Consider the following 144179-nt stretch of genomic DNA (forward strand, 5'->3'; position numbering starts at 1 on the left):
GTGACGGGACCCAGCGATTGAGAAGGTTGAGGACGGCGGCATAGGAGCGATCCATGTGGATGGGGCTGGAGGAAGTCAGCCAGCAGGGGGTCACTATCCAGGGTGCTGAACAGATAGATGGCCAGCAGAAGGTCGTTATCCAGGGTGCTGAACAGATAGACGGCCAGCCGGGGCCGCTATCCAGGGTGCTGAACGGATAGATGGCCACCAGGGGGTCACTATCCAGGGTGCTGAACAGATAGACAGCCAGCAGAAGGTCGCTATCCAGGGTGCTGAACGGATAGACAGCCAGCAGGGGTTCACTATCCAGGGTGCTAAACAGATAGACAGCCAGCAGGGGGTCACTATACAGGGTGCTGAATGGATAGACAGCCAGCAGGGGGTCACTATCCAGGGTGCTGAATGGATAGACAGCCAGCAGGGGGTCGCTATCCAGGGTGCTGAATGGATAGACAGCCAGAGGGTCATACATACCTGGGGCTTCCTCCAGCCCCATCCACATGGATCGCTCCCATGCCACTGTCCTCAGCCTTCTCAATCGCCTGTACTGGGTCCCCTCACTTCAGCCAGTCAGGGCCCGTCGCTCAGGCGCAGTATGCTCCCTCCATACTGTGGAGGCAAATGCGTAAAGCAGGCGCCGGCGAGCCGGAGGGAGTCTCTGCGTATTCAGAAAACTGGTCACGTCCAGGCGTAAGTGATGGGACCTGGTACCCTTCAGCACCCTATCCAGGGTGCTGAACGGATAGACAGCCAGAAGGGGGTCGCTGTCCAGGGTGCTGAATGGACAGCCAGCCAGCAGGGGGTTGCTATCCAGAGTGCTGAACGGATAGACAGCCAGCAGGGGGTCGCTGTCCAGGGTGCTGAATGGCTAGGCAGCCAGCAGGGGGTCGCTGTCCAGGGTGCTGAATGGACAGCCAGCCAGCAGGAGGTAGCTATCCAGAGTGCTGAACGGAGAGACAGCCAGCAGGGGGTCACTATCCAGGGTGCTGAACAGATAGACAGTCAGCAGGGGTCGCTATGCAGGGTGCTGAACAGATAGACAGCCAGCAGGGGTCGCTATGCAGGGTGCTGAACAGATAGACAGCCAGCAGGGGGTCACTATCCAGGGTGCTGAACGGATAGACAGCCAGCAGGGGTCGCTATGCAGGGTGCTGAACAGATAGACAGCCAGCAGGGGGTCACTATCCAAGGTGCTGTGATTTTTTTTCATGTGATTTATTATGTATTGTGTTTCTTTCCTTTTTTTTATATGCAGTTCTACATATAGGGCAATATCCTTCTCTGGGTTTTTCTTCAATAAAACGCATACACTTATCTGCACATATATTTTTTTATTGAAATACATTATACATGAAACACCAACGCACTGCATGCTGTCAGTTTTTTCATGCATGCAAAATTTACATGGTTGCAAACTATACCATATACTTTTATGTACCATGTGTTCTAATGTAAATTAGAATGTGTTAAAAACATGCAAAACATGCTAAAATGCATGTAGTGAAACGAGGCCCCAAGGTTTGGTTCACACATGTACATTTGCCGTCTGGTCCAGTCCTGTCAGTTTTGCATCAGTTTTCTATTAGTTTTTCCTGACAGGATTTGAACTGTACACCTTTTGTGTGTGACCACACCCAGGGCCAGGTTCTTGTAACTTAACGCCCCCAGACAAGATTAACCTGGGCCCCCCTGATAGCCCTCCTGACCAAAAAGCTGCATTAGTGGCCCATTGTTGCAGCTATATTTCCCCCAGAACCCCTGAGCCAGCCACCCCCTGCCCCCAAATCACACCCCAACTAGAGGCGGGGGTGGATCTGCTCCCCCATAGGCTATATGGGGACCAGTATTGCTTGCAAATTTTTGCCACAGTCATTTTCACATTGAAAATGCTTTTTTCGGCTTCAAAAATATATTTGCGAAATTACATTGTATCTTCGCAATGTCAATTTTCGCAAAAGAAACATTTTGCCAAAATTTTTACCAAAGTTGCCGGAATTTCTCCCCTTTTGCCCTTCATGAGTTAAAGGACTATATATATATAAATATGCAGGCTGCCAACACTACCTGTTTTCAAACTATTCTGGCAGTTGGACTGAGCAAATCCTGTTCTTCACTAAATGCTTTTGAAAATAAAGAAAACCCTGAGATTCCCCTATGAGGAGATGGACAAGTTCAAAACCTGTCAGTTCTGTCAGATTTCTACTACCTACTGTAAGTCATGGCAACATAGGAGAGAAGTAATTTTTAGCACATTCTACTCTGGAAGAAACGTACTTTTTATTTATGTGTTTTCATGTATTTTAAATAATTGTCCTTTAAAAGCAAATTACCTTTTAAAGCTTAACCCTTTGGGTACCGGCTGCTTAACCCCCCTTAAGGACCAGGCCATTTTACATGCGGGGAGGGAGGGGGGCGCATTTGGGGGGTCAGGCAGCTGAATACCCAGTATAGTTAGCTAGGCATGGTGTCCCCGTGTAGGCAGGTGTCCCCTCGTATTGCCAGCGGCCTTTACTCACCCCTCAGGCTCCAATGATGAGCAGCTTTAACCCCCTCCGCTCTGGCCAGCATCCCCGCTCACACTGCCATTAAGTTCTGGGTTGTGGCTTGATGATGTCATCAAGCAGGGACCAAACACTTAACGCAGAGCGAGCAGGGATGCTGGCCTGCACGAAGGGAATCGACGATCGCCGGGGGAACGTCAGTAAGGTAAGTCCCTGTCCTCTTCTTCCCCTCAGACCGCCGCTGCCAACAGTGATCACTACAATCCGTCGGCGATTGTAGTGGTCACTTGAGCAGGAGCCAATCACGATGGCTCCTGATCACTGAGGGGAGATGTCAGCTTTCATATGACACCTTAATCTCCCCTCTCGGGTGCACACGATCATAGCGGGAGCGGAAATGGCATGTGACGTAAATCCTACGCCGCATCAGGCTGAGACAGCCCCAAGTGTGGCGTAGGATTTACTACACGCGGTCCGAAAAAGGTTTCAAGTAGCAAAAAAAATAAAAATGAAAAATCACACCCTTTAAAGCAAAAAATCGCTAAAAACGAGAAAAATTGCTGAAAAATTTGAATAATCATAAACCTGTTACAAAATGATTTTCAAATGCATTTTTGCTTTCTCCGCTCTAGTGGGGAACACAACTTGATGCTTCAGAATCCTCAATTAAACAGTAAATATAATAATCTCATTAGCTGAAGTTCCTCTTTAAATTTAGCAGCACTTGAGTGTATTTTAGCGTCAGCTGAAGGTATCCCTCCCGGACACGTAGTGCGCCCTCCCCCGCGCGCAAATGTTCTTCTCGAGGATGAGTAACATCTCCGATGAAATGTTGAAATGTCTTCAAGATTTAATAACCTCGGTTCTCAAGAGCTAATTGTGTCAAGACTGTGTGACTTCTGGCTGATTCATGCTTGTTACGGAGGCGTCATGGAAAAAGAAAGACGCTTACCGAGAGGGACGCGGCTTAAGTCGAGCTTTCTCCGGGGAAAGGAATCTACGGGAGCAGCTTAGGTCTGCATGCTGAACAACAACAGATGTCGCGACTTCACTTCCCACTGTCATCAACACAGACAAAACATCTTCCCCAATGTATGCAACATTTCCTAACAGATCTGTGTGCATCACAAAGAGCACATCCTGCTCCAAATAATGTGGTTGGCCTGACCTGCAGAAGCCCAGCTGAAGGAGTTGAAAGAGCTCTGTGGGTGGGGTTTTATTTGGTTTAGCATATCCATCTTGTTTAATTTGCAAGATGCGCTTAAAGAGACTCCGTAACAAAAATTGCATCCTGTTTTTTATCATCCTACAAGTTCCAAAAGCTATTCTAATGTGTCCTGGCTCACTGCAGCACTTTATACTATCACTGTCTCTGTAATAAATCAATGTATCTTTCCCCTGTCAGACTTGTCGGCCTGTGTGTGGAAGGCTGCCAAGTTCTTCAGTGTTGTGGTTCTGCTATGAACTCACCCTTCCAGGCCCCTCTCTGCACACTGCCTGTGTGTTATTTAGATTAGAGCAGCTTCTCTCTTCTCTCTTATCTTTTACTAGCTGGATAAATCATCTTTTGAGCTGGCTGGGCTTTCACATACTGAGGAATTACAGACACAGGCAGAGCTGTTTGCAGGAAGAAAAGAGCAGCCTGAAACTTCAGTGCATGAGAACTGCAGGGGGAAAGAAACACACAAATGATCGCTTGAGATTCAAAAGGAATGCTGTATACAGCCTGCTTGTGTATGGATGTATTTTCTATGTGTGGACATGCTGTACATCAACCTACTTCCTGTTTTGGTGGCCATTTTGTTTGTTTACAAACAAACTTTTTAAAACTGTTTTAACCACTTTTAATGCGGCAAGGAGCGGCGAAATTGTGACAGAGGGTAATAGGAGATGTCCCCTAACGCACTAGTATGTTTACTTTTGAGCGATTTTAACAATACAGATTCTCTTTAAAGGGAACCAGAGATGAACGATTCACACAAAATAAACATATCAGTTGATAGCTTGTAAAGAATAAATGCTCTACCTGATCATTTTGCCACTCTGGTGTGCCTTTTTGAGTGTTTTTTATCCATATTGCTCCAGGAAATATCCAATATGGCCGCCGGCTCATATCTCTTCTGCTTCCAGGTTATAAGCTGTTCTGGATGTGCTGTCTAGCCTCTATGAGACTATAGACAAGCAGGGCTGCTGCAGCCTTTCCTCTGTCTGCTTTCAACTTTACTATTCTGGCATGCTGTGTGGCTGCCTGTAGGAAGTGTCTCTCATAGAAATGAAACTGCATACAGTAGATAATGACTGGCTGCACAATGCACACAGATACACTTGTCTGTTTCAGAGCTTCTTTCTCGGCAGCAGCAGCCCCTCCCATTTCAACAGCTCTGAGTAGGAAATCTGATCCAGGAGGGGGAAGGCTTGGGCTTGAAAAGACTCCACAGAAGAGTGACTCAGCTATAATGATTCCAGGTCAAACCTCGACTGAGCCAGTCGGTGGATTCTTATCACAGTTGATAACAGATAGATTAGACTGAGAAGAATAAAACTAAAGCATGATAGGTGTTTACCGTCATGTTCCCACTGATAAATGTAATAAAATACATGAGGGTGCTTCGTCTCTGGTTCTCTTTAAAGAGGAACTTCAGTGAAAATAACGAAATGAATAAAAGTGCTTAATTTTTACAATAATTATGTATAAATGATTTAGTCAGTGTTTGCCCGCTGTGAAATCTTTCCACTCCCTGATTTACATTCTGACATTTATCACATGGTGACATTTTTACTGCTGGCAGGTGATGTCAGTGGAAGGAGATGCTGCTTGCTTTTTTGGCAGTTGGAAACAGCTGTTATTTCCCACAATGCAACAAGGCTCCCACAGTGTGATGTCAGAACCATGGTCCTGACATCACACTGTGGGAGGGGTTTCACCACAATATCAGCCATACAGAGCCCCCTGATGGTACGTTTGAGAAAAGGAAAAGATTTCTCATGGGAAAGGGGGGATCAGCTACTGATTGGGATAAAGTTCAATCCTTGGTCAGAGTTTCTCTTTAAAGGAGTTCTTAAAGGGACCCTGAACAGATTCTAAAAATGGAATTTGAACTTACCTGGGGCTTCCTCCAGCCCCCCATAGCCCACAAGGTCCCTTGGAATCTCCTTGGTTACCTCCGTTTTACTGCTGGGGCTCCTGTACTGCGTGACTTTGATGGGAATCATGCGCAACAGGTGCCCGTCAGCTTTCTCTGCATGCGCCGTTCTCAAAAGAATGAACTGTGCTTATGGAGAACGTTTATGCCCACCTGCACGTGATTGAGTCAGGTGTGCGGAAGGGTCACGCATGTGCAGTTGTGCCCCGACTCATGGTGAAGAGCCGCCAGCAGGAGAATGGAGGGGACTCAGAGTATGCTGAGGGACCTCATGGCCTACGGGGCTGGAGAAAGCCCCAGGAAAGTTCAGATTCTATTTTTGTGCCTGTTTAGGGTCCCTTTAAGTGACAGTAAGAACCGGCTGTCCTCCCGGTCACATCCCTGCCACACCCCTTATCACACCTTCACCACACCCCTAGTCACTAATGCCAGAAGCCGAAGACAGAGTTTTATAATCCAGACCACACTTGTCTATCATCATTAGTTCTCCTTCATTTTAACATTTTAAAATAAGAAATATACTGTAGCAATTTAGATGAAATAAATTAATATTTAGAGTCTATTAAACACATTTTCAGTAGAAAATACCTATATTTACGTAGATCTGTACCTCAGTTCTGAAAGAGGGACAAATAAGGAAGAAAGAAGGACAGAGGGATTTAGTTGCTAAAGAGGGACTGTCCCTCCGAAAAAGGGACAGTTGGGAACCTTGTACATATACCTCTCGAATTAGGCTCCCTTTAAATACTGTTCCCCATTAGTAGGTAACAAATGACTCCCATAGGCTTCTCTCTGGTTTATTTCTCCTAACAGTAACTGAATCTCACTTGACAACAAGTCCGTCCGTCTCTCATCTCTCCAATAAACCAAAGTCAATACAATGACACAAGCGGCAGGCCTAATCTTCCATTAAAGTGAACAAGATTTACAGGCATTGGTACTAAATTACAGGACTGTCTGCTGGGGAAAATAAATGTCATCTGCCGTCCTGTCACCCCTCCTGACACCTGACAGCCGGGAATGGAGCACTGCCGCCTGCCAGAATGGAGAGACATTAAAGAGGCCCTGTAGTGTCATATAGTAGGATGCAGTAAATTATTCAGGATACCCACTTTTACGGTGTTGTCCTGATTTCAGCATCAAAAACATTCCCTATATCTATATATTGCTGTATATTTGTATGTAGCCCCGCCCACCCAGTGATGTCACAGCTTAGGCTGATTAGCTATGCGGAATTCTTTCCCCCAGAGCATTCTGCACTGGCTTCGGGAACTCTCAGTAAACAACCATTCTGCAGAGCTGCACCTGACAAAACTAAAGATGGTGCCACTTGTGATAAATTTCAGAATGTAAATTGGGGTGAGGAAAAGACCGCAAAACATTTGTAAAGCGTTTTTTCTCCCTGAGGACCCAAAGCGCATAAGCTTGACCCAGACCAGTACATAGTGATGTGTACAGGGGAACAAGTCATGTGATCATAAATGTCAGACTAAACAGGTGGCTCTTAAGTTTTGAGTTAAAAGTTTCCAGGGTTGGAGCTGTCTTGATTATGTTTGACAAGGTATTCCACAGGGTAGGGCCAGCATGACAGAAAGCTCTGGCTCTAAATGTTTTTAGTTGGACTCTGGGGGTGTTAGATCCTGTTGATCTGAGGAGGTGGGGGGGGGTGTGACGCAGTTGCAAGAAATGCTTCAGGTATCCAGGGCCTAGGTCATGCAGGGATTTGAATGTTAACATGACAATTTTTACAATAGATTTTACAACATGCAAACACTGACTAAATATTTTGTAAATAAATAATGTAAACAAAAAAAAATGGATCCATGTTATTTTCATGACAGTTCCTTTTTAAAGTGTGACTTGGCTTTCATTACAAACAAATACACTATGAATTGCAATGAAAAAACCTTGACACGATTGAGACAGAAAAAATGGGTCCATTCTGCATGTCCCTTGGTTCGCTGCTGTCTGCTATGGGAAGCCACCCAAGGTAAGCCCTAGTGGGAACCAGTCCATTAGTAACTTCAGTGCTTCAGTAATGCAGGTAGAATGGTTCCCATCCACAGGTATACTAAAGGTGGCCACTAATGAGCCAATCTTTTTCATCCAATTTTACCAAACCTATGTAGTATAAGGGTAAAATGAGTGAATATATTGAATGGATAATTTGGACAGTTCCCTCATATTACATAGAAATGGTAAGATTGGATGAAAAAGATTGCATCATTAGTGGCCACCATAACTTACGGGTAGGTTATTGACATCAGAATTTCTCCAAAGTATTTTTCCAATTAAAATGAACTTTTCACCTGATGCGAAAATTTCACTAAAATGTAATGTATTTTTGCAAGATCTACATTTTCACAAAAAAATTAAAACTTTCTTTAGAAGGTGTTTTCTCCTGCCCATTGACTTCAATGCATCTCGTATCCATTGACTTCAATGCATTTTCATGCATATTGACTTCACTGCATTTTGCAAAAATGTGTTTTAGCATGCCCATGTTTTTGGTAAATATATGTGGAAATATGTTTTTCTCGTGCGAATATTCTCATATATGCACAAATGTGAATTTAAAAAAAAAAATTATTGTGAAAAGAAAAGGGCCATATTCTCAAATATATTCTCATTCTCATCAATACTTGCAATGTGTTTTGCTGTTTCCCAGATACAAGCAGCTAAGTTTTGTACTGAACAGACATCATCAAGTTTTATAAACAATAGTAAACATTAAACGTAAGAATCTGGATATTAACCATTTATGCCACCTAGACGTGATCCTCATGTCCAGGCGGCTGCTGTGCTGCTGCTGGGTGCTTCGGTGCGCTCCTGTACATGATCGCGCGTACTCCCACACCCCCGTGCTGCCCCCTGGTAGCCCGGAGATCAATGAATGGGAACATGGTTCCCATTCATTGATCTAAGTCCCCAGCAGAAAAACCGCGGTCTTTCTAAAAAAAAAAAGTTTCCCGTTCTCTTCTTGCTTCCTGGAAGCCAGAAGGGGGAAAAAAATCTCACTGTGGCCATCCTGTGGCCAAATAGTAAAACTACATCAACATAAATGTTTTAATACAATAAACACACATTATTACATTTAAAATTAACTGTTTATTTCCCACACACATCCCAAACATTACCCAAATAAAATTTTTAATGGAAAAAAAAATTACAAAAAAAACGAAAACATAAATAGTTACCTAAGGGTCTGAACTTTTAAAATATACATGTGAAGACGGTATATTACAAACATTTTTTAAATTATAAGCTTGTAAATAGTGATGGACACAACACTGAAAAAAATGCACCTTTATTTCCAAATAAAATATTGGTGCCATACATTGTGATAGGGACAAAATGTAAATGGTGCAATAACCAAGACAAAAGGGGAAATAAAATACATAGGTTTTAATTATGGTAGCATGTATTATTTTAAAGCTGTAATGGCCGAAAACTGAGAATTAATGATTTGTTTCCATTTTTTTCTTAACCTTCCTGTTAAAATGCATTTAAAAAAAATAATTCTTATCAAAATGTACCACCCAAAGAAAGCCTAATTGGTGGCGGAAAAAAAAACAAGATATAGATCAATTCATTGTGATAATTAGTGATAAAGTTATTGGCGAATGAATGGGAGGGGAAAATTGCTCGGATGCATAAAGTGAAAAATCCCTGCGGGCTGAAATGGTTAATATGGTCTAGACTTCCAGACTTACTGATTCTTCCATACCAGCAGTCTCTGTCCCCTTAAGGACCAGAGACTGCTGGTACAGTAAAACGCTGACTCCCGCCGAATCGCCCCATATACACCCCGCTCTCGCCAGTCACGACACTGTCTCATCGCCCCAGGCACCTCTTTCTGTCGTCTCTAAGACGGCAGAGTGCTGTCACCCGGTCAGGAGTCGCTGTCATTGGCTCCTGACACTGTCTGTCAATGGGAGCTAATGTGATTGGCTCTCCGTGATCACGTCGACAGCAGCAAATGAAAGCGGCTCCTTACCTGCTTACAGATCAGAGCTCTGCCCTCTTATAGACAAAAGAGCAAGCAAATTGCGGTAGGTGGCAGAGCGTTGAGATCGGCGGTAACAGCGGGGAGGTACGATTCATTAGGACATTGACTCTACATCCAGTCAGAGCCACAGCACCACCTGCTGGACGGAGATTCGTACTGCATCTGTCCGGAACCAGTTAAAGTGAACCCCAGCAGAAACTCGGGTTCAAAACAAGATCTTGCCCTGAAGGGAGGGAAGCCTCAGGATCCTATTGAGGCTTTCCTCCCTTGTCAGTAGCCCCTGGTTGCAAAGTGCGGCCCCCCTCTACTTTGGGGCCGCACACTAGCCCATCCGCTCATGCGCAGGAGCACGGAGCCCATGATTCTGGCTCACTGAGCATGAGTGGGCGGGCTCAGTCGGCTATTGCGCGGCCATGAATAAGGAAGAGGAGTTGCGCTGCCCTGATCTAATTAGCGACAGTGCCTTGCTGCTAATCTCCTGGGGGACCTCTCTCAGCAATGGGGGACCACAGAATAGAGAGGGAAGCCTCAATGGGATCCTGAGGCCTCCCTCTCTTTAGGTAAGTATCTAATTTTGTGTACCAAGCTTCAGCTCAGGTACACTTCAAGATATTCCCCTTTCACACCCCTCGCCATGCATGTCACAAAGAATTCAGAATCAAAAGATGTAGTTTTATCTTTCACACCACACTGGTCTTTTCTATCATTATTAGTTTTTGTTCATTTTAACATTTGAAAAAAGGGAAATACCTTATATACTCGCGTATAAGTCTAATTCTTCAGCTCAAAAAAATGTGCTGAAAAGTTACCCCCGAGGCTTATATGCGAGTCAGTGGAGCAGAACGGCTGGTGGAGTGGGTTTTTTACTGGCAGAGGAGTGTAAGGATTGTGCACTAGTGATCCCATAGAGCCCATCTGTCCCTCTTTTGGGGGGAAAGTCCCTCTTTGGAAGCCCTGTCCCTCTGTCCCTCTTTCCTCCTCATTTGTCCCTCTTTCTGGACTTTGTCCCTCTTTCTATGTAAATATATATACTTCTCTACTAAAAAAATGTATGTGATTGACTCTAAAATGTATTCCCATCCTTTAATTTGATATATTACTAATTTTAAAATGTTACTATGAAGGAAAATGAACCAGGATAGAAAGGATCAGTGTGGTTTAAATTATCAAACAACATATTTTTCTTTTGAAAGCTTTACGGTATGCGTGATTAAGGGTGTGGCAGGGGCATGGCCTAAGAGTCCCTCTTTCTCATATCAAAAAATTGGGAGGTATGGTGATCCTGCTTTTGACATCTGCCTCCCTGCTGTATCCGTGCCCTCCATCCTCCCCCCCCCCCCCAACATGGTGTGCAGAGTGTGCTGCTCAAGACTACCTGTGTCCCCGGTTTGTGGAGCGGAGCGTGCAAGCAACGTGTCAGCGGTGCAATGATCAGGGATTCTTCTTGTGTGGCAATCACTGCGTCTCATATCTATGACGCCATCTAGTGGCTTCTTGAGACACAGCTGCATGATCCTGGGGCACATCTGGCTATGGGGAGGGGGGCTGACTTGTACTGGGGAAACAACTGGCTACTGTGGAGGGGGCTATATTGGGGAGGGGGCTTATATGCGAGTCAATCACTATTTTCTGGTTTCTGATGGAAACGTGGGTACCTCGGCTTATACACGGGTTGGCTTATATGCGAGTGTATACGGTATATCAGCTTAATTAATGGGAATAAAGCTTAGACTCAGTTAAACACATTTTTCAGTAGAAAAATACATATATGTACATAGATCTGTACGTCAGTCCTGAAAGAGGGACAAATAAGGATGCCCCGGCCGCTGGCTCGATGGGAGAGACTGACGTGTAAAGTTGCTTGGGAAAACATTTTTGATTACGTTAGATCACCTGACCTGCCTACATATAGATGTATCTGAAAGGACACCGCAATGAAGATCTCCCAGGAGCTACTGGGTATGCACACCAACTATAATGGTTTGGCTTTGACACCAATGGTTTGGCTTTGGCTAGTAATACCTCCCCCTCCTACTGCCCAGACTGAGCTCCCATGAGCCCTTGCTACTGTCTGAAAGTGCCTTGGCTCTCTGAAAACCTGTGGGCGTGGCTTGTTTAGTTTATAGGGAATTAGAGTATTAAAACAAAAAAGTATTTGGCTTGATGAATGCCCTATAAACAATAGGAAAGGAACACAATTATGCAATGAGTAAAAGTTCATCTCGGATCCACTTTAAGAGGCTTTCTACTTGAGAACAAAGTGTTTAAGGGCTCATTTCCACTAGTGCGGTATGCGTCTCACAGACACACGCCGGCACTGAGCGGGATCGCAGGCGAATCCCAGGAGCCATGCCATGCACGGCTATGGGATTCGCAGCCTCCGCCACAAATTCTGCAGGGGGTTCCGGCCAAACCGTTATTCCCTATGGCAGAGTTTCCCCGTGTGATTCACGTGCGGTAAAACTCTGCGGAATCGCGGCGGAAACCGCAATAGTAGAAACGGCCCTGACTGTTTAAATGCTGTTCTTCTAAAATCTTTTGCGGTGGTAGATTTTATGCTGTAAATAATCTTTTAGAACAATGAGGACATGCTTTGAGTTACATAACACTTCAAGGTGTAAAAACTCTGGAGCGCAAACTAGTTAACTGCCCATGTGTACTGAGCCATTGACGTCAGCGCACTGTTTCTAGCTCAGCACTCGGGTGTGGGGTACTCAGCACAGGCAGGTGTGAAAGCTGCCAAACACCCACACTCAAATCTCTGGCTCATTGAGCCTAAAAGCCTGAGGGGCTAATTAAAAAAAAGTCTGTAGGTGTAAAAGAAACTTTTAGAACAGATTCGTAAAAAGTTTAAAGATCTCATGTGCAGTTCCAATTGAGTCAGCACCGTCTCTGTAAATATAGCTCTTTTATTCCATATCAAAAGTTAAAAACAGCATGGTGTATAGCAGGACAGCGACAGCTCCGCTGTTTCGGGTCGTCCACCCTTTCTCAAGCTGCACAAAGCATAACATCCACACTGATCTAAACTACATCAGCTGTTTAAATAATGAGCACCATATATCAGGTGACCAGCAGCCGACCAACCGGCGCTATGCGACACCCGGCGGACCTGATGGGGAACCCCATAAGGCAATATGTAAAGTAGGACCAAACTGACCCACACCCCATGGGAGGCAACCAAATGCACACAATTTGCATAAGAAATGCGGTGTATCACTCACCGACTATGCCGCTGTGGTAAGGCAAGATCAGCGGACGTCCCAGCCATCTCACTTCCGCAAAGCTAGCGTCATAGATGACGCATCCGGGTCACGTGTGCCCAGTCGCACAATACAGGAGCGCGCACCGTCATCTCGGTGGCCGCGCCTCCTCTACATCACAGCGTGGCTGAATGGGCCAACAAGGCCCCTCCCTCCGAACCACGCCTCCGTTACTATGCACAACGTAACCAGGCAACCAGACGCTATAGCGTCAGATACATAAATACCAGGCAAATAGAGATGGACCGAGCGTCCCCATCACTTACCCCCTCCAGCAGCACATCAAAAAGCCCTTGGGTAATCAAATAAGGCCAGGGGTCGCACATACTCCGATCGATCCGCTACCCATCACCTGTCAATAAATAGCAAGATACAAGTATAAATGTACATGCCCACACCATAGACTAGCAACAATATTTCTAAATGCAAGATCTCATGTGAATGCAAGATCTCATGTGAAATGCAAGATCTCATGTGAACTGAAGACATGTGAGAAAGGAGTGCTTCTGCGCTGGGCAATATTCTACTACACAAATCCGATTTCCTGTCTAGTAATCCCATATGAATTCGGCCATCTGTCACACATAAACCTTCCTTTGGCCTGAAATGACAGCAGAAGCACTCAATGGGATAAAGTAACAATAAAAAAGTCAGTTATTCAATTCAGTACAAAACTATTTTAGTTATTGCCTTCCGTTAATTCTATTTAGGATTTCATATCCGATACAATCACCTACAGTGCTCCACACCTTATATGTGGCAAACTAAATGTACACTGACTCCGAGGCAAAGCTAGGGTTTTCAGTGTCCGGGGACAAAGACAGTTTTTGCGTGCCCCCTCCCGGACAAAATGGGTGTGGCCACACATCAGAACGTGTTCGTAGTCATGGGTGATGCCAAATGTTATTAAAATAGCCAAATGTGCCCCCCTTACCCTTTCAGAAAGCCAGATGTGCCCCCCATTCACTCCGTTTAGATAGCCAGATGTGCCCCACTTTTAATAACCTTTTTCTGCCACTGTTAATGCTTTTGCGCTCCTCTGCAGAGGGAGGGGGAGAAGCAGGGGCGCTTCAGGCAGCCAGCAAGCTACCTTTCATGCATGTGGGGGTGCAAATGATTGGAATGGTTATCCTTTTTATTCCATTCCATTTGTGGGCCAAAACGATGCTTTCTGATCGATTCCTCTTAATCACAATTAATGGATCGGAAGGTTGCCCGTTCTGTAAAATTGCATCATTAATGGGCAAATTTTAAATTACATAGCACATGCGTACCTCCTTGTCTTTCTCCTGCCCTCCAATCCAAGTTTTTCAGGGAGGCCACTCTCTCTGCGCCTGTGCCCTGGGGTTCCTCTGACTCCCCAGCCATCACTGAGCCACATATGATGTGATATAATGAACACCACCCCTCCTTCACAGCTCTGATAGGTTGAAACTGGGTGGGGGGCGGTCTCAGGCTCTTAGAGCAGCCGACGGTGATGGTGAGTGACCGCTCAGGTCGTAACTAAATATTTACCCCTGTTGTCTGCCTTTTTACCCTCTGAGGCCCAGACACTTGCCCAACTGCAATTCCTATGTTTGGAAGCTTGTCTGCATGAGAGGGCCAGCCCGCTGCCCACTCCTTGCTTCCTGGCGCCCTAGGCCATGGCCTATACTGTATGTCCTTGCCTGAAATCCGGCCATGTGTGCTGTGCACTACCGTAGTCTCTTTAATTGCTACTTTTACAGGTTCTACTATAAACAACAATTTAAGTTAAAAAACAGTGTTTTTATTAAAGTTACGCAAAGTATTGCTAAGACTTGGAAAACAACCAGTGGTTAAATTTGGTGAAGTTAAACAAACTGAGAGTCTCAACTTTTATGATGCAAGAAAAATTAGCAAGCATATTAACTGACCAACCATCAAACACAATTTGAAAAAATTTGGCGTTCTTGGAGTGAATATTTGAGGAGGTCATGGGAACGTTTCTCAATAGACTACGGGATATAATTGTGGTCTTTATTGTGCTATTTGGGTTTACTTTTCTGTTTTTCTCCTTTCTTTCCATTCCTTTTTCCTTTCTGTTCTTTCTTTGTATTTTTTTTAATTTTTACACCTCTGTCCATCTTCTTTAGGGTTGATATTTTTGGTTATGTTAAAAAATAACAGAAATGTATTCATAAGAATTTATCTAGCTTTTAAAAACATTATCATTTGAATATGTACTTCTTAATCATTTTGTCCCCTGGTGTGAAGAAATGTTTATGATCTCTATTGTAAATTTTTGATGGGAATTTCTTAAATTCTCTGGTGAAAATGTTTTTGGGAAAAGGAAAGAAACTTCCGTGACCCTTGACTTGGAGACCTCAGGATACTTGAAGCCCGTAGACCATTGACCAGTTTGCTTCTACTAAAGCTCTTGCCCTGCCTTCAAGACAGAAAACATAGCTCCCAACTGTACCTCTTTTTGAGGGACAGTCCCTTTTTGGGAACCCCTTCCTCTGTCCCTATTTCTTTCTCATTTTCAGGACTGATGTACAGATGTGTGTAAATAGATCTATTATTCTACTGAAAATGTGTTTTATTGATCTAAACTTTATTCCCAATCCCACCCTTAAAATTGGTATATTTTTTTATTTTGAAATATTAAAAAGAAGAAATCTGACCCATGATAGAAAGCATTGTAATTTGCAATTACGCATCACAATCGTAATGTGAAATTTCAGGGAAAAGCACAATAAATTTTGTAGTTAATTGTAAGCATTCGTTATTATGCATGAATTTATGTGTAATTTTGTGCTGACTGTGGCGATGAATATCAAAGCCCCATAACTGCTATTGCTACTGAAATTGCTACATATGTTAAGGAGAATAGTGGGTTAAGTTAACCCATTCGCGTTCCGTCGTTTTCACATGAGAAATGTTCACCTCCCATTCATTAGCCTATAACTTAATCACTACTTATCACAATGAACTGATCTATGTCTTGTTTTTTCCGCCACCAATTAGGCTTTCTTTGGGGGGTACATTTTGCTAAGAGCCACTTTACTGTAAATGCATTTTAACAGGAAGAATAAGAAAAAAATGGAAAAATTCATTATTTCTCAGTTTTCAGCCATTATAGTTTTAAAATAATACATGCCTCCATAATTAAAACTCACGTATTGTAGTTGCCCATATGTCCCGGTTATTACACCGTTAAAATTATGTCCCTATCACAATGTATGTCGACAATATTTTATTTGAAAATAAAGGTGCATTTTTTCCATTTTGCATCTATCACTATTTACAAGTTTAAAATTAAAAAAAATATAGAAATATTTTATCTTTACATTGATATTTAAAAAGTTTAGACCCTTAGGTAAATATTTACATTTTTTTTTTATTGTAATGGGTTTTTTTTTTATAGTAAACATTTTATTTAGGTAGTTTTGGGAGGGTGGGAGGTAAACAATAGATTTATAATGTAAACGTGTGTTAATTTTTATTTTTTTTTACTTTCAGTTGTAGTATTACTTTTTGGCCACAAGATGGCGGCCATGAGTTTGTTTACATGACGTCACTCTAAGCGTAAGACACGCTTAGAGTGACGCATCGGGGAGGAAACGGCCAGAAAAAGCACAGCTTCCGAGAGAAGCTGTCGCTTTTCAGCGGGGGAGAGGAATCAGTGATCGGGCACCATAGCCCGATACATTGATTCCGTGGCTACCGAATCCGCGGCCGGGAGTGCGCGTGCGCGATCGGCCGCGGGAGCGCGCATGGTTCCTGGACGTAGATTCTACGTAGATTCTAGTTTTTCAGAAAATCGATTGTAAAAATACAAAGAAAAATAATTTTTGAACTGTCATTTTTCTATATTTAAAAACTATTTTTCTTTGCATTTTTAAAATGAATTTTCTCAAAATTAAAAAAAATATATTTTTTTTACTTGTATTCACTATTCTCCTTAACATCTGTAGCAATTTTGGTAGCAATAGCATGTATGAGAGCTTTTCTATTCACCGCCAAAGTCAGCAAGAAATTACACGTAATTTACGCGTAATTTCAGGCCTACTTACGTACAATAATACAAAGTCAAGTGAATTAACAATTTGTAATTACATATAGGCGTAATTGCGAAAATGTAAGCGTAATTTAGCGTACTCGTAATTAGCTGATTACGAACATCACTATAAAGAACCAGTGCGGTTTGAATGAAAAAAAAACAACAACATCTTTTCCTTATGGTATGTGGGACTAGGGGTGTGTCCGGGGTGTGATTGTGGGCGTGGCTTCCCTCTCTCTTATCTCAAAAAGTTGGGAGGTATGCAGAAAAGTTAAGGATAATAATTGTAGTATTTGAATAGCGCCTTTCTCCTGTCGGACTCAAAGCGCTTGTGAGGCAGCCACTAGAGTGCACTCAGTAGGCAGTAGCAGTGTTAGGGAGACTTGCCCAAGAAACTCCTTACTGAATAGGTGCAGCTTACTGAACAGGCAGAGCCGAGATTTGAACTCAGGTCTCCTGTGTCAGAGGCAGAGCCCTTAACCATTACACCTTCCAGCCACTGATATACAAGATGGAGAGTGCCTACTACCTATAGTAGGGTGACCAGATGGGGTCGGCTAAAAAGGAAAACAGAGACCGTTAGAAAGGAGAACAAATACTGTATGACCAAATAACTCCACGGTCACCATCAGAGCAGGATCATTCACCAGGAAACCTAGGCAAGTGTCAGGGGTCTAAAGGGTGTCAAGAGGCTCACCTGCTTCCTTCTTTGACCTCTCTCCACTTCAGCTTACCAAAGGCACCACAAAGGGGCGGCAAATCTAACCAACTTGCCTAGGGTCCCATTACATCTTAATCCATCTCTGGTTAGTACCAATGCCATACGTGACAGTTTCTTCTCGTCCTGCCTCAAAACATGGATATTTTGTCTTGTGACAATCAGAAAACTTGCAACTTCTCTGCTTCTTTTTCATTTGACATTTTACAAAAAGTATTGGTTAGTTGCGCTGTGGGATGGAACTAGAATATAAACAATGTTGCCACGCTCTCACTTCTTAAGGTTATAAATATTGATAACTTGGTAATGGAAGCCGAAGTCTGTTCAATCTCAGTATATCTCATATCTCATATGTATATCACATACAGTGGCTTGCAGAAGTATTCGGCCCCCTTGAAGTTTTCCACATTTTGTCACATTACTGCCACAAACATGAATTAATTTTATTGGAATTCCACATGAAAGACCAACACAAAGTGGTGTACACGTGAGAAGTGGAATGAAAATCATACATGATTCCGAACATGTTTTACAAATAAATAACTGCAAAGTGGGGTGTGCGTAATTATTCAGCCCCCTTTGGTCTGAGTGCAGTCAGTTGCCCATAGACATTGCCTGATGAGTGCTAATGACTAAATAGACTGTGCCTGTGTGTAATCTAATGTCAGTACAAATACAGCTGCTCTGTGAGGGCCTCAGAGGTTGTCTGAGAATATTGGGAGCAACAACACCATGAAGGCCAAAGAACACACCAGACAGGTCAGGGATCAAGTTATTGAGAAATTTAAAGCAGGCTTAGGCTACAAAAAGATTTCCAAAGCCTTGAACAACACACGGAGCACTGTTCAAGCGATCATTCAGAAATGGAAGGAGTATGGCACAACAGTAAACCTACCAAGACAAGGCCATCCACCTAAACTCACAGGCCGAACAAGGAGAGCGCTGATCAGAAATGCAGTCAAGAGGCCCATGGTGACTCTGGACAAGCTGCAGAGATCTACAGTTCAGGTGGGAGACTCTGTCCATAGGACAACTATTAGGCGTGCACTGCACAAAGTTGGCCTTTATGGAAGGGTGGCAAGAAGAAAGCCATTGTTAACAGAAAAGCATAAGAAGTCCCGTTTGCAGTTTGCCACAAGCCATGTGGGGGACACAGCAAACATGTGGAAGAAGATGCTCTGGTCAGAGGAGACCACAATGGAACTTTTTGGTCAAAATGCAAAACACTATGTGTGGCAGAAAACTAACACTGCACATCACTCTGAACACACCATCCCCACTGTCAAATATGGTGGTGGCAGCATCATGCTCTGGGGGTGCTTCTCTTCAGCAGGGACAGGGAAGCTGGTCAGAGTTGATGGGAAGATGGGTGGAGCCAAATACAGGGCAATCTTGGAAGAAAACCTCTTGGAGTCTGCAAAAGACTTGAGACTAGGGCGGAGGTTCACCTTCTAGCAGGACAATGACCCTAAACATAAAGCTACGGCAAGAATGGAATGGTTTACAACAAAACATATCCATGTGTTAGAATGGCCCAGTCAAAGTCAAGATCTAAATCCAATCGAGAATCTGTGGCAAGATCTGAAAACTGCTGTTCACAAACGCTGTCCATCTAATATGACTGAGCTGGAGCTGTTTTGCAGAGAAGAATGGGCAAGGATTTCAGTCTCTAGATGTGCAAAGCGGGTAGAGACATACCCTAAAAGACTGGCAGCTGTAATTGCAGCAAAAGGCGGTTCTACAAAGTATTGACTCAGGGGGCTGAATAATTACGCACACCCCGCAGTTATTTTTTTTTTTTTATTGTTTTGAATGATGTATGATTTTTGTTCCACTTCTCACGTGTACATCACTTTGTATTGGTTTTCAAGTGGAATTCCAATAAAATTGGTTCATGTTTGTGGCAGTAATATGACAAAATGTTGAAAACGTCAAGGGGGCCAAATACTTTTGCAAGCCACTGTATGTCACATATGTAATAAGTGAAATGCAGTCAACTCGGTTTCTGATTCTGTGAAAGGAGGACATTTTAATGAACTTTTGGAGTGGCTGGAGGACAAAGGAAACCATGCTAAAAAAGAGGACATGTCCTCCTTTTGGAGGATGTCTGGTCACCCTATAGAAACCTGATTTATGGTTACCATAGCAACACAACTTCTTTTGGTGCCATCACTTTTCTTGTCACCTTCCAAAGATCTTCAGCTTCTACTCGTCACACACAACCTTGTCTATCTAATCCTCCTTCCTAATCCCCCTTCTCTTCTCAGTGGCATCCTATTGATGTCTCCACTGCCTCCCGATCCATATCTTCACAGGTGGAGGCGGCAGCATGCACCCGCCAGACTTCACAACCATCTTGTTTATAGGATGGAAATTGACGTCCGTGAGTCCGTGTTTAACCCCTCCTGACCTGAGCTTCAGGCGCTAAATTTATCTAGGGGAGCGGAGGCACGAACAAGGACATCTCTGTCTCTGACTCCCGCTCTATTCACAGTCTCCATTGTGACACCTTAACTCCTTCATCCCCGCAGGATGCCAATGACTGATTGCCTAGGTGACAATCACCTAAGAGGAACACTCATCTCTTCAAGCCTCCAGCGATATTGTTTGAGATGCTACTGAAGTCGTCATTTGCATACTCATGAATATGTAAATGGAACGAAATTAATAGCAAATTAGTCGAGATAATCTCAGTTCAGTGGAATATCTTAGCATAACAACACTCATTGTCAAATGAAATCAGAAAAGAGACTATAAAGGGTACAAAGCTCAGATGAGAAAACGTGCTCTGATGCCGCTGTTGATTCTGTTGCCAGTTAAAATATTGGTATAATTACAGCAAAGTCCCCAGCATCCGGCACCAGCGGGAATCGGCTGATACCAGATACATGTGCTTGCTGGTTACATGAGCAGCTGGCCGAAAAGCTTCTAAGCTTCCTGCAGCTCCTGGCAGCTTTCCCCCATCCTCTGTGCACGGCTCCCAACATGTCACCTGACCTCCATTGGGTCACATGACACACCGAGAGCCGCGCAGAGACGGTGAAAAGCCGCTAAGAACTACAGAAAGGTTAGAAGACGTTGCTGGAGGCTCGGTGAGTATTTAGCTACCTGCAAAACCACCTGCAAACATCCCCAAACATAGTCCCCGTAACCCCCTCAGGCATGGCGGTTAGGTGAGACCTTTGGTTGCCTGCATTCCGGATAATGAGGACTTTGTTGTATGTTATTGATACTTTCCCATTGACTTACCCGGTACCTTATCCTAACACTAACCCTCCCTCCTAATGCCTGACAATAACCCCCCTCTTAATACCTAAAACTAGCCCCCCCCCCATATTACCTAACATTACCTTATCCCCACTCCCCCCACCCTTCCCACCCCCCCATCTCTGGCGCCGCCCAAACAATGAAATATAGTATCCAGTTGCCTGGTTATAGCCAAACAAGATTTTTGGGGGGTTGCTAGTATAACCCGAGACCACTAGCCAAACTATTAACCAATCAGCTAATAGTGCCCAAAATACAGGTGAACCCCAGTGCATTTAGCATTATATAGAGGCAGTGTTGGTGAAACCCCTGGCGGTGGCAGCACCGGAGCTCACCTGCACTCCACCTATTGGTGTTTTATGGGGGTTCGGGGGTCCTGGGCAGTGGCAGAGCCATGTGCACCAGTGTTTGTGTTTTTACATTTCTTTTTTGCAGCTTCCACTTTACAGTATCGGGTAAGTGGTTAGGGAGGGGTGTGAAGGTGAGAGGCATACCTGCATGCGGTGCCCCCTGCTAGTGACATCATCTTCAATCATTATCTTCAATCTTCAAACTGAGTGATGATTGTAAGGAGCATTCTACGCTACGCTAGAATTACGCGTAACTTTCCGCAAATACGTGTAGTTACATTTCGTTACGTTTCAATTTGCTCAACTACTAATGTGCACAGTAATTACATATCAATCTACGAAATTACGCGCAATCCATAACGTGGTTGTATGGGGACGAATATGCCGTCATGCGGAAACATTTCTGCATTAATCCATCAAAGGCGCATGCGTGGAAATCTCTTACGCGCACATTTCCCTGTCCAAAGCGTAATTTTATACACACGCGTAGTCCACTTTGCAATACACATGTGTCCTACGCGTAGCAGCCGTAATTACGCATAACGGTACTACATTACGCGTACATTCGTAAGCGTAATTTTGGAACTATGAATTGAAACTACGATTTGTAGGCGTCAACTATGATGCGTAATTATGCATATGCATAGATTAAGAGCATTACTATGTCAGACCGAACCCTCTCCCCTGAATGTTGTTGAACTTATGCAATTCCTGTTAAATTTGATACTGCAGACACGGGTGTATACCATTGCTCTTCATTGGCTAACGGGGTGCCTGCTGCATGGGCGTAACAATAGGGGTTGCAGCCCATGCGCCCGCTCAGGGCCATTTTGGGGGGCTGGAGGGGTCGCAGTATGAGGGGAAAGCTATGGCCACACTCCGCCAGGGGCGTAACTGAGACCCACCGGGCCCCCCTGCAGAAATTTTGAGTGGGCGCCCCCTGACCCGCTCAGGGGGGGACCGTCCCCCCTCCCTCACCTCGGGCTCTCCCCTCTGTGCTCCCCTCCAGCTTCAATAACCATACGTATGCAGCGGCGGGCAGCAGAAGACCCACATACCTTCTGTGTGCTCCAGCGTGGGTGCTTCTCTCTCTAGCCTCTGACGCGACTTCCTGTATAAACAGGAAGTCACGTCAGACACTAGAGAGAGAAGCGCCCACGCTGGAGCGCACGGAAGGAATGTGGGTCTTCTGCTGCCTGCCGCTGCAGGGGGGCCCGGTGGGTCTCAGTTACGCCCCTGGACTGCTGAGTATATTAAAATGGCGTATTGCAGACTGGGAGTGAGCATTTGCTTCTCATGTGCTTTGCAATTACAAGACTATCAGGAATACTTAACAGTATTTGACTCTTGTAATTGTTCTAAAATTACTGCGTTTCTCATTGGTCCAATAATTCAGAGTTCTGTTACTGGGCTAAAATTACCAAGTTTTGGTAAATGGGATTTCCATTTGTCTAGTACGTGGAATCCCAATGAGCGTCCCTATGGCACACACATTTACAGTTAACTTGAGGTGAACCTAAGATTAAAAAAAAAATAAGAAGGTGGCCCCTGGATCCTTCTGGAGACCACTAGGCTGCCCCGAGACCCTCTTAAAGTTTGCGACCCCTCTTCATGCATGAACACAGCGGTGCACCCGTGCGAGTACAGCCATGCATACACTTTCATTCCCCCTAGGGCCGGTTCTCTCATGAAGCAAGGTGAAACATTTGCATCAGGCGCAGAGATTACAGGGGCGGCATGTTTGTACTGTGTTTACACTAACAGCATGCAGTCAGAGTAGGAGGAGAAGTGAGAGGAGAGCAAGGTGAAGAAGTCATCATTGGGGAAAAGCAGCTTGTTGTGCTGTGTGAGGAGTCTGACAGTGAGTGAGGAGAGGGGAGGCAGGAGAGCATCATTGGGGAAAAGCAGCTTGTTGTGCTGTGTGAGGAGTCTGACAGTGAGTGAGGAGGGGGGGGAGGCAGGAGAGCAGCATTGGGGAAAAGCAGCTTGTTGTGCTGTGTGAGGAGTCTGACAGTGAGTGAGGAGGGGGGGGGGAGGCAGGAGAGCAGCAGTGTTTTATTTGACTTGCACAGTGGAAGGGTGGAGGTGGCACTGCTGTCCTGACTGAGGAGGAATGGAGTGGCTGAGGGTGAGCAGTGTATCTGTCACAGACTCACAGCCAGCCAGTGTGCTATTGTGTTGAGCTGCAGCATGCCATGTGAGAACATTAAATGAAGCAGTGTAAATTGTCGGGTTGTCAAACCTTGCCGCATATGGTGGCGGAACGCTGAGATCCACGCTGAGGCGCAAGCCTCTGGGTCTTGGCGAAGCTCTGAGGTCAGTGGAGCGCATGGCGCTCCTTCCTTATTGGCCAAGCGGCGTACGCATCCTCAGTATGCGCTCCACCGCTGTAAACATTAGCAGCATGCTGACTTGCTGACACGCCGCACTCTGGTTGATTTTTTTTTGGATTCTGTTACTTGTTGATTGGTTAGTGCTGATATAAAAGAAAGGTGAGCGCCCTCAGTCATCGCCCATGATAGCCTATGCTGGGCTTGTAGCTGAGATTGCGCTCACACCAAGTGCCTTGTCTTGCTGCAGATTTCTGTCTGTCTCTTGCAAGCTTCTTGCAGATCTAATACCTTGTTGCCGACCCGGATTGTACCTGACTATGTTTCTTCTGATCTTCTGTTGTCGACTTGTCTTGTGCCTGACCTTGCATCTACTGGATTCCCTGTTGCCAAACCTGGGAGTGTTTAAAGACCTTGCATGAACGCTGCCTGCCCTGATCCCGGCCTGTCTGACCTAGCATCCGTATTATACTTTCGTCTGGATTGCCTCAGCCCATAGACCTCAGGTGACTATTCAAGTATACTGTGTCTGTATTACCTTGTTGTGTTTGGTGAACGCTATATGCCAGGTTGTATGCTACATCTACCTGCAGGGTTGTGTAGTTTTGTTTATTAGGCAGGAGTGTACGCAGGTGTTAGGGCTGGGGTATAGGTCAGTCATATGAGCATACAGTCTGACCTATAGCAATTAGCCAGACAAGCCTGACACGGGTGCTGTGCAATCATTCCAAATTAGGGGGCATCCTCACAAGTTTGCCTCAGGCAGCAAAAAGTCTAGGACCGACCCTGCTTACTGCACAGGCATGACTGTACTAGCGCAGGCGCAGTGCGGTCCCACTTATGTATGAAGAGGAGCGCTGTAGCGATCACAAATCTGAAAAGATCTTGTCAGATTCCTTTTGGGGGTCCTCAAGCGGCAACGGTGGGGGCCAGGAGGATGTGGAAAGCCTCTGCAGGATCCAGAGACTTCCTTTTTCTTAGGTAAGTATTTTTATTATTATTATTTTTTTTTCACCTTGGGAATGCTTTAAAGAGAATCTGTATTGTTAAAATCGCACAAAAGTAAACATACCAGTGCGTTAGGGGACATCTCCTATTACCCTCTGTCACAATTTCGCCGCTCCTCGCCGCATTAAAAGTGGTTAAAAACAGTTTTTAAAAGTTTGTTTATAAACAAACAAAATGGCCACCAAAACAGGAAGTAGGTTGATGTACAGTATGTCCACACATAGAAAATACATTCATACACAAGCAGGCTGTATACACCCTTCCTTTTGTATCTCAAGAGATCATTATACACAGACAGTGTGCATAGAGGGGCCTGGAGGGGGGAGATGCATCACAGAACCACAACACTGAAGAACTTGGCAGCCTTCCAGACACAGGCTGACAAGTCTGACAAGAGAGAGATAAGTTGATTTATTACAGAGACTGTGATAGAAGAAAGTGCTGCAGTAAGCCAGAACACATTAGAATAGCTTTTGGAACTTGTAGGATGATAAAAAACAGGATGTAATTTTTGTTACGGAGTCTCTTTAAGAACAGAGTATATACTGAATGAAGAACAGAGTATTAGAAAAAAATATGAATACTTTTCCGTTAATATTTATTCTGTAACTGTATAAATAAACTATGTACAGAATGATCAGCTCTTCAGATGAGCATTGATCAGCTGTCTGTGCAGAATCTGCTGTTCCGCATTCCTTTTTTTTCACACGAGGAATGGAAAAGAGCGGGAACAAGCAAGCAAGAGGTTGTGCACAAGGACAAGAGCTTTGTCATCAGGCATTGAGGTATCACCAGTGTGTTGCCTTCTTCAAGCCTTGAGCTCCTCAGCAGCCATACACAGCTACCTGTGATAAGGAGGAGGACTCGGTCACGATCCTATAATGCAAAGCTGTCCAACTCCAGTCCTCAAGAGCTGAGGTCTTCCTCACACATGACATTAAAATCCAGCCCAGGATCAGACTGCTATCAAGCCACGTTTGGTGAGCCTTAAGGATATCCGAGATGAAAATAAACTGATGAGAAAAACATGTATCTATCCTCCTTCTCCTAAAAATGACTTTTTTTTTAGATATCCCACAGTTTTATCTTAGATTTAAATCTAGTTCTTAAGTTCTTAAGTTTTTACCGTTTTATTGCCTCGGCTCAATGACACATGCATTAACCATTTCAGCCGCCCAGATGTGAAGCTCACGTCCGGGCGGCTGCTGTGCTGCGCGTGGTGTCCGCCGCTAGCCCAGGGATCAGTGAAAGGGAACATGGTTCCCGATCACCGATCCCTGTCCCCCGCAGAAAAACCGAAGCGCTCACCCGTGAGGCTTCAGTTCTTCTGCCCGGAACAATTTCCGCATGCCCCTTGTACTTCCGCTAAGCGAGAAGTACAAGGAGGGAAAACAAAAACGAAGGTGGCCATCTTGTGGCCAAATAGTAAAACTACATGTACACATTTTTTACATTACAATTTACACATTTCACTACATTGAATAATAACGGTTTATGTCCCACACCAAAATATTACCCAAATACATTTTTTAATGAAAAAAAAAAAAACAAAAAAAAACCCCAACATAAATAGTTACCTAAGGGTCTGAACTTTTTAAATATGTATTTGAAGGGTGTATACTACAAACATTTTTAAATTATAAGCTTGTAAATAGTGATGGACGCAACAAGGAAACAATGCACCTTTATTTCCAAATAAAATATTGGCGCCATACATTGTGATAGGGACAACATTTAAATGGTATAATAACCGAGACATATGGGCAAATAAAATACATAGATTTTAATTATGGTAGCGGGGATTATTTTAAAGCTATAATTGCCAAAAACTGAGAAATAATAACATTTTTCCATTTTTTTCTTATTAATCCTGTTAAAATGCATTTATAAATAAATAATTCTTAGCAAAATGTACCACCCAAAGAAAGCCTAATTAGTGGCGGAAAAAACAAGATATAGATCAATAAATTATGATAAGTAGTGATAAAGTTATTAGCGATTGAATGGGAGGTGAAAATTGCTCTGATGCGTAAGGTGAAAAATCCCCGCGGGCTGAAATGGTTAAAGTGTGCTAGAGCTCAAATCTATGAATTATTGATCCTTTTATCTCTTTCCTGCTCCAGGAAGCCATTTACTGACAGTCTGACAGCAGTTTTATGGCTGTAATTACTTATCAGTGAGGGTTAGGCTATAGTCTGACCCAGTCCAACCCGGTCCCAAACTGGACAGAAACTGTCACTTGCATACCTGATGGTTAACTATTTCAGGCAGAGAAAGAAAAAAAAGGAACACAGCCTAGTTATTAGTGTGCCTGGCACTGTACATGCACATGTCTATCTCATCATGTCACCTCGGTTGTCCTTTAAAGGCCACCTATCAAAAAAATTCATTCTGTAAACCCCACATACCAATACCATACCTCCCAACTTTTTTGTGATTAGAGGGACATTTAAGCCACACCCCTGCCATACCCCTAATCACGCCCCTGACACACGCCTAGTCACGTCTACCATAAAAATTTAATAAGAAAAATAAGTCGTCATTCAAACCACACTGGTGCTTTCTATCCTGGTTCAATTTCCTCCTTATTAACATTTTAAAATAAGAAATACATCAATCAGAAGGATGGGATAAAAGTTTAGAGTCCATTTAAACATATTTCAGTAGAAAAATGCATTCATTTACATAGATCTGTACATGAGTCCTGAAAGAGGGACAAATGAGAAAGAAAGAGGGACAGAGGGACTGGGTTCCCAAAGAGGGACTTTCTGTTCAAAAGAAGGACAGTTGGGAGCTATGCAATACAACTATTAGCCACTAGACAGTAACAATAGAAGGTTTTTGAAAAGTCTCTTATCACCGCCTGTGTGAAGGAAATGCCTTGTGTATCAGAGCTCTGCTTCCTGAGTCGGTGTGAATGTCAGGACTGTACCATGTAGATAGGTTCCACTTCCCTGTCACTATTCACAGAGAAATGATTTAATGGTTGTTTCTGTCCTACTCACACACACACTGCTTTCTCACAGATCATATCAGAACAGCTGAGAGGTTTTTCAACTACAGAGAAAGGATCTAAAGAAAAGGGCCCTTATTTTATTCCTGTTTTTGGATTTTGAACATTCCTTTTAAACAATATCAGTTGCCTGGCAGTCCTGCTGGTCTATTTGGCTGCAGTATTGTCTAAATCACACCAGAAACAAGCATGCAGCTAATCTTGTCAGATCTGACAATAATGTCAGAATCACCTGATCTGCTGCATGCTTGTTCAGAGTCTATGGCTACAAGTATTAGAGGCAGAGGATCAGCAGGACTGCCAGGCAACTGGTGTTGCTTAACTTCCTGCCGACCGCCTAATGCCAATGGGCGTGGCCGCGACGGCAGCCCCAGGACCGCCTAACGCCAATTGGCGTCAAGTCCTGGGGCTCTGTTTAGCAGGAGATTGCGTGCAGGCTGCGCGCGCATCTCCTGCTTGGGAGGCAGAGCTCCGCCCCACCTCCAGTCTCCAAGCGGTAATCTCCGCTCAGGAGACTGTTAGACGGCGTTGTCGCCGTCTATTACATGTACAGCGCTGCGATCAGCAGCAGCGCTGTACTGGGGACAGCCGTGGGTCACGGCTGTCCCCTCCATAAGCTGGAAAGTGATCGGCTGTCATAGGCTGAAGCCTATGACAGCCGATCACGCTGATTGGCTGGCGGGGGGAGGGAGGGTGCAGAGAAGAAAAAATAAAAAAAGGGAGGGAGGGTGCAGAGAAAAAAGAAATAAAAAAGGCACATTTATTAAAACTGTGGAGCGATCAGACCCCACCAACAGAGAGCTCTGTTGGTGGGGGAAAATGGGGAGGGGGGAAATCACTCGTGTGCTGTCTTGTGCGGCCCTGCAGCTTGGCCTTAAAGCTGCAGTGGCCAATTAAGTAAAAAATAGCCTGGTCTTTAAGGGGGTTTAACACTGCGGTCCTCAAGTGGTTAAAAGGCAATAAATATGGCAACCTATAAGGAACTTGCCTGTTAATGTTTCCGCCGAGACGCAGGCGGAATCCACCACTTCCGGTTCTCGGCACTTGTTCACCGATGATGACGCAGGCTGCACATTCTGGGGGGCGAGCAGGGCGAGTTCCCAGTACACCCTCCACAGATGTAAACAATAGTCAGCTGACTAAAATAAGCTGACAGCGCGGTGTCAGCTGATGCTACAGCTGACACCTAGGTAGGTGTACCGCTGTGTGATTGGATGTGCAGAGTGTGGCCGGCCACTGATTGGATGAAAGTTGTATTTTAACCTCCTGAGCGATAATCCCGAGCTGAGCTCGGGGTATATCGCGCAGGAGGATTTCTCAGGCCCTGGTGGGCCGATTTGCATAATTTTTTTTTGTTACACGCAGCTAGCACTTTGCTAGCTGCGTGTAACTTCCGCTCGCCGCCGATCCGCCGCCGCTCGCCGTGCCGCGCAGCCCCCCCCCTACCCGACCCCTTGCGCAGCCTGGCCAATCAGTGCCAGGCAGCGCTGAGGGGTGGATCGGGACTCCCTCTGACGTCATGACATCCATGACGTCGGTGACGTCATCCCGCCCCGTCGCCATGGCGACCGGGGAAGCCCAGCAGGAAATCCCGTTCTGAACGGGATTTCCTGCTTACTCTGATCGCCGAAGGCGATCGGAGTGGGTGGGGGGATGCCGCTGCGCTGCGGCTATCATGTAGCGAGCCCTGGGCTCGCTACATGATTTAAAAAATAAAAAATTTAAAAAAATAGTGCTGCGCCACCTCCTAGGCGATATAATTGTATCGCCCAGAGGGTTAAACTTGCTGAGTTCTCCCAGTCATCGACCATGATAAGCATAGCTGTGGCTATTTGCTGGGTGCGCATTAACATTGTATGAATTCCTGGAACTTGAGCTTGGCTTATATTTGACCATTCTTGTCTGCTGTTACTTGCCCTTGCTTCTTACCTGGATACTCTTACCTGCTGCCTGGACCGACCTTTGCTTGTTACCTGGATACTCTTACCTGCTGCCTGGACCGACCTCTGCTTCTTACCTGGATACTCTTGCCTGCTGCCTGGACCGACCCCTGCTTGTTAACTGGACACTCTTATTCATACCTTGACTGACCCTTGCCTGTTGCTTGGATAACCTTGCATGCAGACCTTGCATGAACTCTGCTGCTTGGATCATACACTGCCTGTTTCCTGAACCATCTTTCACTACTGACAATCGACGCTGAGGGCCTCATTCTCCTAAATCAAGGTACTAGTCCTGTGTGATACTTATGAACTATTGAACTGTGCTATACTTACCTCAGTGGGGTTCTGGTGGGTTATTGTCCTCTCTACTTCAGTCTGTATGCCTTGCACTGTAAGACCTGGGGGTAACCATAGTCAAGAGACAAAGTGTCCTGTTCACGTGGGGGCTTGTCTATAGGTGAAGACCGTGGGCACTAGATTGGGGCATAGAGACTGATTGGGGACATAACCTGTCAAGCCTTACACAACCTCTATATCCCTCTTGCTTCAGTTGTCCTTCATGCCCCTTTTACTCTTGCATTGAAAGTGTGAATAACGTTACCCCGTTTTACCGCAGGGTAAAACAATGGCACACTTACCACATCACGTCGGAAGTTTCTAAATAGCCACCGAGCTGACGCAAAGTCTGCAGAGCAGTATGACTCCCGCGGCAATGGAATTCATTGGAGTCAATGGATGAGGCAGGAATTTCATCTATAGGAGCGCTGTGTGTCGCGGCACGCATGCGCGGACCGACGGGAATCCCAGTGACGTACTCCCTGTCCAGCCAGAGATTACGTCACTAAGCGGGGGTGGGGAAGGGGGCGACACTATGCATAGGACCCCATTGCCGCACTCAGCTGCAGAATCATCATATCTTTGTCATTTTTTGCGTTGCAGTGGGACTTGGCAGGAGCAACGCAACTACCCCCCCCCCCCCTTCCCCTTACCACCACCACCACAACGCAAAAAAAATAAGTGGAAAACCTCAAGCAAAATAAATAAATAAATGCATGTGTTTGTCAGGAAGCTCTATCGCCAGCTGTCACATAATAAAATGTGGCATTTTACGGGCTTATTTTTTGACACAGGCTATATTGAGGATTTTATTGTGCCGTCATTATGTGAATGACTGTAGGGCCAGCAGAATGTCAAAGTTTTCACTAAAAGTCAGAGGCAGCCAGCAGACTTTCAGAGCAGAGATTCCCGCAGGGGTGAATAGAAACATTCGTTAATAAAGAGAAAAAAAAAACCTCATTAAAAATAAAATCCCACTTGAGAACCCAATGGATTGATCGTTTTATATATATATGTGGGGGGATCACAGAGCTGTGTTCAGGGTTTGCCAGGGGCAGGGAAGATGAAACTAGTTTTATTTACAGGACTCTCCAGCTCTGTACATAAGCAGAGTATTCACTCCATGTTCCTAGCCAGAGCATAACAGGAACCAACAACCCACAACCGTTCAGATAATCGTATCAGCAATACAAGTAGGACAGCGCCATCTACAGGCCAGATGTATGAATGGAACACAATATTTTTCTTATTCTCGATGTAAGGTTTAAAGAGTACTTGGGGTTGACAGAGCCAGTCAAGGAGGCAGGGCCGGGCCGAGGCATAGGCTGGAGAGGCTCCAGCCTCAGGGCGCAGTGTAGGAGGGGGCGCACAATTCATTCAGCTGTCATTCCTAATTTTGTTTGAAGCAGAAAGAAATAAGAAAAGGGGATACATAGCAGTGACTGCAAGCCAGATAACTAGATATTAAGGTGTTGGGGAGGTTGTGGGCCCTGTGGCACCTCTTAGTCTAATAGCAATCAGTGTGTGACGGCTGGGGTGGCAGGGATGGAGGGGCGCACTTTGGTTTCTCAGCCTTGGGTGCTGGAGGACCTTGTCCCGCCTCTGCAAGGAGGGCTCTGTCTGAATAAGGGCAGATGGAGGGAGGGGTACAAACCTTTCCTGACGTCTTCAGGGCACAGGAGCCATTTTGAACCCCTCCTCGGCGGTGCAGCAGTGGCCATGCTTGCGAGGCCTGCCAAAATGCTTCAGACAGACATATCTGCCTGGGTAGCTGCGCCTGGCCCCCAGCTCAATAACCACCAATCAGGCCACAGCTGCCAACCTGGGGGCGTGGCCAGAGCATTGGCGGGCAGTTAAAAATAAAAATTGCCAGGGCCTGTCGCCGGGGGAGAGGGGAGTGGGGTTTGTTGTAGAGTAATCTCCTGCCAGGAGGGAATCTGTCAGGACAGGTGAGTATATAACACCCGCGACACCTCCACCCTCCTCCATCATTTAGACAGAGGACATGTCATGACAGACTCTGTCCTTTTGACCTCAAGTTATTTTTTAATAAGCAGACACTGTTAGATGGAGTGTCACCGACCGTTGCAGCCAATCAGTGGATTAGTGCAGGTGCTGGAAATGATCAGCAAAGCCTCCTGCCGTGTGCAGCTTATTGCTCCTGCAACAAGGCGAGGACATCCAGACAGCCTCAGGCCAACAGTACTCGAAAGAGAGTACACAGAGTACCGTTGCTTAGGCTGTAAAAAGAAAAGACATTTGAGGTGACTTTCAGTTTCAGACCACATTACCTAGCTGCAAAGGAAAGTCATTGAAAGATCAATTTTCATTTAATTTAAAGGACAACTGAAGTTCAAGGTATATGGAGGCTGCCATATATATTTACTTGTAAACAATACCAGTTGCCTGGCAGCCCAGCTGATCTATTTGGCTGCAGTAGTGTCTGAATCACACCAGAAACAAGCATGCAGCTGATCTTGTCAGATCTGACAATAATGTCAGATACACCTGATTTGCTGCATGCTTGTTCAGGGGCTATGGCTAAAAGTATTAGAGGCAGAGGATTAGCAGGACTGCCAGGCAACTGGTATTGCTTAAAAGGAAATATTTATGGCAGCCTCCGTATACCTCTTACTTGAGTTGTCTTTTAACAACATTTGCAGCAAAGCATGCAGCAGGAATGTAGGTTAATAGCATTCTTTATTTGTATTTTCTGTTTTCAACAGAAAGCTGAATTTTCTTTTAGAAAAACTCACAGCAGTCAATAAATGTGGTCAGAATGATATATAAATCGGCATGACACCCCCTGATAGTGTACATATGCGGTATACAGACGTGTGCACGCTGCAGCTGATTGGTGCGTTGAAGGGCTTGTAGCGTTGTGAGTTTGGGATTAATTATCGACAGTGCTTGGAGTGCTTGAGTCCTCTGAGCTCCTTTCTGCTACAGAGCTGGAGATTAATGGATATACACAATATAACTCTTCAAGTAATTTTATTTGGCAGCAGAACAGATACTAAAAAGTAAGTGGAATACGCCAGTTCCTTCTTCCAAGTTCACCTCCCGCCACCCCTCTTAAATCACCCCTAAAATAATCCTGCTGTAAGATAAAAAGAGAGAGAAAATGAACCATGAAAGAATGCAAGTAAAATGGAGAATTCGATTTAAGATTGTCTTATTGACATTTGTTGCACAATCTGGAAACCTGAAAGATTTATTACAACCGCATCATGCATTGCCCCCTACAATCTTAGATCAAAAGGATCTAATAACTTGGTCACCCCGAGTTCACCTCAAAACCTTTGGAGCGAGCACCTTCTGTCATGCTGCCCCTACACTTTGGAACTCCCTGCCACACCCAATCAGGACAGCTCCATCCCTGGAAGCATTTAAAGGACAACTGAAGTGAGAGGGATATGGAGGCTGCCATATTTATTTCCTTTAAAGCAATACCAGATACCTGGCTACCTCTGCCTCTAATACTTTTAGCCCTAGCCCCTGAACAAGCATGCAGCAGATCAGGTGTTTCTAACATTATTGTCAGATCTGACTGGATTAGCTGCATGCTTGTTTCTGCTATTATTCAAATACTTTTGCAACCAAACAGATCAGTAGGACTGCCAGGTAACTGGTATTGTTTAAAAGGAAATAACTATGGCTGTCTCCATATTCCTCTCACTTCAGTTGTCCTTTAAGTCCAAACTGAAAAGCTACCTGTTTAGTCCGGCATTTACGATCACTTGACTATTTCTGTAACACAGTCCAGCCTGCAACCCTGTATTGATCTGAGACATATCTATGCACTTTGAGTCCTATAGGAGAAAAACGCTTTACAAATGTTATTGTATAAGGTACAATGCACACTTTTGTCCTGTGGTGGTTCAAGCTGTTGTATGAACTACTGTAGGTGCAAAATTACAGTAACTTTACTGCATGTGGCCACTAGAAGGCGCTTCTGTCACTATAGTGAGATGAAATGATCTAAAATAACTCTATTAGGCTATTTTGTTTTATTTGAAGATAAATGAGGCCAGCAGGAAGAAGCAAAGCAGAGCAGTAACAGCTTTATGCCAACTATCAATGCAGTTTTATATAAAAAAAAATATGGAAACCATGGCAACACAGCATAGAATGGGCAGGCGGCAAAGCTCATCAATCTATGTAATATTATGAATAAACCCTTTACTAATAAATCCACAATTTTCAACTGGCGCCTACTCAACAACTGAATTGTGTACCCCAAAAATTGCTTAGCTCCCACCTGTCCGTCTTTTGGAGGGACAGTCCCTCTTTGGGAGCCCTGTCCCTCCGTCCCACTTTCCTCCTCATTTGTCCCTCTTTCAAGACTTTGTCCCTCTTTCTATGTAAATATATATATTTCTCTACTAAAAACATGTGTTTGTTTGACTCTAAACTTTATTCCCATCCTTTAAATTGATTTATTACTAATTGTAAAATGTTTAAATGAAATAAAATGAATCAGGATAGAAAGGACCAGTGTGGTTTGAATAATAAAACAAAATATTTTCCTTATGAAATCTTTATGGTATGCGCAACTAGGGGTGTGCCAGGGGTGTGATCGTGGGTGTGGCAGGGGTGTGGCTTAAAGGGAACCAGAGATGAACCTAGACGGGAAAATGAAAAAGATTTTATACATCCCGGGGGCTTCCTTCAGCCCCATATGCGCTGATCGATCCCACGCCGCCGTCCTCCGCTGTCTGCAACTACGAGAACCGGCTCTCGTCACTGACGTCATTGGAGCCAGCTACGCAGGAGAAGTGCGCACTCTACGTATCTCTCCAGCAGCAGAGATACGCAAACAGCGCACTTCTCTTACGCTTAGACTGGCTCCGACTGACGGAACAGCGGGGAGCCGGTTCCCGAAGCTGCAGGCAGTGGAGGATGGTGGCGTGGGATCAATCAGAGTGTATGGGGCTGGAGGAAGCCCCAGGTATGTATAGAATCTTTGTTTTTCATCTATGGTTCCCTTTAAGTGTCCCTCTTTTTCATCTCAAAAAGTTGGAAGGTAGGAATTTGCCTTTTAATAAACAAAAGCCATTAGTGTGTTCTCCCCTGAAGCGTGCTTAGCTACATACCTTTATTTTGTCAGTGTGACAAACTAGTGTGACAAGCAGGAAGTGAGAATATCTAACGAATGGGACTTCACAGGGACAAAGTAAAGGTATGCTTTGGGAGCAAACACATACTGTAAATAGCTTTTTATAAAAGAAAAAAAGATATCGAAAGTCAAGGTACACTTTAAAATAAACAAAAAGAGTAAACGTGACTCCGAAACGGTCTCAGTCCACCCCGCGGCGCCAATTCCTTTTTTACGTGTGACCGGTCGGCGTTAAATAAACCGTTGCACCCGCTCAAGCGTGCAGTTTGTAGCCTCCAAACTGGCAATTAACTGCTCTGAATTAAATGCTTAATCAGCCGCTGGCAGGCAGTGTTTCTGAAACAGAACCGATATCAGCTCTGCATAAATACATGGAACATTTTACTTGCAATCGCTGCAGTCCACTGGCTAGCCACCTTGTAAACCAGGTACATCATTTTATTATATTTAATTTTTTTTTCTAAGGACATAAAGAAATCCACTTCATGTTTTCTGCAGAGCTCGGGGAATGACTAAGAGCGCTGCTGGAGGCGTGTGAGTGTGCGGGCTGGGGGAAAAGAAAAAGGGAATTGTGGCTGCTTGCAAAGAGGGGGGATAGAGAAGTCTTGGTTTCAGGAGAAGTGTTGCTGGACAGCGCCAAGAACAAGAACAGGAACAACAACAACTGCTCTCCTTGCAGAACTGCCTCTGAGGCTACTGCTGCTGCTGCTGCTGCTGTTATCACACTCCCCACTGCTGATGAAGTCAAAGACCTCCTGTTGAGGACATGATTTGCGCCTTTCACTAGCTGGGTGTCCTTGGAATTGACGGATCAGCTTGCTGACGCAAAGTAGGGCCATCGGAGGTGAGCGACAGGAGCTGAAGTTTAAAAAGAAATAATGACTATGGTCTTGACAGAACCCTGACCTACCTTCAATCAAAGGCAGCCAAGGTGAGTATGACTTATGATGTATTATTATTATCATATATCTAAGCTGAAGGATGAACTTGACAGGTGTGTCTTTTTCAAACCATGCATTTATTTATATTATTATTATTATTATTTTGAATGATACCTTCTTCAATCCGCTAGAGATTGAATGTCAGACGTTTGCTTATTTTAACCTCGATGTCTTTATGTACTATTATCAGAATTACTATAATTAATATTCGTATTTGTATTATTCTCACGGCCTCTGTATTCCAATCACAGTGATGCAAATCATAACACGCGATACTCGAAGAATTGTATTCCCATAGTCCTCTAGATCTGCTATAACCTGCTATTAAAAAAAATAAAACATAAATAAAAGTGTTACAAACAAGTTAAAAAAAAAATCCCATAAAGCGCAATGATTTACATAGCAAAACAAAAACAAAAATATAAACATGCTAAGCAGAGAGTGAAAGCCCAGCCCAGCCATCTAGCGATATCATCTGAACAGGGCTGGAGAGAGAGAAGGGGGTGAGAGCACGCTGTTTATGTACACAGAGGAGAATGCGGGGCTGGGTGAAGGACTGAATGTTCTCTATCCAGTCACATTGCAGGTTTGCCAGGGAGAGGTGAGTTTAGAGGGGGTGCTGGGGGGGTCTGGGTGGCATGGGTAGGGTAGGAGAGGGGAAGGGGGAGGCACGTGAGAAGTCTGGGAAGAGGAGAGAGAGTGAGTGATCAGAGGCAGCGGTGATTGAAGGCTTTCTGTTCAGAAGAGGCATTGTACACGGGGATCACAAATAACGAGATAACAGCACATGCCTTCTCTCCCAGGCACCCCGAGAGGCGGCTACTGATGGATTATACGCTGGTCTCTACGCTCTTGTTCATCGTGTCACAATGCACCGCGTCCGCGACTCAAGGTAAGAGCTGCCTAATTACGCCTGTGTCTCCGTACATCCGAGCGTCAGGGAGGCATCGTTACTGGGGTCTCATACCGGGACGCAGCCACTCAACTGCAGAGAACCACAGGTGCCAGCATGCCTCAGCTAGGGTGGCACTCGGTGCTCCAGGACATTGCTGGCTGATTCTATCGCTGCCGGAGATACTTTCTTCTATTCTGAGGACGAAAGATTCTGGACAAATTATTACTGGCCACAATAATGGCTCTGGTATAATACTGCCATTATAGTGCTACTCACTATAGTACCCCTAGTATAATGCCTCCCTGCCCCCATTATACTGCTACTCATTATAGTGCCTCCAGTATAATGCCTCCATTATAATGCTCCTCATTATAGTGCCTCCGGTATAATACCTCCATTATACTGCTCCTCATTATAGTGCCTCCAGTATAATACCTCCATTATACTGCTCCTCATTATAGTGCCTCCGGTATAATACCTCCATTATACTGCTCCTCATTATAGTGCCTCCAGTATAATACCTTCATTATAATGCTCCTCATTATAGTGCCTCCGATATAATACCTCCATTATAATGCTTCTCATTATAGTGCCTCCGGTATAATACCTCCATTATAATGCGCCTCATTATAGTGCCTCCAGTATAATACCTCCATTATAATGCTACACATTATAGTGCCTCCAGTATAATACCTCCATTATAATGCTCCTCATTATAGTGCCTCCAGTATAATACCTCCATTATAATGCGCCTCATTATAGTGCCTCCGATATAATACCTCCATTATAATGCTTCTCATTATAGTGCCTCCGGTATAATACCTCCATTATACTGCTCCTCATTATAGTGCCTCCAGTATAATGCCTCCCTCCCCCATTATACTGCGCCTCATTATAGTGCCTCCGATATAATACCTCCATTATAATGCTCCTCATTCTAGTGCCTCCGGTATAATACCTCCATTATACTGCTCCTCATTATAGTGCCTCCAGTATAATACCTCTATTATAGTGCTCCTCATTATAGTGCCTAGGCATGGTCGGAATAGCCGATTTCCGTTTCCGACACAATTCCGCATTTCGACATATAGAAATTCCGTTACCGTTCCATTCCGACGCTATACCGGGTCAGTTCCGCGGAATTCCGATTTACACGGAATTCCGTCAGAAAAATTTTAAAATTCCTCCTCCCCCTCCATCCATCTCATGCAGTAGGGAATTGCAGATTTTCAAAACAGCTTATATACCATAGCTGGGATTTGAACCCAGAACCTAGTGTGTAGTAGGTATCTGTCTTACCCTCTAGACCATGACCCACACTACATGCTAAAGCTGCCGGTAGCATAAACCATACTTCCATTATGATCAATTCGATAGAAAAAGTAGCATGATTAAGGATTTGTACTTTTTGAAAAGCATGCTTATATACCATAGCTGGGATTTGAACCCAGAACCTAGTGTGTAGTAGGTATCTGTCTTACCCTCTAAACCATGACCCACACTACATGCTAAAGCTGCCGGTAGCATAAACCATACTTCCATTATGATCAATTCGATAGAAAAAGTAGCATGATTAAGGATTTGTACTTTTTGAAAAGCATGCTTATTTATATACCATAGCTGGGATTTGAACCCAGAACCTAGTGTGTAGTAGGTATCTGTCTTACCCTCTAGACCATGACCCACACTACATGCTAAAGCTGCCGGTAGCATAAACCATACTTCCATTATGATCAATTTGATAGAAAAAGTAGCATGATTAAGGATTTGTACTTTTTGAAAAGCATGCTTATATACCATAGCTGGGATTTGAACCCAGGACCTAGTGTGTAGTAGGTATCTGTCTTACCCTCTAGACCAGGGGTCCCCAAACATTTTGGGTTGAGGGCCGGGTCAACATACTTCAGACCGCTGGTGGGCCGGAGTAAACATAAAATGATGTATAAGTCTTTGCGGACCAGACAGTGAAGCATACCCAGGTGACAATCTGCAAGCCAATTGGACAGCAGTGTCACCTGATGTGGAATTTGATTGGAAACCAGCAAAATTTCTGCTTTCTGGCTTCCATGTGGATGGGGGGTGCTGCACTGCTATTCCATATGTGGACCACCAATATTTAAAGATGTAGCTGACTGCATTTATAAGCAATACATTTTCTGTGTGGGGGGCCGGTAAGAAAGCCTTAGGGGGCCACATTCGGCCCGCGGGCCTTAGTTTGAGGACCACTGCTCTAGACCATCAACCACACTCAGGGCCAGGCTTTAGCATGTAGTGTGGTCAGAGGTGGGACAAGGTCCTTCAGCACCCAAGGCTGAGACAGCAAAGTGCGCCCCCCCATCCCTCCCACCCCAGCTGTCACACACTGATTGCTATTACACTAAGAGGTGCCCCAGGCCCCCCCCCCCCACCCCCAACACCTTAATCTCTACTTATCTGGCTTGCTGTCGCTGCCATGTATCACCTTTTCTTATTTCTTTCTGCTTCAAACACAATTGGGAATGACAGCTGAATGAATTGTGCACCCCCTCCTACACTGCGCCCTGAGGCTGCAGCCTCTCCAGCCTCAGCCTTACTAGTGGGTAAGACAGATACCTACTTCCATGCAGTGTGGTTCATGGTCTAGAGGGTAAGACAGATACCTACTACACACTAGGTTCTGGGTTCAAATCCCAGCTATGGTATATAAGCATGCTTTTCAAAAAGTACAAATCCTTAATCATGCTACTTTTTCTATCGAATTGATCATAATGGAAGTATGGTTTATGCTACCGGCAGCTTTAGCATGTAGTGTGGGTCATGGTCTAGAGGGTAAGACAGATACCTACTACACACTAGGTTCTGGGTACAAATCCCAGCTATGGTATATAAGCTGTTTTGAAAATCTGCAATTCCCTACTGCATATGAGAGAGAGAGAGAGAGAGAGAGAGAGAGAGAGAGAGAGAGAGAGAGAGAGAGAGAGAGAGAGAGAGAGAGAGAGAGAGAGAGAGAGAGAGAGAGAGAGAGAGAGAGAGAGAGAGAGAGAGAGAGAGAGAGATCCTGATTAAAGCGCCTCCAGTATAATGCCTACCTCTTCTATTATAATGCCTCCCTCCCCATTATAGTGCCCCCAGTATAATGCTTCCCTCCTCCATTACAGGGCCCCCAGTATAATGCTTCCCTCCTCCATTATAGGGCCCCCAGTATAATGCCTCCCTTCTCCATTATAGTGCTCCTCATTATAGTGCCTCTGGTATAATGCCTCCTCCTCCATTATAGTGCTCCTGATTATAGCGCCTCCAGTATAATGCATCCCTCCTCCATTATTAGTGTCCCCAGTATAATGCCTCCCCCCATTGTAGTGCCCCCAGTATAATGCTTCCCTCCTCCATTATAGGGCCTCCAGTATAATGCCTCCCTTCTCCATTATAGTGCTCCTCATTATAGTGCCTCCAGTATAATGCATCCATCCTCCATTATTAGTGTCCCCAGTATAATGCCTCCCCCCATTATAGTGCTCCCAAGTACAATGCCTCCCCTCCCCCCCAATTATAGAGCTCCTCATTATAGTGCCTCCAATATAATGCCTCCTTCCCCCGTTATAGTGCCCCCAGTATTATGCCTTCCTCCTCCATTATAGATCCTCGTTATAGTGACTCTGGTATAATGCCTCTCTCCTACATTATAGTGCCCCCAGTAAAATGCCTCCCTCCCCATTACAGGGCCCCCACTATAATGCCTGCCTCCCCATTATAGGGCCCCCAGTAAAATGCCCCCTCCCAATTATAGGGCCCCCAGTATAATGCCTTCCTTAACATTATAGTGTCCCCAGTATAATGCCACCCTTCTCCATTATAGTGCTCCTCATTATAGTGCCTCTAGTATAATGCCTCCTCCTCCATTATAGTACTCCTGATTATAGTGCCTCCAATATAATGCATCCCTCCTCCATTATAGAGTCCCCAGTATAATGCCCCCCCCCCCTTATAGTGCTCCTCATTATAGTGCCACCTGCTGGTTGGGGTTGGGTGGTACAGGAGATACATTGATGACTTCCTTTTGGTCTGACAAGGGTTCCTCTGAAGACAATACACGTTTTCATGAAAAACCTGAATACTAACTTGTTCAACTTACAATTAACATCCAATTGGGATGTGTTCTGTGTTCTCCATTGATTACCTGGATGTCACTTCATCAGGGGACCCTGTCCAAGGTAGGGTCTGCACCAAGACTTACAGGAAGCCATGCACTGGTAATACCACCCTTCAAGCAAGTAGCTGTCACCCTGCCCGCACTATACTGGGTGTCCCGGTAATTGTATACGGGCATGACACAATTGTTCGGAGAGGCATTGGCTTTCTAGCGAGTATAGCTAAGCCTGATTGAGAATCAGCTATGTGAAAGATGGACCATATTTTGGGCAAGGCTAGGGCCAACTCAAGATCTCTGGAACAATTAATTAGGGCATCAGGAACTAAGACCACTACTGGAGGCAGACCAACTTTCATCACCACCACATATAGGGCCTGATTCACAAAGCTTTTCTGTTAAATTACCTCAACTTGTTTATTAACTCACAATTTATCTCTCCTTATCTAACTTAACTCATGATGTGTCTCTCCTAATCTAACTTAAATCATGGTTTAGCTCTCCTTATCTAACTTAAATCATGGTTTAGCGCTCCTGGTCCTTATTTGGCATAACTCACGGTTTAGCTACCTTTATTTGACATAACTCATGGTTTAGCTCTCCTTATTTGACATAACTCATGGTTTAGCTCTCCTTATTTGACATAACTCATGGTTTAGCTCTCCTTATTTGACATTACTCATGATTTAGCTCTCCTTATCTATTTATCTCATGAATTATGTCTCCTTATTTGTTTATCTCATGCATTAGCGCTCCTTACAGTTAAGGTGAAAAATAAGAAACCTTTGTGAATCAACCCCATTGTGTTGAATGCAACATTGAGATTTAAAAGTTTTAGAGGCTGTTGAACGATTGCCTCCGAATCTCCGGCAGGGGGTCCGTTTTGCTAGCAGGAGAGCCCAAACCTTGGCTCAGTCATTATCCCTAACTTTTTTTAATCCAAGCCTCAAAGCTCTACTTGGCTTAAAGTCAATGGGAATTAAAAAAAAAGCCAGAAACTTACCTAAGGAGAGGGAAGGGTCCTATAGAAGTTCTTACCGCTCTTTTCTTGGTCCCATCTGTTAAATGATGGCTCCCCCGTTTGACTCCCCCGCATCGGGGACATCGGAAGTCGAGTCCTCCCAAAGACAGGCGGCTTCATACTGCACACGTGTGAGAGAGGGCACTCACGCCTGCCCAGTATAGAACGGCCCGTCTACTGGATCATTCGGGCTCTCGAAGACTTCTGAAGCCTCCCTTCAGTGGGGGAAACAGCAGTATTTGACCTAATTAGTAGAATACGGCTACCGGGGAGCCAGTGCTGGAACGGGGACCGAGAGAGGAGCGGGTAGGCTCTATGGGACCCAGAGCCTTCCCTCTCCATAGGTAAGCATCTGGTTTAATTTTTTTTAATATCGGTTACCATTGTCTTTAATGTAGAAGATTCTTTCAAATGTGGGGTAAAGATAAGTAATGATTGTTTCAGCCACACAAAAACATGCCTCGCAGGCCCAACTTCGAATGGTCAACGTTTCCCTCTCAAACAGTTTTTAAAATGCAACTCTACTAATGTTGTCTATTTCATGACATGCAGTGAGTGTGTACTACAGCATGTAGGTTGCACCCCGAGACCACTTATAGTAAGGATAGGGGAACATTATAGCGGACCCTCCAGGCTCAGTAAAAAATGTTCTAATGTGGCCAATGTGGTACACCAGGGTAATACGTCAGCTTTCTCGTTCCCTAGTCTAGAGAAGACATATTTTATCCTCCCTGTACCTTGACAAAGGGGACCCAACTGGCCCCGAAACGATCGTTAGTGAACAATCAGATGTCTGTACATGTGTGTGTGATGGGAAAATAAAATTGCACTGTTCCTGCAAACTGCTTGTGTGTGGACCCTTCCCTGAAATTGTTGTCTAGAGAGGATTCGCCCTTCCTGGAGGGGTGGTGACCAGTATAAACAATTACTGACTCTTTAGATTCTTAGAATTGACACAATGCCCCCCCATGGTCTTATCTCTCATTGGGATTTGGTGCTCACTACTATCGACATGGTGGTTGGTTGCTCTTTTTCTTCCTATCTTTTTCCTCCCTTTTTGCTATCCTATGACTTATTTATAATCACTGCTCTTGTTCTATGTACAGTATGGTGTGAATATGTGCAATGTGTACTTATATTTATATTTTTGTGATAGTACAGTATACTTGAACTGTACATTTTAATATACTCTGTATGTACATAGTGTTTTCTTCCTTGTATCTACATCTTGACTTTAGAAGTTTGTATGCCTATTCCACCTGTGGTTGGAGGTGTAGTCCTCCTTTTTGATGGAAGTCCCGTGTCGGCGGGACACCCACCCACGCACCCAATAGGGGGCGTGTATATATATATTTCGGAATGGTGCCATTCCAGCAGGCCTTGTTGGCTAGTCATGCCTTCTATCAACTGAACTCACCCCTTTACAAATCACATGATACACTCTGGATCACAGAAGGACATTTTGGTGGCTTTCTCCACCTCTTCAATAAGCCGATAAGGAGGTGTGGCTGTGATGGGGACCAAGAGTGGCCCTACTTCCTGTGTGATATGGACCATGTGGTTGACATGTGACTGATGAGAGCGGCAATGTCCCATTTGCCAATGCCTGGAGGAGGTCAGAGGGAGCGACAGATGCCTTTACTCTTTATATTTCAAATATGAACCATTATACCAACTTTATTTAAAGGGAATCTGAAGTGAAAATAAACTTATGATATAATGATTTGTAGGTGTAGTACAGCTAAGAAATAAAACGCTAGGAGCAGAGACATAAGTCTAATATTGTTTCCAGTACAGGAAGAGTTAAGAAACTCCAGTTGTTATCTATGCAAAAGAGCCATTGAGCTCCACAAAAGTTGCAGAGAGCTCTGTCTTCGGAAGCTTATTATCTCAAGTGTCTGTCATTGAACTTTTTCTCTACAGAGAAGAGTTCAAAAGTTCACTGGCCTGCTCTGTAAAATCATTTAGAATGCTGATAAGTGTGTTAACTGCAAATATTAGAGAATGATGCAATGTTATAAAAAAAACACTATAAAACTGAAAATAAAAATATGAGAATATTTTCTTTGATACTAATATTCTAGTAATTATGCATACTACACAACCAATTAATTATGTCATATATTTTTTTTCGCTTCAGTGTCTCTTTAACCTCCTTGCCGGTTATCTCGAACTCAGTTCGGGGTAACCTGCGCAGGAGGATTTCTCAGGCCCCGCTGGGCCGATTTGCATAATTTTTTTTTGTTACAAGCAGCTAGCACTTTGCTAGCTGCTTGTAACTTCCGATCGCCGCCGCCCGCCGCCGATCCGCCGCGCCGAGTCGCTTCCCCCCGCCCCAGACCCCTGCGCTGCCTGGCCAATCAGTGCCAGGCAGCGTTGAGGGGCGGATCGGGATTCCCTATGACGTCCCGACGTCCATGACGTTGGTGACGTCATCCCGCCCTGTCGCCATGGCGACCGGGGAAGCCCTGCAGGAAATCCCGTTCCTAACGGGATTTCCTGCTTACTCTGATCGCCGAAGGCGATCGGAGTGGGTGGGGGGATGCCGCCGCTCAGCGGCTATCATGTAGCGAGCCCTAGGCTCGCTACATGATTTAAAAAAAAAAAAAAAAAAAAAAACCTCCTGCGCTGCCTCCTTGCCGGAGGAATTGAACCGGCAAAGAGGTTAAAGACCCTGTTCTGCTAAATGTTTGATTGATCCAGTTATCTGTTTTACAATCTGCTTTATCACTGTCCGTGCCTACAGCTGTACACCTATCCAAAGACATGCAGGATATCTGCTCTGACTGGGGTCCTGTTCAGATAATGAGGTCTTTAAACCACACATCCTGCAAACTACACGCCTACAGCAGGTTGATCCCGCATTGTAACTCAAGTCAACGACAAAAACTCTCGCACATCTTTTTACATAGAACTGAATGTGGATGAGGTGGATGTTAAACTGTGCAGCTAAAGAAACAAATGTGCAAGCTATTGCCTCAAACCTCATCACTGACTGCCTCTCTGTCACCACTCCTTACCATCACCTCCAGCTACATGCTTTCTCCTACAATAGGAAACAGTCTGACCTCTCTTCCTACTTTGGGAGTTACATAGTTACTCCTGACAGACCCATCCAGCAGCTAAATCTACAGAGGGCAGGAAGCTAGCTGTACAGCCAGTACCGGGCCAAGGCAGAGGCGAGAGAGGCTCCAGCCTCAGGGCACAGTGTAGGAGGGGGCACAGGGCTGGGCAAAGGCGAGGGAGGCTCCAGCCTCAGGGCGCAGTGTAGGAGGGGGCACAGGGCCGAGGCAGAGGTGAGAGAGGCTCCAGCCTCAGGGCGCAGTGTAGGAGGGGGCACAGGGCCGAGGCAGAGGTGAGGGAGGCTCCAGCCTCAGGGCGCAGTGTAGGAGGGGGCACAGGGCCGAGGCAGAGGCGAGGGAGGCTCCAGCCTCAGGGCGCAGTGTAGGAGGGGGCACAGGGCCAAGGCAGAGGCGAGGGAGGCTCCAGCCTCAGGGCTCGGTGTAGGAGGGGGCACAGGGCCGAGGCAGAGGCGAGAGAGGCTCCAGCCTCAGGGCGCAGTGTAGGAGGGGGCACAGGGCTGGGCAGAGGCGAGGGAGGCTCCAGCCTCAGGGCTCGGTGTAGGAGGGGGCGCATAACTCACTGAGCTATCATTCCCCTATTGTGTTTGAAGCAGAGAGAAATAAGAAAAGGGGATACATGGCAGTGACTGCAAGCCAGATAACTAGAGATTAACCAGTTCATGACTGTAGGCTTACACCCCCTAGTGACCAGGCTATTTTTTACAATTTAGTGCTCTGTCTGCACTGCAGCTTTAAAAGCTTGCTGCAGAGCCATACCTTGCAGCACACAAATGAATCTACCCCCTCTTTTCTGCCCACTAGCAGAGATTTCTTTTGGTGGGCTCTGATCGCTTGTGCAGTGTTTGTATATTTATTTTCTTTGTATGTTTTTAAAATAAATTTCGTTATTTTTTTCCCCCCTCCCTCCCCCACCAGCCAATGACAGCGATCAGCTGTCATAGGCATCAGCCTATAACAGCCGATCGCTCTTGAGCCTCTCTAGGGGGCTGCCGAGTCACTCAGCTGTCCCCTAGAGAGGCTCAAGAGCGATCAGCTCTTATAGGTTGATGTCTATGACAGCCGATCGCTGTCATTGGCTGGTGGGGGAGGGAGGGGGGAAAAAATAGGGAAATTTATTTAGATCGCAGCGCTGTAAAATATAAATAGACAGTGGTTTCGCTGTTTAACAGTCTCCTAGCGGCTATCGCCACTGGGAGACTGATGACGAAGTGGAGCTCTGTCATTCAAGTGGGGATGTGCAAGCATCGGCTATATTCTATATACTATTGACCTGCTCTCAGAAGCCATTTTCTGCTAGGAAAGTGTTTTATAGTTGGAATTTCTTATCAGTGAGGGTCACACTGTAGTCACTTCCTGTCTGAGTCAGGACTGAGTCAGCCACTTACACAGGGGCATAGCAATAGGGGTTGCAGAGGTAGCGACTGCATCGGGGCCCTTGGGCCAGAGGGGCCCCGAAGGGCTCTTCCTCAACTACAGTATTAGCTCTCTATTGGTCCTGTGCTCATAATAATTACTTCTATATATACTTTGGATAGTGGTAATCATTAACAAACTGTTCCCCATCCCCTTCTTGCACCTCAGACACTGTAGTTGCCATTGGCAGGTTTTGGTGCACCGTATCAATTTCTATGTATAGAGTGCTTGGGGGGCCCCATTGTAAAACTTGCATCGGGGCCCACAACTCCTTAGCTACGCCACTGCACTTACATACCTGATGTTTAACTCTTTCAGGCAGAGAAAGAAAAAAAGGAACACAGCATAGTTATTAGTGTACTAGGCACTGTACATACCCATGTCTATCTCATCATGTCACATGTCACCTCAGGTCCAGCATCCTTTAACCTCCCTGGCATTTTGATTCCCCACGGCCGCGGGTGGTTTTTTTAGTTAATTTTTTTTCTTATCATGTAGCTAGCCTGCTCCCTCCCTCTCACCCTTCCGATCGCAGCCGGCGATCATGCCCATTAGGAAATCCCTTTCTGAGTGGGGTCTGCGGGGGGGGGGGGCTCTTTCGCGTCGGGTAGCGGCGGATCGGCGGTGACGATCGGTAAGACACGCAGCTAGCAAAGTGCTAGCTGTGTGTATAAAAAAAATTATGCAAATCGGCCCACCAGGGCCAGAGCAATCCGCCGCGGCGTTACTGGACGAGCTGAGCTCATCCGTAACGCCCAGGAGGTTAAAGAGGAACTGTAGTGAAACTAACATGATGAATAAAGTTGCTTATTTATTTTTACAATATTGATTTATAAATGATTTTCAAAAAAAAACGTTCTGCTCTCTGCACAATTGTTCTAATGACTGCATCTGCTCAGCCACTGATAAGGAATCCTATAAAGTTTTGCAGACAAAGATTTGTAGACAGTCCCTATTCAGTGTTCAGCAGGGTATTTTGTACAGCGCTGGTCTCCCCCAGCAGGAGGGGGCCCCATCCAAAGTTTTGCAGGGGGGGGGGGCAGTGATTTCTAGTTAAGCCCCTGAATATACAGCAATGTATAGATATAGGAAGTGTGTAAAGATAGACCAAGGGTGCCTTAGCTTCTTTTAACACTTTTGCAATGTGTGTCAGAGAGATCCCTGAGGCAATGTCGGATTTCCAGCAGGCTAACAGCAACCAAGTTGCCAGTAGGTCAATCATATATATAGTATACGCTGAAGCACTGACAAACTCTCATTCACATTGAATCCAAAGGTCATTTGCCTAGATATCCAATGCCCTCTTCATCTCCTATTAAGCACTCCAAAGTGTGGAAATGAAGTGAGGACAAAATAAGTGGCAATGTCCAGTAAGCTTTCATTCAATAAAAATGGTCCACATAAATCATAAGAACATTAGTACTCATATTCAGTATCCTAACCCACATAGGATCCAACTGCAGTATCACATTCAACATACAGTGGCACAAGATTGGTAATCTGTAGGTATGTCCACTCTCAAACCGACTGGTTTCGCCTCCCAGCATTATCAGGGGTATTGAGTTGGGCAGGCATAATGTCCTTATATTTCAAATAAAAAAAAATTCAAAAACAGTGCCACTAACTCTGTCCAGCCATGCTGGTCTGCCGTTCTGGTAGTAGTTCTTGGTCACGCGATCCACGCCACAACATCAAGTACGCTCTGCAAGCACATGGAGCGCACTTTGCACAAAGCGTGTGGAGCGCACTCTCCCGGATGCCGTACAGTCAATAGTTCTTGCATGTAGTGGCCCTGTGGAACGCACAGTTCCTGGACCAGGAGGTGCTCCTTCCCATCTAGCCAGTATGAATTGGGGGTCTGGACGTGGGTCACATGTCACCATGTGGGCGTGCCTCACGCTGCTATTAGTATAATACATTTCAGAGGCCATGATGCCATTCATGGCCGCTTCAGGATTGGTGCGTCCCACGTGGTCATGTTCAGCGGCCATGATGCCATTAAGAGATGCTCTAGGAACTAGTGATGACCACAATCTGCTAATTACGATTACGCAAAATTTTGCGTACATTTTCGCAATTATGCCTATACGTAATTACAAATTTGTAATTCAACTGACTTTGTATAAACATTCATAATTACGCATGAATTTACGTGTGTTTTACGCATAATTTCGTGTCGACTTTGGCGGTAAATTAAAAAAAAAAAAAAACTATTTTTCAAAAAGTCCTTTAAATGATTTTTTATAAAAATCAATCTTAAAAATGCAAAGAAAAATGTTTTTTCTTTTCAATAGTTTTTATTGAAATTCTTTGATACAAACCAGTACAATCAGCGAATGCAGATTAGCATGACATTAGTTCTAACATGCAAACAAACAAACAAACAAACACATAGACATAAGAACCAATAGAACAATTATACCATAAAATATGAAACATGCTCTACCACGTACTTATAGCCCCGATGTGCCACTTCAGTTGGTTATACGCTGGATCTCTCTGGGCACTGTCAGCTCCAGTTCACCCCCAAGGGTTTTTACCCTAACGGACCAAAGCAATTTTCACCTGTCAGTGCTCCTCCCTTTTATTCCCTAATAACTTTATTACTACTTATCACAAGAAAATGATCTATACCTCATTTTTTTCGCCACCAATTAGGCTTTCTGTGGGTAGTACATTTTGCTAAAAAAAATTTTATTCTAAATGCGTTTTAATGGGAAAAATACAAAAATAATGGAAAAAATCTTGCCAGAGATTGAGAATTCGAAAGAGGCTATATGTGTTAAATCTGTTGCTATTTTTTCTAGGAGTGGGGGAAAGTTACAGGGATAGATGTCTTTTATGTGAGCCGGGATTTGAATCCCTAGATAAGTAATTGAGGATTTAGCCCATGGGAATGGGAACTTGGTCGATATTTCAGCTTTGATGTGCCTTGGGAGATTAATACCTAATAAGGTCGATTTAGTGTCGTTTACTTTATATAGTGAGGATTTGGAGAAGGCATCCAGTGAGTGGGTGACGGCTTTGAGGGACTTGACAGGGTCGGATATCGTCAGTAGGACATCGTCCGCGAATAGGCTAATTTTTGGGGACTGTGGGTTATGTGAAATCCCTTTTATGTCTGGGTTGGTTCTAATGGTCTCGGCCAGGGTCTCCATTACCATCACAAAAATTTGCGGTGATAAGGGGCACCCCTGCCGGGTAATTAAAAACTGTTTAGACGTGAAAGCTGATGATAACACCTGTGCTGAGGGATTCTTATAGACAGACATGATAGCATTGAATAGAAATTCTTTCAGTCCAAATTTCAATAAAACCGATTGAAGAAAGCCCCAACGGACCCTGTCGAAGGCCTTCTCCACGTCCAAGGCTATTTTGGTAATTATAACATGTACAGTATATGGGGGATTTGCTATTAAGCGCTAGTTGGCACAAAATAATGTGAAAATTACGTGAAATTGCAAAATTGTGCTTCCTGATATAATTAACAAACAAAACCAATTACGATTTTTACCCCAAATTTTTCATTACGAATTTGCAAAGTAATTGTGGATTGCGATGCAAAATTACGATCATGCCAAATTTGCGCTCATCACTTGGTGCACACTATGTCTAAAAGTAAGTTGAGATGGCAGCCACCATGTTCCTCGTACTTCAGGACAGGCGAGTCCAGGCAATGAGGGACATATTCAGCGTAAAAAAAAGGACAGAATTGATTCCCTGGACCTGGAATGGGGGATGCTGGGAGGCCCAGACTTTAAATTACGCGCAGTATAATTGGTTTTCGAGTTGAAAATGTATTTTAAAATTGCCACATGCGCAGCAATACCATTCTCAATTATTCACACCGCCTGCTGCCAGCCTGTACAAATCTTATTTAATGCATAAATGCATATTTTATGTTGCTTGGGTCATGTGACTTTGACGCAGATTTAGCATGTCACCAGGAAAAAAATTAATCTTAAATCCGCAACGCTACCAGCAGAAAATAACCAGCAGACACCTACATAGCAAAATTCCACTCATGCTGATGAAAAATAACAACCTAGATATTACAAATATAAATAGCAAACTTATTTCACCTTGCTTGGAATGTTATTTTGTACATATAAAATACAGAGGGCTGGATTCACTAAGACAAACAGCATGCCTTATCCGAGTAAACACGCCTTATCAGAGATAACACGCCTTATCTAAGTTAACACTCCTTATCAGTCAAAAACGTCAAAAGTAGATTTAAATATAAAATACAACTGTGGAATATCTTAAAAAGTCATTTTTAGCCTAGGGGCTGGAAAACGATAAATTCTTACTGTGCAGGCATGGCCGTACTCACACTGGAGCATTATGACCGTGCTCGGGCATAAAGAGGAGAACAGCCTAGATCTTCAATCCAATGGATTTCTTTGGGTTGTCCATAAGCGGCAATGGAGGTGTGAAGAACGGCATGGAAAGCCTCTACAGGATCCAGAGGCTTCTTAGGCAAGTATGTGCTACTGCGCCTGGATCTCAAAGGTAAATATTGCCATTTCCTGCTGATCGAGGGGTACAGCGCTAGATCTGTGCTGCACAGGAGGTAGCCTCCTTAAGATCCTGAGGCTTCTTCTCCTAAGGTAAGTACCTCCCCAGGGGCACTTTTTTCAATACAGGTTTCCTTTGTAAGGGAGGCGGGAATTCAATTACCTTCTGGCCACAGGGCCGGCGCTACCATAGAGGCAAACGGGGCAATTGCCCCAGGGCCCCAGAGCTTGTAGGGGCCCCCAGTGGCTACAAGAGGAAAAAAATAATTTCAAATCGACCTTATAGTTTTTGAGAAAATCGATTTTAAAGTTTCAAAGGAAAAAAAATACACATTTAAAAACCTGCCGACTTTAATGGTTAATAGCAAATCCACCTTAAATGCTAGAAACCCTAAATTTGCAGGATATGTTAAGGAGATCATTGAGAATAAGAGCAAAAAACAATTTTTCAAAAAGACCATATAGTTTTTGAGAAAATGTTAAAGCTTAAAAAGTATACTTTTAAATGCAGTAAATGTCACTTTTAGTAGCAAACCTAACGGTAGTGTAATTTTACATGCATCAAACGAGAGAGCAATACATTTCCTGACGGGGTTTCCAGGGGGTCTATACGCAGCCGCAGCGCTTTGGCCAGGGATCGCTATACAGCCGCAATATGGCTGTATGGAGATCCCTGGCATTTTTTCCTATTTTCCCAAATTTTTTTTATGTTTAGAGTGTGGGAATTTTTTTTTTTTAATTATGTGGGGTCCCCCCTCCTTAAAATGTTTAACCCCTTGTCCCCCATGCAGGCCGGGGTAGCCAGAATGTGGAGCTCCGACCGATTGGGACTTCACACCCTGACTATACCAGCTGCAAAAAAGGTCCCTTAATGCCGATTTTTGTTCTGGGGTATCTGTTGGGGGGGCCCCCCAGGTTTATTTTGCCCTGGGGCCCGATTGTTGCTTAAACCGGCCCTGTGCCATAGTGTCCTTATCTTATGCTAAATAGGAAGCTTTCTGTAAAAAAAAAAAAAAACACTTCCCACAATCTCGCTGGCACTGCAAAGTTCCTGCAGTTGGGCAAAAGCATTCAGGCCAGGTGAAAATAAAAAAATGGGCGACATATAGAGACCTATTTTTTATTAAAATAGGTTTACATACATTTTTGGGGCAGTATTTCTGGTCAATTTTTTATTGTTTGTCTTTGGATGTTACTTACAACCCCCTATAAATGTGAGCATGTAAATAATTTGCATATAAATTACAGCTATCCTGTTGGGTTTCCAATAAAGAATGTTCCAAGTAAAACTGTTGGCCCCGTTCACATTGCACGCGTTCCCGTCCGCGTTTCGGGAACGCGTGTGGGAGGCCGACACGCACGACATCAGACAGTGCATAGAGTGCACTGTCTGATGTTCACACTGCATGCGTTCCGGACCTGTGCGGTCCGGGAACGCATGCTGCACGCGTTTCCTAGCAAAACGCGCGGCTGTCCCATTCACTTTCAGTGAATGGGATCAGCCACGCAACGCACAGAGACGCACATGACGTGCGTTTCTGTGCGTTGTGTTCTGAACGGAACGCGCCTGCGTTCCGTGATATGAACGGGGCCTAAAGTGGACCGGAACTCTTGCACAAAACAGAAGGAAAACTGAGAAATGCACTCTGTATGTGTTTTTAGAGAGTTAAGCCCGTCTAATCCCTCCTCATCTGTAATTTATCACAACTGTAATTTGATCTCTAAGCTGTGTCAGCTGGCTGCTTCAGCAGAGCAGCTAATTTAAAAAGCACAGGATGTTAACCCTATGTCTGCTTGCATGAAAGCAGGAAGTAGACACACTACATATTTATTGCAGGATTTGAATCAGCTGTAACTAAGAAATGTTTTTCTGTAAAGGTCATTATGCTGTTGCATATCTCTTATAGCAGAGAGGAAGTTCTGAGTTCAAGTCCGCTTTAAAGTGTTCAAGTCTACTTCTGGTGAATGGATTAGTCCAGGGTGTGGCCTATAAGTAACAAGCTCCTCCTACTCTGAGCAGGTACTCATGCAGCCAGATAGGGTGTTTTGGGGCAGTCATTACTCCACAGAGTACAAATTCCAGGCTTGCAGAAACAATAATAATAGCAGCAACAGTCAGGAATTCACAGCTGGCTGTAAATGGAAAGATACATGTTAATGATATTACATTACACCCCGTCCTCCTGCGGGACACAGATGTGTATTTGTAGTCATTTTCATATGAAGCCATAAATAATCTGAGGCCATATCGAGTGGAAACCGCTTGTCTCATTGATCAATGGTTCCAAGGAAACATGCTGGGGAATAAATATGTAAATCCTGACATTCCCTGCGTGTGTCGCGCCTTGCCTACCGCCAGAGCCGCTCTTATTGATCCTCTCGTGAGATGGATGGCTTTCTTCACCTGAAATACTGATTCATGATCATGTCAGGTGATGATCTGCAAGAATAGCACTCGGATAGGGACAGTTCTAGACTTTTTGTGATGATGCACCCCCCCCCCCCCCCCCGAATTGGAATGATCGCACAGCACCCGACAATTTGCACCGCACATTATAGCTGCTGTGAGCCCCCCAAAAACAGCCTCAGTATAGGTAGGTAGCCAGGTATAGTGTTGGTAGCTAGAGACAGTTGCCCCCAGTATAGGTTAGCCAGGTACAGTTGCTCCCAGTATAGGTAGGCCAGGCACTCTCTTTACTTCCTGTTTCTGCCTGGTGCTGCCCCCAGACTTCTGCCGCCTGAGGAAGTCGCCTCACTTGGCATCATGGGAGGACCGGGCCTGCACTCGGCCAACCATTATTGTACTTCCTATTGTAACTTGCAGCAAAGACACCTCTGACTCATCTCCGCCTCCCCTGCTCTCCTAGGACTGAATGCAGCTGTGTGTTGATTGTGGGTGAGCAGTCCCCTGATGTGATCAGTTAGACTAGTGCCGGCATGTTCAGCACTACTTGGCAGCATCTGTCATGACATCACTGCACCAGCAGCTGTCCCCTCCTGTGATGATCGTAATCAACAAATTACGATTTTGCTAAATTTCGCGTAAATTTTCGCAATTACGCTTATACGCAATTACGATTTGCAAATTCAATTGATTTTGTGTAGTCATTCGTAATTTCGCATAAAATTTCACATAATTTCTTGCCGACTTTAGCAGTGAATAGCAAAGCTCCCATACATGCTATTGTGACAATCCAGCCCCGCGATCCCATCGAGATCTGCTCCCGTTAGCGTACGCAGGAAGTACGGGCGCAGACGGACAACGAGACCGGTTGCTGGATCGTCAGAGGGAAGAAGGAAAAGAGGCGACAGAGCGTGCCAATCCCATCTAATCTACTCCCGTTAGCATACGCAGGAAGTACGGTGAACAGACTGACAAAGATTGGTCGCGCAGCTGCCGACAATATGTAATGGGACAAACATCCACCAATCCCGTATTACTAGGCCACTGTTGCCATGCAGGTCTCATGCACTAGAGACTGCTGGAGGCAAATTCACTGTGTGCGTAGTAAACGGTTAAGATTGGTTGGAGGTGCCCATACATGTACAATTCTGATTGTATTTACAATCGGTAAACTAAAAATATCGATTTCGCGCTGGAAATCGGGTAAGTACACTGCCACCACTCTTCCAGTTCAGGGAGGAAAGAGACCCCCGCAGTCACAATACGGTAGCCAGCCCAATCACGTTCGACATGCTCCAGTCACCGTTCGGGGAATAGTCACTTCCGACGGCTTAAAGACTGTGAGCAATGTGACGTTAAAGAAAGGTTACTGGGTCCCTATATGATGCAATCTCGAATTGTATTTACAATCGAGAAACGAAAGTTATCGATTTCGCACAGGAAATCGGGTACTAGCTAATCCTAGAAGGAAGAAACGGTTATTTACAACCTAGCTAGCAAAACAACAATTTATAAGCAAATCATAAAACAATGCGGTAGTATGACTGACTCTTCAGAGGGCAGATTCGTTATAGCAGCAATCAGATGACCAGAAAAGGCACAAGACTGAACGATAAAATCGTTAGTTTATTTCTAAACTACATACACACAGCTTATTTTAGAACAGATTGATTTGACAGTGAGAAGAGATGAAAAGAAACAGAATGTCCGAATATACAGTTCAAATACCGTTATTGGTAGTCCATGCGGCAATCGCAAGTCTTTGGCGTAATGTCCAAAATGGCGGTTGCCATGCGGCCAACACGCCTTTGTTAGAAATAGTTCCAAGATGGAGGTTTTGGCCCGTGTCCTTGCAGGCTGCCATGATGTTACTAGGCATCAGATGAAAGGTAAAGGACCCAGAGCTTTCTGGGTTCTCTGTGGTTATAGCCCCCACTCCAGCAAGGAGGGGTTAGGGGGCGTGGATCACACACCTCTTTGGAACAGGAGATCTTCCCGCCCCTTGCATGAACACAAAATATACCTAACTCATGATAAGTGTGCTCATCTGCAAACCATACAAGTTATGTTAAATCTAGTAACATTTTTAGGTTTGTCAGAATTTATCAAGAACGTTGATACCAAACTTGGGGGGTCAGACCCCTGGGGTATTAGAGGGTTATTTTAAAACAATCTTACGCTAGATCTGGCAGTCCGATTGGTCCGTAAACCTGTCAGAACCAGCTCCCTGTGGAATCCCACAACCTGTGCAGATTTCATGGGCAGGGAGATCTGCTATGCCAGGGATTATGAAGGAAATATGGAGAACATATGAATATCGGGATTCCTGAGGTCACAGCAGGTTTTCCTAAGGTCAGAAGTCTTTTGAAGCTCAGGCAGCAGCCTAGGTGTCAGATCTCCTGCTGAGACTGGGGCCGATCAGACTGGAGAAAGCTGCAATTTATGAGCTTCTGCCAACTGATATCTACCCGTCATCTGATGGATGAGCTTATAAACTCTCTAGGGGGCCACATAAGGCCAGGAAACACCCGGTCCCATGTAGGTGAGAGATTTTTGTAATTAGAAGCTACCAAAGAGCCAGGGTTTGTTAGCAGCCAGAGAGTAAGAGAAAAAGAGGGGATTTTAAACCAACAAATGTCAGTTTGGTTGGTTTGCGAAGAAACTGGCGTTCGTAACTCCATGACGCATTCGATATGTCATATCGACGGCGTCACAGCTATTGACACCAAAATTGCTGCATATGTTAAGGAGAATTGTAGATACAAGTAAAAAAAAAAAAAGTTTTTATACAAAAAGACCTTATAGTTTTTGAGAAACTCGATTTTAAAAAAGCAAGTAAAAAATGGTTTTTAAACTTAGAAAAATGACAGTTTAAAAACCATTTTTCTTGGCATTTTTAAAATTAAGTTTCTCAAAAACTACAAGGTCTTTTTGAAAAATTATTTTTGTGACTTATACCCACTGTTCTGCTTAACATGTGTAGCAATTTTGGTAGCAATAGTATGTATTGGGGCTTCGCTATTAACCACTAAAATCGGCATGAAATTATGCGAAATTTTGCGAAAATTATGCGAAAAATTAGGGAAAAATTTGAAATACTACTATTACATACAAAATGAATTAAGATTTTTTCTGAAATTTAGTATTATGATTACGATGCGTAATTGCGCGTTTCGCTGCAAAATTTTGCACATGCGAAATTTCGGCCCGCCACTGGTCCTCTCCGCAGTCTGTCAGGGCTGTGGAATCCTATCAGGTTCTGGTGTCTCTTCTGGCACTTCTGATTGCCATGCTGTAAAATTAAGATAGGCTGCGCGCCCCGTTCACACTTGCGGTTTGTCCGCACCGGATGTCCGGACCGCACCGGAGCCGGATCGGACCTGAAACGTACGGTTCCTGTCCGGATCCGGTCCGGATCCGGTCCGGTTGCATACGGTTTCTGTGCGGTATGAACACGGTTGCGGTCCGGATCCGGATTCTTAAAGAGATAACAACCTGTATAAATACCTGGGGTTCTGGGAGGTCAGCAGAAGCTCTGAGGTCATTGTTGGAGACAGCTGGACGTGTGGAGACTATCCTTGGATACAGAGACAGCAGTTGGGACCATGGATCCAGTCATTTTTTACGCTTATTACCTGGGAATTCTCTCCTTCCTGTTGTTTACCTACTACTATGTGGGGAGAAGGCGTGCTCCTCGCAGGAGATGGTGGGTGCACCCTCTACTAGCCAGGAGGCAGAGGAAGGGAGAGTTCCAGGCCCTCTACCGGGACCTCAGACGACACCCACAGAAGTTCTACAGCTACACTCGGATGTCTATTCCCCTGTAAGTATCTAGGCCTAAATACACCAACCCCCACCATTCCTAAACACCCCACCCTCACCCCCACAACACCTCATCCCTGTATACCTAGCTAAACACACCACCCTGACCCCCACACCCCTGTATACCTAGCTATACACTACACCCCCACCCTCCACAACACTCCCAAACCTCTGTAAACACACCTCCCCCATCCTCCACCCAACACCTTGTCCCACAACATACTTTACAGCTTCTTCCTTTCCATCTCCTGACAGGTTTGATACCCTTTTGGAGATGGTGAAGGATGACCTTAGGAAGAAGGATACCACGTTCAGGAGAGCAGTCACACCACAAGAACAACTACTCATCACACTGAGGTATGTAAAAACAAATTTTTTTATTGCAAAAACAACCACTTTCCAACATGGAAACATTCTTCCAACATGGAAGACAAAAAAATAACATATCTATGGTATAGCCCGGTCAGTTTTAAGGAACACCAACCACCAACTTTGTGCTGGAAGAGTTGCAGGGCATAGCTGCCCAAGTGTCTTTCGGGGACACCAGGCCCTAATAAATTGAAGTGCTTCAAAAACCTAACCACTGGCACAGGACCCTCTGAGCCATGGATGAAGGACACAGGTCAGTGAAAAGGCTAGGCCTCTCACCGACCAGTGTAGGTGTCCTTCATCCATGGTTTCAAGGGTCTTGTGCAAGTGGTTAGGAACAAGAACAAAGTGAGGAGCAAGAGGAACCGATGGCAGAGGTGCATGACTACAGGTGCAGTGCAACAGGCACAAGGTTGTGACCCAGGTAGTGTCTTTCGGGGACACCAGGCCCTAAAATTGAAGTGCTTCAAAAACCTAACCACTGGCACATGACCCTCTGAGCCATGGATGAAGGACACAGGTCAGTGAAAAGGCTAGGCCTCTCACCGACCAGTCAAGGTGTCCTTCATCCATGGTTCAAAGGGTCTTGTGCAAGTGGTTAGGAACAAGAACAAAGTGAGGAGCAAGAGGAACCGATGGCAGAGGTGCATGACTACAGGTGCAGTGCAACAGGCACAAGGTTGTGACCCAGGTAGTGTCTTTCGGGGACACCAGGCCCTAAAATTGAAGTGCTTCAAAAACCTAACCACTGGCACATGACCCTCTGAGCCATGGATGAAGGACACAGGTCAGTGAAAAGGCTAGGCCTCTCACCGACCAGTCAAGGTGTCCTTCATCCATGGTTCAAAGGGTCTTGTGCAAGTGGTTAGGAACAAGAACTAAGTGAGGAGCAAGAGGAACCGATGGCAGAGGTGCATGACTACAGGTGCAGTGCAACAGGCACAAGGTTGTGACCCAGGTAGTGTCTTTCGGGGACACCAGGCCCTAAAATTGAAGTGCTTCAAAAACCTAACCACTGGCACATGACCCTCTGAGCCATGGATGAAGGACACAGGTCAGTGAAAAGGCTAGGCCTCTCACCGACCAGTCAAGGTGTCCTTCATCCATGGCTCCAAGGGTCTTGTGCAAGTGATTAGGAACAAGAACAAAGTGAGGAGCAAGAGGAACCGATGGCAGAGGAGCAGGACTACAGGTAGTGTCTTTTGGGGACAAAAGGCCATAAATTATTAGTGCTTCAAAAACCTAACCACTGGCACATGACCCTCTGAGCCATGGATGAAGGACACAGGTCAGTGAAAAGGCTAGGCCTCTCACCGACCAGTCAAGGTGTCCTTCATCCATGGCTCCAAGGGTCTTGTGCAAGTGGTTAGGAACAAGAACAAAGTGAGGAGCAAGAGGAACCGATGGCAGAGGTGCATGACTACAGGTGCAGTGCAACAGGCACAAGGTTGTGACCCAGGTAGTGTCTTTCGGGGACACCAGGCCCTAAAATTGAAGTGCTTCAAAAACCTAACCACTGGCACATGACCCTCTGAGCCATGGATGAAGGACACAGGTCAGTGAAAAGGCTAGGCCTCTCACCGACCAGTCAAGGTGTCCTTCATCCATGGTTCAAAGGGTCTTGTGCAAGTGGTTAGGAACAAGAACTAAGTGAGGAGCAAGAGGAACCGATGGCAGAGGTGCATGACTACAGGTGCAGTGCAACAGGCACAAGGTTGTGACCCAGGTAGTGTCTTTCGGGGACACCAGGCCCTAAAATTGAAGTGCTTCAAAAACCTAACCACTGGCACATGACCCTCTGAGCCATGGATGAAGGACACAGGTCAGTGAAAAGGCTAGGCCTCTCACCGACCAGTCAAGGTGTCCTTCATCCATGGCTCCAAGGGTCTTGTGCAAGTGATTAGGAACAAGAACAAAGTGAGGAGCAAGAGGAACCGATGGCAGAGGAGCAGGACTACAGGTAGTGTCTTTTGGGGACAAAAGGCCATAAATTATTAGTGCTTCAAAAACCTAACCACTGGCACATGACCCTCTGAGCCATGGATGAAGGACACAGGTCAGTGAAAAGGCTAGGCCTCTCACCGACCAGTCAAGGTGTCCTTCATCCATGGCTCCAAGGGTCTTGTGCAAGTGATTAGGAACAAGAACAAAGTGAGGAGCAAGAGGAACCGATGGCAGAGGAGCAGGACTACAGGTAGTGTCTTTCGGGGACACCAGGCCCTAAATTATTAGTGCTTCTAACACCTAACCACTGGCACAGGACCCTCTGAGCCATGGATGAAGGACACAGGTCAGTGAAAAGGCTAGGCCTCTCACCGACCAGTGAAGGTATCCTTCACCCATGGCTCCAAGGGTCTTGTGCAAGTGATTAGGAACAACAAAGTAAGGAACAAGAGGAATCAAAGGCACAGGTGCAGGACTACAGGTGCAGTGCAACAGGCACAAGGTTGTGACCCAGGTAGTGTCTTTCGGGGACACCAGGCCCTAAATTATTAGTGCTTCTAAAACCTAACCACTGGCACAGGACCCTCTGAGCCATGGATGAAGGACACAGGCCAGTGAAAAGGCTAGGCCTCTCACCGACCAGTGAAGGTGTCCTTCACCCATGGCTCCAAGGGTCTTGTGCAAGTGATTAGGAACAACAAAGTAAGGAACAAGAGAAATCAAAGGCACAGGTGCAGGACTACAGGTGCAGTGCAACAGGCACAAGGTTGTGACCCAGGTAGTGTCTTTCGGGGACACCAGGCCCTAAAGTTCAAGTCCAGCAAAACCAAAAGTTCCCTGACATGGTCATCTGAACACCTCTGAACCTTGGTTGAAGGAGATGGGGCAGTGAAAAGGTTGGGCTAAAAAGCCCTATTCATATAGGTATTCAGAGGAGCATGTCCAGGAACAATTTGACTTTTTTTTTCAAATTGTATCGGCACCACTACTAGAAAAGGTGGGAGTTGCTGCCTGGAAATCTGGACTCTCTTGGGTGCTGGTCGTGGATGAGCTGGACCCTGACAGCGGTGGCCCATATTGACTGCCTCTGTAGCCGGTGTACATCTGTGATGATTGCCAGGTGGGCACCGCTGTTGGTTGTGGGGGTCTAAAAATTGGTGGTTGCAATAATGGCGTGTCCATGTGCTGTTTGATCACCTCCAGCAAAGTGGAATGGCACGCCATCAAGTTTTGGGAAGGCACCTTTTCCAAATATGGTATTAGAGACATCACTGTGTGAAAACACGGGTGTGCCTGCAATTTCAGTAGTTCCTTGCTTTGTTGATGCATTTGCTGCATCATGTTCTGCAGCTGGCCCACCGACTGATGATGCTGCGCACGCAGTTGGTCGATTTCTCCTCTGTGCATCTCATGCATCATTTTAAGCTCGTCCCTGTAGTGCCCATGTACAGCGTCGAGCTCACATTGCAGTGAAGTGATGTGGGACTTGTACTGCTCCATGATATGGCCCCTGTCCTCATCTTGCAACTGCCGGGTTATGAGAGTTTGGTGGCTCTGAAGAATCCCGAGAAGTCCGGAGACAGCCCCGGACATCTCGGACTCTGTCTCTCTCCTTGTTGGGGGGAGGGTACCTCGACGCCTCACTGGTGTGGTGGTCCTCACTGGTGGTGTGGCAGCATCTTCCCGTCCTCTGGCCTGTGTCGGGGTTGCCCTGCGCGCTGGTTGTGCTGCAGTCTCTCGGTGCTCCTCACTTTGTTCTTGTTCCCCGGGAGCTTCCATAGCGGTCGATTGTGGAGGTGCAGCTTCATCCACACTCGGTCCTGCAACCTCAACATCCAAGCTCTCTTCTCCCAAGTCATCATCAAAGGAGAGAGCTGGGATAGCTAAGGACTCCCTCCTCCTACTCCTCTCCTCGGGGACATAGGTTACATTGGCGACGTCATCATCCACCAAGCTCTCCTCACTGCTGAACCGTGCCTCCTGGGTCGGTCCCTCTTGCTCCAAATTGTCTTCAGTCCTGTAGATAAAAACAATATTTATTGGTGTGCCAAACAGCAAGTGGCGTCAATTCACAGAGCTAGCAAACACTAGCAAACACTTTATCAACCGTTTCTACCAAACATTTGATAAAGCTTGTGAGAAAAGTTCGCTAGCCATGGGAATTGAGGCCAGTTTATAGCAATACATGGCCGAAGTCATGGTAGTTGTCTGCTAAAATGAGCTCTCAGTTCCTGCCCACAGTAGTGGTACTTACAGTCTAGGTTCCAGGCTTGCATTGATGAAAGACAATTGCTTGGCAAATTGGTAGTCTTTTTGTCGCTTTCCCCCGCCACTGCCACTTCGTTCGGCAAGTTTTTTCTTCCGTAGCCATTTCACGTATGCATCACGTATATTGCGCCACCTTGTCTTGAACCTTTCTCCTGTAACGACATGAAAAATTGATTTCGATTATTTCTCTTGTAGGTACATCGCAACTGGACAAACATATACATCGCTACATGTCACATTTCGTATTGGGAAGAGCACGGTGGCAGGCATCGTCGTGAGGACTTCGAGGATCCTTTGGACGCGACTGAGGGCCAGATACATGCCTGTGCCGGACACCACGAAATGGGAGGAGATCGCCCAGGGCTTCTGGACCGAGTGCAAGTTTCCTAATTGTGTTGGCGCACTGGATGGGAAACACATCCGGATTCAGAAACCCGTGGGGAGTGGCAGCCATTATTTCAACTATAAAAAATACTTCAGCATTGTTCTAATGGCAGTGGCAGATGCGGACTACAAGTTTGTGTACGTGGACGTGGGGTCGTACGGTAGTTCCAATGACTCTGGAATTTTCCAGCGTACGACCCTTTGCCGGCTGATGGAGGAAGGCAGACTGCGTCTCCCCCGTGACAGACCCTGGCCTGGGACAAGGGCACCGGCCTACCCCTATGTGTTTGTGGGGGACGAGGCCTTCGCCCTGTCCGACCATGTAATGCGTCCGTACCCAGACAGGGGACTTGATGCCAGCCAGCTACACTTCAATGCTCGGTTGAGCCGTGCAAGGAGAATGGTGGAGTGCACATTTGGGATCCTGGTGTCAAAGTGGAGGGTGTTCCACACGCCCATGCTGCTGAAACCGGGCAACGCAGTTGTCGTGGTGAAGGCAGCATGCATCCTCCACAACTTTGTGCGGCAGGAGGAAAGAGAGACTCCGGAACCCCCGAATGTGCTTCCACTAATGCCCCTGCGGAGGTATGCAACCAGGCCAAGGGTAGTGTCACTGCGGAACAGGGACCAACTGAGACTTTATTTTACCACACCACCAGGACGAGGGTGAATGTTTGGTTTTTAATATGTTTTGTTGAAATGTGTTTATTTTGGAGTTTCAAGTTTTTAAGTGATTTTAAATGTCTTAATTTTTTACAATAAATTGATGTTTAATAATTGGTCATTGTGTATGTTTTATGTGCACAGGTGGGGTACATCGCAGGTGGGTGGGAGACATCACAGGTGGGTGGGATACATCAAAGGTGGGTGGGATACATCACAGGTGGGGTACATCACAGGTGGGGTACAGGTGGGTGGGATACAGCACAGGTGGGGTACAGGTGGGTGGGATACAACACAGGTGGGTGGGAGACATCACAGGTGGGTGGGATACATCACAGGTGGGGTACAGGTGGGTGGGATACAACACAGGTGGGTGGGAGACATCACAGGTGGGTGGGATACATCACAGGTGGGGTACAGGTGGGTGGGATACATCACAGGTGGGTGGGAGACATCACAGGTGGGTGGGAGACATCACAGGTGGGGTACAGGTGGGTGGGATACATCACAGGTGGGTGGGAGACATCACAGGTGGGTGGGAGACATCACAGGTGGGGTACAGGTGGGTGGGATACATCACAGGTGGGTGGGAGACATCACAGGTGGGTGGGAGACATCGCAGGTGGGGTACAGGTGGGTGGGATACAACACAGGTGGGTGGGAGACATCACAGGTGGGTGGGATACATCACAGGTGGGTGGGATACATCACAGGTGGGGTACAGGTGGGTGGGATACATCACAGGTGGGGTACAGGTGGGTGGGATACATCACAGGTGGGTGGGAGACATCACAGGTGGGTGGGAGACATCACAGGTGGGGTACATGTGGGTGGGATACATCACAGGTGGGTGGGAGACATCACAGGTGGGTGGGAGACATCACAGGTGGGGTACAGGTGGGTGGGATACAACACAGGTGGGTGGGAGACATCACAGGTGGGTGGGATACATCACAGGTGGGTGGGATACATCACAGGTGGGTGGGATACATCACAGGTGGGGTACAGGTGGGTGGGATACATCACAGGTGGGTGGGAGACATCACAGGTGGGTGGGATACATCACAGGTGGGGTACAGGTGGGTGGGATACATCACAGGTGGGGTACAGGTGGGTGGGATACATCACAGGTGGGTGGGAGACATCACAGGTGGGTGGGAGACATCACAGGTGGGGTACAGGTGGGTGGGATACATCACAGGTGGGGTACAGGTGGGTGGGATACATCACAGGTGGGTGGGAGACATCACAGGTGGGTGGGATACATCACAGGTGGGTGGGATACATCACAGGTGGGGTACAGGTGGGTGGGATACATCACAGGTGGGTGGGAGACATCACAGGTGGGTGGGATACATCACAGGTGGGGTACAGGTGGGTGGGATACATCACAGGTGGGGTACAGGTGGGTGGGATACATCACAGGTGGGTGGGATACATCACAGGTGGGGTACAGGTGGGTGGGATACATCACAGGTGGGTGGGATACATCACAGGTGGGGTACAGGTGGGTGGGGAACAGGTGGGTGGGCCACGGGTGGGTGGGCAACACGTGGGTGACACAAATCCATAGCAAAAGTGGAATACATCACAAGCTAAACCACAAGCCCCCCCAAAAACTTCTAGTCAACATACCCTCTGTGCCTTGCTGTCTCTTGCTCAAGTGCTCAAAGTCCTCCACATACAGCTTGGCAATTTTTTTCCACAGGCCTCTGCATTTTTTGATGTTGCTGTGGTCCGCATCCCCCTTGTCCCACAGGGCTGGTACCTGCTGCACCTGTAGGATGAGGTCTTCTGATGTGTAGGGCCTCACCCCCTCGTTATCAGACATATCGTCAGACATGTTGCTGCCAAACAGCTCCAGCATGAAGTCACTGCTGCTCCACTCTGTGAACGCTGGTGCCATGTGGTCCCCATCCAAAATGGCCACCATACCATAGAGTCAGCATAGGAAGTGTGGTATAACATCCGGTTTTTATAGCCAGTGTGTTGTGCGCTCTCCGGTTCTCATTGGTTTCCATTGGCCGGATGCAACATTCCGGCTCCGGTCCGGATACGTCAGCCGGACCAGCCGGACCAAAAAATAGCGCATGTTGAAACGGACGCCGGAGTCCGGATCCGGTCCGGCTCCGGTCCGGACGAAACGGTCGCATGTGAACGGTCGCATAGACTTTCATTGCTATGCCGTGCGTCCGTTTCGTCCGGTCCGCATGCGGTCCGGCTCCGGCACGGCTCCGGCACGGCGATTCCGGATAGCAACCGCTAATGTGAACCGGGCCTTACAAAACCTTTGAATGTTGGTGCCAGCAACATCGTATGGAAGCGATGTCGTTTTTCAGCTCAGCTGACTGATGTTGCAAAAAAGAGCAAATCAGGCAATTTGGGGACCGCCAGAGCCGCGATATTTACTGGCGAATTGCCACAGAATTGTTGGCTTGGCTTCGGGGGCTGGTTAGGGTTAGGCAGGCCAGTTAGGGTTAGGCATCAGTTGGGGAGGGGATCTCTTATGGTTAGGCATCAGTTGGGGAGGGGGTCACCTATTGTGGTAGGGGATCTGTGGCCATACATTGTTTGCATTTGTGGGCCGATTGACCTTTCGATCTGATAAATTTATTGGAGGAGATCAGTGGTGGGCCCAAATTTCGCATATGCAAAATTTGGCATAAAAATTTGCAATAACGCATCGTAATCATAAAACAAATGCCAAATTTCGGGGAAAATCGTAATTAATTTCGTATGTAATAGTAATATTTCAGAATTTCGCGTAATTTTTCACATAATTTTCTTGAAATTTTGCATAATTTTGTGCTGATTTTAGTGGTCAAAAGCAAAGCCCACATACATGCTATTGCTACCAAAATTGCTACATATGTTAAGCAGAATAGTGGGTATAAGTCAAAAAAAGAATTTTTCAAAAAGACTGTAGTTTTTAAGAAAATCGATTTTACAAATGCAAAGAAAAATGTTTTTTAAATTGTCATTTTTCAGAGTTTATAAACCATTTTTTCTTTGCATTTATAAAATCAGTTTTCTCAAAAACTACTAAGGTCTTTTTGGAAAATAGTTTTTTTCACTTGTACCCACCACAATTCTACTTAATATATGTAGCAATTTTGGTGTCAACAACATGTATAGGGGCTTTTATTCACTGGCAAAGTCGGCATGAAATTACGAGAAAATTTTATGCGAAATTACAAGTGACTATATGAAATCAAATGTATGAATCGTAATTCCGTATAGGCAAGATTGCAAAAATTTACGTGAAAATTTGCGTCATCGTAATTAACTGATTACGAATCATCACTAGAGGAGATGCCGGCAATTTCCGGCCAGAATTGATCAAAAGGATCGATATGTAATTCTAGAAAATCTTGGTTGCAAGGATTCAATCGACAGCATCGGCACATGACACCAGCGCATATAGTGAGTGACACCGCTACATGCGCCGGTGTCACAACGCGCAGGTGCTCACGCCGATGCTGGACACCTGAAGAGGCCAGGATTTGCTTTGGTGGAAAGGTGGACCTTCAACGGTGCAAATGGGCACAGAGCGGCCGGTCACACATACACTTGGCGCGGGTTGGGCTTTAGCGTTAGGACGATTGCAGAAATCTATTGGAAATGCTTTAGAAGCGGGAGCTCCTTTAAAGTGGACCTGAACTCTTGAACAGGACAGAAGGAAAACAGAGAGAAATGCACCCTGTATGTATTTAGTATTAACCTAATCCCCCCTCATCTGTGACTAATCACAACTGTCATTTGATCTCTTAGCTGTGTCAGCTGGCTGTCTCAGCAGAGCAGCTAATTTGTAAACACAGGATGTTAACTCTATGGGCTCGATTCACAAAGCGGTGCTAACCCAGTTAGAGACTTTAGGCATGATAACCATTGCACCATGCTGGTGAAAAGCCAGTTTAGGGGCTCGATTCACCAAGCGGTGCAAAGTGTTAGCACCGTGGTGAAAAGGCCCTCTTCACGCCTAAAGTCACTTTAGGCATGATAAGAAGGGCTTCGCGCGAAGTTTCCGCGCGTAAAGTTTTGCGCGCGCTCCCGCGTGCGTGCGCGCGAAGCGCCCCGCACTTCGCGCGATGCGCCCATTAAACCCTATGGGACTTTGCGCGCGCGCCTGTGCGGGTGCGCGCGCAAAACTTTGCGCGCGATAACTTCGCGCGAAGTGCAGGCAAAAACGGTGCTAACTCAGTGGTGAAGAGGTCATCACGCCTAAAGTCCTTTAGGCGTGATAACTGGGTTAGCACCGCTTGGTGAATCGAGCCCTAGGTGTGATAAGTTTAGGCATGATAAGTTTAGGTGTGATAAGTTTAGGCATGATAAGTTTAGGTGTGATAAGTTTAGGTGTGATAAGTTTAGGCGTGATAAGTTTAAGCACCAAGGGCCATATTCTATTGCTGAACTCGCCAGCGCTAAGCACTGGCGAGTTCTTAACTTAGGCGATGGGGGCATCGCCTAATCTAATTAAACTTTAGACCCCCCCAGGCGGAAAAGAACTCGCTTGGGCGATATAATCGCCCAGCGAGTTCTTAACACAGAATCCAATTACCCTTATCATGTCTCCGGGAAGCGATGCTTCCCGGCAGACATGAGCGTTAGCTTAGACCTGCAAAAAGCAGGTCTAAACTAGCTAACGCACGTCGTCGCCGCAGCATCTGGGGGTCTCCTTTAATAAGGAGACCCCCAGAGCTCCCCGTCGGGTCGCCGCACAGTTTAGAAGCCCCCGCGCAGCTCTGCCGGGCTCCCCTCTCATACGTACCGCCGCCGATCACCCGCCGCCTCTCGCCGCAAAATCCGTCACGTAATTACAGTGTATCTAACACTGTAATTACTGTGCGCATAGAAGGAGCCCGGGCAAAGCATCTTTGAATCTGCAGCCGGGCTCCCCATTGGTCTGCTGTCTGAACCAATAAAATGGCTCAGACAGCGGACAAATGGGGAGCCCGGCTGCAGATTCAAAGATGCTTTGCCCGGGCTCCTTCTATGCGCACAGTAATTACAGTGTTAGATACACTGTAATTACGTGACGGATTTTGCGGCGAGAGGCGGCGGGTGATCGGCGGCGGTACGTATGAGAGGGGAGCCCGGCAGAGCTGCGCGGGGGCTTCTAAACTGTGCGGCGACCCGACGGGGAGCTCTGGGGGTCTCCTTATTAAAGGAGACCCCCAGATGCTGCGGCGGAAGATGTCGGCGATGTTCGGCGGGCGAGTGCGCATGTGTGGGGAGTGAGGCCGTGGTGCTGATGGACAGCACCACAGCGTAAACCTCACTCCCCATCGCTCGGTTAAAGGGAGCATCGCTGAGTAATGCTCTCTAACGATCAGCCATCGCGCGAAGGATATGGGCAATAGGATTTGCCGGTAATCCTCGCGCGATGGCAAGGTGATAAGTAGCTCGCATCTGCAAGCTACTTATCACCTTGAATAGGATATGGCCCCAACTGTGTTAGCACCGCAGTGCACAGCTGATCAAAAGTTTGGCGCTAGCAAAGTCTGGTGCACTTCACATAGAGTTTAATGGCGCTGCTTTGCGTGCGGGACTTTGAGCGCGATCTAACCCTGTCTAAACTTATCACGCCTAAACTTATCACACCTAAACTGGCTTTTCACCAGCGTGGTGCAATGGTTATCATGCCTAAAGTCTGTAACTGGGTTAGCACCGCTTTGTGAATCGAGCCCTATGTCTACTTCCGTGAAAGCAGGAAGTAGACTGCAGATTTATTGCATGAGTTCAGTAAGCTGTAACAAAGAAATGTTTCTTGTTTAAAGGTTTTGATGCTGTTCTTTTAGGGCAGAGAGTTCAGGGCCGCTGTCATTTCATTTCTCCGGTGCTGATCGGGCCATTATTTGCCGTGGCTGTGGGGGAGATGTTCTGGAGACTGAACTGTCTGGAGAGGGTGATGATAGTTGAAATGGTTTAATATAATGGACGCCCCTTCAGTTTCGGCCGAGCAGAAAGGAACAGCACATTATTCCATTAGATAGAGAGGAGGCGGTTTGATAATTGGGTACTTGGTGTAATTTATGACCTGATAGTGAGGTCAGGCTGTACAAGGTGAGGCCGTGGGCTATGCAGAAGGACTCGTATATCACAGTATACCAAGCCACAGTATGTGAGCTGCCAGCATAGAGCTTTAATCAATATTAATCAATATTACTACTTTTTTTGAACAAAAACACGTTTTAGAGAAAGAGTAAAGGTCAGGGATGTCACTATAGCAGGCGCAAGAGGGACACTAAGCTGTTTGTGTGTGTGCAGCGGTGTATCTAAAGGGGTGCAGGCATGACTCGTGCCATGGGCGCCACTGCACCATGTGACACCATGCCATCGCTGTCTGCCTTCCCTCCCAGTGCCGCTGCCTGAGCCTCCCTGCCCCCCCCCCCCTTTCCAGCATAGTAACAGACCTCAGATCAGCGCAACAGCAGGGACAGAGGTTGCACACGCTTCTTTTTTCCTTGGGGTTGAAGGAGGATGGGGGGTGCTTAAAAGTCAGATACTTGCCTTGGGAGAGGGAAGCCTATACTATGGATCCTCCAAGGGCTTCCCCCATCCTCCTCCATCAGGCTGTGCCAGAACTGAGACCCCAAAGCACAGAAACACTGTGCCTGCGTAGTAGTATGGACCCGCTCAGACTCCAACAGAAAGGGCCAAGCCTGATCAGGTCCGTGCCACTGGGCATGCCCAAGCCATCTTTTGGAGGAGGGCACAGAACTGGAATGGCCCGGTGGAGGGGGACATTGGAAGCTTCCCTCTATTGAGGTGAGCACCGCGTTGGGGCACTATATTTTCTTACAGGTACCCTTTAATAACTCATCCTTCGTCCCTCGGATACAGGAGTACATCCTACAGATCAAGTGTTGTGGCTACGCTTCTTACGATAGGGGGATGATGATGACCACATTTGTTATATGAGGCTAGTCTGATGAACCCCCAGACATTGCAGGTAACCAGGGGGAAATAAGGATAGGATATGAGTGTTGGCAGGGGGGGTGACATTTTTTTTCTGGGGTGGGCCATGATTTCTGGTTACCCACTTGACATAGCTCAAAAACTCATCAAGTTCAACCTACACAAACCCCAACTTGAAGCAGGCCTATGATCATAATCTCTCCACAATATTATGCGCATACAAGGTACACCTCATAGGCCCCCTTGCCCCCCAGTGTCAAATTCTGGATTTCCGTAGTTGTTCATGACTCTCTGCCACCCCCATGGACCACCCCATGGCACGCCAGGCCCCTCTTTCCTCTAATGCCTCTCGGAGCTTCTCCAAGCTCTTGTTTGTTGCCTCCATGATACTATCTGGCCATCTCATTCTCTGCCATCCCCTCCTCCTTTTACCCTCAATCTTTGCCAGCATCAGGGTCTTCTCCAAAGAGCCCTGCCTTCTGATTATGTGTCCAAAGTGCTTCAGTTTCCAATAAACAGGGTTAATTTATTTAAGGATTAACTGATTGGATTTTATTGCAGTCCAAGGAACTCTCAGAAGTCGTCTTCAGCACCACAATTTGAAGGTGTCAATTCTTCAGCAGAGATGTCATGATCATGAAATTTTGAGGTTCGCGAACACCGAACTTGAACTTTCGTAAAAGTTTGAGTTCGGGCGAACCACCATGTGATCGCCATCCAATGCAGGCGTGAACAGCTGATATTCGCTGAGAACTGTCCACCGGCGCACCGTCCCACCACCACCTCTGTTCTTCAGCGCTCATCCTTATGGTCCTCAGTACTCTCACACCCATACATTACTACTTAAAAAACCATGGCTTCGACTATACAAACAGGGATGCTCAACTCTGGATTCGGATGAAATCCAGATAGTTATTATCCGTATTTCATCCGATTAAATCAAATCACCTGTGCGGAGTGGGCGGTGGGGGGGGGGGCAGGGTTATCTTACCCATCTGACGTCTTCTTAGGTCCGTCCCTCGGCGCCTCCCATGATGCGGTCCAAGCAGCGGTCATGTGATTACAAACATTTCCTCCTTCCGGGTTGGAAGTGTTTGTAGTCACGTGACCGCCGCTTGGACCGCATCGCCGGAGGCCCCGAGGGACGGACCTAAGAAGACGTCAGATGGGTAAGATTAAACCCCCCCACCCCACTCAGGTGATTTCATTTAACCGGATTAAATCCGGATAACAACTATCCGGATTTCTTCCGAATCCTGAGTTGAGCATCCTTATATACAAACCTTTCTTGACAAAGTGACATCTCTGCTTTTTATTACATTGTCCAAGTTTGTTATTACGTTACTGCCTGGAAGGAAAGGTCTTTTAATGTCATGGCTGCATTTTCCGTCTGCAGTGATCTTTGAGCCCAAGAACACAAAATCTGATATTGCTTCCATTTCTTCCCCTCTGTATGCCAGGCGGGGATGGGTCCTGATACCATAATCCTAGTTTATTTAATGTTGACCCTTAGGCCAACTTTATCACTGTCCTTTTTCACCCTCATCAAGAGGTTTCTTAATTCTTCTTCACTTGATGCCGTAATAGTCATATCGTCTTCCTAGCCGAGGTTCTAGATTTTTCTTCTGGCAATCTTAAAGGGACCATGAAAAGAAGAAATAAATGGAATCCAGACTTACCTGGGGCTTCCTCTAGCCCACTGTAGCCCGCGAGGTCCCTTTGGCATCTCCTCCGTGGTCCCGCTGGCGGCTCCAACTTGGCGAAGTCGTGCATGTGTGGCCCGTCTGTGTACCTGTCTTTGATAAGCGCCCATCAACATAAGCATCCTGTGCATGCGCGGTTCAGTCTTTCAAGAACTGCGCATGCACTGGACACTTACAGCGACCGACGCAGTGATGCACGGGTGCGCGGTCAGGCCATGCATGCCCGGCTTCAGTCGAAGTCGCCGAGTTAACAGAGCCGCCAGCTGGACCATGGAGAGGACCCAGAGGCCGCTGAGGGACCTCGTGGGCTATGGGAGGGCTGGAGGAAGCCCCAGTTAAGTTCAGATTCCATTTATTTCTTCTGTTCAGGGTCTCTTTTGCTTCATGCTGTCCAGAATTTTGCAACTTGTTGTTGCGACTTTTCTGGATTTTCAGAACAATATTCTGACCTTATATTATATTTTACAATATTCTGTAAAGACCCAGGCTGTACGTAAACAGGATAATGTTTTTACAAAGCTGCTATGCACCCGATATAATTATAGGAAGGGTTTTATATTCAACAGTTTGTTTTTGATGCCAGCAAAACAAATGTATATGGGCTGCGATTTTCCTAATCACAAGATGAGGAGACAAAAGGTGCCTTGCCTGGATGCCACAATGGCCAGAAACAGCCCTGCTTCATTCCCCTAGGCAGAGCCGTGACAAGGTCCTCCAGCACCCAAGGCTGAGACACCAAAGTGCGCCCCTCCATCCCTCCCACCCCAGCTGTCACACACTGATTGCTATTACACTAAGAGGCCCCTCCCCATCCCTCCCACCCCAGCCGTCACACACTGATTGCTATTAGACTAAGAGGCCCCTCCCCCATCCCTCCCACCCCAGCTGTCACACACTGATTGCTATTACACTAAGAGGCCCCTCCCCCATCCCTCCCACCTCAGCTGTCACACACTGATTGCTATTACACTAAGAGGCGCCACAGGGCCCACAACCTCCTCAACACCTTAATATCTAGTTATATGGCTTGCAGTCACTGCTATGTATCCCCTTTTCTTATTTCTTTCTGCTTCATACACAATTAGGAATGACAGCTGAATGAATTCTGTGCCCCCTCCTCCACTGCGCCCTGAGGCTGGAGCCTCTCCAGCCTATGCCTCGGCCCGGCCCCGCCCCTAGGTCACTCCCTTCAGTCACTCATACCTTCCAGGGTCCTCTCCCCTACTGTGTTCTGAAATCATTGCATGTTTTTTACATATAAATACAGTATTAGCCGCACTGTAATACATCACTTGTGTACCAACCTCGGTGCTAACCCTCTACTTGTGTCTCTTGCTTTGTACGGTACCACTGATAAGGATGGTGCTATATATATATCAACAACAATAACAGTAGCATTGCCTAGCTCTGAGGGCTGGAACACACTAGAGCGATTTTTTGAGCGTTTAGGGAGCGTGAGAAATCGCTAGCAATTTCCCTAAACGCTCTGCCAATGTAAATGGATGGTGCAAACTCCACAGAAGCGATTGCGATTAGCAAAATCGCAAACGCAGGACATGCAGCATTTTGTTAGCGCTTGCGCTTCAATGTAAAGTATATAATCACTGGCGTAATCGCTCAGCAAAACTTGCACGGAGCGATTTTGCTAGCGTTTTAAAATTAATGTACTCTGTAGGTAAATTAAAAATAATTGAAAGGACCAATCAGACTTTAAAACGCTAATCGCTACACAACCGCTGGCAAATTGATTACACTTTCTATAATCGCTCCCTAAAATGCTCATAAAATCGCGTGCGAACTTCTCTTACAAAACGCTAGCGATTGCGATTAGAGATAGCATTTTGTAGTGGGTTTCAGGCCTCTCACTTTCTCTTGACCTCACTGACCTCTGAAGTTGCAATACTTACCTAAGTTTAAAGAGACACTGAAGCGAAAAAAAAATGATGATATTATGATTTGTATGTGTAGTACAGCTAAGAAATAAAACATTAAGATCAGATACATCAGTGTAATTGTTTCCAGTACAGGAAGAGTTGAGAAACTCCAGTTGTTATCTCTATGCAAAAAAGCTATTAAGCTCTCAGACTAAGTTAGTCCTGGAGAGGGCTGTTATCTGACTTTTATTATCTCAAGGAGAGGTCATTACTTCACAGACTGCTCTGAAAGACTCATTTTGAATGCTGAGTGTTGTGTAATCTGCACATATTATAGAATGATGCAATGTTAGAAAAACACTATATACCTGAAAGTAAAAGTATGAGAATATTTTCTTTGCTGCTAATCTTCTAGTAATTATTCATAGTACACAACCAATTCATTATATCATATTTTTTTTTCGCTTCAGTGTCTCTTTAAAGGGATGATGGATTTAGTGCTGCAGGGCGGAGATCATTTATTGCTGCATTCCCCTGTCCTGTACAAATGATGGTGTTCTGTGTGTTGCAGGTGCCTGCAGGCCTGGCTGTCACCCTGACAACGGCTTCTGTGAAAGCCCCGGAGAATGCAGGTGAGCGAATGTCTACATTCAAGTACATATCTGAATCTTGATACCATTTATTATATGTTTCTGTGTACAGCATGCTGTAAGTCTAGGGGGCTAGGAATTAAAGGGCCCCTCCTAACAGGGGTGTAATTAAAAATCATGGAGCTCCTCCCAGCAAGGGTGTAACTTAAAATCATTGGGCTCCTCCTAGTAGGGGTGTAACTATAAATCATGGAGCCCCTCCCTGACGGGGTGTCACTTAAAAATCATGGGGCCCCTCCCAGCAGGGGTGTAACTATAAATCATGGGGCTCCTCCCAGAAAGGGTGTAACTATAAATCATGGTACCACTCCCAGAAGGGGTGTAACTATAAATCATAATTGCTCCTCCCAGAAGGGGTGTAACTATAAATCATGGGGCCCCTCCCAGGCGCGATGTAACTACAAGTCATGGGACCTCTCCTAGCAGGGGTGTTCAGCCCGCGGGGATTTTTCACCGTATGCATCAGAGCAATTTTCACCTCCTGTTCATTCGCTAATAACTTTATCACTTCTTAACACAATTTATTGATCTATATCTTGTTTTTTCCGCCACTAATTAGGCTTTCTTTGGGTGATACATTTTGCTAAGAATTATTTTTTTTATAAATGTATTTTAACAGGATTAATAAGAAAAATGGAAAAAAAATCATTATTTCTTAGTTTTCGTCCATTATAGCAATAATCCACGCTACCATAATTAAAATCTATGTATTTTATTTGCCCGTTTGTCTCGGTTATGACACCATTTACATTTTGTCCCTATCACAATGTATGGCACCAATATTTTATTTGGAAATTAAAGTGCATTTTTTCAGTTTTGCATCCATCACTATTTACAAGCTTATAATTTAAAAAATGTTTGTAGTATACCCCCTTCACATGCATATTTAAAAAGTTCAGACCCTTAGGTAACTATTTATGTTTTTGTTTTGTTTTTTATTGTAATTTTTTTTCCATTAAAAATTTTATTTGGGTAATATTTTGGTGTGGGAAATAAACAGTTAATTTTGTAATGTTATTATATGTGTAAATTGTACTGTAAAAAAATGTGTAGATGTAGTTTTACTATTTGGCTACAAGATGGCCACCTTGAGTTTTTATTTTCTCCTTGTGCTCCTCGCTAACCGGAAGCACAAGGAGCACGCAGAAAATTTTACGTGCAGAAAGACTGAAGCCTCAAGTAAGAGCGCTTCGGTTTTACTGCTGGGGACACGGATCGGTGATCAGGAACGATGTTCCCGTTCACTGATTCCCAGGGCTACCGGTGGACAGCACGGGGGCGTGCGCGGGAGTGCGCCAAAGCGCAGCACCACAGCAGAGCAGCCGCCTGGACGTGAGCATCACATCCAGGCGGCAGAAATGGTTAAATCAGGGGATCCCTCTCAGCAGGGGTGTAATTAAAAATCATGGGGCCCCTCCTAAAAGGGAGGTAACTATAAATCATTGGGCCCCTCCTAAAAGGGAGGTAACTATAAATCATTGGGCCCCTCCTAAAAGGGAGGTAACTATAAATCATGGAGCCCCTCCTAAAAGGGAGGTAACTATAAATCATGGGATCCCTCCCAGCAGGGGTGTAACTATAAATCATGGGGCTCCTTCTAGAAGGGGTGTATCTATAAATCATGGGGCCCCTCCCAGAAGGGGTGTAACTATAAATCATAATGCCCCTCCCAGAAGGGGTGTAACTATAAATCATGGGGCACCTCCCAGCAGGGATGTAGCTAGAAGTCATGGGACCTCTCCCAGCAGAAGTGTACCTACTGTATAAATCATGCGGGCCCTCCCAGCAGAGGTGTAACTAGAAAAAGACTACTCCGTGCAGCTATTTAACTCAATGCCAGAGACTCGCAAAGTATAGTCAACGCCGAGATGCTGAAGACTAGTTGCTACAGCAATGACGCACCTGCGCACTGGGCTCTGCTGACAGTGCGGCTGCCTGCAGCTATGTGCGGGGTCCTTCCCTGCGGATGGCATATCTAGCTTGCGGCAGTTAGAAAACCATAACGGCCGATTTACAGTGTACAGGGAGAAACCATCCTTTACAGGTAGGAAGAGGTTGATTTATGTGGTGGGGAAAAAAGGTTTCATCAGTCTCACCTATTCCTTTGGTTCAGCTGATCCTCTGTCCTTCTTAATAACTTTTATTTACTGACTTTATCTACATTTGTTTTTTTTAAAGCCAATGTAAATAATAATAATAAAAAAGACAGATACTTACCTAAGAAGAGGGAAGGCTCTGGGTCCTATAGGGCCTTCCTGTTCTTCTCATGGTCCCTTCGTTCCAATCTGCTGCCACTGTAGGCTGCTGGAGCATGTTAATGGCTGAAAACCGTTTTATTGCGTTGCTCGCCGCCACCGCCCTGCACGCACGTTGGCCCGCCGCTCGTACCCGCCGAGATATGGAGATCCGCGATTGGAGAAGGGGAACAAATGTTCCCCTAACCAATTATAAATAGTTGCCTTAGGGACTCTTTTTTTATATGTATGTCATGAGGGTATATTACTGTTATTTTACTATGTATAGGCTTGTAATTATGGAACAGACAGAAAAAAAAATTACATCTATACAGTATTTCCGAATAAAATATTGTCGCCATACATTGTGATAGGGACATAATTTAAACTGTGTAATAAACAGGACAAATGGGCAAATACGATACAGGGGTTTTATTATGGTAGCATGTTTTATTTTAAAACTATAATGGCTGAAAAATGAGAAATAATGTTTTTTTGTTTTCCTTTTTTTTGTTTTATTCCCATTAAAGTGCATTTAGAATAAAATAATTCTTAGCAAAATGTACTACCCAAAGAAAGCCTAATTGGAGGCGGAAAAAAACAAGGTATAGATCATTTTTGTTGTGATTCGTAGTAATACAGTTATTGCCGAATAAGAGGGAGGAGCGCTGACGGGTGAAAATTGCCCTGGGGTGTAACAATAGACACTGCAAGGGGTGCAGCTGCCGAGGGGCCCAGAAGCTGCAGGGGGCCCAGTGGGGGGAGAAGTTTATTTTCCCTGTTCTGAGACACTGACAACGAAGGGCACGGCGAGAAAAAAACTTTCTGCTCTCTGCACAATTGTTCTAATGTTTGCATCTGCTCAGCCACTGATAAGGAATCATACAAAGATTTGTAGACAGCTCCTATTCAGTGTGCAGCAGGCTCTTGTGTATAGCGCCCAGCCCCCAGCCTCTCTCCCCTCCCCAAGCACTGTGTACTGAAGTGATGCTGGAGAAGGCTGCAGAGCCTGTTCTGCTCCATCAGAGATGGACAGAGTGAGTGTAATAAGCTGTAGCTGGGAGCACACTTGTCTGTCGGTTTTCTGTATGCTTTCGCTGCGCACAGTGTGTGTCTGTATGTGTGAAAACATGCACGTTTTTTTCACAGAAGCTAATGTAATTAATGCATGCAGTGCTTCAGTTCACTGCTGTCTGTTTTATCTGCATGGGGAAAACACATTCAAGTGTGCACTAGCCAATTGAATAACATTGGTTCTCAGATTACCTGTGAAGAAAGCGATCGTGGGGGGGGGGGGGGGGGGGGGGGGAGGGCTCAGAGATTTTTAGTTATGACGCTGCCCTTGTGGTTGAAGTGGTTAAAGTGTAACTGTCGGGCATACAATCAAAAATCGATTCTTTATTTTTATCTGGTAAACAAGTAATACGGATGCTAATCAGGCAATCCAAAAGTTAAAATCTCTATTACTTTTCTTGTTTATAAATGATCATTCCCCAGTTTACATGACTCTTATTTGGTACGTTGCCGCACAAAGGAAGTTGCAGGGCATGCTGGGTTGTCTTTTTTTTGCTTCTTTATTTCCCCTCAGACTTAACTAATGTACAGAAGAAGACAACAAAAGACAACCCAGCATGCCCTGCAACTTCCTTTGTGCGGCAACGTACCAAATAAGAGTCAGGTAAACTGGGGAATGATCATTTATAAACAAGAAAAGTAATAGAGATTTTTTTAACTTTTGGATTGCCCGATTAGCATCCGTATTACTTGTTTACCAGATATAAATAAAGAATTGATTTTTGATTTTATGCCCGACAGTTACACTTTAAGACTCCAAGGTGGTCTCTCATCTCAGCATTACATAGGATATTCAGCACACACTGCTAGGTAAGCGAGTGGGAAAGCACCTGATATAGAGAGAGCTTTACCAGCTACACAGAGGCTGTAATATATTATTGACACAGGGATTTACCAAGCAAGAGTCTAGCAGAGAAGTCACTTAGCGCATCATCTACTTCTTATTTATTGTTTCTCCAGATGCCGTCCTGGTTGGAGGGGACAGTTTTGCGACCAGTGTGTCCCGTTTCCTGGCTGTCTCCACGGCAGCTGCAACAAGCCCTGGCAGTGCGTCTGTGAGGACGGCTGGATCGGCAGCCACTGCAACATCGGTTAGTAGCAAATCTAGCTACATCCAGGCCCGGATGTGGAGATTTTACTGCACAAGACCCACTGCCACCAACCCCACCTTCCCCCCTTAAACCTCCCTGTACTGTGCACCAGTCGTCCTGTGTGCTGTGTGTGCCCCCGTCCCGTATGTTCCCCTGGTCCTGTGCTCTCCTCTTTTTCACCCCCCCCCCCCTCTTCCTGTGTACTTCCCTGCTCCTGTGATTCCCCCATACTGTGCTTGGGGGGTGCTCTACTGCTTTCCCCTGTGGAAGCAGGACGGCCGTGCATTGGGTTTGGGACTGCTGTGGTTTACATGTTTGTCAGTTTAACTGCCTTAGTGTGCCAGCCCCATGCTTCTTGCTGCCCAAGACAGTGGCCTTTGTTGCCCTGCCTCAAATCCGTCCATGGCTACATCAAAGCCAACTGATGTATGGTGGAATAGTGGTTAGCACTCTCGCTATTTAAGTACTAAATAATAATAATAATAATAATTAACAGTTCCAGTGCCTATACCATGAAACAATTCCATGTTTCTTTGGGAAAGTCAGTCATGTGACACAGGGTCCACTGCAAGGACAGTGGGTGTTCCCCAGCTAGACAGGAGCACTCACTCTTCACAACAGAGCAGGTCACCTGACTACCTATCCCCTCCCTCTACTGCTGAGAGCTTAAAGAGGAACTCCAGTGAAAATAATGTAATAGAAAGTGCTTCATTTTTTACAATAATTATGTATAAATGATTTAGTCAGTGTTTGCCCGTTGTATAATCTTTCCTGTCCCTAATTTACATTCTGATATGTACCACATGGTGACATTTTTACTGCTGGCAGGTGATGTCAGTGAGATGCAGAGATGCAGCTTGCTTTTTTGGCAGTTAGAAACAGCTGTAACAGCTGTCACTTCCCACAATGCAGCAAGGCTCCCACAGTGTGATGTCAGAACCATGGTCCTGACATCACACTGTGGGAGGGTTTTCACCACAATATCAGCCATACAGAGCCCCTCGATGATCCGTTTATGAAAAGGAAAAGATCTCTCATGGGAAAGGGGGTACCAGCTACTGACTAAGATGAAGCTCATTTCTTGGTTACAGTTTCTCTTTAACTCTTTGTGGTCGGCACTACAGCTCTCAGGAGTTACTTTATAGTTCCCACCCTCCTAGTAAAGCATTTCATCTTTCTGAGCAGGGACAGGGAGGTAAAACTCTGCCGAGCTGTAGTGCTGTCCACAAAGAGTTAACCTCTTACCAGCAGAGGGAGGAGGTGATCAGCATCAGGTGATCTCCACTCAAAGGGAGAGACTGGCTAGTGCACCTCCCCAACTCTCCCTGACTAGCTAATGTTGATGTTGATTAACCACTTAGGATTGTAGGATGTAAGTCTCACATGCTTATTAGTCCTCCTGTAGATTCCACAAGATTCACATTCTGCAGTAAAAGCCACTGTATGCTCATGCATGCTCACACGCCCCCTGTTGCTGGTTTATGCTCATGAACATATTTAATAGTTAAAGTGGATCCGAGATGAACTTTTACTCATTGCATAATTGTGTTCCTTTCCTATAGTTTATAGGGCATTCCTTAAAGACACACTTAAGCGAAAAAAAATGATGATATTATGATTTGTATGTGTAGTACAGCTAAGAAATAAAAAAGATCAGATACATCAGTCTAATTTTTTCCAGTACAGGAAGAGTTGAGAAACTCCAGTTGTTATCTCTATGCAAAAAAGCTATTAAGCTCTCCGACTAACTTAGTCGTGGAGAGGGCTGTTATCTGACTTTTATTATCTCAGCTGTAATTGAACTGTTTACTTTTCCTCTGGCAGAGGAGAGGTCATTACTTCACAGACTGCTCTGAAAGACTCATTTTGAATGCTGAGTGTTGTGTAATCTGCACATATTATAGAATGATGCAAAGTTAGAAAAAACACTATATACCTGAAAATAAAAATATGAGAATATTTTCTTTGCTGCTAATCTTCTAGTAATTATTCATAGTACACAACCAATTCATTATATCATATATTTTTTTTTCCCTTCAGTGTCTCTTTAAGCCAAATACTTGTTTGTTTTTGCTTTAATACTCTAATTCCCTATAAACTAAACAAGCCACACCCACAGGTTTTCAGAGAGCCAAGGCACTTTCAGACAGTAGCAAGGGCTCATGGGAGCTCAGTCTGGGCAGGAGGAGGGGGAGGTGTTACTAGCCAGAGATTTCAGAGGCAGAGGGGAGGAGGGAGGAGGGATTAGTTTTTTTGCTCAAGATGCAGGTAAGCCTGCCTCTGTGTAATGTTTACAAACAACATGGCTGCTGTCATTGTATCACAGGAAGAAATAATCATATTCTATTAAAGCTGTTTGCAGCTAGATTTGCTGTGTAAACTTTAGATAAGATATATAGACAAGTTACTTGTTATAGTTAGTTTTTCCTCTCGGATCCGCTTTAATGATGTAGTATATAAATATGATGGCATAAGTCATTTATAATTAAAAGTTATTGCTGTATCAATAGCTACGCTGTGAGCTTAAATGCCAAAATTGTCAGCAACCTTAAAGGTTAACTGTAATGAGAGGGATTTGGAGGCTGTCATTTTTCCAGGGCCGGTATTGAGTGCTAGCAAGTGCCTGGCTGGTGCAGGAAAGCAGCTGACAGGCGGTGAATTCACTGCTGTCTGAAAGAGGCCTTAGTATTGGTCCAGTTTCATTCTGCATACAAGCTGCAACCAAATTTACATCAACTCGGAAAAGTCAGCATCTTTTTCAGGGGCGTAAATAGAAATCACTGGCCCCCCCTGTAAAAAACTTTGGATGGGGCCCCCTCCCGAATAGGGGCTGGGCGCTGGACAGAAGAACTTGCTGCCAGGGCCGGGCCGAGGCATAGGCTGGAGAGGCTCCAGCCTCAGGGCGCAGTGTAGGAGGGGGTGCACAATTCATTCAGCTGTCATTCCTTATTGTGTTTGAAGCAGAAAGAAATAAGAAAAGGAGATACATGGCAGTGCTTGCAAGCCAGATAACTAGATATTAAGGTGTTGTGGGCCCTGGGGTGCCTCTTAGTCTAATTGCAATCAGTGTGTGACGGCTGGGGTGGAGGGATGGAGGGGCGCACTTTGGCGTCTCAGCCTTGGGTGCTGGAGGACCTTGTCCCGGCTCTGCTTGCTGCACACTAAATAGGGACTGTCTACAAAACGTTGTATGATTTGTTATCAGTGGCTGAGCAGATGCAGTCATTAGAACAATTGTGAAGAGGATAGAAAGCTTTTTCTCTCCGTGCCCAGACTTCTCAAGCATCAATACAGAACACGGCACTTGGGGAGGGGTAGAGAGGTTGGGGGATGGGCATTGTACAAAAGACTCTGCTGAACACTGAATAGGGACTGTCTATAAATCTTTGTCTTCAAAACTTTGTATATTCCTTATCAGTGGCTGAGCCGATACAGTCATTAGAACAATTGCACAGAGAGCATAAACTGTTTTTTTTATCTCCTTGCCCTTAGTTGTAAATCTCTCAGGACTCTTGTGGCTGTGACCCTGGGCCTCTGTGACCCTTGACCCTGTGGCTTCTGGGCCCCCCTGTGGCTGCATCTCTTGCAGGGTCTATTGTTACGCCTTTGATCTTTTTAGGCTTCCCTATTCCCCACAAAGAAGATTCAGCAGTGCAGGACATAGTAGTGCAGCATGGACACACAGGCAATATTAGTATGGACAAAGGCTCTGGGGGAGAGGGGGAGGCTTTGCCCCTCCTATCTTCCAGAGTCCACCCCATATCATGGACCATGCAAGCTGGTATAGCTCGGGCTCAGTATAGGCTCCACATTCTGGCTATCCCAGCCTGCATAGGGTTACCAGGGGTAACAGAAGCTTCAGAGGGGGAACCCCACGTAATAGTTTTTTAATTTTTTTTACTTTTATCAGGGCAAATCATAAGTATTTTTTTCAATGGATCCAATATTGGGGCTGTACATCAATCCCAGGCCAAAGCGTTGCCACTTCCACTGGGTTTCCAAGTGGTCATTCCCAGAAAAGGATTGAGATGAAATAGAGCCCTAGGCAAGACAGCAGTTTTTCACGCCGCTTATCGTCACCTGACTTTATGGTCACCTGACTTTATAGTCACCTGACTTTCTTAGTAAGATTTGGCTGGGTCCAGCATCCACCACCAGGCCCCTAGACTCTCTCCAGGCCCTAGGCAGCTGCCTAGGGTTACCTTGTGGATGATCCAACTCTGGTCATTCCGCGCTGCGTACTGACCACCGGAAAACCCGGGCATGAAATTCACTGCTGTTTCTGTTGCTTTATGTAAATTCAAACTACCGTAGGTACCATATTTTCCGGCGTATAAGACGACCCTTCCAACTTTTCTAGATTAAATATAGAGTTTGGGATATACTCGCCGTATAAGACTTCTTCTCTTCCAACGCACACCAAATAAAAATTTAAAAAATCATCATATACTGGTGCTGCTATGTATGAACAGATGCTGGTGCTGTACTGTATGTGGTATCCAGTATATAACACTATACAGGGGATTGACTGGTTGGATTGGTCAACTCTCCCTCTCCCTAAGTGGATTGGTCAGCTCTCCTTGTCTCCCTGTGTATCAGAGCGGTATGGAAGAATAGATCGCGCTGTGCCCATAAAACATGCCTCTTTCCCCTGTCTGGCTCACCCTTGTATCCTGTTTACCACCTTCTCTGCCTCTCAGATCTCACACATGTGCGCCTGCGCCGCTTCACTACAGTCCTCAGCAGCGAGATCTGAGAAGCAGTAACAGGATAGGGCGTATCACCCGGCATCAATAACACTCAGCGTATAAGATGACCCTCAACTTTTCAGAAGATTTTCAAGGGTTAAAAAGTAGTCTTATACGCCAGAATATACAGTGCATACATTATAAATCATTTAACCAGAACCACATTTGAAAACAATTTTCCTATCACAACTAATCAATTTTCTCAAAAACTACAAGTTTTTTTTTAAAAGACTGTTTTTTTCCCACGAGTATGCGCCATTATCGCAGAAATCCGCAGCGAAAGAGAATGTCTCAATTCCCTGCGAGATCGAGCATAAAATCCTCGCTCATCCCTGGCGATAGGACGCTCTGCTGAACAACAAAGGAGAGCGGATCAGCCGTGCGAGCTCTATTAGGTGTGCGCAGCGTCATTAGACACCTTGCTAGCACATCTGTGACTTGCCGCTATATATATAAAGAAATGAGTCACATCTTTCTCTAGCCTGCCACCACCCTCACACCTCAGCATCTGGCCTAAGAAAAAAGACGCAACTGTCTCATTACCGCCAGACACCTTTACCAAATCTCTCACCAATTACTATTTACGTCAATAGTCAAGGTCTTTCTCCACTGCAATACAGCTTCTGGCCACTAGAGGGCAGGTGGAGCATCCAGCTTGTCTCATAATCAGATAACGAGTGTATTCCTATGTCTGACTTTTTTCCATATTTTCCCTAAGCAAAGCACCTTTTATGCCCACCTTCATCCCATTTTAACAGGCCCGGTCCTCCCATGATGCCAAGTGAGGTGACTTCCTCAGACGGCAGAAGTCTGGGGCAGCACCAAGCAGAAACAGGAAGTGAAGAGAGTGCATGGTCAACCTATACTGGGGGCAAATGTACCTGGCTAACTTATACTGGGTGCAACTGTACCTAGCTAACCTATACTGGGGCACCTATACTTGGCTATCTACCCATACTGAGGGTGTTTTTTGGGGGCGGCTCACTGCAGCTATAACGTGTGGTGCAAATTGTCGGGTGCAGTGTGATCATTCCAATTGCGGGGGGGGGGGGGGCACATCCTCACAAGTTTGCCTGAGGAAGCAAAAAGTCTAGTACTGGCCCTGCAACTAATTAGTAAGATCTTAGCCAACGTTAATTGGTTTTGCCTGCAGCAATGACGAACATGTTATTCGTGCACCAGCTATTGCCGGCAGATGAATTACCTATTTTTTTCTAGTTTGAGCCCTGGCATTCACTGCAGCGCTTATTAGTCACTGAGCCCCGCTCAGCATAATTCTCGTAATAATCGACGCAACGCTGTGCCAAAATGATCTGATCCGGCCACAGAAGCCCCCAGTGTAGGTTGTCATAAAATGCCCTTCCAGTACAGGTAGCTAGAGAGTGCCCCTCTCCATTATAGGTAGCTCGAGAGTTCCCCCCCCCAGTATAGATAGCCAGAGGCCCCCTCCCCCAATATAGGCAATCAGGGAGCCCCTCTTTTCCCAGAATAGTCATCAGAGAGCGCCCCCATCTGCATGCAGAGTGCGCAATGTAGGGCAAGTTGAAGTTGGGTGGAATCAGAGAGTGCCTCGGGGTTACCGCTTCAGAAACTGAACATTTATCTCAAGCCACAATTCGTGGGGACTGTAACTGCGCGTACGCAGAATGCTTCCAGCAATGGGAGCGCAATCAGAGGGGGTGAGGGCGCACGGCCGGAACATCTGCAGAACCGGATTGACATGGAGGGAGATAATAAGCTTGAGGAAGCCCCAGGTAAGTATAAATCATTTTGTTTGCAACATCTCAGGTTTACTAGAAAACTGCATTATCTTCTAAAGAGCACAGAATTATTACACGGCTTCACAAGGAGTCACCATTGCCCTTTACAGTTCTGCAGTTCTATCTTTTGCCTCTGGAGGGCAGAATCAGGACAAAGCAGGGCAATGATAACTCAGTTGCAAGTTGTATCGCAGATCTTAATTCTGTAATTGACGCCACGTGTGTGCGTGTGTGTGGGGAGGTGCGCACAGGCTTACCGTACCTCCCGTAGCCCGGACCTTTTCGAGATGAACGAAGGCAGCGCCAGTCGAGGGCTGTAGTAACTGCGCAGGAGATTTGGCTGCAGCCGGTGCCACCATAGACCGTAATATGAACTATTGCGCGCACAGTGAGTAGCTTCGGCGCCGTCAGAAGACGGATCTGAAGTTACTTTTAATACACTGTAATTGGGCAATAGCTTGAAGCTGAATTACATCATTCCCCACCATCCACGTGGACCTGGAGGGGGAGTAGTAATTAATGGCTGGGACTTATGCAGTAGCAGGGTTAGCCATACCGGCTGTATCCTGCACCCAAGTATTCCAGCGGCGATTTCATAGGTATACGACCCCGGGTCACAGGAGGTGCGGTTAGCCTATGCGCACCTCTCCACACACACACACACACACATGGCGTCAATTACAGAATTAAGGGCTAAGGTATCCTTTAAATGGCATTTCATGGCATATTTCTTAAAATGCCAATCAACGGTACTATCTTTTCATCAGATGGAATCTTTTGACAATATTTACAATCAAATTGTACAGAAAACAGAGCAGTGATTGGAAAAAAAAAAAAAAATCGATGTGAAACAATTCTGGTGTCAATTGGAACTGAATGTTCTGTCAATTCGAAAATTGGATTTCACCATTGAGAATTACCTTCCGATTACTTTCAATTGTAAAAAGTGTGTCGAAAGATTGCGTCTGATGAAAAAAAATGGTACCATTAACCACTAAACAACCCCATCATGCCGACGGGCGTGAACGCGCCGGCAACCACAGGACCGCTTAAGACCAATTGGTGTCAAGTCCTGGGGTGGGGTTTTGCAGGAGATTGTGCGCGCATCTTCGCTTGAATGACAGAACTCCGCTCCGTCATCAGTCTCCCAGCGGCGATCGCCGCTAGGAGACTGTTGGATGGCGAAACCGCTATCTATTTACAGTGTTCTACAGCAGCGCTGTACTGGGGACAGCCATGTGACACGGCTGTCCCCTGGGAGGCACAGAGTACAATCGTCTCTCATAGGCTGATGTCTATGAGAGCCGATCACTGGGATTGGCTGATGGGAGGAGGGAGGGAGGGAAGCAAATAAAATATTTAAAAAAAAATGGCAAAATGTATAAAAACAAACAAAAAAATATTTACAAAAAAATAAACTAAAAAACAAACTTCCTGGGAGTGATCACAGCCCACTCAACAGAAGGTTCTGTTGGTGGGCAGTACGGCCCTGCAGCGCCGACTTAAAGGGACTCCGAGCAGTGCAGAAACTATGGAAAGATGCATATCATTTTAAAGCTCTCTTTCTCCTCTTTCCAATGATATATAAACCGCCGCCCTACGCCTTTTAGTTTTCGCTATTTTCGCGATGGAAATTGCCATGAGTTTCAATCGCGAAAATAGAGAAAACTAAAAGGTGTAGGGTGACTATTTAGGTGTCACCAGAAAGAGGAGAAAGAGAGCTTTAAAATGATATCCATCTTTCCATAGTTACTTGTATTACACAGGGCGACACTTTCCCCAGTGTCAGCAGCTCCATTCAGCAGAATGGAGCTGCTGACTTTAGGAAACAGTCGCCCTGTGTAATACAATGTAACTATGGAAAGATGGATATCATTTTAAAGCTCTCTTTCTCCTCTTTCTGGTGACACCTAAATAGCTGCAGTGGCCTAACTTGTAAAACATGGCCTGGTCACTAGGGGGATGTAAGCTTGTGGTCCTCAAGAGGTTAATAGGCACCTTAACACAAACACTGCATTATGTGATGGATAACAGAGATATTGGAACTGTGTAAATATAGCCAGAGTCACGGGCTCCACGGTTGGAGGGAGGCACAAGTGAATAAGCCCTTAAACAAATCCAATTTCAATTGGCTAATAACTGGCCAATTATACCACTTGCATGTAGTGTGAAAGGTCACCTACCTAATCTGCTCATAGTATTCCTACATGGAAGGGGTAAGATTGATCAGTGATTGGCCAATTAAAATTGCATGTGTGTATGCACCCTTACATAAGCCTTTTATATAAGTTTCAGATTGGACTTATTTCACGGGCTTTGGTTTTTTCTGGTTCTGTTTAAAGCAACTCAAGCAAAAGAGAGCAGCGTCGGTCTCGCGGATTAATTCGCCTGACGGACCTTTGCGTCTTTTCTTAAAAGGCCATTTAAAGCATACATTTTATATGAAGGCATTATGGGAGCTCCGTTGGGTTATCCAGGAGGCATAATGTGCATTTGGCACATTAACAATTGATGCAGCAGGCTTCCATTTTGGAGAATTGCATTTCGGCAACAGATGGCTGCCTGTAACCCCTTCCTGACTGGTGTCTGTTTGTCAGAGCTGGATCATTCACAAGGCAAACCTAAGCTACTTCCTAGGGCTTGGAGGGAGACTAGGGGCCTGGAAGAGGCTAGCCCCCACCAAATCTAACAAAAAAAAACAGGTGACCATAAGCGGTGGGCAAAAACTGCTATTTTGCCTAGGGCTGCATGTCATCTTAATCCATTTCTGCTGTCCTCTATCCATGGCTCTTTTCAGAAAGAGTCAGTAAAGAAGAAGTTTTCTCTTTCTTTACTATATAGAATGTACCTGAAATCAGTACAATACATGTTATATCATTAGAACAAGTATTTATCTATTTAAATATGTTTTTTCTTTTTCCCTGGGATAGTATGGCTATCCCTGCTGCTTTAAAGGACACCCGAGGTGACGTGATATGATGAAATAGACATGTGTATGTACAGTGCCTAGCACACAAATAACTATGATGTGTGTTTTTCTACCTGAAAGAGTTAAAAATAAGGTATGCAAGTCACAGTTTCTGCCTGGGTCGGGACCGGGTCGGACTATAGCAAACTCCTCACTGATAGGGAATTGCAGCCATAAAACACTTCCCTGGCAGTAAATGGCTTCTGAGAGCAGGAAAAAGATAAAAATAGTCAATAGTTCATAGATTTTAGCTCTGGCATACTTCAATGAGTGTGTCTTTGAGAAGAGGCCACGAAACAGTAAAAAAAACCTTAAAAAGCAGATTTAAATATAAAATATCTAAAAAAGTCATTTTTAGAAAAAGGAGGATAGATGTTTAGTTTATCTCATTCGTTTGTTTTCACCTCGGGTGTCCTTTAAAGGAATTTAGAGGAAAATGTTGTTAGAACTGTCTGAATTTCCACTCGACAAGAAAGAGAAATAGTAGTAGGCAAATTCAATCCAGGAACTGTCGTTAGGGAGGACCAGTAACAATCATACCTACAGAACATGTTGCTAGCCTACAGCATCTGTACAGACTCGGTCCTGCAAAGTTACACCGATCCCTGCTAGGCGACATCTCACACATGTGTATGAGGCTTGAGGCTAAAGCTAAGTACACACTTGAGATAAAAGTCTTTGGAAAATGAAAGATCACAGACCAATTTTACCCCCTTCCATGTAGTATGAGAGCCATACTCTACACAGTCTATTCTATTGAGCTGAACTCCCCATCAGACAGAGATCTTACCCCCTTCCATGTAGTATGAGAGCCATACTCTACACAGTCTATTCTATGGAGCTGCACTCCCCATCAGACAGAAATCTTACCCCCTTCCATGTAGTATGAGAGCCACACCTACACAGTCTATTCTATTGAGCTGAACTCCCCATCAGACAGAGATCTTACCCCCTTCCATGTAGTATGAGAGCCATACTCTACACAGTCTATTCTATGGAGCTGCACTCCCCATCAGACAGAAATCTTACCCCCTTCCATGTAGTATGAGAGCCACACCTACACAGTCTATTCTATGGAGCTGCACTCCCCATCAGACAGAAATCTTACCCCCTTCCATGTAGTATGAGAGCCATACTCTACACAGTCTATTCTATGGAGCTGCACTCCCCATCAGACAGAAATCTTACCCCCTTCCATGTAGTATGAGAGCCATACCTACACAGTCTATTCTATGGAGCTGCACTCCCCATCAGACAGAAATCTCACCCCTTCCATGCAGTATGAGAGCCACACCTACACAGTCTATTCTATGGAGCTGCACTCCCCATCAGACAGAAATCTTACCCCTTCCATGCAGTATGAGAGCCATACTCTACACAGTCTATTCTATGGAGCTGCACTCCCCATCAGACAGAAATCTTACCCCCTTCTATGTAGTATGAGAGCCACACCTACACAGTCTATTCTATGGAGCTGCACTCCCCATCAGACAGAAATCTTACCCCTTCCATGCAGTATGAGAGCCATACTCTACACAGTCTATTCTATTGAGCTGAACTCCCCATTAGATAAAAATCTTTGCAAGATGCTGAACACAAAGATGCTGTACACATGCAACAGATCAGTATCTGCAAAATATTTGTTCCTGCAAAATGCATTCATAGTCTATGATATCTGCAGATCTTATACACACCTTGTTTAGTGGACATTCATCTGCAGATCAGATCCACCAGGAACGAACTTCAGATCTGCAGATGGTTGTCCATTAACCTCCCTGGCAGTCGGGCTAGCCGCCGCAGGGGATCACAGAAGGATTTTTTAAAATAAAAAGTGTTTTATATTGTTAAGATAGCTAACCATGTGCCCAAAGTCCCTCCGGTCCCCATCGATCGCCCCCGATCACCGGCGGTATACGTACCCCCCAGGGATCCCGCGATGGTGCAGCCTCCCAATCAGCCCAGGCTTCGCTATAGGGAGGATCGGGACTGCGCATGACGTCGATGACATCATGATGTCATGTCCAGTCGTCGCCATAGCGGCGAGTGAAGCTCATTGGTGAAGCTGCGGCTTTTGCGTCATAGCGGACGGGTAAATAGTGCCGGCGGCAATCGGGGGGATCAGAGAGGTGCCGGGGGACTTGGGGCACATAGTTAGCTAGCCTAGTGCTAGCTAACAAATAAAACACATTTTTTATTTTTAAAATATCCCTCCCACGGACGCAGCCACTGCAACTGCGTACCGCCAGGGAGGTTAAATCTGCAGATGTCATACTGATACTGATCTTTTGCAGATTCTGATCTTTTGCATGTGTACAACACAATAACCAAGCAGCTCGGGGTGACCCAAAACAACAAGGAGTATAGGGGACTAAAAGAGACCAAAAAGCCCTCCTACTGAAAAACAATGCTTAGGTTGGTTTTCCTTCTTAAAACAGAAGGAATTTACAATAATAGTGAATAGACTGTCAAACTCTCCCAAGTGCTTGCTGCTGCCTGGCAACTTCTTGCTGCTGCCTGGTAACTGCTCACTGCTTTCCTGGTAACTGCTCACTGCTGCCTGGTAACTGCTCACTGAGTGCGCAGTTAAGCCTCCTGTGGAAAAGGGGCCTAGCGCAAACTTCTGGTCTTTATGCTTATTCAGGGTCTATGGCAGAGGATCAGCAGGACAGCCAGGCAATTTGGATTGTTTAACCACTTCAGGACCGGCCGCCTAACCCCCCTTAAGGACCAGGGCAATTTGCATGGAGGGGGGGGCCGCCGGATCCCGTCTGTGGCTGGCTGGGCATGGTGTCCCCAATGGAGGCAGGTGCCCCCCCCTCCCCTGTAGCTGGCAGCCATCACTCACCTTCCAGGCTCCAGAGATGAGCCGCAGTAGCCACCTTTTCTCCAGCCGGCATCTCCGCTCCAAAGGACTCTCAGGTCCGGGTCGCGGCTTGATGACGTCATCAAGCCGGGACCCGGCGCTGACTTCAGACGGAGCGGAGATGCCGGCCAAAGCAGAGGGGGGCGCCGATCGTCGCTGGAACGGCACGGAGGTGAGTGGATCCTCTTCTTTTCCCCCCTACCGCCGCAGCTGTCAAAGTGATCACTACGATCCGACGGCGATCATAGTGATCACGTGATCAGCAGCCATACGCGATGGCTGCTGATCACTGAGGGGAGATGCCAGCTGTCATATGACAGCTTAATCTCCCCTCTCCGGTGCGCACGATCGCGTCGGGATGGTTCTTTAGCGCGGATGTTGAATCAATGTCCAGTCAGGGCGGCAGCACCACCTGCTGGATGTTGATTCAACGTCCGTGGTCCCCAAAAGGTTAAAAGGAAATAAATATCGCAGCCTCCATTCCCTCTTATTACAATTGTCATGCAGTTTACTGAGCTGAAAAAAAAATATTGCCTCAGAAATGATGGAGTTTCACTTTAACTAAATGGAGCTTGTATTTGTTACCTGGTTAAAAAAAGAGCAACAGCTCCCCCTAAAGTATAAAATGGGGAAATGCACTTTCATATAATTATAACGCTTTGTGTGTTGACACAGTTGCTTGTTATCTGGGGCTGGCAGAAATAGCCGCAGGTGTTTGAGCTGTGGCCTTGCTGGTCTGTACATGTCCTTGACATGGATTTGGCTCTATTGCCCAGCATCACTCCCTCTGCTGAACTCACTAATATTATAAATGTGAATGTTTGGATGTTTGTTACTCAATCACACAATAATGGCTGATCGGATTTGAATTAAATTTGGCACACACATAGTACATTACCTGGAATAACATATAGGATAATTTTTATCCCCTAACCAAAAAGTGGGCAGAGACAAATACAAATGTCACTGGGAAAATATAAACTGCAGCCATTCTTACACTGTTAATTGCAGGGTTCTCAAACTTTGCGCAGATGGTCACTGGGTGACTGGGATTAATATTCAGAAAAGTGGGTGGAGCCTACAAAAGCCAATCAAAATCCACCTTTGGTGTAACGATCGGTGTAACACAGAGAGGATCTGATTACCGGTGATCTGCAGAATCACTGGAAATACAGATATATACCAGATTATTGATGATCTGCAGCATCACCGATAATTAGATATATAAGCTAACCTCTGGAGTAGAGTAGGAGTGTTTGGTGCAACAGTAATACCTTGAGGGCAAATCCTCAGCGCAGTAAGGTGTACTGCACAAATTCCTTCCGAGGACCTGGACTCTCCTGGGGGGGGGGGGGGGGGGGGAGGAGTCAGGCTGTGAGCAGGAAGGACAAAATGAGAGTGACACTCAAGGGGGAGTGTCACTATCAGGACTGGGAACCGCCTCTAACAATAAGGTCGGTTCTCGAGGTCGGACAAGCCAGGTCGTAAACACAGATAAAGTACAGATACTGAAGGCAGAGGCGGAGTCTAAGGTTCAGGCAAGGTTCGGCAACAGGGTATCAGATATATCGAGGTACAAATTCAGGAGGCAGAAACAGAGTCTAAGGACGAGCCGAGGTTCGGCAACAGGGTATCAGAAAGGCGAGGTACAGGATCAGAGTTCAGAAGAGTAGTCAGGCAAGCAAAGGGTCATAACAGATAATCACAATCAAATTAGTACTTTATACTAATAACAGAATCTAGCTAAGTGTAGGATTACAGCTCCAGCTGGTCCCGGCACACTTTCGGATCTGACTAAGGTCTGAGTGCTACCACGTAGTGATCGCAACGCCAGACAACCAGCAACTGAACAGCCAGCAGTATATATACCAAAACACTTCCCAGCCCCTCCCTAAGTGTTGGACCAATGAGAAGGGACAGAATTGTCAGCTCACCAGCTTGGTTAGCTGACCCTTTTCTGGCTGCCATATAAGCTCTGCCTCTCTGCGCGCACGCGCTTCATTCTGAGCCTTGGAGGACTATGAGTCCCAGCCACACCAGTGTTGTATTGTGATGTGCTTGCTGCCCTGTGCGCGGGGTTGGTCGCATTGCCACTAGCACCGGCGGCGGCCTCCCCGCACTGGGACAGCCTGTTTGGAACAGACTCATGTGCTCTCTTTTCCGCGTTCTACCATGCCATGCGCGCTAACCGCCGCGTCAGACGCGGCGGTTTTTCCGCATTCCACCCTGCCATGCGTGGAAAGAGCCGCCTCATGCTGATCCAGCGCTGCGGCTCTTCCGCGTTTCTTCACATTTGGATTTTCAAGGGGAATACTTAAAGAGATTCTGTAACAAAATTTTGTGCCTTATTTCTTCTGTCCTATAATTTCCTATTACTGTTCTAATGTGGTCTGTCTTACTGCAGCCTTTCCTACTTGCACTGTCTCTGTAATAAATCTTATCTCCTTTCCTCTGTCGTGTCTGTCCGGCTAAGGCAGAAATGTGTGGAATGTGCAGCACTGCTTGTCATTGGCAGAAGCTTTACACACCCCCTCCAAGCTCTGCATGAATCACACAGTAAGCTGTTCACAGCCTATGATACTCTGGTTAGAAGCCATGTCATTTGTTTGTAAACTCTGCCTAAAACTGTTCATTACAAGCCAGGATTGCAGCAGGGAGTGGCAGAAACAGCACAGAGGGGCACAGGAGAAAATAAGGAATAGAATGGTATGCTTTTTATTGCAAGAATATTAGAGTACAGATTCTCTTTAAATTGCAGCCATTTTTACACTGTTAATGGCACAAGCCTCAAACCTGGTACAGTTGGTCATTGGGTGACTGGGGTTCAAATTCAGAAAAGGGGGTGGGGCCACAAGCAGACAATCAGATTTGGTTCATTTCAATGCAAATTATTGATGCTAAAGACCTCAAAGCTCACAAACTTGGTCATGGAGTAATTGAGTGTTTGTGTGTTAGGGTTAGAAAAAGTGGGCAGAGCCAACACTAGCCAAATACATACCCGGGCATCAGCTAGTATATATATTGCTGTTTATTTGTGCTTGAAGCCCCGCCCTCCCACTTATGTTTAGCCTGGGCTGTTTAGCTATGTGGAATTTTCCTACCAGAGCATTCTGGGAGACCAGGTATATTTTGTACTGGCTTTACTCTAAGTAAACAAACATTCTGCAGAGCTGCACCTGACAGGACTAAAGATGTCACCACCTGAGATAAATTTCAGAATGTAAATCAGGTAGAGGAGAGATTATATAAAGGAATATTGAGAAAAAAACAACATTTTTTTATTAACCACTTGAGGACTAGAGGTCTACACCCCCCTGGTGACCAGGCCATTCTTTTTATAATTCAGCACTTCACAACTTTAATAGTTTATTGCTCGGCCATACAACTTACCACCCAAATACATGTTACCTCCTTTTCTTCTCACCAATAGAGCTTTCTATTGGTGGTCTCTGATTGTTGCTGCAATTTTTTTTTTTTTTTAATCAATAATTTTTTTTTCTTTTAAAGCCTGTGTCTTTTATCCCCCCCCCACCCCCCCCCCCACCCCCCTCTAAATTAGCCCTAAACTGCGATTTTCGCTTCAGTGTCTCTTTCAATGAATAAATACATTGTATTTATTCATTTCCAGGTCAAAGAGTTGTTGTACAAGGCCTAAAAAAAATGAAACTGCAACACAGCTATGGAGTGTATAAGGTTTGTCTGTCTTTCTGTAATCCGCTGTATAAACAGCCTCCTGCTTCCTTTGATTGGTTCATTTACAAGCTGTATACATTTGCATAAATTAACAATATAATCTACATCATCTTGGAATTATAAGTATCTCAATGGCCATCCCTGCTGTCCACATGCTTCCCAATGAGTCCTATTATTAAAGGATACCCGAAGTGACATGTGACATGATGAGCTAGACATGTGTATGTACAGTGCCTAGCACACAAATAACTAGGCTGTGTTCCTTTTTTTATTTCTCTGCCTGAAAGAGTTAAATATCACGTATGTAAATGGCTGACTCAGTCCTGACTCAGACAGGAAGTGACTACAGTGTGACCCTCACTGATAAGACACTACTACTATAAAACACTTTCCTAGCAGAAAATGGCTTCTGAGAGCAGGAAAGAGATAAAAAGGTCAATAGTTCATAGATTTTAGTTCTGAAATACTTCAATGAATGTGTCATTGAGCAAAAACAATAAAACTGTTAAAACTTAAAAAGTAGATTTAAACATAAAATACAATTGTGGAATATGTTAAAAAGTCATTTTTAGGAGGAGGAAGATAGATACAATTGTTTATTTCATTAGTTCATTTTCGCCTTGGGTGTCCTTTGAGTTGGTCGAACTGAACTTATCCTGCCAGTAATGAGGTGTGTGCCTTCTATCTTCACAGATATCCACCCGTGTGCGGCGTACCCCTGCTCTAACAACTCCACCTGCATCGAGACCGGAGATGGGGGCTACATATGCATCTGTGCTCCAGGATACACCGGCAAGAACTGCCTGGTGAAAATCGGGCCCTGCATCTCTAACGGGTAACTCCTTCCTCCTGCCTCTCACATCTGCCTCTCTATTATAATGTATCTATATAGCACTGACACCTTCTGCAGCACTTTACAGAGTACATAGTCATGTCACTGACTGTCCTCAGAGGAGCTCACACTCTAATCCTACCATAGTCATAGTCTAATGTCCTACCATATTATTATGTATTTATATAGCACTGACATCTTCTGCAGCACATTACAGAGTACATAGTCATGTCACTGCCTGCCCTCAGAGGAGCTCACACTCTAATCCTACCATAGTCATAGTCTAGTGTTCTACCATATTATTATTATGTATTTATATAGCACTGACATCTCCTGCAGCACTGTACAGAGTACATAGCCATGTCACTGACTGTCCTCAGAAGAGCTCACAATCTAATCCTACCATAGTCATAGTCTAGTGTTCTACCATATTATTATTATGTATTTATATAGCACTGACATCTTCTGCAGCACTTTACAGAGTACATAGTCATGTCACTGACTGTCCTCAGAGGAGCTCACAATCTAATCCTACCATAGTCATAGTCTAATGTCCTACCATATTATTATTATGTATTTATATAGCACTGACATCTTCTGCAGCACTTTACAGAGTACATAGTCAAGTCACTGACTGTCCTCAGAGGAGCACTAGGGAGCCTTGCCCAGAGACTCCTAACTATTTAACGTACTAGCTTGAGCCAGGATTTGACCCCCTCGTCAAAGGCCCAAACCCTACATAGGACACTTGAAGTGGGAGGGACAAAACCAGTTGCCTGGCTGTCCTGCTGATCCTGAACAAGCAAGCAGATCAGAGGTTTCTGACTGAAGTCCGACTAAACCTAGTCAGACATCAGCTGCAGCCAAAGAGATCAGCAGGGCGGCCAGGCAACTGGCATGCTCCAAAAGGAAATAAATATGGCTGACTCCATATATCTCTACCCATCAAGTGTCCTTTAACTAGTATGCTATGCAGCTGCTCCAGCTGAGGTTTAGGGGCCGGGGGTTGAAACATGCATATGGATATCACCTGTTGTTAATTAGTATGCTTTTCATTGGAAAGTTATTATTATCAGAGCTGGATCATCCACAAGGCAAACCTAGGCAGTTGCCTAGGGCCTGAAGACAGTCTAGGGGGCCTGGTGGATGCTAGCACCCACTAAATCTTACAACAAAAAAAAGCCAGGTGATCATCAGTGGTGGGCAAAAACTGCTATCTTGCCTATGGCCCCATTTTATCTTAATCCATTTCTGAATAATAATAATAATAATCAGTGTTGCTCATCCAGATTCTGGATATCCGGGTAACACGGATATCTGACCTTTTTTCAGCTATCTGACCGGATTCAGATTCAAGATACCTGGGCCCAAATCTGGATAGCTATCTGCGGATAGTTGGCTGGGCAATGCGGATATCTGCGGATACCGCGGATATCTGGCACATATCCGACCATTGAGATACTGTATGACGTCCAGGACGTCCTGGAGCCAATCAGAGGGCTCCCAGCAAAAGCCCTAGCAACCAATCACAGAGGGGAACCCTGGCCAGCCCCACCTGACCTCATTGAGCCAATCAGAGGGCTCCCAGCCTAAACCCTGGCACCCAATCACATAAAGGAACACTGGCCAGCCCCCCTGTATAATAAGGAGGGCTGCCATGATGAGACATATCGTCCCTTGCTTGTGAATGCTCACTGAGAGACATGCTTCAGTGCTGCTGGCCTACCAAGGGCTTACACAGTGATAAACCACCTAAAGCTGTTCAGTGATTAACCCCTTCACTTTCACTACACTATTGTTAAATTGTTAATTAGCTTGATTTCATTGTGTGACAGTCAGAGTGTGTGCTTTAGTGCTGCTGGCCTAGCAAGTGTGTATAAAGTGGAAACCTAAAGCTGTTCAGTGATTAACCCCTTCACTATCACTACACTATTGTTGTATTGTTAATTAGCTTGATTTCATTGTGTAACAGTCAGAGTGTGTGCTCCAGTGCTGCAGGCAGCTGCTATGTGTCTGTGGCCTGCTGGCCAGCTATTAGCCTCAGCTAGCTACAGTATAGGTTAGGTTAGGGATTAGGGAATAGCATTACTGTGTAATTGTGTAGTTAGTACTGTAGTACAGCAGTCATTGTGCTAGTAGTTGTTACAGTAGTAGTACTACTGTGTTAGCTTACTACAGAACTGCTGTGCTGCTGAGCAGTGCCAGTGTGACAGTTAGTGTCCTCTCCTCTGCTGTCTGGCTGTCACTCGGTACGTGGCCCTTGGCACTTTGCACATGGCACTTTGCAGGTGACAGGTGGCTCGTGCAAAGTGCCACGTGCAAAGTGCCACGTGCAAACACGTGCAAATTGCAAAGTGCCACGTGCAAACATGTGCAATCACATGCAAAGTACCAAGTGCCACGTGCAAACACGGGAGGGAGTTGCAGTGGTCCAGGGTGGAGATGATAAGGGCATGGACAAGGAGTTTGGCAGTGTCTGGGGTTAGGAAAGGCCGGATTTTGGAGATGTTGCGTAAATGGAAATTGCAGGCCCTAGCAATGGTTTGGATGTGGGGGGTGAAGGAGAGGACTGAATCCAGGGTGACACCCAGGCAGCGGGCTTGTGTGCTTGGACAGTAACAAACATTCCACACAGATCACCCGGCAGAACTAAAGATGTCACCACCAGTGAAAAATGTCAGAATGTAAATCAGGTAAAGGAAAGATTTTACAATGGGCAAACACTGATTAAATAATCTATAAATGAATATTGAAAAAAATAAGCAATTGTATTCATTATGGTATTTTCGCTACAGTTCCCCTTTAAGTTCCGTCCCACTTTATACATTCCTTCGGCTGGACCCGCCCCCACTGACATTGATGAGTGACAATCATTAGGTCTCTTTTCCACGGACTGTTGAACTGTGTGCTCAGCAAGCGGTTGCTAGGCAAGTAGGCAGCAGTGAGCAGTTATCAGGCAGCACTGTGCTGGCGATTTATAATGTGAACAAGGCCTGAGAGTGCTCAGCAGAACCAGGACAAGGTCCTCCAGCACCCAAAGCTGAGACACCAAAGTGCGCCCCTCCATCCCTCCCACCCCAGCCGTCACACACTGATTGCTATTACACTAAGAGGCACCTCCCATCCCTCCCACCCCAGCCGTCACACACTGATTGCTATTACACTAAGAGGCCCCTCCCCATCCCTCCCACCCCAGCCATCACACACTGATTGCTATTACACTAAGAGGCCCCTCCTCCATCCCTCCCACCCCAGCCGTCACACACTGATTGCTATTACACTAAGAGGCCCCTCCCCTCCCTCCCACCCCAGCCGTCACACACTGATTGCTATTACACTAAGAGGCCCCTCCTCCATCCCTCCCACCTCAGCCGTCACACACTGATTGCTATTAGACTAGGAGGCGCCCCCCCATACCCTAATCTCTACTTATCTGGCTTGCAATCACTGCCATGTATCCCATTTTCTTATTTCTTTCTGCTTCAAACACAGTAAGGGACTGATAGCTGAGTGAGTTGTGCGCCCCCTCCTACACTGCGCCCTGAGGCTGGAGCCTCTCTCACCTCTGCCTCGGTCCCGCCCTGCGCCCCCTCCTACACTGCGCCCTGAGGCTGGAGCCTCTCTTGCCTCTGCCTCGGCCCTGCCCCGCACCCCCTCCTACACTGCGCCCTGAGGCTGGAGCCTCTCTTGCCTCTGCCTAGACCCGGCCCTGCGCCCCCTCCTACACTGCGCCACGAGGCTAGAGCCTCTCTTGCCTCTGCCTAGGCCCGGCCCTGGTACTCAGTAGTCGAGATTTGCAGGAACAGGTGTGAGGAATCTGCGTGTTGCTAAGCGGTGACACCCGTGTTTCGCTTTCGGCGGTGTCATCGCCCTCACACTCATCACTTCCATTAATAGGAACATCTCAGCAGCTGCTTGCGGTTTTGTGGATGCATGTTCAGCTTTGCCTCATTAGCACTTTAGAGATTAGAATTTCAAATTAATTTCAAACCTGAAATCTCCCCTAATTTTTTTTTTGTCTTGCATAATTCAAAAATATGCAAAATATAAACACTGATAAGTATATAGAAGAAAGAAAATGTTCAAAGACAATAAAAGTGAGAGGGATATGGAGACTGCCATATTTACTCCCTTTTATACAATGCCAGTTGACGGACAGCCCTGCTGATCTCTTTGGCTGCAGTAGTTTCTGAATCACACCAGAAACAAGTATACAGCTAATGCAGTCACACTTCAGTCAAAGACATCTGCTCTGCATGCTTGTTCAGGGGCTATGGCTTAGGCCCTTTTTACACTGGGAGGCTTTAATTGTGGTGCAGTACCCAGTGCTGGGCCGAAATTACGCATGAGCGTAATTACGCATCGTAATTCAATGTAAATTTACGCGTAAGCGCTACGCGTAAATTATGGTCTTACGCGTAATTATTTACGCGTAAGCAGTAGAGTGGTATCGTAATTACACTGTCTACCGTAATTGCTAGGTATGCGTAATTTTACGAACACTTAAGCGTAATTTTACGCGTAATTACTAACGTAAAAACTCCCCTTTTCTAAGAGTAGCCAATCAGTCAACATCCTAAGCAACCAATAGCATCTTCTCCCGCCCTTCAGTATAAGCGTACGTTTTGACGCATACGAATGATATGTACGCAATAACTGTCACATTGACGGCTATTGCGTACATATCATCCGTATGCGTCAAAAAATACGCATTAATGGGTATTACAGCACTACGCGTAACATCGTAGTGTAAGCGCCTACATTACAGTATCCTTACTCGTAACTGCGTAAGTTTACGCGTAATTACAGTGATGTACCGTAGATAATTTCCTACGCCGTAACCGTAATTGCGTAATGCGTAATAGCGTAAAATTACGCGTAATGATCCGTAAGCGTAGATTTTTCCATTACGACCAGCACTGGCAGTACCCTTTTATTTACCACAGGGGGAATTGCCCCTTTGCATTTATGGAAGCGCTGGCCGTGCCTGGGTTAGTTTTTAGGGCATAGGACTGTGGCTCAGTCATGGTAAATGTTTGACCTCTGTGGGTCTGTGTTAGGGGAGGGGTATAGATGGGGTATACTCGGGAGGAAGGTTGGTGTTGTTAAGTGTATAGATTGAGATTTACTGTGGGAGGAGGCTTAATGTTAGGGCATAGGACCCTAGTTCGGTTATAATTGCTGACCTCTGTAAGTTAGTATGCAGGAGAACAGAGGCGCCAAGAGGATAAAAGGAAGCTAAATGAGGTTAAAAACCAAATTCTTGGTAAATAGAGGAGGTAGTGGTGGACTCACCTCCTCCAAGTAGACACACAACGACTGTAGTAAAGACAGTCAATATATTTTATTTATGAACTCCAAATGTGCAACGCATTTCGCAGGGGTGCCTGGCTCTTCTACTGACCACATATGCTATTGCTCCGTTGTTATTGCCTGATGAAGCGGGATCAAACCTGCGAAACGCGTTGCATATTTGGAGTTCATAAATAAAATATACTGACTGTCTCTACTACAGTCGTTGTGTGTCTACTTGGAGGAGGAAGTCCACCACTACCTCCTCTATTTACCAAGAATTTGGTTTTTTAAGCTCATTTAGCTTCCTTTTATCCTCTTGGCGCCTTTGTTCTCCTGCATAATATTGAGACCACCCTGGGTGGAGGGTTGAACCCCTTTTTCTCATCTACAGAGAATGATTTCTTATTCCTGAGTGGGGTCAGGAAAATCTCCCCACCTGCCTTTACAGTGGTTGCCTAATGGTAACCCTGGTTTGTGAGTATTAATATTTACTCTATCTAGTAACTATTTTCCAGTACATATTACACTATTGGGGCTCTTGGTGTTCCTTGTTTTTATCTTTGTAAGTTAGTGTTAGGGAAGGGGTATAGATAAGGTGTATGCTTTTGAGAGAGGTTATTGTATATATAGATTTACTTTGGGAGGAAGTTAGGTGTTAGGTGATAGGAAACCATTAGTAGAATCAGCTATATAACATACATTACTGATATTCAACCTATTGGCAACAAATAAATACTTACGCTCCCTCTCCCATGTACACACAGCAAGTGTAGCAGCACAGTTCCTGCACACCCATAGCAAGCCTAGCCTGTATAACACCCAACTCATAGATGATGTTTTTGTATTTGTGTTCCACTGCAGGTCACCTTGCCAGAATGGAGGGACTTGTTTAGACAATAACGGTTTTGGTGCCCGTGTCTCATGCCAATGCCCCGAAGGCTTTGAGGGCAACTACTGTGAAGTGGACAGAGACGACTGCAGTCCCAACCCTTGTGCCAATGGTGGAAACTGCACAGACATTGGCCCAAGCTACCACTGCCACTGCCCAGCTGGATTCAGTGGTCGATCTTGCATGGAATTGTTCTCAGGATGTAGCAGTAACCCGTGTGCCAATGGTGGGACATGCTATGAGAAGCTGGATGGGTTCCTGTGCTCCTGTCCCTCCGAATACTCAGGGGCCACCTGTACCACAAAGAACAAGAGCCTCTTCCCAAATGAGCCTAGCTACAACTTCCCACCCCACCACAAGCCTTTCCATCACCAAGGCCATGAGGTCCTGAAGATCACCATGAAGGAAACCATCCACAACATGGACCCTCTCCTCAGCCGAAGCCAGATCATCTGCTTCATCGTCCTGGGCCTTCTAACCTGCCTCATTGTCCTCATCACCAGCGGCATCATCTTCTTCTCCAAGTGTGAGATGTGGATGGCCAACGCCAAGTACAGCCACCTAATCCGGAAGAAAAAGGACTTCTACATGAAGGCCAACAGAGAAACTGGCAACGATGTCAAAATTATCTTTCCAGAAAAAGTGAAAATCTCAAATTACTCCCGAAATTATACAACAATTTAAAGTGGGATTAAACTCTGAAAAATTTCAGTAACTACTCTTAGATGTACAAAGCAATCCCAAGAATTTCTTGGGTGTAAAAACATTTACTTTCACTGCAGAGAACAGCAATACAAGCTTGTTTATTTCTGGCTAATCGTCAAAAGTCATCATTGCCAGCCAGGAGACTCTCTCTGCCTGTGTCTTGATTCTGCCCCCTCTTCCCTCTGCTCAGTAGACACATCGCCTTAGCAACAGCTGAGTCACTTCAGCAGAAAAGGAGGAGGCAGAGTTAAGACGCAGGTAGAGGGATTCTTGCCGGCAATTATTACATTTGCCAATTAGCCAGAGATCAGCAAGCCTGTACTGCCCTCTGCATTGAAAATAAATGTTTTTACATGCTGGGAATCCTTGGGATTGCTTTCAGATATTCTTTTATGTAACTAAGAGTAATTACTTAATTGTTAATTTTGGGAGTATACTCCCACTTTAAGATGGAGAACTCCAGGGTGTGCTACTGAGGTGTCCCCCTAAGTATATCATTTTTTGAAATCAATCTTTGGCTACGTTTTTCCCTTGCTTACTATAAACTTTGAAAGGCTGCTGACAGTGGCATTTCTTTCTGCAGCAGTAAACCGCTGGATAATGTGGAGTGAGACTGACTGGACTTTCAGACTGTTGTTCATTTACGTCCCCTGCTAAGTTACAATCGTAATAAAGCAGGCAGCTTATGTTGTGTTTGTAGATAAAAAAGTTATCATTGCAGCTGTAACGCCAATAAACGATCTTTCTGCTTCTCACCAAAACCATATCCAAAAGGGCGAATAGGCCAGCTGGCTACAGGGAGTTTTTAAAACCTCTGGAGATGATATCTTGTGAATGACAACTATTTTTAAGAGGTTATAAATTACAAATATTATTCCCACTAAGTGCCCAATTCAGAGTCCCGTCACAGAATCTCCCTTTAAAGAAAACCTGAAGTGAGAGGGCTATGGAGGCTGACATATTTAATTATAATCAATACCAGTTACCTGGTTGTCCTGCTGATCCTCTGCCTCTAATACATTTAGCCATAGACCCTGAACGAGCATGCAGCAGATCAGATGTGTCTGACTGCATGCTTGTTTCAGGTGTGTCATTCAAACACTACTAACCAGAAAGATCAGCAGGACTGCCAGGAAACTGGAATTGTTTAAAAGGGATAAATATGTCAGCCTCCAAATACCTCTCTCTAAAATGTCTAAAATTTAAAAATCCTAAAATTTTAAATATATGCAAATACATACAAATGAAAAGTACGTTTTCCTATACTGCTGTCACAGCGGGTAGTAGAATGTTTTGGATTAGCCAATCTCCTCATGGGGGATTCTCAAGGTTTTCTTTATTTTCAAAAGCATTTAGTAAATGGCAGTTGCTTCGTCCAACTGCCAAAAAAAAAAAGTGTGCAGAGATTAGGGACGCTGAGCAGCATCTTTTTATAAATCTTTAGCAGAGAGTGTCTTTATAAACCATAAAGGCCTTGCTGTAAGTCCCCCATGAGGAGATAAACTAGTCCAAAACCTGTCGGTTCTGTCCGATTTCAACGACCTGCTATAAGTGACTGCAACATAGGAGAAAAGTAATTTATGGCTCATTTTACTCTGGAAGAAATGTACTTACTTTTTATTTGCATGTGTTTACATGCATTTTACATTTTATAATATTTCGTGATAGTGGCTTTAAGAAATGTCTTCAGCTTTTTGAAGAGAACTGGTCAGTGGTCACCAAACTGCAATTGTAATAAACTGAATTTCAACTCTGAAGCTAGTCTGACATGGAACTTTAATCAATTGAGGATGGCTTTTTATCCTGTCCGGTAATCCTGTTTTATAGTAATGCTATTTCAGTGTTTCATGATCTGCAAAGGATTCAACAAAACTGATCTACCATTTTTCACCACATTGCTGCTTACAGGGGGGAATGTAACATCTCTGTACATCTATCAGTATCTCCTGCCATCATCATTCTCTGTTTAGCATTACAATCACCACTGATCACCACATTGCTGCTTACAGGGGGGATGTAACATCTCCGTACATCTATCAGTATCTCCTGCCATCATCATTCTCTGTTTAGCATTACAATTACCACTGATTACCACATTGCTATTTACAGGGGGATGTAACATCTCTGTACATCTATCAGTATCTCCTGCCATCATCATTCTCTGTTTAGCATTACAATCACCACTGAGCACCACATTGCTGCTTACAGGGGGATGTAACATCTCTGTACATCTATCAGTATTCCCTACCATCATCATTCTCTGTTTAGCGTTACAATCACCACTGACATCACATTGCTACTTACAGGGGGATGTAACATCTCTGTACATCTATCAGTGTCTCCTGCCATCATCATTCTCTGTTTAGCGTTACAATTACCACTGAACACCACATTGCTACTTACAGGGGGATGTAACATCTCTGTACATCTATCAGTATTCCCTACCATCATCATTCTCTGTTTAGCATTACAATCACCACTGATCACCACATTGCTACTTACAGAAGGATGTAACATCTCTGTACATCTATCAGTATCTCCTGCCATCATCATTCTCTGTTTAGCATTACATTCACCACTGATCACCACATTGCTACTTACAGGGGGATGTAACATCTCTGTACATCTATCAGTATCTCCTGCCATCATCATTCTCTGTTTAGCATTACAGTTACCACTGCACACCACACTGCTACTTACAGGGGGGATGTAACATCTCTGTACATCTATCAGTATCTCCTGCCATCATCATTCTCTGTTTAGCATTACAGTTACCACTGCACACCACACTGCTACTTACAGGGGGGATGTAACATCTCTGTACATCTATCAGTATCTCCTGCCATCATCATTCTCTGTTTAGCATTACAGTTACCACTGCTACCTAAAACTGCTTTTTTCTAAGGTTCAGGTTTACTTTAAAGGGAACCTGAAGTGAGTACAATTATTTAAAATGAACACATGACGTAGCTGCAAATGAATATTACATACTAACCTCGCCGTCGGTTCCTCTCAGAGGCTCACCATTTTCTTCTTACAGTGATCCCTTCCAATTCTGACAATATTTTCTCAGAACTGAAGTATATCAGTTGCTGTCCGTTATAGATCAGCAGCTGTCAGTTACAACTGAATGTGCAAGGCAATGTCCATGTTTCCCTATGGCTCAAGTGGGCGATACTACAGTTTAACAGTGTGCTGACCTGAAATCTGTTAGGGGGTAATGGCCATTTTTAAAATGGAGGATGTAGAATTCTGTTGATCACAGTGGACAAACAGGATGCAGGAGAGGCAAAAGAGATTGATGAGTAGACTACACAGGAGGTAAGTATGACCTGTGTATGGTTATTGTGACTTTTTATTTTCAGTTCAGGTTCTCTTTTTAACTCCACCCCCTCCTTTCCATTCCCTCCCCCCCCCCCCCCCCACACACACACGCACACACACACAACCTCCAGTGTTACCGCCCACAACCTCTCATGCCATGGACACACCCCCTCATGGTTCAGAATAAGAGATGTGCTTATTGAGTGTAACAGCCACACCCCTCCCCTCCATTGCATGGCTGAGATGACGTAACAACTAGGTGGCCTTGTTTCTGAAGACCCCAGAGCCTAGCAGTAGCAAAGCTATGCCACCATGGGCCCCAGTGCAAATTTTACACTGCCCCCTCCCCAGCACTGTATATGATGCAGACCACCAAATTGGCTATCCAGGGACTGACACTGTGAGAGATCAGTACTACTACAGCGCCAACGGACAGCTAATGCAGCGACTGCAGGAGGACCCCATGTAGGCCTCTCAGGTTCTGGGGCCCTGGTGCAGTCACAAACGTTGCACTCCTTATTGCAGTAATAGGCAATCTTGTCTTTCCAGCTGTTAAGTAACTACAAGTCCCACAATGCATTTGCCTTTATGAATCATGACTGTGGCTGTCAGACTCCTGCAATCCATTGTGGGACTTTCAGTTCCTTTACAGCTGGAGAGCCAAGTTTGCAGATGCCCTATGGCTATGCCGTTGGAGTCCTGGCTGGAAGGGTACCAGTGATGTCACTGCTGGATTTCCTCCTGGGATTTCTATTTTCTTGTCATTGTGTCTATATTTGTAGATTGAGAACCATCTGCTTTAACCTGCATCTGAATTCTGTATACTTTTTCTAATGTGTCTTTTTTGCCAGCTTCAGTCTATCCTATTTTCCTGTGTTTGAATTCCTTTACTGATTGTACTGAGGTCATTTGGAAGGCGTGACAAAACTTTATTAATACACAAATCAGAAGCAAAGAGAACACATTGTTTCAAACTCAACTGAATTGCAAATAAAATTGTTCACATATTCTGAGTGACGATTTACATTCTTATAACTGCCCATGTGTGGCCGAGCCTCTAAAGGTGAAAGCAAATTTCTGAGGGTAAAATTTGAATATTTACATTAGTAGTGGGCAGAAATTACGCCTAATTCACAATTATGCATCGTAATGCAAAATTTGCAGATTACGCGTACATTTTTTTTGCATACAAACTTAATCTCTAGCCGTAATTACACATGTTAGCGTCATTTATGCATAGTTTCGGACGCAAATATTTTTAAGCGTCCAAACTGATTTTTCGCATTGAATAAATATCCTTGCATGTGCAGTATACTGGCTGATGAATATTTAACTAATAGTCATGCATGCGTAATACACTGGGGAATAGATGGAAATATTTTTACGCATTGAACGCACAAACATGAGTATACTGTACGTAACGTAATTGCAATTATTACGCACAATTTAGCGTAATCATAATTGACCACTACAGGACCACAGGCTTCTCCCCCCCCCCCTCCCCCCCAGTGACCAGGCTATGTTTTACTAATTAGGCCACTGCAGCTTTTAGGCCTCGCTGTAGGGCTATACAACTCGGCACACAAGTGATCCCCCCCAATTTTCTGCCCACCAACAGAGCTTTCTTTCGGTGGGCTCTGATCCCTGCAGGGATGTTTGTTTATTTATTTGTTTCTTTTTTTAAATACATATTACTATTTTTTATTTATTTTTATAACACCCCCCCCCCCCCCCCCCACCAGCCATTCATCAGGCTATGACAGCCGATCGCTTCTCTGCCTCCCAGGGAGACAGCTGTGTCACACGGCTGTCCCCTGTACAGCGCTGCTGTAGATCGCATCGCTGTACAGTGTAAATAGATGGCGGTTTTGCCGTCTAACAGTCTCCTAGTGGCGATCGGCGCTGGGAGACATGGCGGAGCGGAACTCTTTCATTCAAGTGGAGATGTGTGTGCATCGGCGTGCACGATCTCCTGCAAAACCCCGCCCCAGGACTTCACACCAATTGGCGCGCACAATCTCCTGCAAAACCCCGCCCCAGGACTTCACACCCATTGGCACGCACGATCTCCTGCAAAACCCCGCCCCAGGACTTCACACCCATTGGCGCGCACGATCTCCTGCAAAACCCCACCCCAGGACTTCACACCCATTGGCGCGCACGATCTCCTGCAAAACCCCACCCCAGGACTTCACACCCATTGGCGTGCACAATCTCCTGCAAAACCCCGCCCCAGGACTTCACACCCATTGGCGCGCACAATCTCCTGCAAAACCCCTCCCCAGGACTTCACACCCATTGGCACGCACGATCTCCTGCAAAACCCCACCCCAGGACTTCACACCCATTGGCGCGCACGATCTCCTGCAAAACCCCGCCCCAGGACTTCACACCAATTGGCTCGCACAATTTCCTGCAATACCCCACCCCAGGACTTCACACCAATTGGCGTTGAGCGGTCCTGGGGCTGCCGCCGCGTTCACGCCAGTTGCCATGGAGCGGTCATTAAGACGTTAATCCAATATGAGCACCACTAATTTACAAGGCTAGTGGACTGTTTTTGGATGGTCTGGAGGCTCCCTGATCTTCTTCAAGCCCTCCACAGGACCATCTCCTTATAGCCACGCTTCTCACCAATATACCAGCAGGAAATTTGGGTGCCTGGAGCTAATGGACTATTTGGGCACCCCCTAGGCACTAATGCAAAGTATCGGCTATTGGGCGCCACAAGCAAAAATTTAGGCGCTTGATAAATAGCGGGCACCAGGCCCGTCTAACCAAAAATTTTTCATTTTTGAAAATTATCGTTTTGACATTCCTTTTGAGAATTATCATTTTTGTAAATTATGAGGCATCATTTGCAATTATTATAATTGCAAAATAGGCCTCAGTACCGCAAAATAAATTACTAAGGGAAAAATGGGCCAATTCACCCCAAAATCAAGTTTGTGAATTTCACCTCCTCATTTCAAGTGAGGGGATAAAGGGGCTAGCGGATGAGGCAGTGAGCCTCAACATAGGGCCATGACAAATTATAAGCTTGACTGAAGAGGTACATTTGAAGGTCTCTAGGCTCAGAGGCATGACAGACAAGCTGTGGGAGAGGGTTCTAAAGGAGAGGTGACACTTGTGAAAAGTCCTGGATGCGTGAGTGAGAGAAGGTGACTGACTAAGCTAGAGAACAGGAGAACTTCCCGTGAGGAGCAAAGATTCTATGGGGATGATATCTGGAAGTTAATGTGGAAATGTGTGTAAGGGACAGCTTATGGAGAGCCTTTATAACAGGGATAGGAATTTGAGCTGGATTGAGGGCCAGGCCGCTAACCAGAGATTGGCAAAGAGTAGCAGAGGAGTGATAAGAGAGGTGGATGAGATGAGCAGCAGAGTTCAGTTGGGACTGGCAGCAGAGCCGGGAGAAGGTCCTCCAGCACCCAAGACTGAGACACCAAAGTGCGCCCCTCCATCCCTCCCACCCCAGCCGTCACACACTGGAGTGCCTCTTTGTCTAATTATTAGACAAAGAGGCACTCCAAGACCCCCGACACTTTAATCTCTAGTTGTCTGGCTTGCAGACACTGCCATTTTTCCCCTTTTCTTATTTCTCTCTGCTTGAAACACAATAGAGGAATAATAGCTGAGTGAGTTGTGCACCCCCTCCTACACTGCGCCCAGAGGCTGGAGCCTCTCTCGCCTCTGCCCCGGCCCTGACTGCCAGAGAGGGGAAGCTTCAAAGGAGTGAAAGGAGAGGTGGACAAAGGGAGCAGCACAGCTGAGTTCAGTAGCAAATGGAGAGGGACAGCATCAGAGGAACAAGGAAAGGTGGATGAGATGGGCAGCAGAGGTCAGTAGGGATTGGCAGAAAGGGGCAGCATCAGAAGAGTGGTGGGTGAGGTAGATGAGGTGGGCAGCAGAGTTCTGTAAGGATTGGCAGAGAGGGGCAGCATCAGAGGAGCCGGAGGATTGGTGGAAAAAATGGGGCGGCACAGCAGAGTTCAGTAGCAACTGGAGAGGGGCAGCATCGGAGAAGCAGGAGGAGAGGTGGAGGAGGTGGGCGGCAGAGGTCAGTATGGATTGGCAGAGAGGGGCAGCGTCAGAGGAGCAGGAGGAGAGGTGGATGAGATGGGCAGCAGAGATCAGTAGGCATTGGCAGAGAGAAGCTGCATCAGAGGAGCGGGAGGAGAGGTGGAGGCGACGGGCAGCAGAGATCATGAGGAATTGGAGAAGTGCCGCTGAGGTTTGTGATAGGCCACAGAGTAGGATGTTACAATAGTTGAGAGAGGAAATGATTAGGTCATGCACAGACATTTTAATCACCTCTTGTGGAAAGTAGGGATCAATTCAGGAAATATTTTGAGACAGAAGTAGCAGATCTAGTCCCCCGTCCTCGCTCCTCCTCCATCTACTTGCACAGAAATTGTTAAAATATAATGTCCGCAGCAGGCGGGGAAGATTACCTTCTCTCCACTTCCACCTCTCGCCGCTAGACTTTCTGCAATGTCGCCCTCTATACTTTGGAGAGCGGCATTGCAGGAATTGACACAGGGGACCCAGGTGAGGAAGGGGGGGACTTCCCACTGCCCGCTGCCACCCACATCCTGGCTGCTTTCCCCTCCAGCATGGTGGCCCCCTCTCTCCCCACAGGATCCATTTCTGTGTCCAATTCTGCCTGTGTAGAGGAGGATCCGTTTTCCTATTGCCTGCCACTACACCTTCGTGGATCCAGATGCGTTGCAGGAAAATGCAGCAGATCCGGTCCTTCCATTCAGGTTTTGAAAACGGGTCCCCACAAATGCAGACGGATCCATTTTTTGTTTGAGTGAGTACGGCTGCTATTTTTAACATTGCTATCCGTGGTTCCGGTTTTGATCAGGTTTTAACGTTCCACTGTGAAAGAGGCCTTAGTGGAATGGTGAGAGCAAAAGCCAGACTGGAGGGGGTCTAAAAAGGAGTGAGTAGAGAGAAAGTCAGACACTTCTCTGAATTGATGTGGCATTCCAGCAGTTTGGAAGCAAAGGGGAGAAGTGCAACGGGGTAGTAGCTAAATAGGGCTATAAGTTACAGTGAAGGTTTTTAGATTACTAGAGTTATGATTACTTGGTTAAAGGAGGAAGATAAATTATTATAAGCAAAAAAACAACAGTATTTGCAATGCCTACAGAAATACTCTTATTCATTTCATCAAAGTGTTCTCCTATAAACATTTTACATGCCTAAAAAACTTATTGAATAAAAAATAAACAAATAATATTATGCAATAAGGAAAAAAAAATCTGAATGGAGGCTTTTAATACAAAATGTTTGTACTTGATTAAAATGTATCTATAATGCCATTGAAAAGACGTAAGTTCATTTTTGCTGCCAATTCACATTACCGATTATATAAATCCTTCAATTCCGTTATTTACAACACTTTTGTATTTTTCATATTCGCTCTTACAAATGATCTGGAAGCAGCACAAATGACTCAGCGTTTAATATGTAAGACGCAGCTTTCCGCACTATTTACTGAGGCGCACCACGCTGACTCACCGCCTCCCTCCGCGCCGGCAAGCGGAGTAACACAGCACTTACGCCAATTAGTCCCTCTGCTCCCGCCACGGCCTGACTCACTCCGCGTTCTAATTGCGATTGTGACGATGTTCAGGTATTGTGTGCCGCTGCTGCCTTACTAAGTGGGCTCGGCAAAGCGAAAACCTGCTGTGCATCTGGGCAAGCAACAACAATCATAAGCTGTTTACAAAAGCCCTGGAAGGAATCATATTGCCAACACTTCAAGCTTGTTTTTCTGAATGCACTTGCTAGCGATGTGTTTTGTTTTCTTTGCAATGCATATATTATAAAAAGTTTTAGCTTTTGCCGTAAAACAATCTAAAATTAGAGATGGCCCAAACTGTACGCCGGCGAACAGTATTCTATGAACCTCTTCTGTTCTCTTTCGCAGCGAACAGCGAACATTTGGCGTGTTCGACACGCCCCATATACATCATCATTGAGCTAAACTTTGACCCCTTACCTCACAGTCAGCAGACACATGGCAGCCAATCAGCTAGCACCCCCTCCTGGACCCCCCTATTGAAAAAGCAGTAGCGGTGGCCATATTGGATTCATTCTCTGCTAGCTGCTGACTGTTAGTGAGAGCAGGGTCAGATTTGCTGCATATAGGTAGAGAAAGCATTAGCTAGGCCTGTGTTTTAGTTACTCGCTGTAAAAGCGCCCCAAACAGCCCTTTTGAGGGCTACCACATTAGTCCCCTGTGGTTTTTTTTGTGTGTGTGAGACACTCCACAGCCCACTGACACCCAGAGCTGTTTCATAATATGATTTCTGCCCTTTAGGTATTAAAACCCGACGTTGCGTCAACTCTGTAATTTTTGGTGGGACTTTTGGCATGGATCCCCCTCCGGCATGCCACAGTCCAGGGGTTAGACCCTTTGAAACAACTTTTCCATCACTTTTGTGGGTTTTAAAGAGACACTGAAGCGAAAAAAAAATTATGATATTATGATTTGTATGTGTAGTACAGCTAAAAAATAAAACATTAAGATCAGATACATCAGTGTAATTGTTTCCAGTACAGGAAGAGTTGAGAAACTCCAGTTGTTATCTCTATGCAAACAAGCCATTAAGCTCTCCGACTAAGTTAGTCGTGGAGAGGGCTGTTATCTGACTTTTATTATCTCATCTGTAAGTGAACTGTTTACTAGAGGAGAGTTCATTACTTCACAGACTGCTCTGAAAGACTCATTTTGAATGCTGAGTGTTGTGTAATCTGCACATATTATAGAATGATGCAATGTTAGAAAAAACACTATATACCTGAAAATAAAAGTATGAGAATATTTTCTTTGCTGCTAATCTTCTAGTAATTATTCATAGTACACAACCAATTCACTATATCATATTTTTTTTTTCGCTTCAGTGTCTCTTTAAAATTCGCCTTCCCATTGAAGTCTTTGGCGGTTCGGCAGATTTTCCTGTTCGTGAACATTTCCGGAAGTTCGCGTTCCCAAACCCAAATTTTGATGTTTGCGACATCTTAAATACCTGGTTCAGCAATTCCCTGGTGGTGATCTCCTTGCTGTACACAATCGGGCTACTGGTCATTTGTTTTTCCTCTCTACCTTAAAGAGGAACTCCAGTGAAAATAATGTAATAAAAAAAGTGCTTCATTTTTACAATAATTATGTATAAATGATTTAGTCAGTGTTTGCCCATTGTAAAATATTTTAAATCCCTGATTTATATTCTGACATTTATCACATGGTGACATTTTTACTGCTGGCAAGTGATGTAGCTGCTGCTTGCTGTTTTGGCAGTTGGAAACAGCTGTAAACAGCTATTTCCCACAATGCAACAAGGTTCGCAGACAGGAAACTGCCAGAAGTACCTCGGTACTCAAAGCTTCTTGTGGGAGGGGTTTCACCACAATATCAGCCATACAGCGCCCCCTGATGGTCTGTTTGTGAAAAGGAATTGATTTCTCATGTAAAATGGGGTATCAGCTACTGATTGGGATAAAGTTTGATTCTTGGTCGGAGTTTCTCTTTAAGCTATGTACCCACGTCGCGACTTTCCCAATGATCGGTGATTTCTCTGAGTACCAAGTGGTCATTTCCGCTATATCGTGATGTGACATGACCATGCAAACGTTGATTAGCGATGCGCCGCAATAACGACCGTCACGACAGATCGGATTGCTAACATCCCCGACGACTCCCGCGCAAAGTACCGCTATTGCTTGAACACTCGTTCGCTCCTGATGTGTAATGTCACGTGACATCATGCACTGCACACCCACCGGCAGGAGAGGCGTCGCTGCCGACCATCGTCAAGGGGACTTCGCAGGACCGCTGGGGTGGTGACTGAGGACCAAGCTTTAGTCAAAATCCAGCTCTCCTGATATTTTAACATCAGAGACGCTTCCTATAGCTATTGCTGTATATTAGTATGTAACCCCCCCCCCCCCCTCCCCCAGTGATGCTTAGGCTAGCAGAAGGATACTCTATCTGCGCACATCAAAGTTCCGCAAATCTGCATTTCCAATCGGAAATTGGAATACAGAAATCGAAACTTGGTAATTTTAGTCCAATCGTAGAACTCAAAAGCATTGGACCAATAAGAGAATGCAGAATTTTTCCGCTGCTGTAATTGCTGCTGAAATTTTATACCAATCAGAGTATTGTGTTTTTCCAAATTCTGATTTCTTTTGGCCCCATTCACACTTAGAAACGCAAAACGCCGGAGATTTTTTCAGGAGTTTTCTGGATTTTTGCAGTAGTGATTTTTTTCGCGATTTCACACAGGAAAAATCACTGGACAGTGCAGCGATTTTACCGCAATCGCATTTAGCGCTTCTATAGCACTGAAACGCAATCGCTGGGAAATCGCCTGAAAATGGTGCAGGCGACGCTTTTGCAATTTGTGTTTTTGCCCGTTTTTGGACGATTTGCGGCGATTAGCAAGTAAGAACGGGCCCATAGGGTTTCATTACGCCAGCGCTTTTAAAATGCGCTAGCGTATGAGCGTTTTGCCGAAATCGCAGCAAAACGCTCTAGTGAGGATGGGGCCTTTGTCATTTTTTGCATGCTTTGATGCAAAGAAATGACAAATAAAATTCTCTTTGGAAACCTGGAACATTGGAAAAACATAAATCAGAAAAACAAATAAATCGGAAGAACAAAAATCGGAAATTGGCATTGGTGGAAACCTGAATTCCGCAGAATCAGAAATGGGTATTTACGACCATTTAAGTCTAGGCTGTTTAGCTATGCGGAATTCTTTGTCCAGAACATTCTGTGAGACCGGGCATTTTTTTTCACTGGCTTCAGAATTCTCCGTAACAAACATTCTGCAGAGATGCACCTGACAGGAGCAAAAATGTTGCCAGATGTGCTAAATTTCAGAATGTAAATCAGGAAGAGGAAAGATCTCACAATAAGCAAACAATGACTGAATAATTTATAAATAAATATTTTATTTATAAAAAAAAAAAAAAAAAAGAAAGAAATGTTATTCATTTTAAAGTTAACATTTGCATACGCTTCACTACCAGGATTGAATCTCATTGTGGGCCCCTCTGAGTAATTTTATGCTATTTTTCATACACTGGAAACGATGATGCAATAGCTTTGCGGGAATATTTGGGATGTCCGGGGGAGATGGGGGAGGTTTGTATGCTTTTAGTATTGAGATATAAGAGATGAATAAAGTTTTTTTGATGTATTTACTAAAGCTATCTTTGGTGATTTGTGCTCAACTGGGTAATACCCATCTCCTCATTTATCTCACCGTTTTTGTTAATTTTATTAATTACATTGTTTTTATTAAGTAAAAGTTCCTCTTTTTTTCCCTTCTGACCCAAAACTCCTGACTTCATGCATCAAAGGCAGAGGCAGTACCTCTAAACAACTTAGTTGACCTCTTTAATGCAAAAACTAGCAGTAAGGCCCAGTGCACACCAAAACCGCTAGCAGATCCTCAAAACGCTAGAGGTTTTTGGAGCAGACTACAGAGCGATGCTAGGCATGTTTAGAGACATTTTTTAAACATGCCTAGCGTTTTTTTTGGAGCGTTTTTCTGTAGCAGATTTCATATATTGTTACAGTAAACGCTGTTACTGAACAGCTTCTGTAACAAAAATGCCTGGAAAACTGCTCTGATCTACCGTTTTTCAGAGCGGTTTGAGCATTGGCTATACTTTACATTGAGGCAGAAACACGTGCTGCAGGACCCACGTTTGCGTTTTGCTAAAAAACGCAAACCGCCGGTGTGCACCAGCCCATTGAAATACATTAGCCATGCGTTTTCCAAGGCGGAAGCGGTTTGCGGATCACTTCAAAAACTGCTCGGTGTGCACCAGGCCTAAGAGCTATGAGATCTGCTGTCTGGAGGGATCAATCATTTCGATAAATGTATTTTCTCTGGAAATCAACTGATATTACAATCAGGTGGTCCTGTCAATTTTTGTATGGGTACTTTTAGAAGAAGATATTCACTGAATCTATTCTATGCATCACTTGAACCCAGCAACATTTTTGTTTTGCTGACAGTGACCGTTAGGGCTGAGCTCTCAGATTCCGAATTTCGAGTTTGCCATCGGAATTTGGCAGTTCCGAGTAAGCACTCGAAACTCGAAAATTCCGCAATTCCGAGTACCGAATTCGTGTTTACATTGAAGTCAATTGTGCTAAATTCCATGGTGAATTGTGAAGCCCCCTTACATGCTATCATCACCAAATTTGGCATGTATATTAAGCAGATGAGTAGGAACATGGTAAAAAAAAAATTTGTGAAAAGAGCTTATAGTTTTTGAAATAAACGATTTTAAAGTTTCATAGGAAAAATGATTTTTAAACTGTGTAAAATGACACTGCTGCAGAGCAGGTTACTGCATTCCGAGTTCTGTATACATATTGTATACATTTTATGAAAACAGACAGCGTGGGGTCCCCCCTCCCAAGCCTCCTTAACCCCTTGTCCCCCATGCAGGCTGGGATAGCCAGAATGCGGAGCCCCGGCCACGTGGGGCTTCGCACCCTGAGCTATACCAGCCCGCATGGTCCATGGTATGGGGGGGCTCTGGAGGAGAGGGGCGGCCAACCTCCCCCTCTCCCCCAGAGCCCTTGTCCAATCCATGGACAAGGGGCTCTTCCCCACCTCCGGTGCCCCAGGAGGAGGTGGGGGCCGCCGACGTCCTGGGGGGTTCATGGTGCCATCCGGGGTTCCCCTTTAACAAGCGGACCCCGGAAGCCGCCCCCTCCCCAGGAGAAATGAGTATATGGGTACACGGTACCCCTTACCCATTTCAGCAGAGTTAAAAAAAGAAATAAAAACACGACAACGAAAAAAGTCCTTTATTGTTCTAAATTAACCAGGGATACTTACCTTGGGATAATCTCACGCCAGTAACCTCAGGAGTGGTCCCATGCCAGTATCCTCTTAGGACATCTCACCACCCTCCCACACTGACGAACTCCCACCACTGAATGGTCACAGTCAGCCTCTGCATCTGTATAGCAGAGGCTGAGAACACGAAAACTTTGCCTTTAAAACCAGAAATTTCGGCAAACAGTGATGCAATCAAAATGGCCACTGGGAAATCCCTGATCGCTGGAGGCCACACTAAAGTGGCAAAACCAGTGATTTTTCACATAGATGGTGGGTCCAGGTGGCCAGAGCAGGAGGTGCCCTAATCCCCTGAACCCACCCATTCATGTGAAATAACGCGTATTCTGACACTCTGAGGTGGCCTCCGGGGAACGGGGATTCCCCAGCAGCCATTTTGTTTATGACACTGTTTGCCGAAAATTCTTGTTTTAGCAAACAATTTTCGTGTTTCTAGTTTATGCAATACAGATTGCAGAGGCTGTCTACAGCCATTCATCCCCAGGAGTTCTGCAGGATCGGCAGGTGCGCGGGACCTCCTAAGAGAATAGAGGGGGGCACAGCGCAGGAAGGTGGGAAAGTGGGCACAGAGCGGCGGGGAGGGGGGGAAGCCTCCCCTCCCTCACCTAGGGCCCCCCCTTGCGCACTCCCCCCCACCTCCAGAATTCCAGCCAGCCAGCAGAACGGCTTACCGAGAGTGATAGCTCTGTGTGCCGCTGGTCTGGTATTCTGCACTGACACTGTCCAATCACGCTCTCGCAGTACTTCCTGTGAGAGCGTAATTGGACAATGCAATGCAGGAGACCAGACCAGCAGCGGCACACAGAGCTCTTCTCTCGGTAAGTGATTCCCGCTCACTGATGCTGCTGGCTGCAATTTTGGAGGGGGAGCACGGAAGGTTGACCCTAGGTGAGGGAGGGGGGAAGGCTTCCATTCCTCCCCGCCACTCTGTGCCCACTGCCCCCCCTTCCAGCATGGGGGCCCCCACTAACTGGTGACCTGCCTACCTAAACTGGGGACACCTATAGACCTGGGTATATCTATACTGGGGACACCTATATACCTGCCTACCTAAACTTGGAAACTTGGCAGCGAGCGGGAATCACTTACCGAGAGAAGAGCTCTGTGTGCCGCTGCTGGTCTGGTCTCCTGCAAAGCATTGTCCAATTACGCTCTCACAGGAAGTACTGCAAGAGCGTGATTGGACAGTGTCAGTGCAGAATACCAGACCAGCGGCACACAGAGCTATCGCTCTCGGTAAGCCGTTCCGCTCAGGGCCGGCCCTAGACTATTTGCCGCCTGAGGCAAAAAAAAAAATTAAATACTTTAAATACCTTAAATACAAGCAGCCGCTATGTGTAAGAGGCACGGGCGGGTAGGACTCACCTCTTCCTCGTTCCAAGCGTGCGCTCCACTGACGTCACTTCCTGCAACGCTGCAGGAAGTGACGTCAGTGGAGCGCACGCTTGGAACGAGGAAGTGGTGAGTCCTACCCGCCCGTGCCTCTTACACATAGCGACTGCTTGTATTTAAGGCTGGAGGGGAGCGGAGCACGGGGGACCCAGGCGAGGGAGGGGGGGGTCCGACCCCCCTCCCCGCCGCTAGGCCCAATACCCCCGTCCTGCCAGCTACCCCTCCAGCTCGGCGGCCGGCTCCCCGCACCCACGGACGGGCGGTAGCCGCCCCTGGAATTTTGCCGCCTGAGGCAAAAGTTTCACCCCGCCTCATGAGCGGGCCGGCCCTGGTTCCGCTGGCTGGCTGGAATTCTGGAGGTGGGGGGGGAGTGCGCAAGGGGGGGCCCTAGGTGAGGGAGGGGAGGCTTCCCCCTCTCCCCGCCGCTCTGTGCCCACTTTCCCACCTTCCTACGCTGTGCCCCCCTCTATCCTCTTAGGAGGTCCCGCGCACCTGCCGATCCTGCAGAACTCCTGGGGATGAATGGCTGTAGACAGCCTCTGCAATCTGTATTGCATAAGCTAGAAACACGAAAATTGTTTGCTAAAACAAGAATTTTCGGCAAACAGTGTCATAAACAAAATGGCTGCTGGGGAATCCCCGTTCCCCGGAGGCCACCTCAGAGTGTCAGAATACGCGTTATTTCACATGAATGGGTGGGTCCAGGGGATTAGAGCACCTCCTGCTCTGGTCACCTGGACCCACCATCTATGTGAAAAATCACTGGTTTCGCCACTCTAGTGTGGCCTCCAGCGATCGGTGATTTCCCAGTGGCCATTTTGATTGCATCACTGTTTGCCGAAATTTCTGGTTTTAAAGGCAAAATTTTCGTGTTCTCAGCCTCTGCTATACAGATGCAGAGGCTGACTGTGACCATTCAGTGGTGGGAGTTCGTCAGTGTGGGAGGGAGGTGGGATGTCATAAGAGCAGGGCCGAGCCGAGGCATAGGCTGGAGAGGCTCCAGCCTCAGGGCGCAGTGTAGGAGGGGGCGCACAATTCATTCAGCTGTCAATCCCAATTGTGTATGAAGCAGAAATAAATAAGATAATGGGATACATAGCAGTGACTGCAAGCCAGATAACTATATATTAAGGTGTTGGGGAGGTTGTGGGCCCTGTGGCCCTCTTAGTCTAATAGCAATCCGTGTGTGACAGCTGAGGTGGGAGGGATGGAGGGGCGCACTTTGGTGTCTCAGCCTTGGGTGCTGGAGGACCTTGTCCCTGCTCTGCATAAGAGGATACTGGCATGGGACCACTCCTGAGGTTACTGGCGTGAGATTATTGCAAGGTAAGTATCCCTGGTTAATTTAGAACAATAAAGGACTTTTTTCGTTGTCGTGTTTTTATTTCTTTTTTTAACTCTGCTGAAATGGGTAAGGGGTACCGTGTACCCCTATACTCATTTCTCCTGGGGAGGGGGCGGCTTCCGGGGTCCGCTTGTTAAAGGGGAACCCCGGATGGCACCATGAACACCCCAGGACGGCGGCGGCCCCTACCTCCTCCTGGGGCACCGGAGGTGGGGAAGAGCCCCTTGTCCATGGATTGGACAAGGGCTCTGGGGGAGAGGGGGAGGTTGGCTGCCCCTCTCCTCCAGAGCCCCCCCATACCATGGACCATGCGGGTTGGTATAGCTCAGGGTGCGAAGCCCCACGTGGCCAAGACTCCGCATTCTGGCTATCCCAGCCTGCATGGTGGACAAGGGGTTAAGAAGGCTTGGGAGGGGGGACCCCATGCTGTCTGTTTTCATGAAATGTATACAATATGTATACAGAACTCGGAATGCAGTAACCTGCTCTGCAGCAGTGTCATTTTACACAGTTTAAAAAACATTTTTCTTATGAAACTTGAAATCGATTTGCTCAAAAACTATAAGCTCTTTTCACAAAATTTTTTTTTACCATGTTCCTACTCATCTGCTTAACATACATGCCAAATTTGGTGATGATAGCATGTACGGGGGCTTTACAATTAACCGCAGAAGTTAACACTATTTAATTCAATAGAAATGCACTCGGAACACGAAAATTCGGAACACGAAACTCGGTTTTCGCATGTGGTACACGAAATTTCTACGAAATCGGAATTCAGCTGTTCCGATCAGCCCTAGTGACCGTGTTCTGCAGGGCTGAGTCTGTTAAACCCTTTCCTGCCATGCACACAAATCTAACGCAAGAAAAAAGTCTATTTTTCAAAAACAAACTTTGCTTTTCATTACCATCAGTCCTGCTGATTATAGGTAGTAGCGAGACTGGATACCATGCTGATTAGTCTCCAATCATTCTTTGAGACAGCGAGCTGCAGGGTGAACTAAAAGTTCACTGGCGTAAGAATCGTAGCAAGTAAATAAACGATCCTGCAGCATGGGGTATGTGCTGAAGGGACACCAATTTACCAGCAGCCCATAGAAGAGGCAACACTCTCTTTTCAGAGTGTCCGGAGGAGGTCCGTTCTATTTGAACTTTTCTGCTAAACAAAACCTCTGCTTCAATCTCTATTGATAGACGGCAATCAGCACAGGAAGAAGGCTGCAATCAACATAAATGGAGACTGGCTGCAGTCAACAAAAATGGAGCCGGGCTGCAATCAAAGTACTGGACCAAGGAGGAGGCACCAGAGAAAATCCCAAAAGATTTCTAGAAAGTTACAAATAATAAAGTATTGATTGAGGGGCTAAATATCCCCCCAGCAAACAGATCATCATGGGGTTCCCTGCAGCACAATTAGGAGACAAAGTGAAGGCAGGAAAAGCTTTAAACTGCACCTGAAATGACATGTAACATCATGAGATAAATATGCTGTAGGTACGTATAATACTAGCCCTACTAAGACATTGTCTGAAGTTCCTTTCAGTTTTCCTTTAGGCCTCTTGTACACATAACAGAATTTGCATGCATTTTGCTTTTTAGTTTTTTTATGAATTAGCGCTCCACGCACCACTGATGCAAGTTGATGATATGGCATTTGACTTATGTTGTGAAAATTTTCAACCAAAAATGTTCTGCAGAAAAAAGAAAACAGCCTACATGGAGGCTTTTTTTCGCACCAGACAAATGATTTAAGTCAATGGAAATTGCACATTTTTGCATTCTAAATGAGAAAATGTACATATGAATAGAAATAAGTTAATATATATAATATAAATAAATTAACTTCATTGGTTTGCACAGAAAAAAATCTCAAGACAAACATTTTAGTAAAAATGCAAAAAAAAAAAAAAAAAAGATTCGGACCCTACGAAACACTCAAGACGCAAAATCGCAAAAGCGGAAAAACACGACTAGAAATCACAAGGATGAGTGTGAGGCCTGCCTAACAGCAAGTATTTAAAAAGTTTAACTATTGAAAAAAATTGTTGTAGGGATGATCGGAACCACCAAATTCCGTTCCCGCGGAATTCCGGATTCCGTCGGAAATTTTTAAAAACCTCTTCCTCTCTCTCTCTCATTCATCCATCCATCCATCCTCTTGTAGGGAATTGCAGTTTTTCAAAACAGCTTATATACCATGGCTGGGAATTGAACCCAGGTCTCAGTGTGTAGTAAGTATCTGACTTACCCCCTAGACCACCAACCACACTACATGCTAAAGCCGGCCTAGCATGTACCATTATGATCAATTCAATAGAAAAAGTAGCATGATTAAGGATTTGTACTTTTTTTTTAAAAGCCAGCTTACATACCTTGGCCAGGAATTGAACCCAGGTATCAGTGTGTAGTAGGTATCTGACTTACCCCCTAGACCACCAACATCACTACATGCTAAAGCCAGCCTAGCATGTACCATTATGATCAATTCAATAGAAAAAAGCCGAGCTACTTACCGGTAGTAGTGTTTCGGCGAAGCCTCCAGGACAGCTCACCTGAGATTACTATTGAGCCCCTCCCCTGTGGAAACAATGCACCAATCAATTAAATCTGACCACCCCTCTGCTTACTTAGCTCTGTTCACCCCTCCTTCCATCAGTTCTTAGAAGAGTACATAGCTCACCCGTAACATATATCTATACGTACAAACAGGTTTATCACTTATATCACTTTTTTTTTTTTTTTTTTTTTTTTTTTCAAATAGGGCTGGGAACTAAGGCAGCTGTCCTGGAGGCTTCGCCGAAACACTACTACCGGTAAGTAGCTCGGCTTTTCTCCCTTCATCCTCCAGGACAGCTCACCTGAGACCAGCGAGAACTCTTTGTACCTTAGGGTGGGATGACTGCCTGGAGCACCTTGCGTCCAAATGCTTGATCCTGGTTTGAAAGTTGCTCCACCCGGTAATGCTTGGATATCTCCTACCCTCCTTGCTGTGGTTATGGCCACCAGGAAGGCTACCTTTAGCGTCAACATCTTTATGGAAATGGTTTCTGACGGAAACAATTCATCCGCCATCAAATAATCTAGCACTAGTGACAGGTCCCAGGGAGGTATCATTTTGGTTGGAAGAGGCTGCGACCTGGCCACAGCTTTCAGGAAATTTTTTATATGCAACTCAGTGGATAAGCGCCTGTTTAAAAAAATGGATAAGGCTGAAATTTGGACTCTGAGGGTGCTTACCGCTAGCCCCATGTCCACTCCGTCTTGCAAGAATTCCAAGACAAATTTTAAGTCATTTGTCCTAATATTGTTTTTCTCCTTCCAAGAACAAAAAACTCGCCAAACCTAGGCGTAAATTTTCCGTGTGTTGTCCTTCCTGCATCTAAGCAACGTATTGACAACCCTGTCTGAAAATCCTAACCGTCTTAAGCTCTCCCTTTCAGGATCCATGCTGTGAGATTGAAGAACCCCGGATCTGGATGTACCTGGTCGCTCTGGAGCAGTAAATCCGCTCTGTTCCCCAAATGCCATGGTCCCTTTACTTTTAGGGACTGCAGAAAAGGGAACCAGGCCCTTCTCGGCCACCATGGCGCTATGAAAATCACTTCCGCTTGTGAATCTCTCAACTTGCCTAGTGCTCTGGGAATCAAATTGAAGGGGGGAAAAGCATACAAGAGCCCCCTTGGCCAAACAATCGCTAATGCATCCAACCGGGTCGTTGAAGAGGAAGGATGAAGGGAACAGAAATCCCCTACCTTCGCGTTGTGAGGTGTAGCAAATAGATCTAGAATAGGCCTCCCCCATTCCTTGGTGACACTGTCGAAAACCTCCTGATTTAACTGCCATTCGGATTCCCTTATGACTGAGCGGCTGAGTGCGTCCGCCCATCTGTTCTGGGTACCCTGGATGTGGGTGGCCGTGAGTGACTGCAGATTTGCTTCTGCCCAGTCCAAAAATTTGAATTGTTAGAGACATCAGAGATTGAACTCTGGTCCCTCCCTGTCTCCTGACATAGGAGACCGTGACCATGTTGTCGGAGTATAGGCTTACCTCCCTGTCCTGAATGTGTGGCGCCAGGGACTGTAGCGCTACCTTGACCGCCAGAAGTTCCCTGAAATTTGAGGAGCTTTCTCTGACTTGGGGGGACCACTGTCCCTGAACCTGATGGTCCAGACAGTGCGCTCCCCAGCCCCAAGAGCTTGCGTCCGTGTAAAGCTTTACCGGATCTTTCTGCCTCCAAGGACGACCACTGGCTAATCGTTCTGGATTCAGCCACCAGTCTAATGTCAGGAGGACTTCCTGCGGAGGTACTACCAGCCTGTCTAATGACTCCTTCCTCCTGTCCCATACCTGAAGAAACCATGCCTGTAAATGCCTTGTGTGTGCTTGTGCCCATTCCACTGCTGGGATAACTGCTGTCATCTGCCCCAGTAATGACATAGTCTGCCTCAGGGATACCATTGGTTCTGCCCTGTAAGCAGACACAGCCGCTATGAGTTTGGACACCTTCAGCTGCGGGAGTATAATTTTCCCCTGAACCGTGTCCCATGTCAGGCCCAGGAATAGAGTGGACTGGGCTGGCTGCATGCAAGACTTTTCGCTGCTGATCAACCACCCTAGTCCCTCGAGGGTTTGTATGCAGATTTGTAGATTTTCCCTCAGGAGCTGTTCGGAGGATGCCAAGACTAGGAAATCGTCCAAGTATGGCAGAACCCTCACATTCTGGAGATGTAGATGTGCCACTGCCTCTGCGACTACTTTCGTAAATATCCTCGGGGCCGAGGATATTCCGAAGGGTAGGGCACGATATTGATAATGGCATATCGCATCCCCCATGACTACCGCAAATCTCAAGAATCTCTGGAAGTGAGGATGGATCGGGATGTGGAGGTAAGCATCCTCCAGATCCAAGGTGGCCATAAAAGCTCCTGGCCAAATTAAATTGCGAATTGAGGCTATACTTTCCATACGAAATTTTTTCTCCAGAATGTAAGGGTTCAAAGGCTTTAGATTGAGGATCATCCTGAATTTCCCGGACGGCTTTTGAACTAAAAACACTCGGGAATAGAACCCCCTGGACTGCTCTCGTTCCGGTACTCTCTGAATTACCCTCTGTTGTAATAACTTTGTCACAGAGGAATTTATGGTTTCTGCTTTCTGTGGATCTCTTGGAGTTCCTGTAATAACAAAATTTCCCGGGGGTGGGGTATGGAACTCTATTCTGTATCCGTTTTTTATCAAATCTAAAATAAATTAGTTGCTTGTTACTTTCTGCCAAGCGTGAAAAAAATAAAGAAGCCTTCCCCCCACCTGTAAATCTGTGTCATTTACTAGTTTTGGTTGCGGGCGGTTGAGGTTTGTTAAATAGGAAACCTGACTTACCCCTGCCCGAGCTATAAGTCCATCTACCGGATCTCTGTCTTTGTTGCTGTCTTCCCTGATCCTGCCTGGGAAAAGTACGTCTTCCCTGGAAGGGTTTAGTAGCCTTTTTCCTTTTGTCTGGGAATTTCTTAGCTCTGTCTGAGGATCTTTCTAAGATAACCTCCAGATCTTTGCCAAACAGCAAGTCTCCTTGAAATTCCATTGCGCATAATTGATGCTTGGAAGAGACATCGCCCTCCCAAGCATTCAACCATATTGCCCGCCTGGAGGAATTAATTAACGCAGCTGTTTTGGCGGAGGCCCGTAATGATTCCGTTGCCTCGTCTGCCAAAAAGGCCACTGTCCTTTCCATAACAGGTAGGGATTCCAGCATCTTTTCATGAGCTGTGCCGGCTACTAGATGCGCTCTTAACCCCCGCATCCATTTATCTAAGTTGCGGGTTAGGCATATGGCTGCGATTGCTGGCTTAAACCCAAAAGAAGCTGATTGCCATGCTCTTTTTAGTAATATTTCCGCCTTGCGGTCCATGGGATTTTTCAGGGTGCCTGCATCCTCAAAAGAAAGGTCTGCCGACCTAGAATGTTGAGACAAAGGTGCGTCAATCTTTGGGCACTTAGACCAGGGTTCCTGATCATCCTGAGAGAAAGGAAATCTTCTCTTGAATGATCTCGGGATAAACAATCTTTTTTCAGGCTGCTTCCACTGAGAAGATATCACCCCTTTGATGGACCTATGTACTGGAAATGTCCTGCTACTTGTGTCCTCTAACCCCCTATATATATCATCCTGAATTGAGGCCGTGGGAGTTGCATCTTGGATGTGTTCCGACTCGTACACTGCTTTTAGAAGCTCTGGGGTGTCTTCTACATTAAATAAATATCTAGGGGTCTTGGCCCTGGGAATGTCCTCTCCTGAATCCCTAGCCTCCCCCTCCTCTAATGATTCCTCTGACATATCCTCATAGGACTCATGTGGGGAAACGGGCTCTATCGGGCCTGTCAAAGGAGGTAAGGGTCGCACCGGCTGACTCTGGGGTATAAGTGTTTGGGATCCCTGAGGCTGTTCCTCCCCCCTGTCTCTGTTGTGGGCTTGTGCGGGAATGGCCTGGGATGCTGACTGCCCTGATTGTGGAGGTACTAGCGGCTGAAGCACTGCCTGCAGCTGAGGTTGTGTTGGAAAGGCTGCCCGAAAAGGCCGCGAATGTACATGTTAACTCTTTTTTCATGGATTTCATCAAGTCTATCATCATTACATTGGTATCTGTGCTAGACTCCCCCTTATGTCTACATCTGTCGCATGAGGATCTATTGTAATTAGGTGGTAAGATGTCGCCACACTTTGTACACTTGTTGGATTTCTGTGACGCCTTTTGGCTCTTCTGTAAAACAGAGATAACCAGAGAGACCAAAAAACATAATGTCATTACTATTCTCCTGAGTCATTCACAAGCAGGGATAGAAGACAAAATTCTCTTTTAAAATACCTGAGCCTGTACTGGATCATGGTCTGAGGCCGGTATCTTGCTGCTGCTCGCGGTGGAGGCTTCAGCTGATTCCATCTCCACGCCGCACTGACAGCGTGTCGGCGTCCCTCATGCGCGCTCTCGGCTTATACCAGCCGCTTCCGGCATCCAGCACCGCCCCCCCCCGAGGTCAGGGAAGACCTTCCTGCCATCAGCCAAAGAAAAACGCCCGTATGGGCGGAGCTGAACGCGACCCTCCCCGATGATGTAGAGGGTCACGTGCCCGCACGAGCTGTAACGCCGATGGGGCGGCCTAGAGGAGGAACGCAACCAACCCACCGCAACGGGCGGCCGTGTCGATCGGAAGCCACACAGTTTTCCAACATAACACGCGGCTCCCATCCGCTCTGCCAACGCAAGCATGAGCTGCAACCTCCAGGGGACTCCAACGCGACTCCTTGTCGGTGCATACACACTACAGGTGCCCCTCAGGCTCCCCTATAGCGCTTCCTGTCCACGGGTGAGTGGAAACAATAATGAACTGATGGAAGGAGGGGTGAACAGAGCTAAGTAAGCAGAGGGGTGGTCAGATTTAATTGATTGGTGCATTGTTTCCACAGGGGAGGGGCTCAATAGTAATCTCAGGTGAGCTGTCCTGGAGGATGAAGGGAGAAAGTAGCATGATTAAGGATTTGTACTTTTTTAAAAGCCAGCTTACATACCTTGGCCGGGATTAGAACCCAGGTCTCAGTGTGTAGTAGGTATCTGACTTACCCCCCTAGACCACCAACTACACTACATGCTAAAGCTGGCCTAGCATGTACCATTGTTAACCATGCAAATTAGCTTGTCAAACAGTTTGTGGAATTCAGTCTGGTTTCCTGAAAAGTAGATCGAAGCCAACGTTGTTTTCTCTGGCTGAGAAAAGGAAGATTACAAGGTTTTAGCACTAAAAAGCTTGATCGCTGCTGGGAGACTGATGGCGGAGTGGAGGGAAAATGCAAGCGCATTGGTGCGTGCAATCTCCTGCAAAACCCCGCCCCAGGACTTGACGCCAATTGGCGTTAGGCGGTCCTGGGGCTGCCACCCTCTCGACGCTGATCGGTGTTAGGCGGTCGGGAGGGGGTTAAAGAGGGATTTTCAGCCACAAAATTAAATTCCATTTACCCACTGCTCTGTGTTTATTATGCAGTCTGCAACCTAACCCTGCATTGCAAGCATTCCAATATAATCATAAATGTGTCTGCTGTCATAAATCTTATCTGTCAGCCTGTCTCTATTTGGTACATTACTGACAAGAAGGAAGCTTGTCATCACCCCTCCCACATTCCTGCTCCTCACTGATTGGCTGAGGGCAGTTCAATGTGGCACGAGGCTTAAATCAGATCTTGCTGTGCTCACATGTTTAAAAAGCAAGCTAGCTATGATAGTGCAGATTCTAGAAGCAAAAAAAAAAGCATAATGGAGGAAGTGACATCAGGATTGGCTTCAGTCAAAGGGAACCAAGATGGAAGATGCCAGGAACAAAATTCTCTTTACTGACTATATAAAATGTAGTGAAATGAAAACATGGACAGTACAATGCATCTGTTATGCAATTAGAACAAGTAGTTATTTACTTATATATGTTTTTTTTCCTGGCGTAGTATGGCTGACCCTGCTGCTTTAAATTAGGGGATAAAACAAGTGTTTAACCACTTCACCCCAAGGCAGTTTTTACCCCAACGGACAAGAGCGATTTTCCCCTTTCAGTGCTCATCCCTTTCATTTGCCAATAGCTTAATCACTACTAATCACAATGACATGATCTATATCTTGTTTTTTTTTTACCACCAATTAGGCTTTTTGGGGTTGATATTTGTTTTCAGTAATTACTTTATTTTCTATGCATTTTAAGGGGAAAAACAAGGAAAAAATGAAAAAATACACAATTTCTCCAATTTCATCCCCTATAGTTTGAATATAAACACTGCTACTGTACATAAAACTCACACATTTTATCTGCCTATTTGTTCTGGTTATCACAAGATTTTAAATATGTCCCTGGTACAAAGTATGACAGGTGTAACAGAGGCGCCTCTGTTACACCTGTTTTACTGTTGATCTAGTCCACCCTTGGTGGAGGGGTGCATCCCCCTTTTCTTCTATGTACAGAGAGCGACTTTTTATTACCTGAGTAGGGTCAGGTTATAATTCTCCCCACCTGCCTGTCCAGTGGTTGCCTTTTCGGTAACCCATACTTGTGAGTACATCACCGTTTATTTATAATGTATTTCTATTTATTTGACATACTACACCATATTGGGCTCTCGGTTTCATTTCTGTTTTTTCAAAGCCTAGTACAACGTATGGTGACAATATAGTATTTGGAAATAAAGGTGTATTTTTTCTTTGGTGGTTTTTTCCACTATTTTCAGGTGCACGTGCACAGGAATGCACGTGCATGCGCAGGAGCGTGCACGTGCACGCGTGGGGCGTGTACATGCGCGCAGCAGCACTGTCTGACCTATAAAACCGTCCTGGAGCCATTAAGAGGCTCTAGCAGGAGGTTTTTATAAGTCAGCTTGTCATTAAGTGGTTAAGGTATCAAAAAAGTTTTTGTTAAACCAGAAGCTAAATGTTTTGCGGGAAGAATTACAGAAAGTACTAGCAATGTGTGAGTCAGCCACTATTGATGGAACAATGACTGCATGTGTTCTCTGCATACACTCGCTGCAGCTGCACATCGCTGTCAGGTGTGGGGGCGGAGAGGGACAGAAGAAGGAGGAGATACAAAACAAAGTGTAAAGACACATTTTAGGAAGATCTAGTACATTTTTTTTCTAAGATCCAAAATAGTCAGTTCAGCTGCATCTTCATAAACAACAGAGTGAACGTGTACAGAGGGCAAAGGGGGCAACACAACAAACTTGCAGCAAGCTGCAGTACCTCATCTACATATTGCTGGTGAGTACCATAGCATACAGCCCAGCAAATACACGCTTTACCTACTTTGCGATGCGGTAGGTAGTGATCATCGTAACCATCTAATTACAATTATGCAAATTTTCACATACATTTTCACAATTTCGCCTTTACGTAATTACGATTTGTACATTTAATTGATTTCGTATAGTCATTCATAATTTTGCATAAAATTTCACGTAATTTTCGCATAATTTCGTACCGACTTTGGCAGTGAAGAGCGAAGCAAAGTCAAAAAAAGAATTTTTCAAAAAGACCTTGTTGTTCTTGAGAAAATCGATCTGAAAAATGCAAATAAAAAAAACGTTTTTTAAACTCAGAAAAATGACAGTTTAAAAAACATCTTTCTCTGCATTTTTAATCGATTTTCTCAAAAACTACAAGGTCTTTTTGAAAAATTCTTTTTGTGACTTGTACCCAATATTCTCCTTAAAGAGTAACTGTCAGGCTGCAGAAGCTAATTTAAACCTCTATTCTCCTGTGTTAAACAGTTTAGAAGGAAGCCCAAAAGCAATTAGTGAAGATAAAAATCTCAGTTACCTTTGATGTGTGCTTATCAGCAAGGCTGTTATTCTTAAGAAGACAAGCCGCATATTACTGCAAAGCATTCTGGGGCTCTCCCCTCGGCTGCTAATGAGACGTTACAGCAGCTTGTAATCGCGTAGCACTGATAAATCTCGGGCAGAGTACACTGCAGGAGTCAGCTATTGTTCCTAGCCACATGGCTCATTAATATTCACTGCACACTGTGTTATTTAGTACGAGCTTATCTGTGATCAGGAAGCAGGCAGGACATGACGACACATTTGACAGAAAAACATGGAGCCTGCCATGAGCTGTCAGGAGCATCTATCTCTGCATATACTATATACAAATTCTGTGAAATCCAAACGTGGACAGTGAAATGCATATGTAATGTAAGTACAGCCAATCTTTAGCTACTGATATATGTGTTTATTTTCTCTGAGACCTTATACCTAACAGCTCCTCTTTAACATGTGTAGCAATTTTGGTAGCAATAGCATGTATGGGAGCTTTGCAATTCACCGCCAAAGTAGGCACCAAATTATGCGATATTTCACGTAAATTACGCAAAATTATGAATTATTACTATGACCTACAAATTTAATTATGCTTTTTCCCTGAAATTTTGCATTACGATGCGTAATTGCGATGCAAAATTTTGACCCACCACTGGCGGTAGTTAGTGACTAAGCACCAGGGCTGGATTTACCATAAGGCACTGTAGGCACCTGCCTACAGGCGCCTGATGATGGAAAAGTGGCTCACTCCCTTCCCAGAGGGCATCCCTTTTTCATTACCTATGCAGAGCCCCGAGCAGAGTGTAAATGAGAGGTTACTCCCTTGGGTCTCTGCATTCCACTGACCAGATCTCCCTTCAGTTGGGGGCACCTCTAGTTACCTAATACTTGGGGACACCTCTAGCTACGTAATACTAAGGGTACCTCTGGCTACCTAATACTAAGGGATACCTGTAGCTACCTATGACGGCCAGGGAAGGGAAGTAAGAGAAAAGTGACAGCTGGGACAGCCAGTACACTTGCGGTGTGGTTTGGCTGGTATTTGTAGATTCATGGAGGGCGAAGTCTAGGGTGCCCGGACATCTCTGCCTATAGGCTCCTGTGATGTAAATCCAGGCCTGCTAAGCACAGATCACTATATGCTGTGACCGGCTCAGCTAACCTGCTTAGCAGCTGAAAATTGAAGAGAAGCTTTTAACTAAATGTCACCCCAATCAGTAGCTGATACCCCCTTTCCCACGAGAAATCTTTACTTTTTCTTTAACAGATCATCAGAGCGAGCTCTGTAATTACAGCGCAGGTAGATTTGGGTGCAGCTGGCGCCACCATAGGCCATAATAGGAATTGCAGCTATAGCAGCGCACAGTCAGTTACTTCAGTGCCATCAGAAGACGGAGCGGAAGTTGCTTTAAAAACACAGTAAATTGGCTTCCAGCAATAGCTGGAAGCCGAATTACATCATTCCCCACTATCCACGTGGACCTGGAGGGTGAATAGTATTTAGCGCGGCCGGGAACTTGTGCAGCAGCAGGATAAGCCATACCGGCTATATCCTGCGCCCAAGCCTCCCGGGCCGTCGGCCAATTCATATGTATGCCATCAGAGGGGTCAGTGTAGCTGATAGTGGTGAAACTTTTTTTTTGCTGCACGCAGCTAGCACTTTGCTAGCTGCGTGAGCACACCGATCGCCACCGCCCCGCGCCAATTCGCCGCTATCCGTGTCGTCACGCCGTCCCCCCCTAGACCCCTTGCGCAGCCTGCCTATCAGCGCCAGGCAGCGCTAAGGGGTGGATCGGGACTCCCAATGACGTCACGACATCGATGACGTCGGTGATGTCATCCTGCCCCGTCGCCACGGGGGAAGCCCTTCAGGAAATCCCGTTCTTTGAACGGGATTGCCTGATCGCCCATCGCCAAAGGCGATCGAAGAGGCTAGGGGGATGCCGCTGAGCAGCGGCTATCATGTAGCAAGCCCTAGGCTCGCTACATGATTTAAAAAAAAAAACTTACAAAAAAACGGCTGCGCTGCCCCCTGGCGGTTTTTAATAGACCGCCAGGAGGGTTAAGCTAATAAACACAATGTTTCTGCTGCTTGCTGTATATTTGTTGAAGGAAAGTCATTAAAGAGGAACTTCAGCCTAAACAAACATACTGTCATTAAAGGAATACTATCGATTGAAACGACTTTTTTTTTCAATCTATATATATAATAGACTAAGTGCCTCAACCTTCAAACAAGAAGAAGAAGTACTTTGCATGAGAAAATTTATGCGTACTCAAACACCAAGTTTAAGGCCTCTTTTCCACGGACTGTTGAGCTGTGTGCTCAGCAAGCAGTTACCAGGCAGCAGTGAGCAGATACCAGGCAGCAACAAGCAGTTACCAGGCAGCAGCAAGCAGTTATCAGGCAGCAGTGAGCAGATACCAGGCAGCAACAAGCAGTTACCAGGCAGCAACAAGCAGTTACCAGGCAGCAGTGAGCAGATACCAGGCAGCAGTGAGCAGTTACCAGGCAGCAGTGAGCAGTTGTGAGAGTTTGAGAGCCATTTCACTGCCTATTCACAGTCCATGGAAAAGAGGCCTTACCCTAGCAAGTCTGACATTGCAAATCTGGCCTAATTGGCTATTCATGAGGCAATGCTCATGCAAATGCATGCACAAACCAATACCACAAAGCAGTCACCCTGCTACATGCTACATTAGCACTATCCGACTTAGTGCACACCAGAGCGGTTCGGCAGCGTTTTGCGATCCACTTGCGGCTGCGGATACGCTATTTCAATGGGCTGGTGCACACCAGAGCGGGAGGCGTTTTGCTGAAACGCATACTCCCGCTCTGGTGAGACATTTTTTGGATTGTGGAGGCGTTTCTGCCTCCAATGTAAAGTATAGGAAAAACGCAAACCGCTCTGAAAAACGGCAGTTCAGAGCGGTTTTGCAGGCGTTTTTGTTACAGAAGCTGTTCAGTAACAGCTTTACTGTAACAATGTATGAAATCTACTACACCAAAAACGCTTTACAAAACCGCAAAATGCTAGGTGAAATGCTACAGAAAAATAAGAAAAAGCGTTTCAAAATCTGCTAGCATTTTGCGGATCTGCTAGCAGTTTTTGGTGTGCTCCAGGCCTCCAGGAGCGCCACGGGGAGGATTCCCAATGCCCCCTTTTTATACAACTGGGGGGACCGCAGGGTCCCAGGCTCTCTCACTGCCTGGAAACCACAGCGGCACCCCGGAGGGGGAGGCTGGGTGGCGTGGACGACCCCCTCCCAAGTGTGGCCAGCGCCGGGGAGAGCCGTCTGCACCCACCTCCCAATATTAAAAACAGGCACTTACCTTAAAGTCCATTGCGTTCTGCTACATGCGCATTAATTTGGGGGCACCACATGAGAAAGGAGAGAAGCATGGGTCACCCCGAGCTTTAGAGCTCAGGGCTGGCTCACATACAGCACTACAAAGGGGGGGGGGGGACAGGCGCACTCACTCCAGGGTTCACACCACCGGAGCAAGCCATCCACCACCTGCCTCCAAGGGATACAAAGTGCACAAAATGCTTTCCATGAGAAAATTAATGCGCATGTAGCAGAACCCAATGGACGTTAAGGTAAGTGGCTGTTTTTAATATTAGGAGGTGGGTGCGGACGGCTCTCCACAGCGCTGGCCATGCTTGGGGGGGGGCGGCTGCGCCACCCAGCCTCCCACTCCGGGGTGCCGCTGTGGTTCCCAGGCAGCGAGAGAGCACTTTGCAGTATTGGTTTTTTGACCCTGCATAGTTTGGCATGCGAGAGCAAATGCATATTTGCATGAGCATTGCCTCATGAATAGCCAATTAGGCCAGATTTGGAAAGCCAGACTTGCTAGGGTTAAACTTGGTGTTTGAGCACGCAGAATTTTTCTCATTGAAAACATTTTTTGCAGTTGTATCCTTTGGAGGCAGGTGGTGGATGGCTTGCTCTGGTGGTGTGAGCCCTGGAGTGAGTTGTCTGCGCCTGTCCTCCCCCCACCCCGGAGTGTTGTATGTGAGCCAGCCCTGAGCTCTAAAGCTCGGGGTGACCCATGCTTCACTCCTTTCTCATGTGGTGCCCCCAAGTTAATGTGCATGTTGCAGAACGCAATGGACGTTAAGGTAAGTGCCTGTTTTTAATATTGGGAGGTGGGTGCGGATGGCTCTCCCCGGCGCTGACCACACTTGAGGGGGGGGGGGTGCAGTTGCGCCACCCAGCCTCCCCCTCCGGGGTGCCACTGTGGTTCCCAGGCAGTAAGAGAGCCTGGGACCCCGCAGTCCCCCGGTTGTATGGGGGCATTCGGAATCCTCCCCGTGGCGCTCCTGGATAGTGCTAACGTAGCATGAACTAATACCCGCAGGGCGATCGCTTTGCGGTATTGGTTTTTGGACCCTGCATAGTTTGGTATGCGAAAGCAAATGCATATTTGCATGAGCATTGCCTCATGAATAGCCAATTAGGCTGGATTTGCAAAGCCAGACTTGCTAGGGTTAAACTTGGTGTTTGAGCATGCATATATTTTCTCATGGAAAGCCTACTTCTTCTTGCTTCAAGGTTGAGGCACGTACTCTATTAGATAGATAGATGTGGCGTATGCTACGACGCGGGTTGGCTAGTACTCTATATTAGTGTACACATTACCACTAGTGCTAGGGGCACTTTTTTTATTCACCCAGGTCTCTGTCTCGCTATCCCTGCTTAAAAATTCATTTCTCACACAGCTCATAGTAGTTTGGGTCACCCTGAGCTCAGGGCCGGATTTACCACTAGGCAATGTAGGCACGTGCCTAGGGGCGGAGCCGTTTGTGAGGGGCGGGCGGATCACTACCCACTATGCCTCTTTCTCTTTCTCCCTCCCTCCCTGTAATTGTTAAAAAAAAATATGGCAGCGCAGCAGGCAGCGGCTCCATCCTTCTGTGAGCGGCGCATTTAAATGATGTTTCCTGCGTTCCAGACCCAGTGCTGATGTCACTCCTCAGCAGCGCCCCTTGCATCCTCTCCATGTCACACTGTGTGTAACCATGGAGAGGACGCAGGGGGCGCTGCTCAGGAGTGACGTTAGCTGCCTGGAACGCATGGAGGAGAGAGCATTGTTCCTGTTACTGGCTTACCGCCGAGGGGGAGACTTGGGCGGCCGCCGCTCCTCCGGATCCCATTTGCTCTCCTCTGCATGGCCTTCTTCTACCCCCAAGTTCCCCTCAGCCGCTGTCTGGAGCCGCACGGCACACTTGGGAGAAGAGGGACTTGAAGTTTCTGCGGCTCCGCCCCCTGAGGCTCCGCCCCCTCCGACTGCCTGCCTGTATCTGAATTCGTGCACACGACAGAAGGAAAACAAGTAGAAGTGCACCGTATGTATTAGAGAGTTTAGTCTAATTCCCGCAAATCTGTGTCTAATCACAATTGTTATTTTTCCCGTGTCACCTGACTGCCACTGTACTTAAAGCAGTCAAACAGATAATGCTACCACCAGTATTACTTACCCAGGGCTTCCTCCAGCCCCTCACAGCCACTATGTCCCTCGCTGCAGCTCCACTCTCCGTCGCTGCCCCCCCGCTTCCAGACCTCCAGGTCGTCCTCAACTGCACCTGTGCAAGCGCCGCTGTCATTCACCTCCACGTGGTCCGGGGTGTACCGCGCAGGCTCAGTAGTTTTGCGCCTGGGCAGTTCGCTCCGGACCATGTGGAGGTAATTGACAGTGGCACAGTTGAGGACGCTGGCAAAGCACCGTCAGGGACCGGGAGCCTGCGGCGAAGTGCGGAGCTGCGGCGACGGACATAGCAGCTGTGAGGGGCTGGAGGAAGCCCTGGGTAAGTAGTACTGGGGGTAGCATTATCTGTTTGATGACTCCTTTAAGCTCATTTGAAAGCACAAGATGTTAAAGAGAACCCGAGGTGGGATGTAATTATGCTAATGGGGCACAGAGGCTGGTTGTGCACACTAACACCAGCCTCTGTTGCCCCATGGTGTGCCTCCAGGCCCCCCCTGTGCACCGCTATACCCCCGCAGTGCTGGCGACACACAGCGTGTCGCCAGCACAATGTTTACCTAAGCCTGTCTGTCAGCGCCGCTCCCTCGCCTCCTCCGTATCGGCGCTACCCGCCCGCGTCCCTTCCCTCCCGCTGATAGGAGAGAAGTGACGCGGGCAGATAGCGCCGATACGGAGGAGGCGGGGGAGCGGCGCTAACAGACAGCCATAGGTAAACATTGTGCTGGCGACACGCTGCGCGCCGCTAGCACTGCGGAGGGGATAGCGGCGCGCAGGGGGGTCCTGGAGGCACACCATGCGGCAACAGAGGCTGGTGTTAGTGTGCACAACCAGCCTCTGTGCCCCACTAGCATAATTAAATCCCACCTCGGGTTCTCTTTAAGCCTATGTCTGCTGCCATGAAAGAAGGAAGTAGACACAATGCAGATTTATTGCAGGATTTGTATCAGCTGTAACGGATCTTTAAAGGTTATTATGCTATTCAGGACTGTGGTGGATTTAGTACAAAAATCTTCCGACTCCTCAGTTTATACAACCTCTGACTGTCTCCAGGTATCCAAAATTGCTCCGACTCCTCGACTCTGACTCCAACTTCACAGCCCTGATGCTGTTGTGTATCTTTTAGAGCAGAGCGGAAGTTCTGTGTTCAGGTCTGCTTTAACCCTTCCACTGACTGCTCTCTGCATGTGCTCTCTTTACCAGCAGCAAAAGCGCCATTTGCAGGGGGAGCACTGCCGCCAGTTTGAGGGACCCCTAAAGTGTTGAACTGGCCGTGGTGTCTATTAGACGCTGCACCAGTTTTTTCCCAGCTACCCGCAGCTTACCTCAGCCTGCGGGACTCTTCCAGGAAGCAGAGCAGGGCTACGGGAAGATGGCGTCCGAAGCCCTGCACTGAAGACTATTTGTGTCTCCAGTACTGGGCTTAGGGTGCCATCTTCCCGTAGCCCTTGCGATTATTTTCTGGTGAAATGCTGCCCACATTGTAATTATTTTCTGGTGAAATGCTGCCCTCATTGCAATTATTTTCTGGTGAAACATTGCGGCATTACGATTATTTTCTGGTGATACATTTCGGCATTACGATTATGGTGACATTCTGCACACATTATGATTGATTATTTTATGATGAAACATTGCTGCATTATGATTATTTTATGGTGAAAAGCTGCCCCATTACAATAATTTTATAGTGAAACGCTGCCCCATTACGATTATTTGGCACCTATTGGTGGGGGGGGGGGGCATCCAAATTTTCGCAGGGGAGCCCAGTGATTTCTAGTTACGCACCTGCACCTAACTATCCCCACTGAGTTCTCTCTGCTGTCTATACCTACCTACTGTATTTTCCCACCTACCTACCCCCACTGACTTCTTTCTGTGCCCTCTATACCTACCGGCTGGGCTCTCCCACCTGCATATCTGGATATCTATTTACATTGTGTGGTTTTATTACATAAGAAAAGGGGGCGTGCCATTAGAGGGTGTGGTCTGTGTTAAGGGGCGGAGTTTAGGGCGCCAGAGCTTATGTGCCTATAGGCTCCTGAGCTGTAAATCCGGCCCTGCCTGAGCTGCTTGGTTACTCAGCTCACAAATATATTTCACTGTCATTTACAGCATGCAGCAGACATGAGAAGAAATAGGCTGATCTGAGGTGGTAAAAGGTAACTAAATGAGCTGGAATATTGCTGGAATATAACTAGCTATACCACGAGTCTGTGTTTACACTCAGACGGGCTGCCTGCTTGTGGTGATTCACTACAGGCTGCATCCACTTTACAAGCTGCTGAGAGGGGCAGACCACTGTCTACAATTAGCATTATTAGTATCTTTATCAGTCAAAAGAAGCAAAGATAATAAACACACATTGCTAGAATCTTTAACCCCTTACCACCATATCAACAAGATTCTTTCAGCAAAGTGATAATTAAACTATAAACTGAGGAGTTGATAGCAACTCCCCTGTGCAGAGACATGGTCTAGCCCTCTGGGAGCCCTCAGTATTTAGATACATTTTGTATCCAACACTGACGCCAAAACTGACGGAGGATTTTACAGCTGAGAGGAACAGCTGTGTGAGGAATCAAATTGCTCCTAGTACTTGCCCTAATGTGTGCTACAACATACAGCATTTAAAAATAAATGCATACATCGATAGTATTCCTTTAAGTTACATCAGTTATGTTAATTAAAATATATAGGTAATAAATATAATCTCTTACCCACCCTGTTTTAAAAGAACAGGTAAATGTTTGTGATTTCATGGGGGCAGCCATCTTTTTGGTTGAAAGGAGGTGACAGGGAGCATGATGAGACACAGTTCCAACTGTCCTGTGTCCTGATCACTCCTCCCAGCTGCACGCACTAGGCTAAAAATCTCAAATTTCAAATTAAAAAAAAAACAGATTTATGCCAAAACAGCAGAAGGAGAACAACAACATCAGAAATCCCATCATGCTTTGCAAAGCATCAGGGGAAAAATGCCCGGGCAGTTTTTTTTTCTGTGCAGCTAAAAATGAGGCTTGGATAAGAAAAACAAAGTTCTGATGCTGTAAAACTGTTAAAGAAACACCAAGCGTTTTCAGTGCTGCCGAGTAGATTTTTAGTCTGGAGGTTCACTTTAACTTCCAGCGGTGACGTAAATGGGAGTCGCAGAGGCATCAGAGAGAGCAGAAATCCGGGATTCTCCATATGTGCAGCATGTGAGCTGCACATTCCTTGCAATCAACAAACGCTGGTGTTTATAGGGAATCATTACCAGAATATATATGTTCAGGAAGCTATGCAGTGCCTCCTTATAAGTAAATCTGCTGAGCCAAAGGCCCCCACGGCACTCTGGGAGTTGCAGAACAATACATTGAGACTGGTTTCAGACTGTATTTTGGCGTTGTGATGCATTGCGACGCGCCCGCCGCACTGCATCACACCGGCAAAAACAGGCCTTCAGGGAACAGCGCGGTAGAACGCGGTGTTCCCTGTTTGGCACTAGTCCTCGCTTGCGGTCACTTCCTGCGTTGGGTATGCGGAAGTGCGCCGCGGCGTGAACTTTTTAAAAAACCCTCTGTCGCCATAGAGTAACATAACTTCCGGACTGATGCAGATAGCCGCAGGTCGCTGCAGGAGCTGCACAGTAACGTAGTTGTGCGCTAGCGTTAGATAGGGCACTTATGGTGCAGCGTACAGCAACGTAGGTAGTATGAACTTCCCCATAGGCTTTCATTACGCTGCGGTAGCAGTGCGGCAATGTGCGGCACCGCACCGCGCCATTGTAAAAGGGCCCTTAACCACTGCAGCTCAGCCGTGCAGGCAATCGCGCGCACTCCCGCCGCCTTCCGTTATCCCAGAGATCAATGGGATGATCTCTGAAAAGCCGCAATTTTTCTGAGTTTCACTTCATCCCTTCAGTTCCAGTAAGCAAGAAAAATGCAAAGAAAAAATGGTTTTTAAACTCAGAAAACGGACAATTTAAAAACCGTTTTTCTTGGCATTTTTAAAATCGATTTTCTCAAAAACTACAGAGTCTTTTTTTAGTTGAACCCACTATTCTCCTTAACATATATAGCGATGTTGGTGTCAATAGCATGTATGAGGGCTTTGCTGTTAACCACTAAAGTCGTCACAAAATTATGCGAAATTTCACGAAAATTACGCGATTAAGATGCAAAATAGCGAATTTTGATGCAGTTTTTTATGAGCAATTTTTCAGTCAGAAGTGCGACTGGTTTTGCTGTAGATTTCCAAATGCAGTTCTTCCAGCAAGCTTTTCCGGGTTCACTTCCTGATTGACGTCCCAGGAAGAGTTCACTTCCTGATTGACATCAGGAAGTGAAAAAAATGGAATCACTCTGCAAAAGCACTTACAAAAGTGCTTTGCACAAAATCATACTGCGCAGTGGAGCGCCACGTGGGTGGAAGAAAAAAATCAAAAATCGCTGCCGTCAGCGATTTCGATTTTAGATGTGAACAAAGTCTCTGAGCCTTCCGTACGAATTCGTAATGTGATTTATTGCATTAAAAATGAAACCAATGCATGTTAAGGCCTTGTTCACATTGCGTTCGGCTCGCGTGTCCATTTGCATTGGGCTTTCTTTTCCGCGCTTTTTGAAAGTACTTTCCGTGAATTTCGCTCGTATTTTTTGGGGGAGTTTTTGTTAGCGCTTTTGCAGAGCACTTCTGTCTTTTGATCCAGAAAAAAAATCCAGAAAATAGAAATACAATGTATTTAAAAAAAAAATGCTCACGCAATGGCTTGCCAAAGCGATTTTGTGAGCGTTTTGCGTTTTTCCTATACCTTCCATTGAGGCAAATCGCCTCAAAAATGGCCCAAGCACCGCTTTTCAAAGCAAATTGCAAACAAACCCTTTTGATATGAACTCTCTCACAGAGAATCATTGTACAAGCGCTTTTAGGGCGACTTTGAAAATCGCCTGCGCTTAAAATTTTACAAAAACGCCTATAAGGTGAGCAAGGCCTCATAGAGTCATTTCCATTGAATGCAAGTTTTTTGTGTGCTGTGTGAGGGTAGGTGCACACATAACATAACACGAAAGGCTGCGTTTTAGGTCATGTTTAATTTTATGTTCTTTGCGTTTTTGCTGCGCTTTTACTGCAATTGTGTGAGAGTTTTTTTTACCGCAGATGCGTTTTTCAAGCGTGTTGCGTATGTTTTAATTCGTTTGCGGTTTGCATATACAAAACGCATATGCGTTTTGTACGCATTCTTCATGCGTTTTACAGTTGCGTTTTATGCAAATTAATAGGAAGACAACAGGAAGTGGAAATACATCACAAAATATATATTTTTTTACAAAAATGCATAGAAAACGCATGAAAAACGCATACCATTGCATTTCCATTGACTTTCATTAAGTGCGTTTTTGATGCGTTTTTGCATACCATGCAACAAAACCAGCATTTTTGAAAATGCCCGCATTGAAACCGCATATGCATTTTGTACGCATTCTTCATGCATTTTACAATTGCGCTTTATGCAAATTAATAGGAAGACAACAGGAAGCGGAAATACATCACAAAACAAATTTTTTTTTTTTACAAAATCGCATAGAAAAATGCATACCATTGCGTTTCCATTGACTTTGATCATGTGCATTTTGGATGCGGTTTTGCACATTATGCAGCAAAATCAGCATTTTTAAAAAAGGCATGCATTGAAAACGCATATGCGTTTTTGATATGCATTTTTTCCGGCGGCCCAAAGACTTCCATTAGCAGCAAAAACGCAGCGTTTTCTGCAACGCTAGCGCTTCTGCTAAGTGTGCACGGAGGCAGCCGGAGGCAGAAAAAAGTTTGCTGCAGATTTCTGCACCACACATCCCTTTACCATGTAGTGATTGTTAGACGTGCATGAACATTTGCATAATAAACGCAAAACTGTACATACATAAAAACTTATGACAAGTGCAACATGAAATATTTTCTGGGTTATCAATTATTTAAAGTGGTGTATGTGCCAAGAACAGTAGAGGTTGGATTGTCACTTTAACGCTACGCTCACAGTAGCAGGTAGGGGTGTGGCATAGCAGGCGCTCTGCAACGCATCACCTATGTGATGTTCACACTGTGGCGGGCGCGTTGCGGTATAATGGCATGCAGCATGGTAACTCACTGCATGCGGTGTGTTACAGCAAAATGCAGAAGTGAAGCATACTTCTTATTGACTGTATGCTTCACTGTAAGGGAGGCAAGAAGCGGATAAAATGTGGCAGCGGTTTCCCGTTCGGTTGCGTTGGGTTCCTGCTGCTACAGGGAACACAACAGCCACTGTGAACCTAGCCTTAAGGGGCCCATACACTGGTCGATTTCAGCCATCGACCAATCAATTCTATCGAATCAATCGTTTGGAAATCAATTCTATCAAATCTATCAATCGATCAATTTGCGACTGATTTTGATCGATTTGATCTATCTGACAGGATGGAAAATCTAGGTTGATCTGCTGCAGGCAGCAGATCGATGGCCTACAGAGTTGCATTGAATCTAATGGTCCAATAATGCAATTAGATCGATTTCCAATAGATTTGCAATAGATTGGGAATCTGTTCCTATTGTGTGGCACACATCAGATAGATTCCTGTCAGATTAGATTTGACAGGCATCGGACCGAAATCTATCTGATTGTCAAATCTGCTGTAAATCTATAAGTGTATGGCCACCTTTAGAACAAACTACATCCGAATAACGAATTGCATATGTGTGTAGAGCCTACTTATAGACAACATGCATGCCTTGCATTCAAACCAGATGCACCAAATTACCATTATTAGAGGATGTTAGCTTCCAAAATAGATTGCATGCAACATACTCTGTATTGGACCCTCCCACCACGATGAGGCCATCCCTCTTGGGAGGGACCCTTACCTTTATCTAATTTAACAACCATGCATATGCATAACCTGGGAGTGACTGGCCGTAGAAATATTTTACAATACAAAAAGTAATTAGAGATCAATTACCATAATTCAAAGCTGTCTAATTTTTCTGGAAAGATAGACAGATAAGATGTTGCTGATGATTTATTACTCTATTAAAGTGACTGGAACTGTAAGACGCCATTTTCGGATAATCACAGTACAGCATTAAAAGCACTGCTTTCTATGGATGCTCAAATACGAATCCGGCTGAATCCGGATAGTTGCACCCAGATACCTGTGTGGGGTGGGCGGGGGGGTCAAGCTTACCTGTCTGACGTCTTCCTTGGTCCGCCCCTCGGCGCCTCCCACAATGCGGTCCAAGCAGCGGTCACGTGATTACAAACACTTCCTCCTTCCGGGTTGAAGGAGGAAGTGTTTGTAGTCACGTGACGCACGTGGACCGCATCGTGGGAGGCGCCGAGGGACGGACCGAAGAAGACGTCAGACAGGTAGGCTTGACCCGGATTACAAAAAGTAATTAGAGATCAATTACCATAATTCAAAGCTGTCTAATTTTTCTGGAAAGATAGACAGATAAGATGTTGCTGATGATTTATTACTCTATTAAAGTGACTGGAACTGTAAGACGCCATTTTCGGATAATCACAGTACAGCATTAAAAGCACTGCTTTCTATGGATGCTCAAATACGAATCCGGCTGAATCCGGATAGTTGCACCCAGATACCTGTGTGGGGTGGGGGGGGGTCAAGCTTACCTGTCTGACGTCTTCCTTGGTCCGCCCCTCGGCGCCTCCCACAATGCGGTCCAAGCAGCGGTCACGTGATTGCAAACACTTCCTCCTTCCGGGTTGAAGGAGGAAGTGTTTGTAGTCACGTGACGCACGTGGACCGCATCGTGGGAGGTGCCGAGGGACGGACCGAAGAAGACGTCAGACAGGTAAGCTTGACCCCCCCCCCACACCGCACAGGTTTACTGGGTGAAATCCGGATAGCAACTATCTGGGTTTCACCCGGATTCTGATTTGAGAAGCCCTACTGCTTGCTACTGAGTTGGTCAAAAGAACACTATCTATTCAAACAACTTTACAACTTATATTTAGGGTACACATTACCATTACGCTGCTTGTGATGTTGCACTCCTGGCTGCATCTACTTCCTAGGCTGCTGTGTGCTGTCCATGCTGGGAGGGAGAAACATAAGTGAAGACAATAAACACACATTGCTAGAAATGTAACCCATTATCACCACCAGAATAATTCTTTCAGCTAGGTGATTCATAAACTATACACTGAGAAGTTGATAGCAACCCCTCTGTGCAGGAAAATGGTCCAGTCCTGCAGAGTCAACACTTGATTAATTAAATGGTGTTGAAATAATACTCACAAAGGCGGGTTGCAGAAGGGTAACCAACCACTGCAGGCAGGTGGAGGAGATGCACAAACCCACTCCACTCGGGGTACCAGGAGACCTGGCGAAGGTTGCTCTCTTGAAAAAACTCTTACACACTGGTAAACTAGGTAGTGACAGAGACCACCAGTGGTCAGGTGCAGGAGCACCCCACGGATGGTAAAAAGGGGTAAACAGGCACCCAAGGTGAATAAAATACATTAAACGCAACTAAAATATAAATACATGCGGTGGCTTACCTCAATGATGACACACCCAAATAGGAATGGATATTTATTAGTTAAAAAAAAGCACAGGCAATGCGTTTCGTGGGAACTTGCCCACTTCCTCAGGCCAAATAAAGTGCCACTAATACCGACATTTAGTGGCACTTTATTTGGCCTGGGGAAGTGGGCGAGTTCCCACGAAACGCATTGCCTGTGCTTTTTTTTAACTAATAAATATCCATTCCAATATGGGCGTGTCATCATTGAGGTAAGCCACCTCATTTATTTATATTTTAGTTGCTTTTAATGTATTTTATTCACCTTGGGCGCTCTTTACCCCTTTTTACTTTCTATATCTGGAAATGATGGGGTGATTTTACAGCAGAGAGGCAGAGCTGTGTGAAGAAATAATCTGCTTCTAGCACTTGTGGTAATGGGGGCCCTAACATAAAGCATAAAAAAAAAAAAAAAAAAAAAAAAAAAAAAGTTGTTTTAACCAGTTCACCCCCAAGGGTTTTTATCCTAACGGACCAGAGCAATTTTCAGTTGTCAGTGCTCCTCCCTTTTATTCACTAATAACTTTATTACTACTTATCACAATAAAATGATCTATACCTCGTTTTTTCCGCCACCAATTAGGCTTTCTGTGGATAGTACATTTTGCTAAGAATTTTTTTATTCTAAATGCATTTTAATGAGAA

At 45.7% G+C, this 144179-nt stretch overlaps 1 protein-coding gene across 3 annotated transcripts; it reads left to right on the forward strand.

Moving 5' to 3' along the window:
• The first annotated feature begins 35309 nt into the window (after positions 1-35309).
• DLK1 (delta like non-canonical Notch ligand 1) lies at positions 35310-106506 on the forward strand. Of its 3 annotated transcripts, none has more exons than XM_068254707.1 (6): positions 35310-35452; positions 36769-36857; positions 73944-74004; positions 78291-78421; positions 95147-95288; positions 101442-106506. In XM_068254707.1, the coding sequence occupies exons 2-6, from the start codon at positions 36791-36793 to the stop codon at positions 102151-102153; spliced, it is 1113 nt and encodes a 370-aa protein (XP_068110808.1). In that variant the 5' UTR covers positions 35310-35452; positions 36769-36790; the 3' UTR covers positions 102154-106506. The 3 variants fall into 3 exon arrangements, with proteins under 3 accessions (XP_068110808.1, XP_068110807.1, XP_068110806.1); XM_068254706.1 differs by lacking the exon at positions 35310-35452 and adding an exon at positions 35465-35955; XM_068254705.1 differs by lacking the exon at positions 35310-35452 and adding an exon at positions 36478-36566.
• The last annotated feature ends 37673 nt before the right edge of the window (positions 106507-144179 follow it).

This window comes from Hyperolius riggenbachi, chromosome 9, assembly GCF_040937935.1.
Source record: "Hyperolius riggenbachi isolate aHypRig1 chromosome 9, aHypRig1.pri, whole genome shotgun sequence".
Taxonomy (NCBI): domain Eukaryota; kingdom Metazoa; phylum Chordata; class Amphibia; order Anura; family Hyperoliidae; genus Hyperolius; species Hyperolius riggenbachi.

Bases quoted from the DNA above. Each gene is read 5' to 3' on its own strand.
- DLK1 (XM_068254705.1), top strand. From the start codon at position 36,526: ATGTTCTCTATCCAGTCACATTGCAGGTTTGCCAGGGAGAG. The intron at 36,858-73,943 runs GTAAGAGCTGCC...TGTGTGTTGCAG, and splicing joins CACCGCGTCCGCGACTCAAG to GTGCCTGCAGGCCTGGCTGT. The intron at 78,422-95,146 runs GTTAGTAGCAAA...CTATCTTCACAG, and splicing joins CGGCAGCCACTGCAACATCG to ATATCCACCCGTGTGCGGCG.